The 121,896-nt window shown below is 39.5% G+C and overlaps 3 protein-coding genes and 1 long non-coding RNA gene across 5 annotated transcripts; 3 read left to right on the top strand and 1 right to left on the bottom strand.

The window, feature by feature from the left end:
* Window positions 1-3,231: 3,231 nt before the first annotated feature.
* On the bottom strand, window positions 3,232-65,171 carry ZNF831 (zinc finger protein 831). Of its 2 annotated transcripts, XM_087720525.1 has the most exons (7): window positions 65,064-65,171; window positions 51,554-51,677; window positions 13,218-17,357; window positions 11,626-11,759; window positions 9,324-9,484; window positions 5,072-5,154; window positions 3,232-4,324 (listed from the first exon to the last, which is right to left on the bottom strand). In XM_087720525.1, exons 3-7 carry the CDS (start codon window positions 17,319-17,321, stop codon window positions 3,701-3,703), a joined length of 5,106 nt encoding a protein of 1,701 aa, XP_087576651.1. In that variant the 5' UTR covers window positions 17,322-17,357; window positions 51,554-51,677; window positions 65,064-65,171; the 3' UTR covers window positions 3,232-3,700. The 2 variants fall into 2 exon arrangements, with proteins under 2 accessions (XP_087576651.1, XP_087576650.1); XM_087720524.1 differs by lacking the exons at window positions 51,554-51,677; window positions 65,064-65,171 and having other exon boundaries at window positions 5,027-5,154; window positions 13,218-17,668.
* On the top strand, window positions 4,277-9,794 carry LOC148044744 (uncharacterized). The gene is made up of 2 exons (XR_015697368.1): window positions 4,277-5,223; window positions 8,435-9,794. It is a non-coding gene; the product is annotated as an uncharacterized LOC148044744 (long non-coding RNA).
* A 3,656-nt stretch (window positions 65,172-68,827) lies between the features above and the next one.
* Window positions 68,828-78,420, top strand: LOC106546651 (androgen-induced gene 1 protein-like). The gene is made up of 7 exons (XM_087720523.1): window positions 68,828-69,000; window positions 71,261-71,404; window positions 73,845-73,946; window positions 74,885-75,000; window positions 76,155-76,306; window positions 77,790-77,992; window positions 78,307-78,420. Exons 1-6 carry the CDS (start codon window positions 68,833-68,835, stop codon window positions 77,822-77,824), a joined length of 717 nt encoding a protein of 238 aa, XP_087576649.1. The 5' UTR covers window positions 68,828-68,832; the 3' UTR covers window positions 77,825-77,992; window positions 78,307-78,420.
* A 28,599-nt stretch (window positions 78,421-107,019) lies between these two features.
* LOC148044743 (aurora kinase C-like) lies at window positions 107,020-116,184 on the top strand. Its single transcript, XM_087720866.1, has 7 exons — window positions 107,020-107,140; window positions 107,966-108,023; window positions 109,127-109,318; window positions 110,690-110,828; window positions 112,131-112,279; window positions 113,714-113,888; window positions 115,747-116,184. Exons 1-7 carry the CDS (start codon window positions 107,020-107,022, stop codon window positions 115,918-115,920), a joined length of 1,008 nt encoding a protein of 335 aa, XP_087576992.1. The 3' UTR covers window positions 115,921-116,184.
* The last annotated feature ends 5,712 nt before the right edge of the window (window positions 116,185-121,896 follow it).

Raw genomic sequence — 121,896 nt, 5'->3', positions numbered from 1 at the left:
TCCAGGAGGATGGGGCATCTGAATCTTACACAGTAATAAAGTGGCCTATTGTGTCATCCAGAGAAAAAGTGCTTTCACAACCTAGTAGAAAACATATACTAACCTCCCCCCCCCCCCCCTCAGGGAATGTAACCTGTTACCTAGACCAATAGCACATTCATATTATCTGATTTCAAGTTGAACTTCCTGGCCATATCCATTCTTGAATTTACTCCTGACATTGATGTATTACTTCCACTGTTTCTCTAAAATTAATAAACAGAAATAAACAGCTGCATATGCATAGTGTTGGTACTTCATTTAAAAGCCTTACAAGATGATTAATGTTATTAATGTTATGATGCATGCTCACCCTTACTACTAATACTACTGCAATACTATGGTTCATAGTGCTGAAAGCCATCAGAAATTTCAGGATAATGTTCACCTACCTTTAAATTTCAAATTTAAATTTCAAATTTCTTGGCTCAGATTATCCACTACAGTGAACAGGACAGTTTTGAAACTCATCTACAAATCAAATTATAGCACATCTAAATAATCAGTTTCAACCTGGAAATGAAATTTAACTTGTGGTCATATATACCAAGATGACATTTTTTATTTTAAAAAAGAATACATTTTTATATTGTCTATTTTTTTTAAAAAAAAATCTTTTTTTTTAATTCTTGTATGTTACAGCTTTAAGTTCTGTCTTGCTTTAAGTTCTGCCTTAAGTATTCGGGAAGTGATTAATACAGATGCAGGAATCTTTGCTGATTTTCTAACGAACCTAGTTATTTTGGATAGGTTGCTGTATTACCATTTGAAGAGTAACTATATTTATGCTCCACAGACCACCTAGATAAGCTCCAAATGTTTGTTAGTGAGCAGGCAAAACTGAAATACGCCAAAAAGCTAATGTCTCACCTGCTAAATGTCATTAGCTTCTCCCTCCCCCTCCCCACATTCTTTTTGAATATGTAATGTTTTTATGCTTGTGCTGTAATTCATTCCAAACATTCTACATATGGTCACCATACTATTTCAGTTATTCTACTGTGTTGCCTTCTTAAGGGAGGGGTGATGTAAAAATTGTGTTGAACGAGAATAGCGCAGTATCATAACACATTTCATTGTTTTGATATGCTTTTGTTTCTCGAAAAGAAAATTCAGTTACATTTTACTGTGATTGCAAGTCTTGTACCACAGTCAAATGGTATTGATTATAGTATTAGCTAATAAAAGTTATTTTCTAGAACAAAGTATGGGTGGATCACATCAATTCACATTATAATCTGAATATTGTATAAATCATTATTTTTCCAAAACAGACTACTGCTAATTCTGGAACATTTTTAATTTTCGTAACCATTTTAATTAATGATGTTAATAATTAATTACTTATGTCTGTAACGATGTAGAAGCACAGAAATTCACAAGCATTTTAGTCAGACAAAACATTTGCTAGAGTACAGTAGTTGTATATTAATTTGGTATCTTAAACTGAAAAAATATTCAGAGGGAAATAAAGACTGAAATATTTGCCTGCAAAGGATGTGCATGAAGAAAAAGAAATTCTTTTAAATACAGAATCCTTGTGCTCTGGTGGTTCTGATTATTCAAATTGGCAATGATTCAGCAGCATTGAAACCTTAAACATTTTGCATTGTTGCACATTCTGCCTAAAAAATCCCAAGGGACTCCAGAGTGACTTTGTACAGAGTGATTTTATGCAAAAAGCACGACGCTGATGCAACACAAAATGTTTCTCTAGATTCCGCTATCAATTTATTTGACTCCAAATAGCCACATGGAGGCTCTGTAGGCTCCCCATCTGTATGCCATCTCCAGGGAAACAACCAGGATCTGCTCATCCCTATTGCCATGGCAACTGAACTCCAACTCACAATCCCCTCATCAATATACTCTTCTGCCAGCCTTCCCATTGCTATGCAAAAAGAATGGATCAGCAGCCCACTTGGGCAATCAAGGGCTGGGTTGAGACTAACAATGCAGGTTCATATTTAAAATTGTGTCCGTTAGAAAACAGCTGTGCCTGTGAAATTTTAGAAATGAGGGTAGAAATGGTGATCAGTAGTTTTTATGTTGACAGACTTTGACTTTCACATGGGCCTAAGGCTATTAGGCAGTGGTTTCTATTCTGTTCCTACTCTGTCCAGTTTTTCCATCTATGGATGTGGCAAAATAAATATTGCAAAAGTAAGGAGTTAATTTCATACTGAGTCATGAAGATATAGTAATTGAAGATTAATGAAAGCCAGTCACTAAAGAATAATGGATTTCATCCCTTTCCATCTGTATCTCAATACAGTTTTTATGCCCATTGTGTTCTGCCACTGTAGTACACACAAGTTTTATGGAGTGCATAAAGATAAAAACTAATTTCAGGTGTTATGTAAAAGCAGCTAAAATATTAATTGGAAAGCTTTCAGAAGCCATCTACCTGCTTTTTGAAGTTCATAGCAGAGCCTGACTGTTCTGTGCCATAGACATTTGACCCCATGTTGCATTTTAAAAAAAAATACTGTGGAAATGCATTTAGAAAGTTAGATACTGTATAGATAACCATAAAGATCAGTATATGGATATTGTATGATGGGTCATATCTTCAGTTTCAATAAATAGAAATATATGGTGGCATTTCAGTAACTTGGATGATTAAATGTCATTTTCAGTATTAATACATTGAACAGAAGGCTCATCTTCTGCTTTAATTTTGCAGAAATGTGTTTTTTCTCTATTGCCTTACTGGGCCAGCATATTAGGAACAATCTACAAATCATGCTCAATCTGTCTTCTGCTCAAAGAAAGGCACCTATGAATTTTACATGAACGTTTTAATAGCTTGTTAAGATATATGAAATATTAAATATAAAACAAGTATAATACAACAGTACAGTTAAGCTCCAAGTGACCATTGCTTCGCAACAGTATTCTAATGCAATGGAAGTGCATTTAGGAAAGTGCATGATATTCAACTGGACAAATGTTTTAACTGCCACCCTAGTGCACAGATTTAACATGTATGGAGAGGAAGAAGTATATTATTTATGCTTTCAATTTTTTTTGACAAAGTCCCTACGCATTTTCATTTGGCAGAATAAATATTTTCCCCAACTGACCTGAGAAACAAGATCAAAGAGTATCTTCCTATTGTAGAAAAGGTAACATATCAAAGAGATAAGTATGTACAGGTCTCTACAGAAAAGACACAAAACAATACACGCTTGAGTTGTTTGCCAAAAGAGATGTTGGAATATTTGTGCAATACAAAAAAATGCTGTAAAGTGATTTAAGGACATTGATTTCATGCAAAATTGTAGAAGGAAAAGTTAGATTAAATAAGCAGCACGGAGCAGCTGAGAAAATAAGTTGCTTTCCTATCTTCAGGGCCAACTTTCCACTTCTCAAAGGAGACAAAGTGATTCTTAGTCTACTTTCGGAGGCATAAATAGAGAAAATGATAAAAATGGGATTGTATAGAGAATTTGGTGAAGAGAAATTACGTAGTGAACTCATTGGGATTCAAATGTGCAACTAATTGCACATATAAAAGCAAAGCACATGTAAAGAAGCTCAGATCCTTGGCAAATATTAGCACGGATAGTTTTTTACTTTTAAGATACAAGAGAAAGGCAGATTGATGATGGCTACCCCTTCATATTGAACTCTGTTTTAAAAATAGGTAACTTATTCCTTAGATTTCTATAACCAATCTATCTTCATCATCACTGCTGCTTATGTCATCGTATTCCAAATGAATTGGCTTATTCGTTGCTTCCAAGTTTTGCTTTTGATTAGATGGAGTTCCAGGTAAGGATTTAGTTGAAACTGACATCTCAGTAAGTAGTCTTGATGTGAGTGAAACAGGACATAGACTTTGGCAGGTGGAAGCATGTTGCTCTTTTAAAGGAGGAGACAAATCTCTCTCCATGAATTGTTCTGTTCTTTCTGCAATAGGAATGGGGGGCTTTAGAATAAGAACATTTTTATCCTTTGATTCTAAGTTATTACAGCCTCTGTTTGAACAAAGAAAAATAGGTCTAGTAGTCTGAGATCCAACAAAGTTACACAGCTGGTTCTTCTTTGTATCTTTGAGTTCCAAATGATAAGGTTCAGTGGAAGGTCCGTTGTACTCAGAATCTACGTCTGGGTGGGGTTCTTTTGGAAAAATTCCCAGGGAGCAACTATCTAGACTACTGCATTTTTCTGCTGATATATTATTAGACGATGGACAGGAGTATGTAGTTACTTCTGGAATTGTAGAAATTCTTTGAAGAAATAAGTTGTCACTTGAGCATTTGTTCAGTCCAGGTGTATCCTACCAGACATAAAGAAATTATCAATTCACCAGTTGCTATAAACTACTAGTTATAAGTGTGTGTGTCACTGAATTCCACTTTCTGCTGGAAGAACAATGGGAAGCATTAATACATCCTTGACCTGCTTGAGGATTTCTTCACAGCAGCTGATTGGCCATTTTGGGAAGAGAATGTTGGACAAGTTCAGTGATTAAGCCAATACGGCTGTCCTCTAGAATGCTAATAGCATAATCGGCAAGAATGTCTTCCCATGACATGCTTTGTGTTAAGTATCTCATGCAATTTGTCTTGCAACTGAAATATATATTTTCACATAAAATTGGATTCCATAAGAATGGCCACAACACAATAAATCTTTTAAATAATTAATTTACTAAATATTAACAATATATTTAGCCACTAGCCATCATGAATGCTGCAACAGTACAATACCATACTATTCTTTCTTGGTACTAAATAATTGGTACAAAGCAAAATGTATTCCATTCATTATCCAATACTTTACAACTCAAGTTTTTATTCTGGCTCTTTAATCTTATCTTTCCAAGTTCTTCCTAACAATCCTCTCCATTCTAAAGGCCCTCTTCTTAATATGGCCTATTAATGCAAACATTTTATTTGATGGATTTTAAGCAGATGTTACTATTCGTTTGTTAAACAATCAAATTAATAACCCACTTGCCAGATTAAAATGAAGCTACCTGATTTATCATGGGAAAAAATGTCATGCATAAATCACTCCTTACTTGTTTCATCTTATCTTCTTCTAAATGGAAAGATGCTTTATTGGTTGTGCTGTAATGTGGCTGTTGCAGATTTTTGTCATTTCCTAGTTGGAAAAAAATACTTTTATTAACAAGATTACTGATGCTGATGCACTCACTCGTTTCTCAGAGAAGTATGTGGATTTTGTTTAAATCTCATTTCACAAATGTTAATACGTTTGAGAAATTGAATAATTTATAGGCATCTCTTTAATTTTGATTAGTTAGATAACTTTGCCGGTTTATTCCCTTGGGATAAAAATGGGTTAAGATGTAATTCTAATTGTGACTTCAATTATGATCTTAAGTCAAAGACTACTTGTATGTACAAATCATACAAAAAGTTTTAAAGATCAACATTTAACTGAAACCAGAACTTTTCTTGCTGGAATGAATGGCCCATCAATTAGAGAAAAAAAGGCATGGAAAATTATGTACAAAAATTGGAAGATTCTGAAATAAACCACAACAGAGGAATGCTTGGTGAAGATGACAGAACTAGCAGAGAAGGCAAAACTAACTTGTTATATTGATTAGTGAAAAATCAATATATCTTTATCAGTGACTAGAAACTGCTTATGGACTTTTTGTCAGGAAAACAAGTGTGATTTATGGGTTGAAGAGTATAAACAGTACCTTACTGAAAGAAGAAAATTATGAGGTAACCTTAAAGAGAGAATGTAAAATATAAAATATAAAAAGAAGAGCCAAGGTGGCGCAGTGGTTAAATGCAGCACTGGAGGCTACTGCTAGATCAGCAGGTCAGCGGTTCAAATCTCACCGGCTCAGGGTTGACTCAGCCTTCCATCCTTCCGAGGTGGGTAAAATGAGGACCCAGATTGTTGGGGGCAATATGCTGACTCTCTGTAAACCGCTTAGAGAGGCCTGAAAGGCCTATGAAGCGGTATATAAGTCTACTGCTATTGCTATTGCTATAAAAGCATTTATAACTGCTGTCAAAAAAAATCTGAAGTTGCTTCTTTATAACTTTTTATTTATTTCTATTTTCTTTCTTATTTTCTCTTATTCTCTGTTCTCCTTTATTTTCTTCATTTCTAATATTGCTTTGTTAAAATTTTCCTCATTAAAATTACATGTTAAAATATAAGTACATTAAAGAGATTTGGTCCTAGAGAATTGGTGAGAATCAAATTGTACAATGAATATACAAGAAAAGAATGGGTTAAGAGAAGGATGGCAAAAAAAATAATGGGAGGAGTTCACGCAATCCTTAAGAACAGGCAGAAGTATGAAGAATAAAAAGAGTGTGATGGTGCAAGGGTGGTTTGTGGAAAGGCATAGTGAATGGTGAGGCTGAAATTATTCCACATTGCCTCTATGACTGGGAAAGGTGGAAGGAAAAAAGCAGAAAAAGGGACAACCAGAAGCAAGGTGGATAACTATCCATGTGGTCACTAAAAATTGACAACTTGATGCCACATAATCAAGAAATGGTGAATGATGTAAATTAGATGTAACCCTTTGCTATCTCATGCCTATCATATATATCTTTTGCTGATTATTTCTTACTTTTTTTCTGGTTTTCCACAACTGCTTTCACCAAAAGAAAATAACGCAATGGGTTCCTATATATTCTTTTCTTTTTTTTTTATTTCAAAAGTTTTATTTCTTTTAAGGCAAACATTTCATCATTCCTCAATCAGTAAGACATCGAAGTACAAATTCTTGTATATCAAAATAATTCTAGTTTGCCACCAAATTCTTGTCTAGCCTAATATATACCCCTCCCTCCCTCTACCCTCTCCTCCAACCCCCCTCCACCTTCCCCCCCCCCCCGACTTCCCAGAACCCGTACACTATGGATTTCTAACAAACACAGTCTAAAATCTATTGAGGAAAAAAAAAGAAATAAAAAAAATTAATAACATTCTACATTGATCTTAGCTTCTTCTTGCTGAACCAACTTTAAACAATTTAAATCATTTCTGATCTTAAGCATAGGCTAACTGGAATTTCTTGGTCCCATATTTATTTTGTATATAGTCAATCCATTTTTTCCAGTCTCGTTTATATCTCTCATTTGAGTGATCTTTAAGATATGCCGATATTTTAGCCATCTCAGCTAAGTTTGTAACTTTCAATGTCCATTCTTGAGTTGTAGGCAAGTCTTCCTTCTTCCTATATATTCTTATGGAAAATTTGACTGGCAACAAATGTAAAGTGCCAAGAAAGTCCAATTTTTACATATCTTCTCAGAATTATAATTATTTTTATAACTATGGAAAATAAAAAATAGATTAATTTGTGTTCATAAATTGTTTTACTACTTGAATTCTAAGATCTGAAGAACACAGGATAGAATTGAGAAATCCAGTACAAAGGCTTTTTAAAAAAAATATCTTACTGCAGTAGAAAAGCTGGGCCTGGTAAATTGTATGCTTAGAAATTCAAGTTGTTCTTTACCGTAACCTATTATAAGTTCAAAGTCTCCAAGAAAAGTGACATTAAGGAGCTAATCCAGGATAATTGGAGCTGGAAAAAAGTGAGAGAAGCAAGAGACTGACTAACGCCTAAAACCAAGTCCCAAGTATGATTCAAAGTAAAACTGCACAGGAATCCTGGAGCACATGTAAACAACATAGAAATTCAAAATTCACAATGTCTTATAGTAGCAATCATATCATTATATTGGTTATCTACTACCAGGCAATATAATACTTCAACATTTCAATTTGCTTTAACCTGCCTTCAGGTCAGTTTTTATTCCTGGCAACTGCCCGGGCGAGTCCCTGCAGTCTTCTTGCCAAGATTTTAGAACTGGTTTGCCATTACAGTAGAACCTCTGGTCACAACCATAATTCGTTCCATAACTTTGGTTGTGACCTGAACCTAATTATGGAAATTTGGCACTTACAAAATAATGGCGTGGAAGGGGAAATCGGCCGGGGGGGGGGGGGGGATGTGAATTTTTTGGTCAGAACCTGATTTGATTTGATGACTAGAGGTTCTACTGTACCTCCATAGAGCTGAGAAAGAATAACTAGCCCAAAATCAGTCTGCTGGTTTTATACCTAAAGTAAAAGTAGACCTCAAGTCTCCTGGTTTCTAGCTTGTTGCTTTAATTACTATAACAAATTCTGTAGTTACAAATATCTTAACAATAAAGAACATAGTAAAATATGTTTAGAATGAACTACCCGGGTTCTGCAGGATGACTGTTAAATCCAAGAAGTCTGGGCAATGGCCTAAGGGTATCCTACAATCTGTTGGGATCTTTGAATGAGGGAATTTTTCAGGACAGATGTTGGAGGAAATCCTTAAACTCCGAATAGCTTCCCTTATTCTTCATTTTCTTTTATTCATATCCTGCCTTTCATTTAATAGATTATGGCAACATGCAGAAGAGACTCCCCCATATTTTTCCCATCAACTGTAACCTTGTGAGCAAAGATGTCTGCAAGATACACTCCAAAATGTCAAGAGGCCACAAGGATAAAATTGAAGCTGCCTGTTTTTAAAATCTGTGCTGCATTAAAAGCAGACAGAACTTTGATCACATACCACGATGCCAATCATCTTGACTTTTTCAACCACACAATTCTGCCTATGTGGTATGCTGGACTGATAAAGAATGATTGTTGAAATGCAGCCATTGAGCTTTCTTTGCCTGCAATTATTTTTTTCAGGCATATTGATAAGCTTTATTCCCAGGTTAAAAGTCCATCAAAAAAGATTTTTCCCTAATTAAAGAAGGGGAAAGAATTCCTCTTAAAGAAGAGTAGAAAATATGTTAAGTTAGAGGTATAAACAAGATGATAATTGTTAGATTATGATGAAGATAATTATGATTAACAGTATTGTGTTTTTATTAGAAAATACATTAAGAGAAAAATGAATAGGTTAATAATGTTTAATTGTTTAATACAATGTAATTTTAAGGTTAGATAATTAATGTGGATGATGATGTAAATTCTGAAAGCTGTTGCACAGAGATATTTGTACCCAGGCAACACACTGTATAAGGAAAGAAGAAATATTTATATGTTAAAAATAAAAAAACACTTTTTTAAAAAAGATTATTAGATTGGCGAAAAATGTGATGATAGCCAACATTATGTAGTTTTTATTTTCTGTTGTCGCAAACTGAAATATGAATACCAGAAATAAGAGCAATTATCCATGTTGAGCAGGAAGACCCCACAAATGTTAAGGGGCAGCTGCCTTTGACTTCAGACATTTTTGTCATTTTCATTTCCCCTCCTATTTGGCTTACCTAGTGAAGTCGTTGGAAAACAATGGCATTTTCCACAATGCTCCCAAATGTCAGAAGCGTTGATGTGGGAATGCTTTCTGGAAGTCCTCAAACCCCAGCATTGCTTGCTTGACTGGTGGCTTCTGAGAAGACGATGTCTTTGTGAGTGATGATCTTCATGTCTATATAATGAAATCTAGAAATTAATATTATGTCTTTAGAACATCCCTCAAGCTCATATTTCATTACAAATGTTTAGGACTGATTCGCTTGCCAAACTTCAGTAATCCAGAAAAAATAATATTTCTTCCAGTTTGTCTCAATGGGGAAAAATTATGTTCAATGTAACCGACTGTAATGTCTAATACAATGTAATGTAATGTTCAACTATCATCTTATTAAATCTAACACTTGTGCATTTAAAAATACCAAAAAATATCCTACTTGAAACAAATGAAACTATTATCTCATTAAAATGTGGTTCCATTTTTATTCCTGCTTCCAAATCTCCTTGATGATATAATCTGTTTTGTCTGGTTTAAATTGGTTGTGGCACTGAAAAGGAAGTTCTCATCCAAAACCAAATAGCTGTTCTGTCTTTGGAGATTTCTATATAATTTTAACCATGTTTAATATAACATTTTTTTCCTCCTACAGAAAAAGTTTCAGCTACCAGTACATAAGCCTTATGATTTTATCCAACCTGAGCAAAAAAAGTTTCTAATGATTTTTGCATCAATTTTAAACTGGGATAAATGAAATCATTTTTTTCAAATACCAGAATTTGAATCCCATATTGATCAAATGTAAAAACAAAAATGTCCTATTTGATGCTTTCAGTATTAAATATCTGCTCTTTTTCCCCTGTTTGCGTTTCCCTTTTCCTACTAAGGTGTACATTATGGGTTTTCTGCAAGCAAAGAAAGAAAAAAATGTAGTAGAGATCAAATAATACAGGTAGTTTCAGCAGTTCATTTAATGACAGTTCAAAGTTATAATAGCACTGAAAAAAGTGACTTATGATCGTTTTTCACACTTACAACCTTTGTAGCATCCCCATGATCATATGATCAAAACTCCGATCACTGTTGCTGTTTCCCAAGGCCATGTGATCACCTTTTGTCACATTCTGATAAGCAAAATCAATGGGGAAGCCAGATTTTGTAACAACCATGTTACTAACTTATCAACTGCAGTGATTCACTTAACACCTGTGGCAACAATGGTCGTAAAATGGGGCAAAGCTCACTTAAATGTCTCTATTAACAACAGAAATTTTGGGTTCAATTGTGGTCATAAATTGAGGACTACCTGTAATATGTTGGAGTGAACCAGTGGAGGGTTGCAGGCGGTACGCCCCAGTACATGCCTGCCCGGAGCACCAGGTACCGTTCCGGTATGGTGCTCCGCAGGGCCCACCCGCCCGAGCTCCTTACCTATATTTGAGCTCTTCGGGGCTTCCACACATAGAGCACACTGCGCCTGCGCAATGCTCTGTCAAGCAACTGGAGGCACACAGAGGTGTTGCAAGAGGTAAGGACTCATGCGCATGCTGTGCGTGCATGCTGCACGCGTTCATGTGCTGGACGCTGGGCCCCATTACACTGTACCGGTTGCAACGGGATCCAGAACCCACCATTGGCATGAACATTTTATTTTCCTGGAGAGAGGTCCAATTGGCAAAAACCACTGAACAGCTTTTTTTTGTAATTGTTAACAGAAATAAAGTTTATCTGCAGAAAATGCAATATATATAACTGGCTGACTACATTCTACCAAGAGAGGTTCAAGAAAAGTATGTTTAGAGAACAAAGGCAGGGAAGAAGCTCTTGACATTAGCTACCTTATAAATAAAGAGGCGGCAAAACAACAAATATGAAGGCAGAGGAATTTCCTAATTCTTTAATCATGGGTAGCGTGATAAAATGTATGCCATGATGCAAAAGCTAAAACCTAATTACTTATAGCACAAGTAGGACAGGATTTCTGTCATGATGTTACGGTGTACTGATTATTGTATTGAAGATGTCTGCCCTCTTGCCCCTTGACATCAATAGATTATGAAGACTGAGATACATGACATCTGAAGTCACAACATAATAGTTAATCCAGGAACTTAATTTAAGACTTTTAAAGATTAGTAGATTACTTGTGTCAGTGTTAGTACTACTACAGCACAATCCATGTAAATGTCCTACTTCTTTCTAAAATAAAATTTGGAGAAATTCTCCTCACAAAGAGTTTCCACCATATCGTTCAGTTATGAATGTTATTCACAATCAAAGGAAAATTGTTCTTCTAAGACTAAACCCCCATTTCTTACCGCTTGGGGTTAATCTTCACTTTTATCCTTTTTAAGTTTCTCTTTTCTCTCCTTTTGTAAAGTTTTTCTTTTTTCCTTTCGAGTTCTGGCATGCTTTTGGAGACTTCCTGAGCATCAGTGTTTAAAATGTACTTCTGTAAATTCAAAAAATGAATAACATTGCATGACAAAAATCAAAATGTAAACAACGGCATACAAAACAAAAATAGTGGAACAGTTTGTCTCCTCTCAAAAGAATGTTGGATATAGTTGTGATTGTTTTGTTATGTGCTTGGTTACCATTTTGTATTTTGTATTTATATATTGTAATGTTTATTGTAAAGACTTTTCCCCTTATTTGATTTCTTCTTTGTTCTTATGCTGTATACCCCCCAGTCATAGTGGTTGACTTGACAGCCTTATAAATCTTATAAAGAAAGAAAACATCTCCATCTTATGAGAGCCACCGTGGCAGTACAATGCTGTCCTTATAATGCCAGAAAAGACACATTTATTCTTCCAATTTTTAAATGTGTTTTCTTTTATTTTAATTACAGCACATATTATTTATAAATATCTCATTTTTGCAAAAGAATGAGAATGGTTCTCTGCTTTCCAGAAGCGCATCCAGAGGATCAGAACGATGGGAATCTATCTTCCCAGTGCTGCACACTTTCTTCTGAGGTGCAAACTGCAAACTGATTATGGAAGAAATGGAGTATTCAAAGCAGTGGTGAAATCTAAAAAAATTTCCTACCAGTTCTGTGGGTGTGGCTTGGTGAGGGGTATCATATGACTGTGGGTGTGGCTATGTAGTCATGTGACTGGGGGATCAAAATACAGAAACTCACTTTAACAATATCCTGCTGGAGCAGGGGGTTGGACTAAATGACCTCCAGGTCCCTTCCAGCCATGGATTGCTGTGCTCTTTCAAGGTATCCTCTGATGCTGCGCCTAGTGCCAGGTCTGTGGTCCTTCCTCCCTCTCCTTTTTCCGCCTTCCCTTCCCCTCTCACTCTCTCTCTCTCTCTCTCTTTCACAGCACACCCCACCCCATGTTTTTGGCCTAGCAGGCCTCAGGGAAGCCTCCTAGGAGCAAAATTGGACCCCAAATGCTAAAAAAAAAGTTCCTACCATCACATAGCACATTGTCAGATTGTCAGAACTTTTTTTACTTTGTTAAGCATTTTTTACTAATGGTTTGGGCGAACCAGCCCAAACCAGTAATTCAAAGGCATTTCTAATATGGCAGGGAACTAATTTCTCTAATCCCAGACAATTCAGAGTATTTCTGAGTTACATAAAATTAGAGACAGCCTCACTAATCCCCCTCCTGGGAAATTAGACTTGGGTGGCTAATAAATTTTAAATGATCAGGATCATGATGATAAATATATAACCTTCATGGCAACATATTCTCAAAATTCCAAGCAAGATTACCTACACTGTTCTAACCTAATGGTTCAACCGATAATCATCACGCTGAATCCACAATCTTCAAATCTATTACTAATAAGGTTGTATAACACCTCTTAACAACCATTTCCATTTTATTGTAAAGCTAAATCAACAGCATTCCTCTGTCTAGGAATAGGAAAAGCATAAAGCCATTACCTTCTCTATTTCCTGCCTTTGTGGAGAAGAGAACAGTGTTTGAGGTTTTCCAATTCTCCAGCCTTCCCTAGCAGCCTTCCCATGGCTTTTCATTTTGCAGATGGACTGACCACATTTTGAAATGAAGTTTTCGTTCATATACAAAGAAGAATATGCAGAATCTTTCATTTCCTTTTGCTCAATCGGAAGTGGGAGGCTTCTTGACAAGCAACACCAAGTCGGCTGAGGCTCCGCATTTAGAGTTGGGAAGGATAGATTCAGGCTTGGGATTTGTAAGTTTCCCGCATGAGATTCTATGCTTAATTGAGGCTGGGAGCAAATCTCCTTTGGTTGAGTACACAGCACATGACAATAGAGCATATTGGAAGAATGGCAAAGACATTTCGGACTGCTAACTGAACAGGTGGGCAAGTCTTCAAATCCTGGCAAAGGGTTAGTCTCCAGTTGCCATTCCTTGACTTCCTTCTCGCTACTTTCACACAAAACTGCCCTTTCCACCAACGAAGAAAGTGAAATTACTGAACTCTTCGCTGATTGTATTAACTTTAAGGCTGAATTTTGCCCAGTCATGTCTGATGATAAGAAAAGCCCTCCTGTATAAATTGTGGTAAAGCATACTTTCCTCCCAGGAATGTGTGATGTGCAAGCAACTATACATTCATCCTCTTTTGTTATCAATCTCTGTTCATCTAAGTTGTCTCTATTGTCTGCTTTACATGTATCTTTAACTTTCCTACTTGCACTTCGAAGATGACATTTTTGATCTACCATGGTTGTAATTGTTGTTGCTTCAAGGAGGGTTGGAGCAGGAGCTCCCAAAGGTGTCCATGTTGTAGGCATGTCCCACTTTAGCTCTTTTCTCCTGGCTGGATGACTCAGATCCAATTGCAAAGGGCACACAGTTACATCAATGGAATTACTATCAAGTAGTTTATTGTTACAGGCAGGATATGGGGAAATGGTTGAGCTGCTTGGCAATGAAGCATACGGTATATTTTCGGGCTCCCTTGTAAGAAACAATGGCACACCTATCTTGTTTCCTTCTTGTGAATATTTTAAGATGTACTTCGGAAGAAAATCGTTTTTCTTTAGATGAGAAACCACTTGATTTCTTACCTCATGCTGAGTGTGGGTTGGTGCTGAGTCTCTACAGTTTGATAATTCTTCTGTTGCTGTTGTTATGGGAGATGTGAGGTTTTTTATTGCAAACAAATTACTGGTTTGTTCCTCTGTTACATCGGTCTTGAATTGTTCAGGAAATGATGTCGCAGAGATATTTGCTGTATCTGTTAGACTTACAATACAATCCCTATCATTAGATACTGTTAGAGAATGTTGGATTCCTTCCTCACATTCCATACTACTACCTGAAGCCGGTGTTCCTACCATTACTGTCCATTTCCCCCCCTTACCTGAGTCCTTTGCTGATTCTGCAGCAACTATGTTAAGATTGTAACAGTCTATCAGTTTCACAACCAACTCGGTTGAACTACTATTTTTAAATGTTATCTTTTCCACGTTTTTCAGTTTATCCACCTTCGGCTTTTTTCTTTCTGAGGGTAACGTCTGAGATTCACACACCAACTCACTGGTGTTGCACTGTGGTGCTGATAAAGCTGTGTGTCCAAGGTGGGCAGTTTCTTTCCCCCTGCATCCTTTTCTGTTAGCTGTGGTATCCTCATATTTTTGTACACATTCAGTAATGTGTCCATGCGCATCTTCTAAGTCATGATCATGCCAAGTAGCAGGGTTCAGCTGAGTTTGCTTCAGTTGGACTTTCAATTCACAACCTTTCCTTAAAGGCAAAGCTTTACTATTGCCACTCTGGCTGTGTTTTGAAACACGCAAGTCTCTGCATCGATGTTCAACAGATGACGTTTCATTTGCTATGCTGTGTTGTTCACAATCACCAACCGAACCCAGTGTTTCTCTTAATTCTGCCAATCGCCCTGAATTCTCCTGAGAAAAAGTAGAGTGACCAGCAGGGCTGGCTTTGGCGTGGCTTTCCAATGTGTCTGGATTTGCTTTTGCGGTAACATCTACTAGTGGTGAAATTATGTTTCCAGTTTCAGAGCTTCGTCCGTCTCTCGACAATGTAATTTCCTTCCCACAGGCAGTTTCCTTGGTATCTGAATAAATGTTGGAAATATTTGTTAAATTACCTTTTTGTTTTTTGGTTGGTTGACTGTTTTTCACCTTCTGATAAATTTTCTTAAATGTCTCATCCCCATAAACTTGCCATTTTTCCTGAGAAAACATTTTTAATTTTCTCTGACTGGGTTTCTTATTCTTGCTGTTCACTCCTTCCACCCCAGCTTCAGATTTCTGTTTACCTTTTTTCTCCTCTAAAGAGAGCGAAGATTCAGTCATATAATTTAATGGCACATCATCTACTGCCACCTGTCTAACAAGTGCCCGGGGGTGGCTGTTAAGAACGTTTGTCATATTTGTGTCTAAATTGCTGCTATGCAACAAGCCAGAAAAACACACATCTGGGGATACTCTGGAGAAAGAAGACAATTTTGAACTGTCTGCCTGGTCTTGCGTCTTCTTTGTACTCTCAACAAAAGGCAGAGAGTTACTTCTTGTAACAGGCACACAGTCAATTGTTGTTGAGAATTGAGTGGGAACCGAGTGAAAAAACAATGGCTTAGTTTTTTCCGCAGGAGTGAAGATAGACTTGGCTGAGCGCAGAGAAATATTCTTTTTCTTGCTGGTGTCCAGAGGCCGTATATCAAAATGGAATGAGTCTTTGTACATGTAAGGCATTGGCAAGTCAATGCTTCCTTGTTTGGATAGAATCGTTTTCCGGGGCCTAACACTGTCCAACTGGGTGTCATCCACAACTGCTTTATTATGAGATATTAGCCTTGAGATATGCTCTTCCAACCTTTTTTTCTCCAGGGTTATGGCTCCTGTTGCTTTGTCTGTTGAATCTACTTTTGAGAAACTGTAAGTCATGCATTTATTGGTGACAACTGCTTCATCTTCTGACTCCGTGCTATGTTCACAAAGGCTGTGCAGGAAGCCAGGCGAGGGTGTCTGATGTTCCACACTATCAGAGCGCGACAGATACCCCGAGTCAGTGCTCTCACACTTTTTTAGCTTGATGTCCACAGATCTGTTGTTCCACAGCTTCTCTGAATACAGAGCTTGCTGTCTCTGTAGCTGACTATGTCTGCTTCCTGTTGGAGACCTTTGATCCTGGATCTTCTTTCTCTGAGGTAGATCTGTGGCATCTCTGGCAGTCTCTTTTTCAAATACATTCTGATTTATTTCTCCATGACAGGAGTTACCCGTTTTCACCCTCTGACTTTCCGAAACAAGGAGAGTTTCCGATAACGAAGTAGCAAGAATATATTTGTCACTGGACTCCAAAGCAGCAGATCTAGTCCTTGCACTTGGCTGGACATCATTTTTATCATGAGATTCTATGGTCTGGGAGGATGTAACTATCTCAGTCAACTTCTCATTCTCTTCTAGTAGACTACTGCTATCAGATTCTGAAGGCACCCTGGCATTATTGACATGGGTCTGAGTTCTCCTGTGTTTATACAAATTGCTTTGAGTTTTAAACGCAATGCCACATGTTGTACATGGAAAAGGCCTCTCACCTGTATGTGATCGCATATGTTTCTCAAGGACACTTGGCTTCAGACAGTCACGCCCACAATGTTTACACAGGTACTTCCCAGAACTTTTGGCCTTCCCTGGACTTCCAGTTGGTGCACCTGGAGAAGAACTTTGTGGCAAAAGTGAAAAATGACTAACCATGTTTATTGTACTGGGTTGCTTCTGAATGATTGCCTGAAGTTGATCTGTCCCTTTCGAATGCAGAAGTGGATTGAGGATTAAAGGTAAATTGCTATTGTCTATGGTGATATTTGTCTGGACTCTGGAAAGTTTATGGTTTGATTGAACAGGTTGGTAGAAAGGAATAGTTAGCGCCTTTAAATACACAGTTTGAGCAAGTGCTTGTTCTGGCTGAAGAATCATGGGACCCAGCAAGAGATCTGATGCTGCTGGGATGGCCTGAAGGCAGGAGAGCTGAACTGGTGGGTCTTCTAAGGAAACAGGTGGACAAGGAAGACTCTGCCCCTCCATTTCCTTTAGATGGTCCAACACTGTATTTGGGCCTATCTGTGGGAAACAAAGAACACCTACATTTGAAATCAGAACACATTTTCCTCACTTTCAAAAATAGATCACGACTACCCTGATGCCGTCACTATATAGGCACATATTAACCAATATATACATTCATCCATGAGGTTTTTTTTAAGTTTATTCTTTTAAAAGTCATCACAGGCAAATACACATCTAATGCACATTTCTACATACTTAGTAACAGATACTTTAGGCTTCACTATGATCGTATGTTGAAGACTAACTATATGATATTATTATTTGTATTCAAATAAAAAATATATTGTGAGATACTATTTAGTTGCTTATAACAAAAATGAAGGTAATATCCTACAATCATTGATTTCTAACAAAAGTAAATGAAATAAAATGAAGTAAAATGAAAAATCTTGGGAGTTTTTGGCAGTCAAATGCACGGATACTTAAAGGTATGGATTTAAAGGTCTTATGCAGCATCTTGCAACTATTTGTTCTTTATTTTTGTGTCTGAGCCATTGCAAAACTGCATTTGAACCCAGAAAAAAATGCACAAATGTGACGTACTTATGACAAGCAATTGTGTACTATATTTGAAGCACACTGAGAAAGAATGCCAAATGTTCAGGCACCATTGGAGGGAAATGAAACTGAAGGATGGGAGCAATTAAAATTGAATCAATACATCCTCTTCTGGACTACAAATAGACATTGGCAGGATTCAATTATCAGTATACTTGAAGGGCTGCTTTTAATAGTAATCAGTTATGCATGACACACAAACAAAAGATCCTCAAGAGAGAATCAGGTTTAATGGCAAAAGGTCAAAGCACCTTTTGAAATAAATTGAAAAACAATAAAGGCACAACATAATTATAATAGATATTTAAAAGTCATGAATATTACATTATAATATTTAATAACTAAGTCATTCCAAGTTTACTATGCAATACAATAAAGAATCCAGGCAAATTGTATAGGTGTTGGCTTTTAAATAGAGTACAATGGGAGTGATTTAAATTGTGCCAGATTCAAATCCAAAATGATTTACATTGCACATATTTTAACCAGCATTTTGAACATGAATTACAGCAAATATTTTCCTAAAAGATAAGCAAGAAACAATTCTAAGAAAACCCCAATAAAATGAAATATTCTTGCAATGGAATTGAGTGTTTTCCTTCTACTCTGCAATTATTGATCAAAAATGTCTAAAAGGTAAAGATTCCCCTCGCACATATGTGCTAGTCATTCCTGATTCTAGGGGGCAGTGCTCATCTCTGTTTCAAAGCTGAAGATCCAGCGCTGTCCAAAGACGTTCTCCATGGTCATGTGGCCAGCATGACTAAATGTTGAAGGCGCACGGAATGCTGTTACCTTCCCACCAAAGGTGGTCCCTATTTTTTCTACTTGCATTTTTACATGCTTTCGAACTGCTAGGTTGGCAGGAGCTGGGACAAGTATCGGGAGCTCACTCTGTTACGTGGCACAAGGGATTCAAACTGCCGAACTGTCGGCCTTTCTGATAAACAAGCTCAGCATCTTAGCCATTTTGTCTAGAAAAATGTCTAGAAATATTCAAATATTGAGTAATAACTGAATGCTGGCAGTGCACCTGCTGCTTTTCAAAAAGTCTGTATTATAAATACCCTTACATGATTATTATTGGAATGTATATTAATATTCCTGCAGACTTAAGCTTTTCTATTGACATACTGGCTTTCTTTTGTTTTAATTTTTTTAAATTAAACACAAACAAACAAGACACAACAAACACCATAAAAACATCTTCCATTACAGATTGTAAAAAGTGTGTCAATTGGTTACAAAAAACTTTTGTGTATCCCTTCCACCGTCATCTCCTATGATTCATATCAAATTATATATTTTACATCAGATATTCTCATTACTCCTGGAAGCACCAAGCCGAGCAAACGAGCCTGAAGATGACGAATGAGACTTCGTCGAAACGTCGCCAAGACACTTCCAATTTTACGCGGGAGAAAACCCGAATAACCAAAGACCTACATACATCAGATATATTTATATATATATTACTATCATCATACTTCATCCTTCATATGAATATGGTTGTTTTAACGTCCCTTTATAACAAATATTCCAAAGTTTAAGACAAAACCACATAATGGCATTCCATTATCTATTTTCAATATCATCCAACAACATTATATCTTTATAACACATTCAAAATAAAAATTACTTATGTTTGATAACAAAATTTTGCACCTCTTTTCTTAATCACTATTTACAATTTATATCCAATTTCCCTTTTATCATGTTGATACAAATATTACATTATTATCATTATCAGTCATTTATTTAAGAATAGTTTGACTAAGTTTATCTTACTTTTTCCCCTTTTTTCACCTTTTAAAATTTATACCAAATTTCCTCTTATCAAACCAATACATATGTATACATTGTTATCACTATCAATTATTTATCTAACTTCATCCATTATCACTTCATTTTTAACATAATGCTCTAATTTAACTAACTTTAACTAGTGTTTTGTTATTAGTTTTCATATCTCAATCAGTGTCTTTCCAGTAATAGTGTAGTCCTATTTCTTTTGCCATTTGTGGAATTAGTTTTCTGGTTATTTCCTTAATCAAATCTGTATGGACTTCTCGTCGCAACTTGTTGCTTGTTACATATCTTGTAAAATCTCAAGACCCTCCATCAGCTTCTTTAATCAGCTTATCAGGTTATCAGTAGTGCTTTTGTCAAAGTTTCTCTTCTTAAGTCCATCAATTCTTCTCTTTTTTCTTCTTCTATACCTTGAAATCTGGAGTAGAGTGCCTTTCCATCTATCTTCCCTTTCCATGTTCTACTCTTCCCATCTCCAACCACACCCAGTTCACTGTCAATATCCATAATTATCTTTGTTCATTTTTCCCTTGGGTTTTTAGAACTCTAACCTGTACTTTTTCCATTTGCTGAATATCTTCCATTTTTCCATCAGGTTTTACCACATTACAATTTATATTTTCAATATTTCCAATATCTTCTCAACTCTCTCTGTTATTTCTAATAATTTTTGAATTTAAATACTGACTCTTTATTGTCAGCTCCAGCCAGCCCAGAGGCCCGGAGCTACCATTCAGGGGAGAAAACAGGGCCAGCTGCCAGATCTTGTGCTTACCAGATGTAAAGTTCCTCTTCCACAAGCAGTCCAGCTGAAACATCTACAAAGCTCTTGATAACTGACTGAAAACAATCCATGATTAATTGCCGGGTGGTTTTTACTCATGACATGCATTCGCTGGTTCCTAGAAGACTTGCACAAAGCAATGCCAAAGGCAATAGCCTAAATAGCTGAATTGGACATCCTGTTATGAAGCCACTGCCGTGCCCCTGTAGAAGTTTTGTATATACTGTAATTACATGGATTATATGTATATGTTTACTTCTCCTCTGTCAGGTTTTCATCATACTGTATGTTAAATAAATAAATAAGAAGTAGAAAATGAATTAACCAGAAGAAATAAAGCCTTAAAATAACATTGCTAGGAGAAGCACCGGCAACTTCAAATATGCTGAAAATATCCTGATGGTTGAAAATAAAAATTTCTGGCTAAAAGAAAAAGGCAGTCTGCTGCTCAATGTTGAAAAAAAATCAGATCATCAAACAATGCCAACCTAAGACAAACAGCTTAAGAATTTGACATAAAAACAAACTTTTATCTTCCTAGGCTCAAATATTCACAAGGAAGGTAACAGTGGTGGGCTGCAGGCAGTACATCCAGGTACGGGAGTACCGGAGCCTGCCGGGAGCACTGGATACCGTTCCGGTACGGTGCTCTGGAGGGCCCACTCGCCCGCCCAAGTTCTTTACCGGTCTTTTAAGTGTTCAGCGTTTCACGCATGGCACGTACAGTGCCTGCATAACGCTCCGCTGAGCAGCTGGAGCATCACAGAGGTGCTAAGACGCATGTGTGTGCTGCACGCATCCAAGTAGACGCTGCTGGAACCCACCACTGGAAAGTAAGTAAAGCCATGAAATAAAGAGACATCTGTTATTTGAAATATTATGACAAATCTAAACAAAGTACGTATTAAAATGCAAATCATCATATAGACAACAAAGACCTTGTTAAGGGCATTATGTTATTGTAACATATGGCTATGAAAGTTGGAACAAGTTGGAGTGACAAAAATATTGATCCTTTGAATTATGGTGCTGAAGAGATTATCTTGGACTAGAAGTAGAAGAAATAATTTAATACCAGATAAAATAAAGCCAGATGTCACTGGAAGTACAAGTAATGAAGTTATAGCTTCAGAGTTTTGAACATATAATGCAAAAGAAAAGCCAAAAGTTCCTGGAAAAGAATATTTGGAAAAATGAAGGCAATAATGATAGATGTCAAGGTGTCTAGATAAAAACACTGATGAAACAAGCAAGAACTTAAAATAATGCAAAAAAGAACAAACTGTCTTCTCCAGAATGAACTGTCTTCAACGTGACCTCTTAGGTCGCTCAGTAGTGCATTTGTTGTGCATTATACAAGAGAATTGATAACAATGGGGTTGAATTTTTATATTTCAGCATGGTGAAGCAACCATCATCACAATGAACAATAAAAGCTATAATACAGTTTATTTATTGGCTATGCTAAATATATCAATTTTGTTTTGACAATTAGGCTTAGGACTGTTTAATATGTTATAGGGACATAGTCATATTCAATGTGGATCAATGATGATCTATCTGATCCAACACTCGTGTGTGTGTGTGTGTGTGTGTGTGTGTGTGTGTGTGTGTGTGTGTGTGTGTGTGTGTTGATTGATTAGCCTATAGGCCATATCAATGTACAGGTTCTAACACATATTACCAATAAAATTCTAACCAAACAATTTAAAATGAGTAGGGTAAAAGACAACACATGGGAATTAATGCCATAGGCCAATATACAAAACTGTGAAGATAACTCAGCAAGATTAGTGCCTCATTTTATGTACTTTGCGAAATATAGTACATGCATCAAATCTGTATCATTACAGGTCGTATATCTTATCCACACACATAAAAGCAAATTATGCCTATTAAACAATAATGAATATGGATAATTTAGGGAGCACTTCTTTAAGTAGAATTTATCTGGCTTCAATTCAGGGAGAGGATGCTAAGGTAACTATCTCTATGAAAATTCAAGGGGACATGGATTGAAGTTTGCCATCCCCTTCCAGAGATGTACCTAACATCCCCCCACATCCCCACATAGCATTAGTCTCCTGCAAGGCAATCAAATCTGTGTTGTTTGAACACAGCATTTAGAGGTTAGATCCGTTGGGGTTTCTGTTCACTTGATGTTGGTTTTTACATTTACGTTAAACTGCCAGCAGTCGCATTAAGCTGAATATAAAAGTTCTTCTAATAAATATACAAAATATGTGGATGCTAGCATTAAAAATATGGTATCCTAAAATCGTTTTCTGATAAGCAGTACTGTTCATGGGTAGTAGTTTTAGGACAATGACAATCTTAATGAATGATCCTCATGGTTAACTCCAGCAAGCGTTCATGTAACTGAAAAGTGGAAAGCATACAATACTTGAAAACTTTAAAAATGTGTATTACATTTGTATTAACAGACTCAAGCCACGGCAATATGCTTCTAAAAAGAAAACACTGAACTCAGTAACAATACAGATGGTGTAAAGCAGCCCCATGCTCTTAGTTGATGACAGCACCCTAGTGTTTTCTAAAACAAGCTGATTTTATCTTTCTTTGTGGTATCCGGTGTTTTGCATATTTCAGTCTGATCCTCTGATCCTCTGACTGTAACTTCTGAAAATTCTTCTCTGGGGCAGTCATTCTCTTTCTTTGCACGCAGATGCACTTTGCACGCCCACTCAATTCTTAAATCAGAATGTGCCAGTTCAGGAAACAGAGTAGTTTTTTGCAGATATACAGTAAGCCATGCTGGTATTGAAAGCTTTCCACTGAAGGTAACGAACACATCTTATTTACTAGTCAAATAGAAAGGCTCTTTTCTGATGCATTCATTTTCCGCTTACAGTTTGGTGTTGTTTGTTTGTTTTTACATAAAGGGATGGGTTAAAAAATATAGTTGAAGCAGCAAATTCTGTCCTATCACTACATTTGATCCATTAGGCTCATCTATGATAATTGAATGGAACCACATGATGTACAGTGATGCCCTGCCAATGAGAACTAAAGAGAGAAAACTACTGTAATTTACTAGTAAAATCAGGGTGTTGTGCAATGCAACAAAGAGGCAGAAATTGGTTACTTTCTGCCTTTTCAGGTTTGTTGCATTGCAGTGTACAACACCAGGTCATGGTTGCCCCAAAGGTGTTTTTTCAAGAGGCATCTGGACTTTCTAGTTTTTCTTTGAAGACGTTTCATTTCTCATCCAAGAAGCTTCTTCAGCTCTGACTTCCATTCTTCCATTCCCCACCATCCAGTCAGAGCTGAAGAAGCTTCTTGGATGAGATGCAAAACATCTTCAAAGAAAAAACAGAAAGTCCAGTTGCCTCCTGAAAAAGCACCTTTGGGACACTGGATATGAAAGCCATTTTTTTTTGTATTATTAAATGAAGTCAAAATTACTTAATAAAGTATTTTGTTTTTTGCAAAAACTGTTAGCTATGCCCCCCATTCCCCTTCTGCATTAATGAGCACTCTTATGAATATCTATTCTTTTATCGCAAAATCCGGTATACAAGAATTGTAAGCTGCTCACAGTCACTTGATAGTGAGATAGGCAGCATATAAATATAATAAATAAATTATATTTGCAAGGAGAGATTGTGACGAGAAAATGCTGCTCCATGCAATATCTAGAAGTAAAAAGGAATGAATGCCCATTTTGAAGTACATCTGCTTTTTATTTTTAGCAAGAGAATGAGCAGGCTTAGCAATAATTGGCTTTATACAGTACATTGATATTTCCCTGGCAGCAAATTATTGCTGCCATGCAAAACAACTTACAACTTTTGATGTACTTGTGAATAGACAGTAATGTGTTCTACAATGGCAGAAATATTATGGTAGTACTAAAGTTTCTAACTTAGATGCTTCATTTTAATATTGATTTTTAAAAAGAATCTCAAAACTTAATGTCTCAGGTAATACAGATGCCTATATTTCATTTTATACATTTTAATTGTGAGTCGCCCAGAGTGACTTTGCAGAGTAAGATGGGCAGCATAAATTTTACCAAGATTATATAAATAAGCAGCATGGTGGTTTGCATGGGATGGAGATTAGGAAGCCCACATTTGAGACCCAAATGCTGTCATGAGTTGGGGTTGAGCTCCCTTCCTTCGCCCCAGCTTCTGCTGGGACATTGAAGGAGCCCCCATCTGGCATTCCCCCCCATCTGGCATTCCCCAGGCAACGGTGATGTCACCGGCTAATTCTTTTAACCCGGACGCGCCTTGCGGCTTCTGACACAAATGCAATACAATTATATAAATGATGCAAAAAGCAAAACTCTGCCCAAGAGACTGATGTATACGAACCTTGCCAGATAATCAAGCATAATTATGCTGGGGCGGGGGTAGAAAGAATGGTACATAAAACCTTGTAAAATAATCCAGTGTTGTTATCTAATCTCCTGGTGTGTTGTAGTAATACTATTAAAATAGCAGGATTTCTGATGAATGCATGTGCTACAAAGTTAAGGAAAAATGCATGTTCTCCTAACTCTTTAATCCTAGGAGGGCCCTTCCTTTTAGTGCAAGATTGGTGCCGGGGCTCAGAAATTGTCTGTCATGTATTCGAAAAAGAAATCATATACTCATTGACAGAATGCAAACCAGATGAAATAACACTGCATGGTAAAAGAAAGAGAATATTGTGTTAATATGCACAGCATGATCCTATGGAATACTCCATCACTGCTTTCGTCCTTCCACCCACCACCACCCCCAGAAAATATTAAAATTTAGATTTGCCAATTGGCTTGGAGCCATGAGGAGTGCATTCACCACAAGAAGTGGTTGATGAGGTAAGAAGACCTCATCTTTGTACCATCCATCCCTTGGTTCCTGTTGTTGTTGTTTTTTTTTTTTTGCATAGTTTTACATTTTTAATTTGCATGGTTTAAAATTTTAACTGTTTTTCCATTAACGTTTTTACGATTTGCAAATCACCCACAGTCACCTTATTGGGGAGATGGGTGGTATATAAATTTAATTAATAAAATAAAATTTATTAGGTAATAGTTTTCTCTTGAAAATGTCGCTTAAAATAGCTAGCAATCTCTTGATTTCTCTTTTGAATGACTAGGACTAAAGTCATTCTGGACTAAGCATCTTTTTTTCTCCTGTCAGATGATTCACAACCGGTTAAGGACTTGAGTATTTTTCTTCAGTTTCAGCCTTTAAGAATGGAAGACATTGGTGGAAAGATATTATGTCTGGGGCTCCATTTACTTATTGAAAAAAGAATCATCTTTTTTTCTGCAACCTCTGTTTATATTTCTTTAAATCAAACGTGCAACCACAACTATATCAATGTTTCTCCTTTCCCACTGCAAAAGACATTCCACATAAATGGTTGTTTACAAAATGCTCACTAATGTTTCCAAGATGGATATTGGTAGGCCTTCTGTTTTGCACAGAGAAAGGAGCTACACTTAAACTTTGGCTTTCCAGATAGGACTGAAAAAGATTGTGGTGTGTGGTTCTGGAGAGCTGTTGCCATTCATGGAGATAATGCTGAAATATATAATTTAGGGTGCGATACAGCATAAAGTTCTCATTTTTCTGTTCTAGAAAGCATGGCTCTTTTCCTGACAAATCATGGGGAATTTATCATTCATGAAGAAAAATGGCCAGGTTTTTTCCTAGTGACACCAGTGATGGTTAACCTTTTCATCCACATGTTGTCAGGCCTGCAGTCATATTCCTTTTTAAGATCTTTGGCCTGCCACACTCTCTATTATCTCATTACACTGTTTCATTAGTGTAGTAATTGGGAGGGGGAATAGAAAGGAGCAGAATGGTGGAATGTGTTGTTGTCATTCTTTTCTAGAAGCCCAAGGTCATCTTTTGTCTCCGCACCTCTGCATCTGACTGGAACTAGATGGGTGGAAATGCCAGCGTGGCCGAAGAAGGTTGAACCATGTGATGGATTTATGGGTGTGGGGATAAGATCATGAACTTTCAACTGGGTGGAATCCCAGGAAGCTTTTAGATTTGGGATTCCACAGTTTGTTGCCAACATGTCTGACTTATTAAATTGGAAAATTTAAGGATAGCTCTGCCTTGGACTCTGATTTAATTCTGCATGATATTTGGAACGCTGACATTATCCCAAATCTCTCTTTAAAATAAATCACCAGCAAAAACCCCACACGGGACCTGGCGAGGAGTGCTGATTTCCCAATGCAGACTGACCCGGTCAGCATAAAATATTAGCGAAGAATATGAGCTGGACAAGACACTTCTCTGCAAAACTTCAGAGTGCAAATGAATTTTGGTTTGAAGCTTCTTTGCAAAGCCTCAGAGTGCGAAGGAGTTTCTGTTTGAAGATGTATAGCACCTGGAGGAATGCAGTAGGGGAAGATTCTGCACACGGCTGGAAGCGATAAGATGTTTGGAATCCCAGACCAACTTCTTCAGCCAAATATAAATCAATCTTTCCCCCACTTCACTAGTAAAAGCTGCAATGGACTGGAGGACTGGAGTGGAGATAATTACTCCTTCCAAACAGCGATAAATGAAATGACCCATTACCCTGCAACTGAGTTGAAGACAGATTCCCTATCAAAATGGGAAATTCAACCCAGCCCACAAGAAGGGATTTGGCCAGCATCTTTCACTAGCCAGCCACTGGAAATTGGGCTGCAGCTTGTGAATCAAGCATGACCAAATTGGGCTTTCTTCCCAGGTCATGGATGGGATAGATGCCAGCGGGCACCTGCTTGGCCATCTACATGGGAAAATCCTCCAAGCCAGCAGAGGGGGCCTTGGCAAATAACCTCCCCTAGCCAGCCATCGTTGGTTGAACTGCAACCTGTGAATCAGACAACCCCGAGATGGGTCTTAACCCCAGGTCATGGATGGAAGGGATGCCAGTGGGCACCTGCCCTCCCTCAGCAAATGGTACCATGGCAGATAACTGGGCAGTGGCTGGATGGATGGCAGAACAATGTGATGAGGCGGTTCCTAAGCTTAGAGATGTAATTAGGTTCCTTCCCTTGTGGGGCCCAATAAAATGCCACCGTTTCTGTCAACTTGGCCACAGAGCATCAGAGTGCTGGGCTCCAGCTCCAATGCCACAAACATGCCCATCAACCGCCACGGTGATAAAGAGAAGGCCCCAGATGCCATCAGAAAAGAGTCATCTGGGCCAACAACTTCTGGAAGAGGATCCCCAACCTAAGGTGACGAAAAGTCCTACCAAGGGTGAGGCCTCGGAGGAGGAAAAGGGCAAACAACCTCTGGAAGAGGATCCCCAACCTTAGGTGACAAAGAGTCCTACCAATGGGGAGGCCTCAGAGGAGGAAAATGCCGAGGATGACCCAATGGTGAGTGCACCCATCCGCATCTTCACCTTCCAAGCCAACCTCCAAGTACCTGAGACGGGAATGGAAGGGGAAGTTGAAGCAGTTGTGGACAGCAGTTGCACTCGATGTTTCATCAGCATGTCGATTGTAAAGCAACTGGGTATACACACAAGACCTCTAGCCTGTCCCAATCGGGTTGAGCAGGTAGATGGAATGCTAACTGGAGAGGTCAAGTCACGCTAATAACTGAACTGGTAAAGTTACAAGTGGGCCACCACTATGAGCTTCTCAGATTCATTGTGGCTCCAGAGATGCCGGAATATATTATTTTGGGGCTTGCATGGCTTGACAAATGGAAGCCTACAATAAAGTGTGAAAATGGCGGTAGGAAATTGATGATTGCATTTGGGCTGCTACCACCAGTGGAGGAAAAGGGCCACCCAGGGATGATTGAACCCAAGAGCCCAGAACCTGCAGCACCTGCAGCAGAGACAAAAACCCCAGGGGCCCAACAAGTACCAAAAACCTTGTTGGGGGATGTTTTGTCAAGAAAACCGCAGGACAACAGTAAGAAGGGAAAAGTTGTTCACCCCATCATTTCTTCCTCCCATCAAAAGGCAGCCCAAGTCACTAACCGAAGCCAGGATAAGCTGATGACAGCTATGAAATTGGCACTCCCAACAGACCAGTGGCTCAACAATAACCAGGATATCCTAACAATGGAAAATGGATTAGCCTGGAAGGGGTCCAAACTGTACGTCCCCGCGAGGTTGAGGCTGGAAGTTCTACAGCAAAGCCATGAGGCGGAACTAGGAGGCCACTTTGGATTCCTAAAATTGCTCCACCTCGCCAGGCATCAATTTTGGTAACCAAAGTTGAAAATGGAGGTGGAAGATTACGTAAAAAGCTGTGCTCCTTGCGAAATGATGAAACCACTGCCAAAGAAGTCCTCTGGACTACTATAATGAGTGGCCAGCCATAAGCGACCATGAGAAGAGGTCGCAATGGACTTCATCGTGGAACTCCCAGACAGCAGTGGGAACAGAGTAATCTAGACAGTTGTTGATTTGTTTTCCAAGCAGGCACATGTCATCACTTGCTCAGGGTTGCCGTCCACAAAGAAATCACAAAAAAATGTTTGTGAAACACATTTATCGCTTGCACGGATTGCCCAAGAGGATCATTTCAGGCCACGGAGTCCAGTTCACAGCCAGGTTCTGGAGAGAGGTCCACACAAGAACTGAGCTCAGAGGTTCATCCCAGCATGAACTGCGCTGCAGATAGGGCCAATGTGGTGGTGGAACAATACATCTGGTATTTTATGGACTATCAGCAAGACAACTGGTCGGACTTGCTACCCTTCGCCGAAGTGGCGTACAACAGCAGCACTGAATTAACTCCTTTCCAGATTACCAGGGGCATGGAATTTGTTGCCATGCCTGAGTTGCCTAGAGAACCTCCCTCCTTCATGTCTCTGAATGAATGGATGGACACACTAAAGAAAGAATGGGAAAATACGAAGAAGACTCTAGCAGATGCGGTAGAAGCCTACAAGAAGCAAGCTGATAAACACTGCTTGCTCCAAAACCCCTTTCGTGTGGGGGACAAAGTTTTTGTATCTACCAAATACATGAGATTAAGAATGCCTAGCAAGAAATTTGGTCCAAAATTTCTAGGTCCATTCCCAATAGTGAAGATAGTTAACCCAGTTACAGTTCAACTCAATCTACTCAGAAGTCTGGGGAAAATTGACGCAGAATTTCATTGTAGCTTGTTGAAGCCAGTAATTGGGTACAGCAAAGAGCATCCACTCAAACGTTCCCTCCTCCTGTAGTGATAGAAGGAGAAACACAATCTGAGATGGAAAAAATCATAGACTCCAGGCTGAATAGGGGTCGCTTACAGTATTTAGTGCATTGGAAGGGTTACCCTTTGGACTTAGCTACTCCCAAAATCTACCCTTTGAGACCTTGTCTTGTGAATTGAGTCTGGCTTTTGCAATTTTATCTCCATGTTCCTGTAAGTGTGATGTATCATATCTGTAGGGTCTTTCTGTATTATCATGGCTAGAGCGATAGTTTGCAATTTTATTTTACCAAAGCAAAGACAAATAAATTACTACAAAAGCCTTTGTTCCATGGTCTAAATGGCTTTATATTTTAATATATATAATGTCAGATATCTTGTTTTTTCCCATGACAAATCATTGAGTTATTCAGACTGTGAGCCCATACTGAAGTTTTGCTGCTTGCAAAAAGTACTGTAGGCCATTGTAAAGACTGAAATGAATAACGAGGAGCATGAGAAACATGACTAAACTTAAAAATAACATTAGAACAATATGTGCATAGAAGCAAGAGCAAAACTTTACACAATGATTTGTCACAAAGCACTGTATTCAGTGTGACCAAAGAATTCAATGGCAGAGTTTAAAAATAAAAACAATGGAAAAGAAAAATAACAAGAAGCAATTATTCATGTTCATGTGTTTCATAAACTGGAAGGAAAATAACTTCCATAAAGGAAGGTATTAATCCCCCAAATTATTTTCACATTATGGAGGGTTTGTGTGTGAAGACATTGTAGCTGAATTTTATAAGAAAGCAACATTCATAGCAGGGATGGGTTCCTGCCAGTTCTAACCTCTTCTGTAGAGGAGGTTCCACAAATCTACAGTGCCGTTTAGAACAGGTTCCAGCTCCCTCCCCCCGCCCGTCCGCACATCATCAAGATGAAGAGCGAGAGGAGGAATTCTGGGAGTTGAAGTCCACAAGGCTTAAAGCTGTCAAGTTTGAATACCCCAGGGTTTTTTTTTTTCTAAAGGGTTGGGGCACAAGGATCTTGTAACTGGACAGCTTTAAGACTTGCCTGCTTCAAATGCCAGACTTTCTGAGCCAACATTTTGGTTGCTAAGCAAGAGCGTTGTTAAGTGAGTTTCACCACATTTTACAAGTTGGCCACGCCCACCCAGTCACATGGCTGGCAAGCCACTCCCACAAAGCAGGCCACACCCACAGAAGAGGTTCTAAAAAAAATTGAAATCCACCATTGATTCATAGGTTCAATAAATAATAAAGTAGTCTGCTTGGATTAATGGGATCACAAATCTGCCACTGTGATCTGGGAATCATTACTTTACATTTTACTGCAATCCCTAATCCCAACAACTGACAGTTATTTTACACCACATTTACATTTGAAAATTAGTTTAATGTGTCACAGCCAAACCTAAAAGAGATTTTTATATTGAGTGCAGCCCCACAGGGATTGTTAGAAGAGAAAAATGATTTTTTTTTCTTCATTTTGTTCGGGAAATATGACCATCTTGTGAGAGAAAAGCTAGAGAATGGATAAAAGTAAGAAATAATCATCTAGGACCAAACCGTGGCAGAAATCAACTTCCTCAATTTTCCTTCTGGTGAGTTTTCTAACTAGCTGTATCTTCATCACAGTTACTTTGTGGTGGTCAATTTATAATAAACTCAATTCAATTTACACTTCAAGATTTTTAATACAAATTATACATCTTATACGAACAAAACATTGTCCGGGTCTTTTCTTTTACACCCTCTCATTTACATTTTACATCATAGTTTTGTTTCCACTTTCAGCCAAAAATTATTCTCTTCTATTATTTTTCATTTTATACTTATTTTTTCTTAATACATAAACAATATAGTCAATTGCCACTTCAAAGTCACACCAAATTTTCATTTCTTATTTTCTCCATTTATATATTTTACTATAAACAACATATATCCTCTAATTCAATTTAAACATAGAGCAAATTTTTTGAGGCACCGAACCGGCAGTAATGCTTCCAACGCTTTTATTCTGAAAGGTTTTAACTCACAAATACTCCATTACCTCCATAATATGCCCAAAACACCCCTTGGGATCAATCACCCCAAGTTTAAAATCCATTGCTTTATGTAAAGCTTTCATACATTTTGGACTTAGCTACTCCCAAAATCCAGAACCAATTCCCTGGTGACTTTACCAGCCTTATCAGCAACAGTCCATCTTTGAGGAATTTCTAAGAAGTTTTCACCAAGCTCTCAATTGTTTCCTTATAAATCAGAATGTGTCCTTTAGAATGCACAGTCAGAATTCTGGGCTCATCCAATCTTCTGCAGCTCAAACATTTCTTATATGGATCCACCTTTCTTCTGCAAAGGACTAAAGAAAATTAATGTGAAGAGAGCTGACGGCAGGATGTGCGATCTTGGTGCTCTGAGATCGCAGTCAATATTTCTGCCACTGGACAGTCCATGCGGACCTAAACCATCCTGCAGAGACGGTGATTGAGAAGGGCACCTCCTGCTGATCACAGGGACACCGCAAAGTCCCTGAAAGATCCAGGAATAGCCTTTTTTTCCAGCGACAGAAATGCAGCTAATGAAGCTGCTGAAGTTGGGACAGCTCCGGAACGGGAAGAAAACGGAAAGAGAAAGTCAAATTGGTGAGGAAATTTTATTATTAGAAAAAGAGACTACCCCCCCCAAAAAAAACCATTACATTACATTAAAATTGAAGAAAGAAGACTGTAAGTGGTGAAATTAATCTACGTTAAACTTAGTGTGTTGTCCTGTTTTTTTTTTTTCACAGATGAAATTTTTGCTAAGGCTCCCTATTTTTTAAACTGAATGGATTAATTCTTTCTTCTTCTTTTTTCACTTTTGCTTAAAATTTTCCTTCTTTTTTTATAATGCTTGATTAGATTGATTGGATTGTTTTTGATCTCCATTTAAGGGTTTTTTTCTTTCTTAAGCTTGGAATGCAAAGAAGATAATAAGGATTATCAAGAGCGTTGTAACAACAGGAGGAAAGGCAATTCAACTGCCACTTAGAGGCTGGATACATTGTTTTTCCTTCTTTCTCTTTGATCACTTGAGATTCAAGGTTCTTTCAGCTTGTTTACTGAGAGTGATAGTAGGAAGAGAACAAGTTGTTTATACAGGTGCCTTTTGGGAGTTCTATCACTAGCTATTGGAGGGAAGACAACATTTTGACTTGAAAGATAGTAAATGAACCTGTTTGACGTTTATTAAAATAGCCTTGAACCCTATAGTGTCAGCGCCTGCAAAATTGAAAGAATGGCTCAGCAGGAAAAAGAAACTGTAACATTGCAAATGATTATATTTGAAATTCAAAATCTATTAGTTGTGACAGAAAATTGAAAAGAGATTGGAGAATATGGAATACAAAACAGAAAAATTTGATGGAGAAACTGAGGATGTTTATCAAATGAAGAAAGTGGAGGACAGAGTTCAAAAGATGGAAGAAAAAATGAGCAAAGAGATAAGAAAACTGTGGATACTGACAACAAAGTGAGTGTGGTTGGCAATGGCAAGAGCGGAATATGGAAAGGGGAGAAATTGATTGGAACTCTACCCCAGACTTCAAAGCACAGAAGAAGAAAAGAGAGAAAAATTGACGGAGATGAGAGAAATCTTGACAGAAGCACCAACGATAACCAAAGATAAGCTGATGGAAAGAACAGATGCTGCATTTCAAGTTTTTATGAGATACGAAAGGAGCAAAATGTTGCGAAGAGAAGTTTATACAAGATTTATTAAGAAAGTAACTAGAACATTAATGCCACAAATGGCAAGAGATATAACACCATTGTAAAGTTCCCAGAAGGCATCCGTACTATTACTGGAAAGATACAGGTTGATGCAATGAAAATGTATAATAAAAACTAAGCTAAATTTAGTTTACTAGTAGTATGTATAAAATGAAGTGACAATAGCTATAAATAATGATTAATAATGACAACAATACATAGATATATTCGTATGATAATATGAAATTTTATATAAACAACGCATGGAGATTATGAGAGGAGGATTAAAAGCTTTATCTAGAATATGTTATAAAGATTTATTGCGATTGGATGATTTTAGGATAATTGAATAGAATGTTATCATATAATCCTATTCTAGATTTTGAATATTATATATAAAAGGATGTAAAAACAATTATAGTCAAATTAAGGTTGAGATATAATTGTGATATACATGAATATATGTGAATTTAAATTATGCGATTTGATATGAAAAGCAGGTGATGACTATGGAAGAGATGCATGGAAATACTGTAGCCAACTGACACATTTTCTACAATTTGCAATGGAAGATGGGCTTTTTTTTTAATTGTATGTTTGTTTGTCTTTGTTGAAAAATAAATAAAAATTGTTTTTAAGAAATTAATGTGGGATTTCTTTATGAATAAAAGTCCTTAGAAGTTAAATTACAAAAAAGTGCTCTAAGCTGACAGATGTTTTGCTGGTCTCAGGTTCACTTGATGACTATCCTAGCCATATGTTGCCAGACTATTCTTAGTACTTTAAAAGAAACAGAGGGGGCATCAAACCTCATTTATATTTGGAAGCTGATTGAGGTGTTTCTGAATACAACAGGATGCTGGGACTTCTTTGCTAAAATTACTTCCAGTGAACTAAGTTATTGAAATAGATCAGAAGGCCAGACTGCCTGCCCTTCATGTTCCAATCAGCCCAAGAATCAAATGACAGTGAAGATGGGCCTTTCAACCTTTAGCTTAGTTATTGATAAAGCATGTTTATTCTGGAGGCCATGGATGATTTGGCATAGTACATATTAAGGAGAAAAGATGAAGATTTCTCCAAGCCCTGTTTGCCAGTCAATCTGTGATATAGCATGCTAAAGCTGATAGATAGGAATTCGGTGTGACACTGAGTATAAGTAGTAGTGTCTCAATGACCAGGACATTCAACCAACTCCATGACTATTTAAAGCAGGGGTGTCAAACCCACATCGTCACGGCAGTGTGACGTGATGTATCAGGACTTTTTCCCCCTTTGCTACACCAGGCGTGGGCATGGTCAGCACAGGTTGGGAGTTTGACAGCCCTGATTTAAAGTATCTGTTACTCCAATTGAGTGCCTGGATCACTGTAAAGTTACAGGCTTATAAGTGGCATCTATGGCAAGGAGAATATTTGCATGATTATTGGCACATCCCATCTTAAGTTGGAAATGCCCTCAAAAAGTGCCCAAAACTACAATTAGCACAAAGTGTGGTAGTCAAGCTATTAATTGGTGCAAGAAATTGAGTTTTTTATTTTATTTATGACCCAGTTTTATTATTTTTACAAATAACTCAACAGCAGCAAACATACAAAATATTCATTCCTTCTATTTTCACCACAACTCCTCTACAGGTGGGCTGGGTTGAGAGAGAATGACTAATCTAAAGTGACCCAAGCAACTTTCGTGCCTAAGGTAGGACTAGAACTCCCAGTCTCCTGGTTTCTAACCTGGTACCTTAACCACTAGATCAAAATGGCTATTTTAAAGATAACCTGCTTTTAGAAGTTTATCTATCAGGTGTACAAGAGAGAACCTTTTTTTATTTCCAGGATATTAAAGGTACTCTTCAAGGAGATATCTTTGGTTCATCTACTGTAAATATTCAGGAAATGAGTAGAAAGATCCCATCTTGCCCAAAGCTTTTCCCTGTAACTTTCATTTTACTCATTTTCATTTTACTTCAGATTTTAACTTCATTTATTTCAAATGTTTATACAACCATCCACCTTACATCAAACTCTGTTCCCAACCAATAGTTAAAGCAACATTAATAATAAATGACCTAATACATACATCTATCTATATTTATTTAATTAAAACTTTACATATAGTTTATGATTTATATACTTTTCTTTTAGCAACTGTTGTAAGGCATTTGAACGTTCCATGCTTAGATAGACAGGATGCAAACTGAACAAATATTAATCAACTACTTAATAAAAAAACCAGGATATATTTTATCCTAAACCACAAACAAATTACAGAACAAATGTTATGGTAACTGGAAAATAAAACTGTGTAATGGAGCACCTGCAATCTAGATTCCTAGAAATCTAAGTGGGAAAAAGTATTCCTAAAATTCACATAATTTTTGTATCAATCCAACACTCTTTCAGTTGAATGACACAGATTTGAGGAAGAAGTACTATAATTCCAGTCTGAGATAAGAGATTTACAGGATATAAGTGCTTCTTTTATTCAACTATGTATTATCCAACCTCACAAAGAAAAGTCAATTCCATAAAATACATCTGTTTCTTAATTTTTCAAGGTTACATTTAAATTAGGTCCAGGCAATCTTTTCTGGAATTGTGATTCTCAATATGAAAAGATAAATCTTTAAGAAATCATGAAAGCAATTTGAAAGACTCTAAAAAAGGAAGGAGCTGATTAATAAAGTTTCTTTACTTACTTCCAGATGTGATTGACTTTAATCATTTCCAATAACTGGGTGTGCTCCAAGACATTATAAGTCGAGAGGGTTTTTATTTTTAATTTTATTTATCATTGTTCTTCAGTGTAACAATATCCATGTGTCCTATTTTTTATTGTTTTAAATTATGCAGAAGCAGACTGAATATTTTACGAGATGAAAATAAAACGTATCTTTGTAAATTTAATCTGCTTAATTTCAAATGATTAATTCTGTTATTTATTTACACATTTTGGTTGGATATATGTAATTATTCCCAAGACCTTAGGATATTTCCCATCCTCAACTTGATAATCTCCAAATATGATTATCTACAAATATGAAAGGTAGCATATTGAGTAGGACTAATGTAGAAAATTACTCTTAACTTCTAGATTCACAAACTATGCCATACTAACTGAACAGTACCCATTAAAATACTACCCATTTTAAGTCAAAACAATTTGGAGATAACAGAAATATCACCCCCCCCTCCCCAAAGCATTTCCTCAGAGGTAGATTACTGGGCAGGCTTTGGCAAGAGTACCACAGGGTGTGGCATGAGCTGTTTGTAAATTGTTTCCATTTGTTTCCATTACCTATACCTCTACTTATATTGTTTCACATTTGCATATTTGAGTTCATCAGGGCCAGAGCTTTCATTCCTATTCAGCATCTTTTTCCCTAGAAGATACTTCGCTAAGATTCTCATGGTGCTTCTATATACCAACGTTATCTCCTCACTTAAGGTTTGTTAATACAATAGCAGAGTTGAAAGGGACCTTGGAGGTCTTCTAGTCCAACCCCCTGCCTAGGCAGGAAACCCTATGCTGTTTCAGACAAATGGCTATCCAACATCTTCTTAAAGACTTGCAGTGTTGGGGCATTCACAACTTCTGGAGGCAAGTTATTCCACTGATTAATTGTTCTAACTGTCAGGAAATTTCTTCTCAGTTCTAAGTTGCTTCTCTCCTTGATTAGTTTCCACCCATTGCTTCTTGTCCTGCCCTCAGGGGCTTTGGAGAATAGCTTGACTCCCTCTTCTTTGTGGCAACCCCTGAGATATTGGAACACTGCTATCATGTCTCCCCTAGTCCATCTTTTCATTAAACTAGACATACCCAGTTCCTGCAACCGTTCTTCATGTTTTAGTCTCCAGTCCCCTTTGTTGCTCTTCTCTGCACTCTTTCTAGAGTCTCCACATCTTTTCTACATCGTGGCGATTCATGTTTTCATGAATCATCTTCTTTTAAAGCCCCTATAATCTCTTGTGGACTGGTGTCTGGGCAACTAAATGGAGTTGAGTGTTTACAGGCCAGATGCCCTTCCTATCGCCAATACGGAATTATATGCAGCAAATATATTATCATCATGCCCAGAGAGAGAAATATCTGCCTCTACTTAGCATCAAACTCACAGCCTTCTGATTGTGAGGCGAGAGCACCACCTCTAAGCCACCACACCACTCAAGTTTATTTTCATGAATGATGTAATAGATATGCCATGGAAGCATATCAAATATTGTATAGGTAAGGGATCCCTCACATCAAGCTTAACTATTGATGACCAGATGGGTATGTCCATGTAATTTGCCCCCGTTTTCGTCAACTTCCCACGCTAGTCTACAGTCTGAAGTTCCTGGTGTTTCCTCTGTGAACTGTGACTGGTTGCTTGCCAATGCAATATGGGTTACATAAAAGATCATTTTAAAATGTAAGTCATTGTTAAGAGATGAAGTATACTTAGTTTTTAAATTAATATAATCTGGAGGGGGGGGGGATTCAAGTTATTTTCCAAAGCACCTGAAGGCCAAACAAGGAATAATGGATGGAAACTGACCAAGGAGATATTCATCACAAAAATGAGGAAAACTTTCTGACAGTGAGAACAATCAACCAATGGAACAGCTTGCCTTCAGAAGTTATGGGAACTTCATCACTTGAGACTTTCAAGAAGAGATTGGATTGCCATTTGTCAGAAATGGTATGGGGTCTCCTACTTGAGCGGGGGTTGGACTAGATGACCTATAAGGTCCCTTCCAACTCAGTTAATCTGTTAAAAATCTGTCTACCGTCTGCTTGATATAATACAACATTTAAAAATTCCTATCCTGCCTTTGTTTTACTAGTATGTCAGTCTCGTACATCCAACTTGTGTAAGCAACTTTTTGGAAAACTGTTCATATTTGCATACAGTTTTCATTAATAAATTGGGGGGGAAATGGTACAGCTAAGCAAAGCCTGCTGAGCTCTGAGCATCATTTACTGGGCTAGTCTTCCTTGTGGTTTTCTTCTTCCTCATTTCCCCCCCACCAATCACCATGATTCTTTTTTTCCAAGAAAATGGCATCATCATGAAGCAACCCCCCCCCCCCAAAAAAAAAACCCAAGAGAATGTTCATCTGATCTTGTAGCCATGGAAATGTTTCTTCTGCCATGACAAATTGACAGCATCTACACTGGAGCTCATTTATTTAGTAACATATACTATTTACACATCAATTATTATTTCAGGGCAACAGTATGAAAAATCCCAGAATATTTTTTTCAAAACATCCAATTATTTGAACATCATAATATTGGAAAAATAAAAGAATCCTCTTTTATTTAAAAATAACATTTTCAAAATTGAAAAAAACAAACCATGAATATTTTTCTTCAAATATGGCTTACATTAGGCTTCTGTCAATTGGCATAGAACTGAGGAATTGTGCTTCAAGTCTTCCTTCAGCCGTAAAGTTCCCAGTATGAGTTTGGGATTATTGGTTATCTCACCACCTGAGTTACCAAGAAAATGTGTTTGTGTGTGAAATTGCTATTGCCTGCAGATTTAAAACAAACTCTATAAGAAAAAGATCAGAAATTTAAAATTCCAGACTTTATGCATTTTAAATGTTTAATTATTAAAAATAAGTAAGGAATGTCATTATACAATATGCTTTTACCTATTTTTGCATTATTATACAGATGAACCAAAGGTAAAACAAGAGAATCCGGGGTGCTGAAGCAACTCATATAAAATTATGGTATCTAAGACTATTCAGCTTTGAAGAAAGTTAAGGAAAATGAACAATGTATATTGTGAGGAAAGTAGTAAGGTGTTATTCTCTTCTGTAAGTGTAACACTAGAAGCAAGACTGATCCCATGCAGATGAAAGGTGAGAGACTCAAAAGTAAAAATGCTTTTGATATGCCTAATAAACCAAAATTCTATAATTTTTGTTTTGTTTCTGATAAGGAGCCCAAATGAAACTACCAAATGTATTAAACAAATGCATGGAGAATGAGGTTATTCTGTATTACTTCCAATATCATATGCTTTTTAAAAAAGGAGGGAAGCAACTAAGTTTTAAGCAGCTAAAGAGGAAGTCTCTCATAAAAATTTCTAGCTAGAGAGGACAATTGTGAAAACATGGATGTTCTTTTCTATATACCAGGGGTGTCAAAATCAAGGCCCGGGGGCCAGATCCGGCCCACAGGGCTGCCCGGGAAATAGCAAAGGACCGGCCTACTCTGCCTCTACCAGCGAAAAATGGAGCTTGGGAGGGCTACATGCGGCCCTCCTGAGCTCCGTTTTCACTGACAAAGGGATTCAGGAGGTTGTTGCAGCCGAAAACGGAGCTCAGGAATCCATTTTCACTGGCAGAGAGCATGGGCCGCCATAGGTGCCCCTGACACAAGTGACATCGAGCTGGCCATGCCCACCCGGGTTCCCAGAGATCAAACACAACCCTGATGCAGCCGTCAATGAAATCGAGTTTGATGACCCTGCTGTATACTATTTAAGTATGATTATAAACATAAATTCTGAGGACAACTGCTTGGTCCAAATTAAAAGTGCTTCCTAATTACACAAAACTTCTTTATCTTTTAAATTTTTTTAACAAGATGGATAAAAGCCATCTGAGGCCATTCACATTTTTATAAAATGATTACAATACCTATACCCAGACAACATTTCTACTTGAGCCTTCTTCCAATCTCATGTTCAGAAGATAAGTTTGACCATACATGATATAGAACACAACAATTCAAAAACTTAGGAACTGGGTTTCCATAGTAGCTTAAATATATGAGACAAAATTTGGAAACTTAGGTTTGTTTTCCTTTTTGAAAATCTAAATCAATTCAGCGTGCTGCAAATACCCTTTGAGATTCTTCCAGGAGGCAGCCCTGCAGTTAGATTTATCATCGTTATTTTCAGCAACACCACATAATTAAAAGGGCTCCTAGGCCTGCTTGGCACCAGGAATTCAAAGTCTTCTATCAATAGCAAGCTTTGTGATACATTTGTGAGAAATAGGGTTGAGAAAATGCTCATAGCTAAAAGGATAAACAAGCTGATATAAAATAATAATAGAGTACCCTAGAAAGAGAAAGCCAAAGACAATTGACCATTTGTATAATGTTTGCAGCTGTTGTATCCTGCAAAACTCTTGATCAAATATAATGAGCCTAATAGCAAATCATGTATAGGTTATAACTCTACTAATGAATAGAATAGAATAGAAAAGGAAGGGACCTTGGAGGTCTTCTAGTCCAACCTCCTGCTCAGGCAGGAAACCCAATACCATTTCATACAAATGGTAGTCAAATCTCTTCTTAAAAATTTCCAGTGTTGGAGCATTTACAACTTCTGGAGGCAAGTTGTTCTACTGATTAATTGTTCTAACTGTCAGGAAAATGGTCCTTAATGCATAGTGATAAAAGATAAGTTTGTCCCTTAGTACAGTATTTCCAGGCTGGATCATGTAATGACAAGATCTATTGCATTAAGGAACATTAATGTCGTTCTGGGACAGTGAATAGTATCTGTCCCTGTGGGCCTTTGCGAATCATCCCAAATAAGCATAAAAGCTTAAAGAGCTTGTACACTGTGACAAGATTCCTTATCTTTTGGCAATGGTCTTTCCACAGAAAGAAACCTGCTTTTGCAGTTTACTAGCATAGCATAGCATAGCATAGTGTGTGTGTGTGTATGTTTGTCTGTGTGTATCTATTAGAACAATTACTGTTTTCCTAACTTGTGTTACAAAAAGATAATTGCTTTAATTTGTTTAAACGCACTAAAAAAGTATTATGAAAAGACATATGGTTATGATCTGGATATTTGAAAAGATGAAGCAATCTATCCTTTGGCAGAAGCAGGGTTTTATATAAGCCAGAATACTATTATAAAAGCTACCTGCTGAATCATAGGATCCTCTGGTCCAGAATTATTTTAGGCCCCAGATCGGAATATCAGCTAAGATATACAAGCAGCATAAAAGGTCAGGATTTGCTGAAAAGGATACATCAATAAATCAACCTACTGGCTTGGTTCATTCTTCACACCCAGCTGTCATTGTAATATCTTTGTGCAATCACATAATATAACCACATTTCTAATACTACATACAGATCAAGGCAGCACATCTCAAAAATACTATTAAATGACTGAGAAGAATGCCAAAAAGATAATTTAAATTATCAGGGACAGAAGTCATGCTTTGTGCCAAATATGTCAATTAGATTTTCTCTGTACAACATATTTCTCAAGAAAAGTCAAGAAGATTAGATAAACAGATGTACTACTATACAGAACATTAGGAAACAATTCATACAAATAATTCTCTGTCTAAACGAACCCAGAATATTGCCGCTATACTTGTTAGTCACAAGATTCAAGACTCTCTAATGCTGGGGTGTCAAACTCGATTTCATTGAGGGCCACAGCAAGGTTGTGTTTGACTTCGGGGGGGGGGGGCGGGGGGCGTGGCTAGCTCGATGTCACTTGTGTCGGGGGAGCCTGTGGTAGCCCAAGCGCTCTGCCAGCGAAAACAGGCTCCCAAGCTCCGTTTTCAGCTGTGATGGCCTCCTGCAACCCTGTGCCAATGAAAATGGAGCTCAGGAGGGTCACCCATGGGCCTCTTGAGCTCTGTTTTCGCTGTCAGATGCACCATGGGGCAGTCCTTCACTGTTTCAAAAGTTGGCCCCACAGGCCAGATCTAAGCCTCCCAGCCCCCAGGCCTTGAGTTTGACACCCCTACTCTAATGGTTAGAGTTTGGATGCCAATAATCATGGACTGCATGGAGGGAACAACTTTTTTACAAAAACGATAAGAGCAATTGTAGACAGCAATTCATTTTACCAAAAAGTCCTGGGATTTAAAAAAAAAATACTGGAAGAGTCTGGCAATTAACAAAGAAAAGCTCAGTTCATACTCTGTAATCTATTCACCTTGAACTAATTAAATGGACCCAACAGTAGATTGCAGGTCAATCTAAAATGGAATCCAACAGAGGCACAATCACAATTAAATAGACATATAGAAAGATAAAGGAAAAAAAGATATTGTGGACAAAAGAGAGAGTTGACAAAAACTAAAAACAGACCTCAGTTGATAGGCTGACAAAAAGCTAGTCTTTATTTTGTGTTGTGGAGAAAATGCCCGCTTTAAAAAAGGACCAAAGCACTCGAAGATAGATGCCACAAGATATTGCTTATTGACATGCACAACAACAGGAATCATTGAGCTTCTGGCCAAACAATGCAAAAGAGTCCTAGTCTTAAGCAAGGTTAAATGTTATATACCCCCAGGAATGTTTCATAGTTGAATGATGAAGAAAGTAATATACATTGTACTGTGATCTTTATACCAAGGAGGTAGCATTTGATAATACTACAGGATTTCTCTTTCTGTCCTAGCCACTTTTTACAGAGACACAATTGAGAGCATTTTAACAAACTGTATCCCTGTTTAGTTTGGTGGCAGCAGTGCCTCAGATAGTAAGTCCATACAGAGAGTGGTAAGGACAGCTGAGAAGATTATAGGAAGCTTGCTTCCTGTTATTCAGGATACTGCTTATAAGCACTATGTGCTTAGAGTTCAAAGCATTGTGAGAGACCCCACACACCCACTTTACAGTCTGTTTCTGTTGCTCCCCGCTGGGAGGACATTTTGAAATATTTCTAGCAGGATACAAGATTCTGTAACAGCTTTGTTCCCTATGCCATCCATCTGGTAAATTCACAAGGTTAGTTTTTCTTGCCATGTACATCCAAACTAGACTGTATACATCCAAAATAGACTCGGTTGTTTCTCTGGGTCATATAATACATGTGGGTATATGCATAATTTTGTATCTAATTGTTTATTTATATTTTTGTCAAGTTTATGTAGTGTATATTGGAGGTGGTGACCCTTTGAGAGCTATATGCAATGAAATTTCATTGTAATGTATGCCAATTAGTGTACATTCAAAGTGACAATAAAGTTACTCTAATTCTCAGTCTAAATATGGCCTTACTATAGCTATCCAAGTACCTCTTGACTGTTTGATACTAATAGGACTCTCACCCACCCTAATTACAGGTATAGGCATATTTCATTTAATTGCACTTTGCTTTCCAGTGCTTTCCAGATACAGCATTTTCTTACAAAATTCTCCACCAGTAAAAACATTTCGACTTTCTGAAAGATGAGATGATGATTAGCATTTTTTGCATTCATTGTTTAGACATTTATTGTGTCCATATAACATCTCCCTTGACACTAAACAAAAAGTAAAAATCTGGTTTTTGTTATCAGCCTCCTCATTCTCCAGGTTTATCAGGTGGCTTTAGTTAGCTTGCCCTTTGATATTTCTGTGCCTTTCCTCCTTTTTATTTATTTATCGATATGGCTGACCTATCACCCATGTGACGCTGAGGAGCTTGCAATATTAAAAAATAATAAAAACAGATAACAAAATTATCAAACTCACAGCCGCCAGGAAAAAAGATCACAGAGTGACACTTCAGTATTCAATACAGCCACGCAATGTGTAGCAATGTACAGCTAGTCCTCCATTTACAACCATTCATTCAGCAACCATTCGAAGTTACAACCGCAGTAAAAAAAAAAACATGACTAACAACTGATTCTTACACTTGTGACTGTCGCAGCATCACCACCATCCCACGGTCAAGTGATCAAAATTTGTGTGCTTGGCAACCATCATGGTTTTACGACAGTTCAACATCCCAAGACCTTATTTCACAATTTCCTAGCTGGGTTTCTGCAAGCAGTTAATGGGGAAGACAGATCTGTTTAATGATTGCAGTAATTTGTTTAACAAACAGATTGTAAAATCAGATGTAATTCACTTAACAATCATTTCGCTTAGCAACAGAAATTCTGGTCCCAATTGCGGTTGTTAAGCCATACTAGGCTTAACAAGCTTGTACTACCCATACAAGCAGGAGTGGGTTCCTGCCAGTTCTAACCTCTTCTATAGAGGAACCTATAGAAGAGGTTCCACAAATCTACAGTGCTGTTTAGAATCGGTTCCAGCTCCCTCCCCCGCCCATCTGCACATCATCAAGATGAAGAGCGAGAGGAGGAATTCTGGGAGTTGAAGTGTGCAAGTCTTAAAGCTGTCAGGTTTGAACACCCCTGGGGTATTTTTTTCTAAAGGGTTAGAGGTGCAAGGGTCTTGTAACTTGACAGCTTTAAGACTTGCACACTTCAATGCCAGAGCCAACATTTTGGTTGCTAAGCAAGAGCATTGTTAAGTGAGTTTCACCACATTTTACAAGTTGGCCATACCCACCCAGTCACATGGCCGGCAAGCCACTCCCACCCGGTCACATGGCTGGCAAGCCACTCCCACCCAGTCACATGGTCAGCAAGCCCCTCCCACAAAGCAGGCCACATCTACAAAAGAGGTTCTAAAAAAAATTGAAACCCACCACTGCGTACAAGCCACCATATATGACACCCTTTCATAATCTGAAAGTAATTTAAGAGAATAATATGGACCTCTCACAGCTTTTAGTAAATTTGAACATGAAAAAAAGGTCTAGCAAATAGATTAATGTTGAGAAATAAAATTCCCATTTGTTCTGTCTCATAAGAACAGCAATTTATTTTTACATGCAGAAATTATACTCCTATACAAGTAAGTCTGGACAAAATCTTTTAATGATCAGAGCTGCCAAATGAATGACTGTAGCAACTGGCTTGAATTAAATAATAAAAGCAATATAATTTATGTAATATTTACGGAGTAAAAGGCTAGAATTTAGTGGCTTGTATGGAAGAGTGGCTGGTAGTGCTGATATTTTCTGCACTGTTGAGGGTTCCAGAGAATATCCAGATGCAGAAATCTGTCCACAACTGTTGAAAGCCATTATTGCACTTACTGTGTAACAAAACAGATAAATTCACCCGGATTTATTTTAAATTAGCCATAATTAGAACACACCATAAGTAACCGTGGTTAACTTCTAAAGTAGAATATTTCAGCCTCATCTCTGAACTATGTGGATGGAAGAGAAACAGATCAGCCCCAAATTCATAAAGATCCAATGCTACAGCATCAGGTGGTGGTATTCAGCAGGTTCTGACCAGTTCTGGAGAACTGGTAGCAGAAATTTTGAGTAGTTTGGAGAACCGGTAAATACCAGCTCTGACTGGCCCCAACCCCATCTATTCTCTGCCTCCAGAGTCCCTGCTGATTGGGAGGAAATGGGGCTTTTGCAGTAACCTTTCTTTGGAGTGGGGAGGGAATGGAAATTTTACACTATTCTTCCCCTGCCATGCCCACTAAGCCACGCCGACAGAACCGGTAGTAAAAAAAAATGAATTCCACCATTGTGCAGCATGGTTATTTATTACCACTAAACATGGTCTTCGTGTCTTTCTAATATTTTTTCATGTCTTATCATTCTGTATTTGTAATTGCACAAAACTGTAAACTAAATGGTAAGGGATCTTTTTCTTTAAATATACACTCAAGGACAATTAGTCTACAATTTCTACAGTAACAAACAATTCAAATTTTCATTCTATATGCCAAAGCTAGCAGGGTAGAGTGAATTAGTCATCTCTTGTACCCAGATAAGCCACTATTGCAGAGGTCTTATATAAAATGTTAATCAATAACAGCTTAAACATTAGATGTTAAATAAGAGACACAATAAAGAGATCCTTTTTACAACCAGTAAGAGAGACACAAGCATCCTTCATCATGTAAAATTATTACAAATGCAATGCATTCATTGAAAAACAACATTGTGGTTTCCATAAATGACTTAAATGGAAGGTTCTAGCTATTATTCTTTTGAGCAGACCCTGTACTTTACATCAAAAAGGGATAGTGAGACATAACAATATTCATCCTTGGATTTTTTGTTTAAGCTTACAACATGAATGCTAACCAAAATTAGGAACCAGGAGACTCAAACAAATTCCATGTGAGAAGATGCCACATGAGGAATGTGCAAAGGACATGCTCTTCACAATTAGCTATTTACAGTATATGCATTACATCACCTAAGCCTTTTGTAGTACAACATAAACTATGTTAAACTGCTGAACAGATTTGCACCCAAATAAGATCAACAGTCACCTAACCAAACCTATACCTATTTCAAACGGTGTTGACAAGGCTGCATTTTACCATCTCAATTGTTCAATTTAACATAAACCTGATGGTTAGAAACCAAATCTCTTCTTTTTCCCACTAATTGTGCATTTAATTTTCTTTTAGATTACTCGGGGTTTTCCCCCATTCAATCATGTCTAATTCTTGAAGACTGCTTGGGCAAGTCCCTGTCATTTTAGTGGCAAAGTGGTTGGCCATTGCCTGCTGAAAGGAAGTGTAGCCCAAGGTCACTCAGCTGGCCTTGGCTTGTATTCAGGAAGTTTGTGGTCTTCTGGTTTCCAGCCTGATGCCTTAACCACTAGACAAACTGGATCTCAGATGGTTTTTAAACAATAATAAAAGAACATATTTTGCTCTATGACCATGAATAGTATAACCTATAACATTTTAACATTTTGTTTCAAACCAATATCACCACTTTCAAATATATAAATTATATCTTGCATATGAGTTTATTCTCCAAGCTCCATGGCAGTGTAATGAAGGCTCAGCAAATAGGTATTCAGATTTATTTACATGCAAATTAAATTAATAAAGATGCTGCCAATCTAACTTGTTCTACAAACAGCAGATTTTCTGCCTTAATTTCAATTTTCTGAAGAGAAGGGATTTATCAGATTTAATACAATGCGGAAATCGGTATTGCAGGGAGGAGTTGGTAATAACAAGATATCACAGCTTTGGTAAGAAAATGTGAACATTTAAAAAAAAACCTTCAAGAGTGGGCCTTCACTAGAAATGTACCAAAATATAAATTAAAAATCCACTAACAGGTCTGACTGTACTAAGAATTTAAATGTTTCCTTTGATGCAGGAAGCCTTTTGTCCTGTTGACTGCTAACACTTATTAACCAAAAGCATAAAATTTGCCCACATTATGCTGCTACAGGGAGAAGCTGATCTACTTTCACTTCTTGCCTGAAGTTGAGTAAAGCACATATATTTTCTACACCAACCTAGAAGCACTATTTGATTGAACAGTCTCAGTATACTCGAGTGACCTTCAGTGCAGTGCAGTGACCCAAGGCAAAAAAGACATAAATACTTTTATATCAGTTCCAGTCTTAATGAAACAGCTTGAGGCTAAATAGAAATTTGATAGTTGATTTTGGGAACAGAAGACATTAATTGGTAGGGATTTTCAGTAACTACAAATTGGTCTCAAAATTCAGCAGGAAGGAAGATTAAAATGAAAGCATTAATAAACACCCTTCCAAATAGTAAACATGAATATATTTTAATCTATCTCCATGCTTACAGGGAGAGAAATAACACAAGTGCATAAAAACCCAAAATGAACATCTTTCTGCCTTTAATATCAACAGTATCATTAAGATTTGTAATCATCTAATTGACATGGGATTTGGGTACTTGTCTTTTCCCAATACACCTTTTTTTTTAATTTAACTGATATTTTTTCAGACTGATGTCAGCTACTTTCCTATTTTTTTAAAAAAATCATTCAAGAGTTGGATGACACCAAAAACAAAAACACTGAAGTGGCTCACTGAACCGTACTTGGCATTCATGAAGTTACATTTAAAACATCTGAAGAACTCAAGATTGATGTTTTGATTGTGTTAATATGCCTGGTTTATGCTAAAAGTGATTTTATTAAAGTATAACTTAATAGAAATAAAATTAAATATCTGGTTTCCTGCAAATTAATATTTGTTCCTGTGGTCACTGGATGCCATTTTCATACAAAACGTACATCAAAAGCAAAAATATTTTTAAAAACTGTGTGTTTTTTTTTGCTATTCGCAAAATCCTGTGGTTATCCATAACCCACGCTGATATAGACAGTCCTCGACTTATAACAGTTCATTTAGTGACCATTCAAAGTTATAACAGCACTGAAAAAGTGACTTAGGACCATTTTTCACACTTACAACCTTCGCAGTATTCCCCCATAGCCATATGATCAAAATTCAACTGTCTGGCAACTGACTTATATTAATAACAGTGGCAGTGTCCCAGCGAAGTCAATGGGAAAGATGGATCCACTTAACAACCGTATAACTAACTTAACAACTGCAGTGATTCACTAAACAATTGTGGCAAGAAAGATCGTAAAATGAGGCAAATTCTGTCTCACTTAGCAACAAAAATTTTGGGCTCAATTGTGGTTGTAAGTTGAGGACTACCTGAAGTCTGCTGAGAGATTTTGGTCACTGAGTAGGAAATTCAACAAATCTGATTTCTCATACTAGTTAATATTAGCATTTCAAACATGATTTAAAGGCTCTGCAGGAAACACAGAACTTGTAAGAGAAGTCCTCTTTGCTCCAATCTTTGGAATACTTGTCCAAATTGAACAAATATATTTCACAAAGGATGTAGAGATGTTTGGGATACTAAATCACAAAATCAGAGTAGCAGATTTGTGAATGTTAAATTAAGACAACTTATTCTCAGTATGAAATATCATCATAGTTAACATTTGCCTTCTCTTTGAATATGTCCCAGAGATGCTTTCATTTGAATCAAATACTATATTGTAAGGAAAACAAGTAATTTAACTATGCTCAATATTCTCCCAAATATTTCAGCTTTTAAAAATGAAGGCACCAACAAGCCTTCCCTCAAATATTTCACTGTAGGTAATCGACTTATGACTATAACTGAGCCCAGAATTACAGTCACAGGTTGTAGTGGTTGTTAAATGGGTCACCATGTGACTGTGCCCAATTTTCTGTGGTGGATGTTAAGCACTGTTCTTCATATGCCCCTGTTCTTCATTTTTAAAGAAACCTTATGAAAAGAAAGTACTACTTAAGAGTTCCACAATACAAAGATCTGTAAAGAACAATTATAGGTTCATACAGAATTGAATAACTATGCATGCAATAAGCTGGCACTTGGGAAACTACAGAGATAAATTTAACAATTTCACGAGACTACTTCCTGAAAGCAACATAGCAATTAACCATAGGGGTTTTTTATGTACAAGCCTATATACAAAGCAATAACCAGATAATTAACCTAGAAATAACACACTTTGGGGGGAGGGGAACCTAAATTATCCAGATTGAACTACTTATTTATAGCCTAGATTCCTCAAAAATCTTTTTAAAAATGCTCTTATATATTGAATTTACAATTTTAATTTACAAGCAAACAATGGGTTGTGGTTAACAGCAACAAACCACAATGCAACAGCAAATAACAGCAATTGCTAATGAGGAGGAGGAGGAATGAACTACTCCTATTTAGCAAAACTCCAAGATTCTCTCAGAGTTGGGAGTTTGATGGCTAAATCAGAATTTGTCCATTACACTGTAACTAGATCATTGTACCAAATAAATTGCAATTGTATTATAAAATAGATCTCTGCGACTGTGACAATAAGTATCAATAAGATTTCCTGATAGAAAACTACCTAAGAGAGTGCAGATTTCTTAGTTTCAGCAGAAATTGCAAATAATTATAAACTGCAAGTAATATCTCACATTTTTGGTTGCTGTAATTAAAAGTACCCTCCAGTTCCTGCTGTTTCAGTTTCAGTTTGGATAATTCTTATTCTTTTCAACCCATCAGTATGTTGGAAAGAAATCATGTCTGGGGCTTAGAACTCTAACTATCCATTGGATAAAACAGAATACAATGGGAGCGAATTGGGTAATAATACAAGGGCCAGCAACAACAAAAAAGACTAATTTAAAACTGGGCCAGATCAGAGGAACCTGGAAAAACTGTCAAGTACATCTCTGTGGGAGAGGCAGATGGGCAGCAGCTGAGGATGCTACCAATTGCTCCATTCCAAGCCTCCCTCTCTCTCTCCTAGTGACTTAGAGTGAAGAACATGCAACTTAGCCTGTGTTAAGGCTAAGATAAACACAAACACATACAAATGCAACAGAATGGGAGAGGAGAAACAAAGAGGTTACAAAGAAGGAAAATGACTTTCTGTCTAAGTCATTTGGGTATAAGGTACATATATTTTTGGAAATACTAATAATTTTCAGAATCTACCTTGCAAAAAAAATCACTAGGGATAATTACTTACATAGAATTGTGTAACTAGAAAACAGTGTTATCCTATTGTGGCCCTCCAAATATGCAGCCAAACTAACATGGCCAAGAACACCTGGTTTTAATTCAACAACATGTGGAGGGCCAAAAGTTAATTAGCCCTATAATAAAATAGCAAGGCTTAAGAAAGCTTATAAAACATGTGGCTGGTGTTTTTTTGGGTGCTGAAGAATAAACATTTTATGGTGTTTTTATTGTCACAGCTAATTACCTATATTGAATATGAGTACAATCCTGATGCATCTTTGAAAATTATATCCTGCTAAATAATAAAAGCCATTTTATAGTGCAATATAACATGAGAGACCAAATTATTATGATTAGTACTGAGAGCTCTAGAACAAACTTTAAAGCTCCTTATTTAGATTCCAAAGCAAAAGAAACATCTTTTACTCATTTACACATACAAGGCAATTTAAATTTCCTGTCACATTTTTGCAAAGCTAAAATATTACAAAAATTTTTATAAGAAAAACAACCTCTTGCATTATTCATAATAAATAAAAGACACTATCATTTTAATATGAATATACTTTCATTTTTCACCTAAGGTGAATCATATAACAGAAGTACAATATGAATTATTTTGCAGAAAATTAAATTTGCGTCAGTACTATCAGTGGGAAAGGAAAAATACTATTCTGCTTTTCCATAACAAGCTGCAAAAAATGTGTTTTAAAGGGATTTGCAATAAAATGGGTAGAAATATTTCTAATGTGCTGTGTCTGAAAAGTTGACCATGGTTTATATACCATCATCATCAACAGACATGACTTTTCTATGACCATATCTAGTATTTTAATCTAGATTTCAACATGTGTGGCTGAACCAAAGAAACTAAAGATCCTGATGACAGAGCCCTTTTGCAGGCTTTTAGGGAATTTAATTATGTACAAGCAATTATTGTAGCCAGAAATTACTGAAGTAAAAACCCTGTTCCTTGCAGATTCTCACTAAAATTTCTAAATTTTAAAATCAATGAAGCTTTTGCTAACCTTTAAATGACCAAGTCCATAGGCCAAGGAGGAGCTTTAGGTTTCTTTCAGACAGCCCAGGGTGAACAACAAAAAAGAGTAATCCAGAATCATCTTCTTTTTCTCCCGCTTTCTTTTTCTTAATCTGTAAAAACATCAATCCACAAAAGATTAGGAGGCATTAGGTGAGCTCTGGCTAGGGAAGAAAGAAGAGGGCTGTTTCTACCCACATTTGACGTGGGAAGAGTTTTTAATGGCTCTCGCTTGTAATTCAGTTTTCCAAGTACTGTACAGTGTCTCACTACTGCAGCTCTGTGTGGGCGTAAAGAAATGAAACAACTGGGTTTCAAACCATCAGAGAAGCAATACATACATACATACATACATACATACATACATACATACATACATACATACTCATTCAGCAGGTAAAAATTAAAAAAACTCTCATTTTTATGACACAATAAAATTAATGATACTTCAATCTACAAAAAGCCCCCTTACGGCCATGTGTAACTCAAGCACTATTTCAAATATAAAGGAGCAGGTTCCATAATACTCTTGCAATCAATGTTTTATTAATTACTTCTGAGACTGTATGATTTCAAATTGACAATGAATAAAACGCTTGAAATGCCAAGATTGCAGGGAGGGTTATGAAAATATCTGACTCCCTTCTAATTCGCATATATATAAAGGAGGGAGGAAGTAAAAGATTTTGGAAGATTCTGTTACAATAGTCAATTTTAAAGAAATTTTAGGCACATGTGGTGTCCGTTTGTTGGGCTGGTCTATCTTGTAAGGCCGGCAATGGGAAAGGAGACTTGGAAGCAAGCAACTTCTACTCCCATCCTTAAGGGTCCCAAAGACTCTCCCCCTCCAAAAAAAAAAAACCTGGATAAAATTCATTGCTGAAATATAAGTTAAAGTACAACTGAAATCAGATTTGGGGGGGGGGGGCTAATGGAAAAGCAACAAGAAAAAAAAAGTAATGGGACTTTGCTTTTATATATGTCATCTATGGGAAGACTATTATATGCTCAAAAGTCAAAAACGTCAATATTACCTACTGTGGAGGAATGGATAGTGAAGATGAAAATTGTGCAGATGGTGAAATTAACCTCTTCTGTTAGAGAAAAAAATAAAGTCTACATTTATGACTGATTGGAAACCCCTTACAGCCGTGATGGCAAACCTGTGGCACACGCAGTGCCCTCTCTGTGGGCAGGCGAGCCGTCGCCCTAGTTCAGCTCTGCCACACCTCCTGCTCGCCAGCTAGTTGTCAGGTCTCTGCCACACATGCACAGGGGTCAGCGCACGTGCAGGGGGTGGGGTGCATGCGTGGGGCCTCTGTGTGCATGTGCGGGGAGGTGCACATTGTACTTTGGGGATTTTGGGGGGGGTGCATTTGTGCATGTGCATACACGCTTTGGGCACTTGGTCCGGAAAAAATTAGCCATCACTGCCTTATAGTCTTTTTGCATAAAATGGATAAATGCACTTATGATTTGAAGTGGACTCAGAGGGGTGAGGCGAAGAAAAAGAAATATTGCAGTACAGAAGACAAAACAATGGACCCCTAAGCACAAGAAGAACAGCTCTGGTTATTGGTATTTCATTATTAAAAGGAACGGAAACAGATGGATGATGACTGGGCTCATCAGCTCACGAAGGGAGATGTGTGCCAGGTTCATGGACATGACCAAACAATTTTCAAGATTTAACAAGTTCACGGACAATTATCTCTTCCTGTTGATACAGGTGGGGACAAATGACACTGCAAAGAACAGCTGCGACTATCACATTCAATAACCTTGGAAGAAAGCTCAATACCCCAGGGCATTCTCATCCAACTATGGGAGATAAGTGAAAAGGGAAATACTAAATTGGCTACACAAGATGCTGCAAACAGAAATTTGGGTTCTGGGACAACAGTCTTTTTGACCTATATAACAGACTGCTGAGACACGATGGGCTGTATCATGCATGGACTGGTGTAAATGTGTTTGGCCAGTGCGTATCCTTATTAGGAGGGCTTTAAAATGAATCTTTTGGAGAATGGAAGCAAAAAAAGCCCCAGGTAAAGATTTTAGATAAACACTTGTGCATTACAGAAGATAAACACTTGTGTAATACAGAAAATATAAGTAGTACTTAAATGAGACCTCTTAAGCCAGTCAAAGAAAAGAAAAGCAAAATTGGTTCATAAAATTCATGGAAAAAGGAAACATTAAAAGCACAATTGCAAAAAATGAGAACTAGTAAAAGAAGCCAGTGTGGCTACTCAAAAGAACCTAATGAACATATGAAAACTACAAATAAATGGGAAGAGAAGTACAGACAGGTAATGCAGAACTGCATAGTCAGTATCAAGAAAGTAAGTTTTAATAAATTGAAGTTAGTGAAGGAAGCTGAGAAGGCTTTTTTTCCTAACTTTCAAAAAAAGAGAACCAGTAAATCCAGTATTCAATAAAGACAAGATACTAATAGTATAGAATCAAAAGGGACATGGTGGCTCAGTGGCTAAGATGCTGAGCTTGTCGATCAGAAAGGTCGGTAGTTCGGAGGTTTGAATATCTAGCGCCGCGTAATGGAGTGAGCTCCCGTTACCTGTTCCAGCTTCTGCCAACCTAGCAGTTCTAAAGCATGTAAAAATGCAAGTAGGAAAATAGGAACCACCTTTGGTGGGAAGGTAACAGTGTTCCATGCGCCTTCAGCATTTAGTCATGCCGGCCACGTGACTACAGAGACGTCTTCGGACATCTCCACATGATCACGTAGATGTCTTCGGACAAGGCTCTTCGGCTTTGAAACAGAAATGAGCACCACCCCCTAGAATCTGGAACAACTAGCACATATGTACGAGGGGAACCTTTATCTTTATCTTTAGAGAATCAAAACTATTCCATTTTGAGTATTCAAGAGAACTGCATCCAAAGATAGATTCATTATTTTTCAGTTGTCTCTGGTGAGTTGTCTTTGAACTTTACATAGTTCAACATATTGCAATGTATCAAAGTTAGTACAAAAGTGTTCCTTTTTTTCTAGTTTTAATTTTGGTTTCATAGGAAATGGCAATAATTATGTTCAAAGCTTCCAAATCTTTATCAGATATAATTATTTGGACTTTCAAGATTGTAAGTTCTTCATATTTCATCTTCAATTCCAAACGCTAGAAAATCTGCAGTCCACCTGTTTAGACATTGACTGAAGTTTCACCATTAATTCAAAGGTTGTTCTTCTCTTCAAGAAAGCCCTACATATGGGGCTAACATTTCTGTATCTCACCCGATAAAGTGTTGAGATATTGTGCTTAACTTCATTCAGCTTTCCTCCTTCTCCAGTATTTGGAGTGGAGCTCTTTGCTCAGTGTGACTGAGTAGTAACCATCCGTGACCCGTCAAAACCGCGCTCGACTAAGCCGCGCCCAATTAAACCGCATCACTGATGTCATCAACAGGGCGACAACAGCCAGCGCGGAGAAAGAGGGGCGCTTTAAATAGCGCTTTGAAAGCAAGCCGATTCAACTTAAGGTAAGGGTTAGGTTTAGGGTTAGGTTTAGGGTTAGGTTAAGGGTTAGGGTTAGGTTAAGGGTTAGGATTAGGGTTAGGTTAAGGGTTAGAATTAGGATTAGGTTTAGTGTTAGGTTAAGGGTTAGGTTTAGGGTTAGGTTAAGGGTTAGGTTTAGGATTAGGTTTAGGGGGGTTAGGTTTGGGGGTTAATTTTAGGTTTAGCGTTTACAGCGTGCTTCTGTCGCCCTGTTGATGTCAGCTACGCAGTTTAGTCGAGCGTGGTGTAGTCGAACACGGTTTTGTGGTGGAACCGTAACCATCTTCCTGACTTTATATGTCATGTCTTGAAATAATGTAATGTAAAGGTTGTTAATGTAAATTGTGGAAGTTTTGGGATTAATTGTGCAACATTCATCAAGGTCCAAGTGAAATGAAAGAAACCAATCATCAAACCAGAAGTCAGTAACAGCCACCATGAGTACTACGCTGCCACCCAGACAACATTTTATGTAAATGGTATAAATCAGTCTACATTTGGACAATCTGCCCAAGACACTTTAATGTTTAACATTTAAGCCTGCCACAACTGCAGGTAGTTCTCGACTTATAACAGTTCATTTAGTGACTATTCAAAGTTACAGCATTGAAAATAGTGACTTATGACCATTTTCACACTTATGACCATTGTGGCATCCCCATGGTCAAAATTCTTACACTTGGCAATTGACTCATATTTACGATGGTTGCAGTGTCCCGGGGTCATGTGATCGATCACCTTTTGCAATCTTTTGACAAGCAAAGTCAATGGGGAAGCCAGATTCATTTAACAACTGTATTACTAACTTAACATCTGCAGTAATTCACTTATCAACTTTGGCAAGAAAAATCGTAAAAGGGAGCAAAACTCACTTAACAACATAGCAACAGAAATTTATAGCTCAATTGTGGTCATTAAATCGGGGATTACTGTATTGGTATAAAAATATAGGCTTTAGAATATATAGGACACAACTAAAGCAAATTTTGAAATAAAGCAAATTTAGAAAGAAGAATTTCTCCCAATGAAAGGCAATAAAAGTTTGTGTTTAAAAAAAAACCATTAACAGCAGGTTCTTAACTCTGAAAGATATCAAGAGCATTAATGATTCCACACAAGTATCTTTCATTCAGCACTGTCCTTTGAATATCTCACCAATCAGAGTTTGTATTACACAATTACTACATTTCCTAATGGCCTCAGATATATCTGTTTTACTCCTAAGCTTCCTAATATGCCATACTTGGCATTAAAGGGATTGGAAAATTTATATTTATATCCCAGATTTTAGTCACATTCTGTAAGTTAGCTGCTCTGAAGTATATTGGTTCAAAAGCTGCTGACCTATAATGTAACATTTCACCCAATTGAATATTACAAACCAACAGGCCCGGGGTTTTATAATAGCAATATATACCGCTTCACAGTGCTTGATAGCCCCCTCTAAGCTGTTTATAGTCAGCATATTGCACCCATACAGATATTCTGCAAAATATAATCTCTGAGAACATCAAATTAGCCCAATCCAATAGTACTACAACTGTCAAAATTGTTGCCTGCTATCTCAGACTATTCTTTAAATTAAGATGAATATAGGAAAATGTCTCACATTAAAATCTACCATTCTTTTCACAAATATAGTGCTTCTTAGATCTAAACAGAATTTTATGGTAGAATTTTAAACTCTTTTGAAAACAGAAATTTCCGTGACAAGATTATCATTTCAGCAATCTTGTTTTTCTCTAAACAAAGCAAATAGTGGTATAATCATACAAAGCTCCTTATTACCTTCTGTTTCAGTCACTTACGTCTTTGGGACACAATGAAACTTAAATTTAGAGTTGCTAATTTAAGCCTATCTAAAATTGGTCCTGTTTTGTGGACAAAGTTGTACCATAGTGCTGCCGACACAAAGCACAAAGCCATATGTACTAAACTCGCTCCGTCTGCTTGACTTGCATGTTTGCCTTAACCTTAAATAACTCAAAGTTCTCTTTCCAATAATTCTTTTTGGCTCCCTCACTCACGGAAAGTGGATTAATCACATCTGCAGCTTCTTGGAGAAATGAGGGATGGTTTTTTGGAGTATGAGCCCCCATGGTGTTTCAACCACTGTCTCCGAAGGAATGGAATGAAATCACCAGGATTCTTTACTAACAGAAGTGAGAGGTTTGTTTGTGCTATTATTCTGCAGTATACAAGCAATCCATATAGTCCTCAAATTACGATAATTGGAACCACTGTCATCATTAACTAATACTGTCGTAAAGCAGGTAATTTATATCCCTTCTTCTTGTGCCATATCATTCATCGGACGTTGACGATCATGTTGGCAATCCAGGCAGGTTGCTATTGTAATGCTAAGATGCAAGATGATCATTAAACAGAAAGCAGTGGGAGCCCTAGATAAGTGTTGTGGTCCACCAGTGGAGCTAGCAGATTCGGGCAGTGAGGAGGTTGGGGAGGAACACGGGCCAGTCCTGGAGTCTGGGGAAGGTTCTGATCAGGGCTCTGTGTTGGAGGCAGAGAAGGGGCCAGAGCTGTATGCTAGTTATCAGCTGCCTTCAGAATCAGACATCAGTGAGGCAGACAAACAGCTGGAGCCTGTTCCCAGTGTGCACATGCGCAGAGTTGCCAGATGAAGGGAACAGCTAAAGAACAGGGATTGACTTGGGAATAAGGCCACAGGTGGACAATAAATGGCCCCTCCCAGAGGAAATAAAAAGAGCGAAAGGGGAGTGGAGTTTGCAGGAGACAATTAGCTCGCTTAATTGGTTTGTGTCTCTCCAAGATTCCTTGCCAAGGTTTGCAGATATCGGTCTGTCAGCTCTCCAAGCCAGATAAGGTCTGTGACTGTAAATCCTCCCTTGAAAGACTTTGCTGGATGTGAATGAGCAGAATAGAATAGAATAACAGAGTTGGAAGAGACCTTGGAGGTATTCTAGTCCAACCCCCTGCCTATGCAGGAAACCCTACAATACTTCAGACAAATGATCATCCAACATATTCTTTAAAACTTCCAGTGTTGGAGCATTCTGGAGGCAAGTTGTCCACTGATTAATTGCCAGGAAATTTCTCCTCAGTTCTAAGTTGCTTCTCTCCTTGATTAGTTTCCACCCATTGATTCTTGTTCTACCCTCAGGTGCTTTGGAGAATATGCTCATGGGTTATCAGAGTAGCTGATCTTAAACAATGGGCCATTGATTTACAGCTGCAAACAGACCTACCCATTCTACCAAGAAATACCTTCAGGAGAAACTTTACACCTTCTCCAACCAGCGAGATACTTTAGCCACATAACAATTCTGCAATTTAGAAATACTTATGCTTATACTTATTGGTGTGCTAAACTGCTGGATTCAAACAGGCTTATCTTTTTTCTTAAACAGGAAAAAAAAGCTGTGGAAATGAGCTGAGTTCTTTTCCAGAGATGAAAACGTTACATGAGGATGTCTGTCTGTTTAGACTAGAGTTAATTAATGCTGCATATTTATCTACTGCATGAGGCAAACAGGGTCTGTCATCTTGTCCCAACTTACTTACTGTACAGAGTTGGAGGTGCAAAAGCCTTCCAACTGTGGTTGTCAGAATCCATCTCAAACAAAAAATGTTAGTAAGGATCCACAGGACACTGAACTTTCATTTGTGAGCTTCTTTGTTTTGCTGTCTGCTGCCTTGCTTATCTTGATTAGGAATGCTAAGAGCGTTCTTTTTGAAACGATTCAAATTAATTTTAAAGATGGTCCTCAATTTATGCCCACAATGGAGCCTCTATTTTTGGTTGCAAGTCATTGCATATCCACTTTTACAAGTTGTTAAAAAAAGCATTGCTATTAAGTGAATCATGTGATCATTTAGTGAATCCAGAATATCCAATTGGTGGGGTTTTACCATTTTCTACTGGAAAATAAGAAAAATGTTGCAAATTGTATTCACGTGGCGGTGGGACACAGCAATCAGTCAAATGCAAGCCAGTTGCCAAGTGCCCAAAATGCAAATATGATTTTGGGGGGGGGGGGTGTCGATGGGCAGAAGTTGTAACTTTGAGGATGGGTCGTAAGTAACATTTCTTGAGTCCATCATGAGTTTGAATGGTCGTTAAGAGACTGGTCATTAAGCAAGGACAGCCTCTACTATAACTATCTCTAGTATAACTAGTCAGAATTTTTACAATGCTCAAAATATTCTGAAAGGATTTATTCCACTATGCTGCAGGTGAAAAGTTGAGAGTAGCTTATTTAAAAGAAGCCGATGGTTATAGGCAAGTATATATGTCAAGGAACAAGACATATCTTTGGCATCAATTAGGCAAACCTATTTAATTCATCAACTTTACAGTACAAGGAAGCAATGTGTGCAGATAACATATGGAACTTGTATCAAAGTAAAACTACAGATGAAGACAAGGTCCTGCTATTCTGCATATTCATCTGAAGGTAATTAAGATGGCTGTATTGTTAAAAGTCTACACACTAACGGATTCATTACTTAATGAATTAATTACCAAGGGATTAATTTAGCATGGATTCATTGTTTCACTCGTTCTCAGTATGTCACATAAAAGTAGACAATGAATTCTATAACATCCTCCAAAAGCAAATGTAAACTCTATAGAACAGTGGTCCCCAACCTTTTTATCGCCGCGGACCAGTCAGCCTTTGATAATTTTACCGTGGCCCGCTGAGCGCGCGCAGGGGTGAGGGGGCATTGTTCGCGACGACACATTGATTGTTCAGTATGGCTAGCGTAGATAGCGTAGCACAAACTGCGCCTACGCAAGGCTACGCTACTAGCGCTGTCTACGCTAGCCCTACGTAGCTGCGCAGGCGCTCTTAGGTTTTTTTCAGGAATCGGCCAGCGCTGAAGCGCTGAAAAGGAATGAGAAGGGCGGCGCTGGACACAGGGGGGCGGTGGGCCGCTGGTGACGTCAGAGTGCCACCAGCGGTCCAGTAACACCCCTTGTGCCAGTTAGCCCTAATTTGCATACAGAAAGAAACTATGGCCCCCGGCCGCTGCAGCGATCATGGCCCCCGGCCGCTGCAGCGATCATGGCCCCCGGCCGCTGCGCGGCCCGGTGCTAGGTACTCCACGGCCCGGCACCGGTCCGCGGACCGGGGGTTGGGGATCACTGCTATAGAACACAGCTGTACTAATAAAAAGACAAGGGCCTAGAGCAGTGATGGCTAACCTTTCTGCTATCACGTGCCAAAAGCAGGACCACATTGGGGGGGGGTGTCTATGCGCGCATGACCCCCATCCTCCCACTTTTGGCACGCGATGGAGATGTTTTTTGCCTTATCAGGTTCCAGAGGCTTCCTAGGAGCCTGGGGAGGGTGAAAATGGCCTCCCTGCCCTCCCCCAGAGGCCCTCTGGAGGCTTCAGGCAGCTTCCCTGAAGCGTCTGGAGGGCGAAAAACGGCCCTACGGGCAACCCGGAAGTCCATTCCCAAACTTCCGGGTTGCCCATAGGGCCTTTTGCCCCCCCGGAGGCTTCAGGCAGCTTCCCTGAAACATCTGGAGGGAGAAAAAGGGCCCAACACGCAAACTGGAAGTCCGTTCCTGAACTTCCGTTTTGTGTGTTGGGTTGTTTTTCACCCTCCGGAAGCTTCAGGGAAGCCTCCAGGGGGCAAAAAACAGCTAAAAATGTGCACTGAGCTGACAGGGCAATGCCTCACATGCCCTAACAAATGATTCCGCGTGCCACCTGTGGCATGCATGCCATAGGTTCGCTGCCGTCATGGGCCTAGAGGCAACCCTTCTCTGTACCATACAACAGTTTGCCTCCAGAGATAGCTCTGGCATCCTTCGGTTTGGTTTTCCATTAAACAGTTAAATTTTATTGTTTCTCAATGAGTGGTTATGGCTTGATTTATATACCGTTTCCCTGAAAATAAGACCTCCCTGGATAATAAGTCCAACCAGGCTTTTGAGTGCATGTGTTAAAATAAGACCTCCCTAAAAATATTGCAACACAGCAGCTGCCATGAGGTAACCACGCTCGCCACCTCCTGCACCTCAAAAATAATAAGACCTCCCCCAAAATAAGGCCAAGTGCTTATTCCAGGGGTTAAAAGAAAATAAGACCGTCTTATTTTCAGGGAAACCCGCATGAGGTCTTGACTAGGTAGGCAAATTTCTTTCTAGTGTTATGAGAGGAGAGGGAGGGGGGAGGATGAGGAGGGGGAGGAATGAATAGTAAGTCTGAGTAACCGTGTTTACCCTACATGTATTTCAAATGTGGAGCAAGCCACTTATAGCAACTCATAATCAAGAAACCAACGTTCTCACAAAGATTCTGAGTAGGCAGGCTTATCATATGGAAAAAAATTGAAGTAGGTTATGGTGTGGCCCAACAGCGGCCAGCTGAGCTGTTGGTGAAATCTGACAGCGATGAACACTATGGGACTGCCCTGGAGGCTGAGGAAGACTCTGGGGGGTGTTCAGAGTCAGAGCAGGGACTAGAGAGGCCCCTGTTGACCACCAGATGACGTCTGAGTCAGGGAGCAATGAGGTAGAACAGAGAGAGGCTGTCCCTGACGTACAAATGCATAAGGCTGAGGAAGAGGGAGCAGCTTTGGAAAAAGGCTCACAGAGGAAATAGGAACAGGTGGCTACCGATTGGCCCCTCCCAGAGAGCTTATAGGTGGGGCAACTGGAGGGGAATTTTGCAGGAAACAACAGTTTACTAATCCAGGCGTAGAGAAAGATTGGGAGAATGTCGAGCATTCAAGCCTTGCTTTCATAGAGATAATTTTCTGGGTCCTAGCCAAGCGGTTGCTTATCTCCCTCCTTAGTCGTGGCAGACAGCCAAGTCTGTGTCAGTATATATTAGAGGCTTGGGAAAGAACAGGCTACAGAATCTTAAAACTGAATTCAACAGGGAGTATATTAAAGTAGGCCTCCCTATTACACGGGGGTCCTTTTTCTGTGTCTTGGTTTAATACGAAGGATACCAATAACAAATTTAATACTACAAAAAAGGCCCATCTGTTCTTGTTCTGCAGTATTTTGGAATGCAGAAAATTCCATCATGGTATAAGCAGTGGTAAGAAGATATGAGACATGCTTATTTTATTGAAGTTGCTTTGTAATACAAAAGATAAAAGGCTTTGGATAAGAAATATTTTTGCTTTTATGTTTTCTTTCAAAAATTTCTTTATAATTTCATAAAGTAAAGCAAGAGTCAACAGATACATATACATATGCACATCATTTAAATATTGATCAGGGATAGTGAAGTGTAGCTAATCGCAGAACTGAAATATAAAATTCAATATTAACAATTGCTCTTATGTGATACTTTAGTATGGTCTCACTGACTGCAATGTATCTTTATGGATATACAGGTAGTCTGAAATTACAACAGTTCATTTAGTGACCATTCAGTTACAACAGCACTGAAAAGTGACTTATGACCATTTTTCACACTTACAACTGTTCCAGCATCCCCATGGTCACATGATCAAAATTCAGATGTGTGGCAAGTGGTTAATATATATGATGGCTGCATTGTCCCAGGGTCATGACTCCTGATAAGTAAAATAAGTGAGGAAGCTAGATTCACTTAACAACTGTGTTACTATCTTAATTACTGCAGCGATTCACTTAACTGTGGCAAGAGTGTCATAAAATGGGGCAAAATTCACTTAACAACTATCTTGCTTAGCAACAGAAATACTAGGCTCAATCGTGGTCAATTCCAGCACTACCTATATGTTGTTGTTTTTTTGAGATCTGCTTGAAGCAGGCAAAAGGAAAATTTAGTAAATAAATAAATCTTAAAACTGAAACAAGAACTAGAGAATGAAAATAATTACTTTCAAATTTAAGAGCTCTATAATAGTTTTTAAAAATTAAAATAACATTAAACAAGACAAAATTGACATCATTGTATAGAGTTAAAGTAATAACTGATGGTAACTGGACTGTTGAAAACTACGCAGAATTTCTGTTGAAAAATAAAGCACCATGGAAACCTGGAAAACAGCATCAAAGAATCTGACCCATTTTTAAATATCTCAGTAAAAAATTCAAAGGAGTAACAGGCCTTTATTTAAAATTAGTGAAATGTGGTAGTGAAATCATTTTTTTAAAGGAATCTAGGAGCAACCTGTATAGATTTTATATCTATGTATGTATTTGTATATGTACATACCTAACAGAGTTGAAATGGCTACAATATAAAATACTATACTGATCCATTTTGGCTATAGTTTTATGATCTGGCATGTTCAATTCCAGTTTAACTATAGTGGCATAAGATTAATTTCCTTACATTGCAGATTAAACCTCGTAGATGTTATTTTTTTAAAAAAGGATAAATCTTCTAGGCAATCAGTTTAATTTAAGATTGTTCTATTATTTACAAAATGGTCAAAACTTGAGTTTATTCATTTTAATTTGTACCTTGAAAATCTTTGATTCCTGAGAAGCTGGAGTAGCTCTTCCTTTTCGTCTGCTTTTTTCATAGATTATTGTGTAATAACTGAAGGTTTTTAACCATAGCATATACAATCCGTACAGAATCACAGCCAAGTCTTCTACTGTACCTGATAAACATTTTTGACACAACATATTCATGCTCTTAGAAGTGTGTATGAGTGTGTGTGTGTGTGTATGTATGTATGTATACACACACACACACAAACACATACATATACACACACAGACAATCTTGTTTATATTTTTTAAAGTGAATGCATGAATGCATATACTTGTGCAAACATACTTGTAAAAGCGTCCAAATTTCAAGATAAGTCAATTGTTTTTTAAATTATCTTCATGAACCACAGCTACAATTTTAAGGAAATCCTACATCAATACAGAATTTCTCTTCCTTTACATTGGAAAACTGAAAATTACTCCTGATTTATTAACTGCAGATTTTATAACATGTGTCTAATTTTCTTATTATTCATCTTATTTATATCTAGGAATTTTCAAACAGTAAATATATTGTATAAAATCAAATATGACTTTCCATTAAAAATAGAATTTTCACTTTCCAAGAGTCCCTGCTTAATATTAGAAAAACTGAAAAACTAAGCTCTCAAACATCTCCACTGCTACTAAAGACAGAACTTTTAAGCTATCAATTATAGGTACATTTCACTTCACACTGGAAACTGTACTTAGTCATTAGTACAACAGGCGTGCATAAGTGTGTATCTTTCTGTCAGTGATCGTGTTATGAAGATGATTAACAGATAGTTGAATGAAATGCAGTTGTAGAGGTATAAAATCATCACCTTCTTGCTATGGATATACCTGCTGCAATTATTAATTCCTTTTGGATGAACTCATTTCAGTTTTTTGTAATTGCAATTTGCATATTTTAAAGTTGAACGGGGGAAATTTCTTCTATTAGTTACCATTTATAGCATAGGTTTTTCACAAAATATCAAAACTGCTGCAGGGCATTACAATTTAACAAAAACAAGTATTGTTTTCCAACTTTATGTAATTCATTATGCTCAAGTGGAGCATTTGGTTTCAGAAGTTTAGATTTTTAAACCTGAAATCATTTATATTAGATTATAAATGACAACATTCCTTGTTATTACTTTAAAAAATAAAAATGGGACAAACTTTATAAATGCAAATTGAGTGCCAATTGTTTGCAGAATACTGAAGAAAATACCAAATTCCTTTTCTGTTCAAGGAATTTAGATTTCAAAGAATGCAGTTTTGGACTCATGCATGCCTTCATTTTATTAATGCCTCTTGAACTCTTAGTAAAAAAATCTGCATCCTTGTAAGGACAAAGATTAAGAAAAATTGAAATCTCAAAACACAGTAAGGATGTAAGAATAGTCAATACAGAATAGATTTATAAATGCAGAAAAGTGATTTAACATGAACTACTGCATGCTTCCATATGGACACCAAAATGAAAAAAGCATAAACAAGGAACATGACTACCTCAAGGTACACTGGCTCATGAATCTTTCTACATGTTAACATGAAAAAAAAATCAAGCATACCTTAAGGACACCAAATCATACTCAGATTTGGTCAGACTCTTGCCTCCATTTTTCTGTTGATCCAATCCAAATGCTACGAAGTTTATAACTGTACTTCTCACAAGTCTTTTCTCTCCTTACTTTACATGTAACCTCAGCAGATTAAGCTACTGCTGTCCCAACCCACGCTATTTATGAGTGCCGCATCCTTCTATCTTGGTTTTTATGCACTTGTGTTTTTATCAGTTGTCAAGGAAACACCAGATTTCTACTACTGCAGCTCTGTGTGTTAGATCAGTTATGGTAAAGACAATATCATCTTGAAATGTAGAGGCAACTCATCTAATTTGTCCAATAGCCTTGAGATCATATTTTTTTGCTACATCCAGCTTTTTTAAAAAAATATTTGTTATTAGATATCTAAATTTAGTGAAAAGGTAGTTTTAACCTGTATATTGTATTTAAACATAAGTGTTATTACTCCCAAGAAATGGATAACTTGTAACTGCTCATATCCTTCATGGCAGCCATTTTGTGAAAATTACCAGGATGTTTTGTCAATATTTCACTTATTTTTACCAGCCCCAAAAGACTTCTAAGTTTGGGCTTCACTTGAAAAACCAAGCTGTCGAATCCTACCCACCACTACCACCCAACAGCATTTACTTTTTAAAGATGTATCATTTACCTGTCAACATCTGCTCGTATGCTAACCAAAGAGAAACAGGGGGGCAGGGGGAGGATAACTTCTACTTCTAAAATCTCTAAAAAGTCCAGAAATAGGACAAGAAAGTCTCATTAAGTACCCAAAGTATACTCTACCTAAATTTGGAAACTATGTATTTTTTATGCTGCATATTACTTTTATAAGCAATATATTGAGGTAGTAGAATCAATAGATTTGGCAGTCATTTTAGCCAACTGTGCTGTTTATAAGGTACAGAAGATATTGAAGATCTAGCAGTCTGAACTCTTAACAAATGTCTTGAGAATTAATCTAGAACTAAGGAGAAATTTCCTGACAGTTAAGATTACACGGATTAATTGTATCAGGAGAATGACTTGTCTCCAGAAGTTGGGGGTGCTTCAACAGAAGGTTTTTAAGGAGAGATGGGAAACCACTTGTCTGAAACAGTATAGGGCAGGGATGTCAAACTTGTGACGTCACATGATTTATTGTGACTTTTTCCTTTGCTAAATCAGGTGTAGGCGTGGCCAGCACATGACGCATCCAGGCTGCGAGTTTGACAGCCCTGTTATAGGGTCCCCTGCTTGAGCAGAAGGTTCAGCTAGAAGACCTCCAAGGTCATTTTCAACTCAGTTATTCCATTATTTACTGCAAAACTGAGGAACTATGACTGAATGCACTTTCTTGCACAGCATAAAGTGTTGTGTTTCCTTGTGCACTCAGCTGTATAATGAAACAAGAACTGATGCTTTTTAGTAGCTCTCCATGTCAGCCAGCTGCATTTTGTTAAAGTACAACAAAGTTGTTCTACACGTTACATGCTAAATATACTTAAAGAGCAATCAGGATATAAGCTTCTGAGAGCCGAACTCTTTCCATGCAGCTACTTGGAAGAACATGATTCACCTGCCAATGGGCTATTCATGTTAGTTAAACTATTATGAGCATATTCAGGTATTTTTGTTTTACTCAAAGTAAAATCCATTGCCACAAGTAGTTGTGGTTATGATTACTAATTTACATACTTTACAGAAGCATCACACAAACATAACAGTAGACTATGTTTAATTTGTTAACAGATGTTCCAAACTAATTATACAAAGGAAATATGAACCACTTAGTCTAAATGGACAACTTACCAAGGAAAATAATTCTTTGCACAGGAAATCAATCACAATTTCTTTGATCTTCAAATAGTGATTTAACATATTTAAATATTTTATTCCCAATGTCCCTTGACTGAGTTCTAAGTTTGCAAAAATACATTATTTCCCTGGAAACAGAGATCACAGAAATCAGTGGAATTCACTGTTGAATAGACACATACAGAAATAAGCTTTATAATAATCTAGTATATTTCTTTTTTTAATTTATCTTATACAAATATACAGTATTCCCATTTAAAGTTACATACCCTTGCACACAAAACAGTTTTGAAATGGCTTACAGATAAATAACACACAAACATATAACAAATTTTAAATTAAAAAAGACTAAAATAAAAATGTTAAAAATCTCTGGTAGATTTTTTAAAAACTATTTAGAAGTAAATATAAAGCTTGGTTACTTTTGTTTTTAAAGGCATGTCATTCTGGTTTTCTTGGTTGTAATACAAAAATTGTTTACTATTGACTTCTTTTGTAATGTTTTTCCACATCCTAAAATGTGTTTAGGGCCTAGGATTTATTTCCTAGTGGTCTCTCATTCAACATTAATCACGTCTCTTGTCATCAGTGCCCACACCCTCTAAAATAATACTGTTTCTAAAACTGCATTATTTTCCGCAACCTGAACCTGTGTGCTATCAGCATCCCTATCCAAAACAATAGTAAAAAGGTAAAATATAAAATAAAATTTGGAAGGAAAATCTCAACATTTTCAACTCATTTATTTGTGAGAGGGATCTCGAAGTCCTAGTGGACAATTACTTAAATATGAGACAGCAGTGTGCAGCAGCTGCCAAAAAAGCCACCACAGTTCAAGGCTGCGTAAACAGAAGGATAGAATCAAGATCACATGAAGTATTAATACCACTTATAAAATATTATAAATGCCTTGGTAAGGCCACACTTGGAATACTGCATTCAGTTTTGATCACCACGATGTAGAAAAGATGTGGAGACTCTAGAAAGAGTGCAGAGAAGAGCAACAAAGAGGATTAGGGGACTGGAGACTCAAACATGAAGAACAGTTGCAGGAACTGGGTATGTCTAGTTTAATGGAAAGAAGGACTAGGGGAGACATGATAGCAGTCTTCCAATATTTGAGGATCTGCCACAAAGAAGAGAGAGTCAAACTATTCTCCACCTGAGTGTAGAACAAGAAGCAATGGGTGGAAACTAATCAAGGAGAGAAGCAACCTAGAACTAAGGAGAAATTTCCTGACAGAATAATTAATCAATGGAACAACTTGCCTCCAGAAGTCCAACATTGGAAGTTTTTAAGATGATGTTGGATGTCCATTTGTCTGAAATGGTGTAGGGTTTCCTGCCTAGGCAGGGGGCTGGACTAGACAACCCCCAAGATCCTTTCCACCTTTGCGATTCTATTCTATTATCCAGAACAAATGTTAAAAGCCAACGCATTCATAAAGCAGCCTTAAACCTTTGATTCCCGCCCACATCCTTAGGCCCCTCCCATATCAATCAGGTCAGTACCATCCCGTTTATCTGGGGGGGGAGGGGAGTGAACAAAACATCCCCTAACAAGGGAACGAATATCTAAAGGCAGTTCCTATCAACCTACAGCTTCAGAAATGTCAAATATTCTCAATTCTACCTGCACTGAATACTTACCGAATAACGACACTTACACCGGGAGAGTCACTATTCTTCTTTTCCCTCCCCCTCCCCCAAAGGTATACACATAGAACTGTCCATCGCGGCCCACTATGAGGTGAGGAAGCGTCACGGTCCAAAATTCGCCTTTTTAAGCTTCAAATGGCAGCCAAGATGGCGGCGGGCGATTGAGCGCCAAATTCCATCAGCGCCTGCGCGGAGGATCCGCCGGCGCGTGGCGCCGCCGCGCCTTTTAATACTTTACTTTCCCCCCCCCTCCCCCTAATTACTACTTTTTACGCACCGCGGCGTGGAATGAACGACCATGCGGCTGACCGTGCGAGGTCAGAGAGCTGTGGCGCTGCTGCATTTCATCTGCCTCCTCTGGGCGATCTTCGCCGTGACTCAAAATTTGGGGTTGCCCAGGTCGGTCCGGAAAGTGCCCGACGAGAGTTATGGCGGCCAATGGAAATACCTCACCTTCCTCAACCAGGTAGGCGCGCGCTGCGCTTGTCCAAATCAGTCTTAGCCCCCTTCGCACATGGCGGAGGAGGGGCTTTGGGGAAGGCGAGCCAATGAGAGCGAGGCTAGGCGGGGCAAGAGGGGCGCGAGCTTACCTTAAAAGGGTCAGTTTAGTACAGGTGAAGCCAAACCCTGGGGCATCCTTTCTTTCAACCTGCTTTTGGATCGTAATGGAGATGACCATTACGTCTCAATCTGAAGAGAGTTGGGCTATAAAATTCCCAGCCGACAGCCGTTCTGGCTGGGAATTCTGGAAAGGGCAGCCCAGAACATGGGGAAGGAAGCAGAGCGAAGAATATAATCAGTCTTCCCCTGGCTGGTGTCCTCAGAAATAACGAAAGGAATAAGTCCCAGCACAAGTCTGAATGGTGGCAGCCAATAATGACTGGGAATTTTGCGAGAGGTGTTTTTTTTTTAGCAATACTGAGGAGTGGAATAAAAACTCAGGTTAGATTCAACTTTATTGCACTTATAAGTAAGCGTTTGAGTTTACTTTTATGTGTAATATTGTACTCTTTCATTCGTTGAGGTTTTGCGAGAGGTGGTTTTTAGCAATATTGAATGATGTAGTGGTATAGAATAAACAGTCCGGTTGGATTCATTTCTATTGCACTTATAAGTAAGCGTTTGAGTTTACTTTTATGTGTAAAATTGTATGATTCTTTCTTTCATTGAGGTTTTTTGAGAGGTGGTTTTTTAGCAATACTGAATGATGTAGTGGTGTGGAATAAATAATCTGGTTGGATTCAATTGTATTGCACTTATAAGTAAGCACTTGGGTTTACTTGTACTTGTAATGTTGTATTGATTCTTTAATTCATTGATGTCCTTTGCACCTATCCCTTAACACTCTTCATGGTTTTTTTTCATATTGTGCTATTGTGCTCTTAGTGACTAATTGATGGTATGTGCGTTAGAAGAACTTATTATGTTACCATGGCTCCTTACCTCTCTTCTGCTAAAATCAGCCTGCCACAATAACCATTGGGATCTTGGCTCAACTTGCCTATACATAAAAAAATACTGCATTGCATTTCCAGAAAAGTTTCTGCAGGATTTACAAACCATGATGGGTACCGAGGTCTTCCTTTGTGGCTAAATCAATAGTTGTAAAGCAATTATTTCTCTAATATGGATCCTCTGCTAAATGCTCAGACCGCCTTTGATCACATAAAAACAAGGTAAACTTATGGCTTTTTCCTTGGTGATTCTGGGTGCAAGAGACCAGAGACTCATTGGAACCTGCTGGCTTGCAACTATGAATTGTTGATCCCCTTCAGTTGTTGCTGAGTAACTTATAGAATAGAATAGAATTCTTTATTGGCCAAGTATGATTGGACACACAAGGAATTTGTCTTTGGTGCATATGCTCTCAGTGTACATTAAAGAAAAATAAAATAGAATACATTCGTCAAGAATAATAAGATACAACACTTAGAGATAGCTATAGATTACTAATAAGCAATCAAATTATACTAGGAAACAAATAAAACAATATAAATAGTAAAGATACAAGCAATATGATTATAGCCATAAGTGGAAAAAGAGATAGGTACTAGGAAGAAAGAGAAGAATAATAGTAATACAGTCTTAGATAATTTGCCAGTGTCGTGGGAATTAGTTGTTAAGCAGAGTGATGGCATTTGGGGGAAAAACTGTCTTTGTGTCTAGTTGTTGTGGTGTACAGTGCCCTATAGCGTCCTTTTGGGGTAGAAGTTGAAACAATGTATGTCCAGGATGTGAGGGGTCAATAGATATTTTCACAGCCCTCTTTGATTTGTGCAATATACAGGTCCTCAATGGAAGGCAGGTTGGTAGCAATTGTTTTTTCTGCTGTTCTAGTTATCCATGAAGTCTCTGTCTGTCTTGTTGGGTTGCAGAGCCAAATCAGACAGTTATAGCGGTGCAGATGACAGTAACTCCTTCCTCTGTAGGAATTATTGTTTTGCCATCACATTGGAAATTCTACGAACTGCAATTCAAAATGTCAGCAAAGCACTAGGTGAGGAGTAATTGATTTAGATGTAGATTCACAGTTCTCACTTTTGAGGCCTTTTCAAGTACCTGATATGGTGTCCTGAAGAAATCTTGATTAAGGGACTTAGATATAATAGAAGAGAGAGAGAAATATCCCAAATCATAGCTTTTAACTTTAAATATTATTCTTTGATTATAAAAAATGGAAAGAAAATGTATGCTCCACCTTAAATATAACTTCTTTGAATTCATAGCTTCTACAGACAGTGCTGTACTTATTGTGTTTCACAATTGATGCTGTAGCTCTGTTTGTCCCTTCCCAAGAAGAGAAAGTGTCATCTACAGTGGTGCCTGTTAGAGATTTCATCTTCTCTGCATATGTATTTCCTGTTGGTTTAGTAAGTAATTACAATATCTGCTATTATTTAAATAACTCCATACTGTACTATAAGTCTATTAAATTGAATCAGAGTTGCTTAAAGCAGAGGTAGGGAATGATGTCCCCTTTATGACTTGTGGACTTCAACTCCCAGAATTCCTGAGGACATAATTTTTAGGAGTTGAAATCCACAAATCATAAAAGGACCATCGTTCCCCCACTCCTAGCTTAAAGGGGCATGAGATTTTAGATGGTTTTCTTAAGAACCACATGATCCTTTCCATAATCACAGTAAACAAGTATATCAACTTGCTTACTGATAAAATCAACAAAAGCAACATTGTTTTCTCAATGGTAACCTCATCATAGTGGATTGTTTATTATTTATTTTGTCCTCCAGTTTAGCACCAACATTTTTTCCATTGTAGCATTTGCCTAAGAAAATTGGTGGTTTTGTTCTTTAAAGCAGTCATGAGAGAGCTTGGCCTGTTGAAGAACAGAAAACAGATAGCAGTCAGTAAATGGTCAATTCTCATAATGAAGGGGCATAAACAAAGAGATGTGTGCAGAGCTCAGTGCTAGCAAAAGAAACATTAAATTGGAAAAAGGTCTAGATTTGGCTTGGAAAAAACTTTTCAGAAAAAAATTCCCAAGTGCGTCTCTATAAGAGTTGGCTCAGAAGTTGGTGACTGCTCCATTCTATGACCCTGATTTTCTTCCTAGTTATGTGTCCCACAACACTGAATGTGCAGTTCCCCCTTTGCTGCCCAGTATTCATGAATATACTACCACAGCACACAGGGAGGTCATAAACAAACACACAGGCAACATGCTACTTACACGAAAGAAAATAAACCACCTATGACCATTACTGCTAAAATGGTTAGAAATAATTTTATTTCTTTTATTATATACAGGTAGTCCTCGACTTATAACAGCTCATTTAGTGACTGTTCAAAGTTACATCGTCACTGAAAAAAGTGACATGATTATTCTTCACACTTATAACCGCTATAGTATCCCCATGGTAATGTGACCTACCTTTAAATACTGGACAACTGACTCACGTTTATGACAGTGGCAGTATCCTGAAGTCATGTGATCCCGTTTTCTGACCTTCTGACAAGCAAAGTCAATGGGGAAACCACATTCCCATTAACGTCCATGTTATTAATTTAACAACTGCAGTGATTCACTTAACAAATGTGGCAAGAAAAGTAGTAAAATGGGGCAAAGTTTGCTTCACAAATTTCTTACATCACAACATAAATTTCAAGTGCCCTTGGGCCCCTGACTCTCTCCTAGCCCTAGGAAGGAAGCAATTCGAAACCATATCTGAAAATGTTGCCAAAATTTGAGGGACTTGCCCAAGCAGTTGCCAGCACTGTCTAAAAGGCATTAAAAATGAATAATCTTTATAAAATATCTCTAGTCTCTAGCAGTAAAGATATAATCATGCATAAAAAACAGCAAATAAAATGGGATTTCCATTCAAGTAGGTAGGCACCGAAATACACATTGAGTGGTGTTCATTTATGGAGAGTCCTAAATTGGGGTTTTCAAGTGTTTTTAGGGAGTTAATTAAAAAATAAATTCCTGATCAAAAAACAGGGCTCAACTGATAAAAATGTGCAATGAAGTGACACTTGTACACCTTATTTATGAAACTTTATGTTAAATTTATTTGCATGTCACAAAATTGAAAGCTCTGAAAGTTATTGTCTCTGAAAGTTCCTCCACTTGTTTTAAAGTATAAAAAGTAACCTGATTTCCAGTGTACCAAAAATTATAATTTAAATTTTATAATAACTGTACTTGGGTGGTTAATGATTCAGCCAAGAAAACCAGTGTTCTGTGCCTATTTCTTTTCTTTAAAAGGTTCCTAGAAATGTCTTTTTATTCCCTCTCCTTCCTGGCATGGTTCTGGAAAAATTGCCTCTATATATCAGCTATTTGTATTTCAGATGAGAATTTCATTGGCAGCAATAGCAGATTTAAAATGCAAATAAAATTTGACAGCAATTTTTATTAACATAGGAAGAAATGTTTAATTTTCTCATCCCCCCTACATTCTTTATTTTATTTTATTATGCAAAGCTACCTTTACATAACAAAATATAATGTTAAATATTACATACTATTTAGTTTTGTTTTTTTAAAACAGGGAGATTGATCTGAAGTTGAGGAGAGGGCTTATAAATTAGACAACTAATAATTGATATGCTACCTGACTCCGTGCAACCTTACAGGTGCAGATACAATTGTATGTTGCACTGCATGAGCCAGAATATGTTTTAAGGTTCAATTTTTAATCATATGTTCATCTGGAGAAATTAAAACGATAATCATCTTATGTTCATACATGTAAAAAGGCAGTTTGTAAGATGGTGACTGCCAGATTTCTAAAAAAAAAATCCAACATTTGAGGTTCTCATTAATGTTCAGATGTTTTCTCTTAGTTTGTAGCTGTTGCTTTCTGGGGCCTTTATGCCATTGACAGAGAACTAGTGTATCCTAAAGAGCTGGATGATATTAATCCGAATTGGCTTAATCACAGCATGGTAAGTATTTGAAGATTAGGTTCTTCTTTTGACACTTGCAATTTGTTATGAATTATATGATCGGTATTTTAAATGGCCAGTCATATCTCAAGGACTTGTACTTGTACTTGACGCCTCTTCACCCATCGTGGGTATAGGCGACTTCCATGGAAATTTGACGCCACTGTTTTCGGTCCTGGGCTAGGGTTGTCAGGTGGTGCAGCCATTCGCTATTATATGATTTTAGCGAGAAGGGCCTGCTTCCCTGTTTGTAGCAATGTTTGCACATTGAGGCAACTGATATTGTTTAGCCCTAAAAAGGAATGGATACGGCGATCCATGGAAGCTGTTTCGGCTGGATATACCCAAGGGGACGCCAGTCCCAAGGGTCGACAGAGCCCGATTGGTGGGAACAGGGGGCACCACGTGAAGGCCGGGTTCTCGTTTGATAGTTGAGAGGCTTTGCAATAAGCGTTGCAATGTATATTTTGCGCATCAACTATCCTTGCCCCCCTAGTCCATAGTCAAGGACTATGTGTGTCCACATAGGCTTTTCAAAAGGAACTCTATAACTTGACAGAATTTTCTGCTTTCAGAAAAAATACCTTGAATGTGTTTTTCTTGCAATAATGTTGGAACAGAAGAGCAATAGCAATAAAACTCACAACTATATACCACTTCATAGTGCTTTACAGCCCTCTCTAAGCAGCTTACAGAGTCAGCATATTGCACCAAACAATCTGGATCCTCATTTTACTGACCTTGGAAAGATGGAAGGCTGAGTCAATCTTGAGCCGGTCAGACTCGAACTCCAGGCTGTGAGCAGAGTTTCCCTGCAATATTGCATTCTAACCACTTGTGCCACCATGACTCCTAGTGGTCCAAAATCAGAATAAGAAACAATATGACTGATTTTGTTTCCATGCATACATTTTTTATGTTCTCCTTTTGCTTTTTAGCACACTACTATCCTGCCACTGCTTTTCATAGAGCTGGTTATATGTCCACATAAGTATCCTCCTAGACGGAAAGGACTATTGGGACTTGGCATCTTTGTAGTTGTATACCTATCATGGTAGGTATTCAGTCTTGTTTGAGAAATGTATTTGAATTGAAAACTATTTTGTTCAGATGTTTCTTTTGTATTAACTGGAAGGAAAGAAGGAAGGGGAGGGAGGAGAGGAGAGAGAAGCAATTGCTTCTCTGAACAAATGAATAATTCTTGTAGAATATTTAAAAATCACCATACACGTTTGCAGGCAAAATTACAACAGAAATATATGTGGATTCAATGCCACTTGTGTATCTGTCATAAACCCAGTATCTCAATCTCTCAGCCTATAGCATTTAGATATTGCTGAGTTCATCTCCAAGCAGTCCAAATCCATCCTTCACTACAGTAATGGAAGTTGGAAAATGTACTTCAGTAGTACTATCTGGAAGATAACAGATTTGCCATTATGAAGTAGTCATTGTCAAACATTTTTGTGTCCTACTGATTTAAATAAGGTTCAGAGCATTCACCCTGCCAACAAAAGTGTGTATAGTCAAGGCCATGATTTTCCCAGTTGCAATGTATGGCTGTGAAAGTTAGACCATAAGGAAGGCTGAGCGCCAAAGAATTGAGGCCTTTGAACTATGATGCTGGAGAAGACTCCTGTTGTCTTTTTCCGGCTCTGTTAATCGGAATCTGAGTCCCTTGGACTCAGTCAGTCCTAGAGGAGATCAACCTTGGCTGCTCTTTACAAGCCCAGATCCTGAAGATGAAGCTCAAATACTTTGTCCACCTAATGAGAAGGAAGGACTCACTGGAGAAGAGCCTCATGCTGGGAACGATTGAGGGCAAAAGAAGAAGGGGATGGCAGAGAATGAGGTGGCTGGATAGAGTCACTGAAGCAGTAGGCGTGAGCTTAAATGGACTCCAGAGGATGGTCGAGGACAGGAAAGCCTGGAGCAACGTTGTCCATGGAATCACGATGGGTCAGACATGACTTTGCAGCTAACAACAAAGCATTTCATTTTTCCTCATACAAACGGAGCTTTTCATAGGCCTAGCCCTAGCCTTGGAGATCACATTGTAGATGTTTAATTATTTTCATGTAATATTAAGTTTTGTATCTGTAAGAATTAGCCAACTGAAATATTTTCAGGCAACCTCCAAATAGGTGCAATATTTAACCTGTTTTGGCTTCTCGCATTTCATTCTGATGCTCTCTTGCTTTGTTTTAGGATATTTTGGATACATCATGTGTCAGGGATTTGGGCTTATCCAGTTTTAGGAGTGCTTGGCCTACTTGGAAAGGCGATGTTCATCGTTATCGCTGTGGGCATAATGCTCATCTTCTATTTCCTCGGGGAGCGCCTAACAAAATGGCTGTGGGGTAAATTATTCTTCCCCCACCCCTCTTTTTCTACATTTTCAGTGCCCTGTCTGCTTACACGTTTCCAGGATTTAATGTTTTCATGAGAGAAGCATTATTCAGTTTGTTTTTCATTAAGAAAGAACCTTGTAGCCGTCATAATGAATGCCAGGGCAATCCAAGGGGCTGGTAGCCCTTCAAGACATGAGGTCTGATGACTCAAAGGGCTGCCTCTCTTTTACAGCTGCCCCCTGTGCCATCTGGCAATCAGCATGCTTTGGGCACCTTTGATTAAGTGAGGACATTTGATGGAACTCAAGAAATAGGCTTTTTCTGTCCTAGCAATTGCCCTCTGAAATGACATCCTGTTAGAGTCTCTGCCTTAGTCTTATTAGACAAGCACTTAAGACTGTGATGGCTAACCTTTTTTGGTAGGAGTGCTCAGCGCAACCCCCCAAAATGCAATGCGTGCACACACACTGCACGCATATCACGCATGCCTGGCAGAGACCTGAAGACCAGCTGGCCAGCAAGAGGCACACACGCATGCATGGCAGAGCTGAACTGGGGCGACGGCTCACGTGCCATCAGGGCACTGTGTGCCACCTCTGGCGAGTGCGCCATACTTTCACCATCACAGACTTAAGAGTTGCCCTTTTCCAAGACCAGTGATGGCAAACCTTTTGGGTCCAGCATGTCAAAGGTGCAGAAAATGCCTATCTTGACTTTGTTGGTATGTGTGTGTCTCTCACACACATACCCGAACAAAAGAGAAAAAATTCTCTATCATCCCTCTCTCATCTAGAATTCTAGATCACTCTGAACATCAGTGCCAAGGCGGGCCTGAAGTAACTTCCAAGAGGTCTAGAGGGTGCACACCAGTGGGGGGTTCCTACTGGTTCGGACTGGTTCAGCCAGTTCCAGCAATCCAGACCTGCCATGCCCCCTCACCGGTTCTCCGGGCGGCGCCATAGGCACCACCATATTGGGGGTTTTGCTTCTGCGTGGGCAGAACAATTTTTATTCTACTGCGCATGCACGCGCAGCACAGCCACGAGCGAACCAGCAGTAATGAGTGCCGGAACCCACCCCTGGTGCACACCATTCTTATGTGACCTCCGCAGCCTCTGAAAATCGAAAAATGGTGCGTGCTTTCAAGAACAGTTGTCGGGCATTAGTGCATGCTAGCATGTCACCAAAACATCAGGGCGTGTCACCTTTGACAGGTGTGCCGTAGGTTCGCCATCCCTGTCCTAAACCTTGGACTAGAGTGGGTGACAGGCCCCTGGTGATCATGTGGTTGTTTCTCCAGACGCTCTTTTTGTACTACTGCATTTTGTTTAAATTTGTTTTGATTTTGTATATATGTACACCACCAAAAGTTCATAATTGATCTTGGGTGGCTTATTAATTTAATATATATATATTTTTAAAGATGGGTTAAGGACTTTAAGCTACCTGAATATGAAGTGGTTTGGCTAACACCCCATCTTCAATTACACAGATTTCACTCTCCTGGCTCTCTCAAAATCAACCTAAATTCAGGGTGCACTCCTTGGACCTGGGAGAAGACCACATCCTTACCTAACTGTTAATGATGCAACGGGTGACTATCACGGACAGAGTCCCCTCCTCCGAAGGGCTTTCTTTGGAGAGACCCCTTAACATCCTCAGTGAATGCACTTAGAGGCCAGGCTTCCTTTTCTGGTAGGCATTTCATTTTTAATATTTTCACTTTTTTATGTACATATTTGTGACGTATAAAAGGGCCCCGTTTCTCACGAGCAGCTGAGCCAAATGCCATCGCCCTTGTGAATTTCAGCAGTTGGAAGAAGGAAAGAGGTTTTTCAGGGATCTCCTCCATATATAAAGAGGGAAACATGTCGGGAGGGCTTTTGTATCTATGCCACAGTGACATAAAGTATTATGCTATGTTTATTTCATTCATTTATTTGTCAATTTTAAAGGTTTGCAGAATAGCCAAATAGTTTCACATTCTCTTTCTCTTTTATTCTCGACAGCAAGGCATTGAAAGAAGGCTATGTAGAGAAGACACCCCACCCCCGAGAAAGACATCAGTTCATTAAAAGGACAAGCTCCCCCAACGGAATACAGTGCAACTTGAACCTAGAAAACATTATTGATTTTATGGTTCTTAAGGTTTACAGGGGTGGGGGGTAACATTTTCTCAATCTCATCATTTGGAGCAGAAGTGAAGAATCTTAGAATCTTCCAGATGTTGTTGATACACAGTTCCCAAGCAATGCCAGTTACCGTGTCAGGGTTTCAAGAAATGGGATTTTTTTTTAATCAACAGCAGTTTGGAAGACCACAAGCTCCTGATTCATCAGTAAAAAGGCCATCCAAGTAGAAAGAGAAAAATGGCAGAAAAGAAAAATGCAGCTACTGATGTGGTAGCAAGACTCCCCCTGAACGCAGATAGTAGTGGGCTGTGTGCCTCTGTGAGTAATCAGAGAGGTGATTCTGCAAATAAGATCATTTCATTAATAATGTCAGCAAAAGAAGCACTTTGCATCTCAACTTTCTATTTATTTTTTTTAAACAGGCTAAAAATTAAAAGTAGCATAAACCATGCCTTTGGGGACAAAAGTTGTCTCCTCAGCAGCCAATAGGGTCACACACTACCATGTTTCCCCAAAAATAAGATAGGGTCTTATTTTCTTTTGACCCCCAAAATAAGACTATTGGTTTTATTATTTTTGAGGTACAGGAGGCGGCGAGCGTGGTCACCTCATGGCTGCGGCTGTGTTGCGATATTTTTGGGGAGGAGTTATTTTGGGGGGAGGGTTTATTTTAGCGCATGCGCTCAAAAGCCCATTTGGGCTTATCCAGGGAGATCTTATTTTAGGGAAAACGGGGTAATAAGTAGAATCTATTTAAACTTTTACCCAATTTCTCTATAAACATCTGCCGAGAAAGAGGTCTTACTCTTGACATCGTAATCATCAGGTTCAAGCAATAAAATAAAATCAGGCTGCTTCCTCCTTCCTTCACCTGCAAGTTCAAAAATGCCATAAAACAGCAGTGCATGAATCTTTATCTGGGATACCTTCTTACTTTTTTTAAAAAATACAGGTAGTCCTTGAGATATGACAGGTCACTTAATAAGAGTTCAAAATTACGATAGCTGCCCCCCACATTGCATACAGGTAGTCCTCAACTTACAACAGTTCATTTAGTGACTGTTCAAAGTTACAACGGCACTGGAAGAAATGAACTTATAACCATTTTTCACATGACCATGGCAGCAGCCCCATGGTCACATGGTTTACATTCAGATGCTTAACAGGTGGTTCATATTTATGACGGTCGCAGTGTCCCAAGGTCATTTGATTACCTTTTGCAACTTTCTGATGGAACAACGGCAACGGTTCACTTAACGTGGCAAGAAAAGTCATAAAATGGGGCACTCAGTTAACAAATTTCTCACTTAGCAACATAAATGTTGGGCTCAAAATGTCATACGTCGAGGGCTACCTGTACAACTCTGTTTCAAAGTTAAAACTGCTACAGCATCTGCCCCATGGTCATTGCCCTTACGGCCCCCCCATGCTATCCCGCCCAAGCCCAGCACTGCCTGGGCCTGCTCCCCATACTTCTTGGAAGCAGCGGTCATTTTCAGTGGGAAAGGATAACGCTTTTCAGGGCTTTTTGGCTCCGATCAATTGGCCGTGGGGAGATTACACACTTTCCCCTGGTTCTTGCTAAGTTTTGGGAAGCCAGATCCTGCATGCAAAGGCAGCAGCTTCAGGATAATCTTTCCAAAACCTTACCCTTGCTTTAACCCCTCCCTCCCTCCCCCAGAAAGCCATATTTCTTCAATAAATCAAAGCGGGGAGGGACGCACCTGTTGATCTTTCTCCCCCACCCCAATTCTTCCCCTCTGCCCTGCAACCTTTTATCACTTTCAAAATCCTTGCCTTGAAGAGGGAAGGGAAGCGAGCAAGCGAAGAAAATCTTTCTGCAGTTTTTTGCCTTGAGGTGCCAAAGCGGCTAAAGCAGAAATGTGCAGCAAACAGCCATGGCAAGAGCTGGGTCCGAAAAAGAGACCCAGAACAGGCAAGGACAGGTAGTCCTCTATTTACAACAGTTCACTTAGTAACCATTCAAATTTACAATGGCACTTAAAAAAGTGGCATGACCATTTTTCACAATTACGACCTTTGTAGCACCCGCATGATCACTGGTCAAAATTAACAAGAGTTGGAAGGGACTTTATAGGTCATCTAGTCCAGTGTTTCTCAACCTTGGTCACTTGAAGATGTCTGGACTTCAACTCCCAGAATTCCCCAGCCAGCGAATGCTGGCTGGGGAATTCTGGGAGTTGAAGTCCAGACATCTTCAAGTGGCCAAGGTTGAGAAACACTGATCTAGTCCAACGTCCCATTCAAGCAGGAGACCCTACACCATTTCTCACAAATGGCAGTCCAATCTCTTCTTGAAAGCTTCCAGGGATGAAGCTCCCACAACTTCTGAAGGTGATGCTGTTCCATTGGTTGATTGTTCTCACTGTCAGAAAGTTTCTCCCTATTTCTAGGTTGAATCTCTCCTTGGTCAGTTTCCATCCATTATTCCTTGTCTGGCCTTTGGAAAATAGTTTGACCCCCTCCTCTCTGTGGCAGCCCATCCAATATTGGAGCATAGCTTTCATGTCTCCCCTGGTCCTTCTCTAGACTATCCATGCCCAGTTCCTGTAACCATTCTTCATATGTTTCAGTCTCCAGTCCCCTAATCATCCTGGTTGCTCTTCCCTGCACTTTTTCTCAACATCTTTTTAATAGTGTGATGACCAAAACTGGATGCAGTATTCTAGGTGTGGTCTTACTAGGGCTTTATAGAGGGCTTTATACAGTATATATTACCTCACTTGATCTTGATTGTATCCCTCTGTTAATGCAATTTAGTATTGCATTGGTTTCTTTGGCTGCTGCTGCACTCTGCTGGCTCATATTTAGCTGGTTGTCCACTAAAACTCCAAGATCCTTCTCACAGTCACTGCTATTAAGCCTGGTGATGCTTGGCAACCTGGTTCACACTTACGATCATTGCAGTATTCCAGGCAAATGCGATCCCATTTGCAACTTTTTGACAAGCAGAGACAATGGGGAAGCCAGATTTACTTAACCGTAGTACTAACTTATCAACTGCAGAGATTCACTTAACAACCGTGGCAAGGAAAGTTGTAAGATGGGGCAAAACTCACTTAACAAATGTCTCACTTAAAAGTTGGTTTTCCCAGCAAGCCAGCCTGGCCTGAATAGAATAAAATATAGGATTAATTTGGTTGTTAATTTTAATTTAATTTTTAAATTTTTATTGTAAATATCAATGGGTTGGGGTTTTTTTTGGATACTTTATTTAATGTCCCTTTTAATTTTTGTAATATGTGTTTTCTTTTATGTTGTACGCCGCCTTGAGTCCTTGGGAGAATGGCGGCATATAAATCCAATAAACCAGAAACCTTAACAGAAATGTTGGGGCCGATTGTGGTCGTAAGTGGAGAACTACCTGTAAAGAGCTTAGAAAACGTTGGAAAGCTCTTTGTGGCTTATCTGACACACTTTTAGGACCCAGCTTCCTCCCTGGCCATTTGCTGCCTGTTTCTGCTTCAGCCCCTTTTGCTTTGGGGCTTTTTCTTCATGTCCTGAATGCTGAAGAAAGATTTTCTTTGCTGGCTTCCTTCGTTTCCTCTACTATACAGCCTGGGGTCAAGATAAATAACTTACATGTTTTGCTCTCTCTTTCCAGGCATTCAGTAATACAGCAAATGGAGTTTTTTTTAAAAGGATAAAGAGTTGTTTTTTTAAGGATAGAAATTGGAGGGCAGAGATAAGGTTGAGCTTAGGGTTATCATTAGGATTGTCCTGACTATCTACATTAGACTAGAAATACTTAATTCCTGCAACTGTTCATACACAGCGGTGGGATTCAGCCAATTCGCACCTATTCGAGAGAACCAGTTGTTAACTTTCTAAGCAATTTGGCAAACCGGTTGTTGGAAGAAATCTCCTTTTGTTTTTCCCCACTTTACAGGGCTAATCCTGTAAGGAAGGCAGGAAGGAAATATTCTGGTGTTGCTTCTAGCCTAATATTTATTGCCCTGCCTACAGAAATTGCCTCTCTGGTTAATCCTTATTATATTGTAACAGCTAAGGTGAAGCGCCCATTGACCTGAATGATGTTGAGTTGGCCATGCCCACATGGTCACATGACCACCAAACCACGCCTACTCAGCTAGTCATTAGGGCAAAGAACCAGTTGTTAAATTATTTGAATCCCACCACTGTTCCTACTCTTTATTTCCCAGTCCCCTAATCATGTTTGTTGTTCTCCTCTGTACTCTTTCCATAGTTTTGACATCTTTTTGGACAATGGTGACCAAAACTGGACACAGTATTCCAAAGATGGTCATATCAGTGCAGTATTAAGTGATTCTAACACTTCACATGATCTTGATACCATCCCTCTGTTGATGCAGCCTAGGACTGGCATTGGATTCTTGACACCTGCAGCACACTCAAGTAGGTGTCCACCAGGACATCTTGATTCTTATTTGCCTATACAAGTCCACATTTGCCTATTTTGACTTGTATTCCAAATCTGCCTTTTGCGGTATTGTTTTTGTTAGACTGGATTATTTTTTTCTCTTCAGATTGACATGGTTTTGGAAAAGTTCTACAGAGCAATCCATTTTTTTTATTTTGTATGCATACGATGCAAACTTACTGTCAGAATTAATCTAAAGTGCAATTTTCAAATGTCAGGCTTAGCAAAAAGCCGTATTGTTTTTAATTTACATCTGGGGAAAAAATGCTTATGAAAATTCCTTTGGTGCAATAGAAAGCTCTTATTGGTTTATTTCCTATAGGGGAGGAGGGAAGTGCTGTGTTTTATGTACTGCAAAACCACATATTTAATGTCATGTTTACTTCCTCTATTTTGTTCCATGATGTTAATTAATCCTTGAATACTGAAACAATTTCCTTCCCCAGCATGCTATGTATTGTCATGGTGCCCATTATTGTTTTTAGCCATTTTCAGACATGATCTTCATGTACAAAGATAAAAACTAATTAAAAGCCCATTTCTTAAAAAAAAAAGCTTTAAAAATACTCTTTAATAACCAAAAAGTGCATAAAATATTGAATATTATTATTCTGAACACTTAGAAACCTGATATTTTTTTCATTAATGCAAGTTGGATATTTTAATCATGTTTAAGCATTTTTAAACTTGGCAACTTTAAGATGCTGGCTGGGAAATTCTGGGAGTTGAAGTCCACACATCTTAAAGTTGCCAAGTAATCTTGATTAAAGATCCCACAGATACTGTAGATATAGAAAGTCTACACACTGCTGTTAAAATGCCAGGTTTTTGAGATCTAAAAAAATCATACCAAGGTAATCGTTTTGGAATTCTGTCCATCTTTAATATATAACATACAGGCTGTACAATTTATTTATTATTAAATTTATTTTCCACCTATCTCACCGTGGGGATACTTTAGGCACAAACTGAAATCTTTTAGGGGGCTAAAAGTAACAATATAAATGTACAATAATGTGATTGTATAAGTGTGCAAACCCTAAAACTAATGAATGGAATGGAATAACAGAGTTGGAAGGGACCTTGGAGGTCTTCTAGTCCAACCTCCTGCTCAGGTATGAAGCCTTAGATTATTTCAGACCGTGACCTGTCAAAACCGCGGTCCACAAAAGCGTGCTCGACGAAAGCGCGTACGTGACGTCATCACAGCGCGACGAAAAAAATTAAAAATTGAAATAAAATTAAAGCAAGCCGATTCACATAAAGGTAAGGGTTAGGATTAGGTTAAGGGTTAGGGTTAGGTTTAGAGCGTTAGGGTTACGTTTAGCATTAGGTTAAGGGTTAGCGTTAGGTTTAGCGTTAGGTTAAGGGTTAGGTTTAGGGTTAGGTTAAGGGTTAAGGTTAGGTTTGGGGGGGTTAGGGTAAGGTTTTCGCTTTAATTTTACATTTATCGATCACAGCACGATGTTTTCGTCGCGCTGTGATGACGTCACGTACGCGCTTTCGTCGAGCGCGCTTTTGTCTACCGCGGTTTTGTGGTGGAACCATTTCAGACAAATGGTCCAATCTCTTCTTTAAAAACTTCAGTGTTGGGGCATTCACAACTTCTGGAGGCAAGTTGTTCCACTGATTAATTGTTCTAACTGTAAAGAAAATTCTCCTTCATTGTCTCTTTGATTTGTTGAAGCACCTTTGGATTTTATGACAGAATTCAGTATAGCATATCTTGGCTTGGGAATCTTTGCCCATTGTTGCCAAAGTGCTCCAAATCTGTCAGACTACTAAATCATCTCTTGTGGAGCCTCTTCAGGTTTTCAATTGGATTCACATCTGGGCTCTCGCTGGGTCATTCCACAACTTTGATCTTCTTCTTGTGAAGCTGTTCTTTTATTGATTTGGAGGTATGCTTCGAATTGTTCTTGTGTTGAAAGGTGAAATTCATCTTCAGCGTTTTAACAGAGGCCTGAATATTTTTTTTGCCAAAATTCACTAATATTTGGAACTGTTTATAATTTCCTCTGCCTTGAGTAAATCCTCAGTTCCAGCTGAAGAAAAGCAGCTCCAAAGCATAATGTTGCCACTACTACACTTCACTGTGGGCATAGTGTACTTTTGGTGATGCACTGTTGCGTTGTAGCACCAAACATACTTTTTGGAATTTCAGATTTTCCTATAGACCTCACGCTTGAAGTCAGTGTAGGAATTTTGCATTTGTATGGATCATGTCAACTTCCTTTGAAGAGATGTTAATGAAAAATGGACCCTTTCTGTTGCATCACAGATTGAATCAGATTGAAGGAGATGGTGTCCCCCCATTCTCAAGAACCCATTCTTGGAACCAACAGTATAAGACAATCTTTGTCCCATCTCCTTTTTAAGGAAGTTTATCGGCACACAAGTAGCAGGTTCCAGTCCTTTCTTCATTCCCCTGCTTCTCTGTATGTTTACCACATTCCTAATTCTGAGATGCTGACTTAAAAAAGGTATGTTATGATGTTTATAGTTTTTCTAATTAGAAAATAAGATAATAACAGGATCTTGGAGGTCTTCTAGTCCAACCCCCTGCTTAGGCAGGAAACCCTACACCACTTCAAACAAATGGTTATTCAACATCTTTAAAACTTCCAGTGTTGGAGACTTGGAGTATTCACAACTTTTGAAGGCAAGTCGTTCCATTGATTAATTGTTGTCACTTAAGAAATTTCTCCTTAGTTCCAAGTTGCTTCTCTCCTCGATTAGTTTCCACCCATTGTTTCTTGTCCTGCCCTCAGGTGCTTTGGAGAATAGCTTAACTGCCTCTTCTTTGTGGCAGCCCCTGAGATATTGAAACACTGTTATCATGTCACCCCTGGTCCTTCTTTTCATAAAACTAGACATACCCAATTCCAGCAGTCATTCTTCACATGTTTTAGCCTCCAGTCCCCTCATGATCTTTGTTGCTCTTCTCTGCACTCTTTCAAGAGTCTCTCCACATCTTTTTTACATCATGGCAACCAAAACTGAATGCAGTATTCCAAGTGTGGCTTTACCAAGGCATTATAAAGTGGTATTAACACATCACATGATCTCGATTCTATCTTATATTTATGTTTTCATGAAGGTTTAAGATTAGTTCATTAAAAAAAATTCGCAAGAAAACGAGCATGTCTCGTTTGGAAACAAACGTTTTCATAAATCGCATGAATTCTAAAAAAAAATTTATGACTCACTTCTTGGAATGAATCACTCAACTAAAGTTCCACAGTGAACAAGTTGTCCCTGAACTGCCTAGTAGTTTTCTTCATTACTGCTACATACTATTATATCAGATTTTTTTTCCTCCTGTAAGTGGAATCCTGCATGATAACTACTGCCTAAATAAACATGATGGGTTGGCAGAGCTAAGCTGCGGAGAACTGCAAATGTTTTTGAATTCTTGAGGATTTATTATAGCTGCATTACATTGCGGTTTTGTGGTGGAACCGCTACCGTGACCCGTCAAAACCGCGCTCGACTAAGCCGCACCCGATTAAACCGCGTCGCTGATGTCATCAACAGGGCGACAACAGCCAGCGCGGAGAAAGAAGGGCGCTTTAAATAGCGCTTTGAAAGCAAGCCGATTCAACTTAAGGTAAAGGTTAGGTTTAGGGTTAACTTTAGGGTTAGGTTAAGGGTTAGGGTTAGGTTAAGGGTTAGGATTAGGTTTAGGGTTAGGTTAAGGGTTAGGTTTAGGATTAGGTTTAGGGGGGTTAGGTTTAGGTTTAGGGGTTAATTTTAGGTTTAGCGTTTACAGCGTGCTTCTGTCTCTGCGCTGTTGTCGCCCTCTTGATGACGTCAGCTACGCGGTTTAGTCGAGCGCGGTTTAGTCGAACACGGTTTTGTGGTGGAACCCATTGCTACATTACCTTAGGAACAATGGGAGAAATACAGAACTATGCTTAATGGTGGAAGGGGCCAGAGAAGCAATCCACATACTTCCTCTTCTTATAAAGCCATGAGTCTTTTAGGCCCTAATCTGGAAAATTGATGATCTCTCCAAAATAGCAAAAGAAATTACCAAAGAAAGAATAAATCTTCCCTCTGTCAAGCAACCATCTGGTGAATACTAGCATCCTTCCATTCATGTTAATGTAATGTAATGGATCCACTATAAAGGCTGGGTTCACACCACATGTGAAGGAAATATTTTACAAACTATCATGCTGTGCCTTGGAGGGACTTGTGAATCCATCTGGAATGTTTAATCCGTTTTGCCAGAATTGTTGGGTGTTTTCTCAATACATCCGTTTCGGAACTAGCACAGAAATCTTGCAGCATAACATTGGAATTATCTGTGTGGTTATATACCTCTCTTTTTCTGGACTGGTTAACTCGTGATTTATTGTGCATGGTTTCAAACATACAGCAATTGTGTATTTCAGACATCGGTATTGCAAGACTGTTTTATTACTTGCAGTGTTAATAAATAATGCTAAATAGGTTCCCAGCTGAGCATTCATGTATCTTATTCATGAAACCGTCTGCTGCTGAAATGGGTTACTGTCTTTGAATTCCCAAGCACAATGAGTGATACCCTGTGCTTAAATCAGCTCTGAAATAGCTTTTAAAGTTATAAAACTCACTGGGCCTTAGAATGTAGAAACAAAGCCTAAAACCACAGTGATTCCCCTTTGGGGAAGAAATGTAAGTGGAGTATTTTGGAACCTGCATGCAGTACAGTAAAACCAAGTGTAGATACTATGTCTTTGGCTGGAATAAAATTAATCTGTTTTTTATTACTCAGGTTTTTCTTGTGTTGCTTTTGTAAGAGCCTGAACAAAACAATGAGCAATAGCAATCAAGTATAAAATTATTGGTTCTGCCCAGTTTATTACAAGTGGTCCTCGGGTCAAGACCACTTGTCCAGTGACGGTTCAAAGTTATAATAGCTCTAAACAAGTATAACCGAGGTGGCGCAGTGGTTAGGGTGCAGTACTGCAGGCCACTTCAGCTGACTGTTAGCTGCAGTTCAGCAGTTCAAATCTCACCGGCTCAAGGTTGACTCAACCTTCCATCCTTCCGAGGTGGGTGAAATGAGGACCCGGATTGTTGTTGGGGGCGATATGCTGACTCTGTAAACCGCTTAGAGAGGGCTGAAAGCCCTATGAAGCGGTATATAAGTCTAACTGCTATTGCTATTGCTATCTATAACCAGTCCTCAAAGTTAACAGTTGTTGCTGGGTGCCCATGGTCATGTGATCACAGTTCAAGAACTTGGCAACTGGCTTGCACTTAGAACAGTTTCATGTCCTGCAGTCAACATGATTGCCATCTGCCGGCTTCCAACAAACAAAGTCAATGGGGAAGCCAGCAGGCGGTTACAAGTTGCTCTGGTAAGTCATTCCTGCTCTTCCTGCTTTTTTCTCAGCCAGCCCAAATTTCCAAACAGTTGCCAAGAAGAAAGAAACAGAGTAGTGAAGAGCCCCAAGGAGAGCTCGCCAGGTTGGCCCAGCCTTGGCTTTCCAAGAGAGATACAGAGAGCAAGGGGGGAGAGATGTCAAAAGGGTTTTGTGGTTTCTGGTGTTTTTTAAGTTCTCTGCCTTAATGACTGGCTTGAGTAGGCATGGCTAGGGGTGATGTGACCGGGTGGGAGTGAGTGACATCGAGTTGACCATGCCCACCTAAATTTTGTGGCTCCCGGTGTTTTCTTTTTTATGGGAGATGGGTCCAAATGGTTCTTTGAGTGTTTAAGGTTGCAGACCCCTGGTCTAGCTCTTTTGTAAACTAAAAGGCGCCTTCATTATGCAGAAATGTTTCAATATTTACAATATTTTCCCTTCATTATACTTGTGCCGGTGAATTCCATTGTTCTTTTTCACTTCAGATTTCCCAGGTGCCTTGGGACCACAAATGAAATTCTAGAGTGTCTAGAAAATGCACAGTTGAAAAAGACTGGCTGTTTCGTTTATTTATTGCAATAAACCACAACTCATCAAGAAGCTTTTCTATACTGACTCCGGTCAAATGAATATGAACCATGAAGAGACTTCAATCATACACTCCGGGGTGCTTATTTTGGGAAGGTGGAATAAACATTGAGAAGCTGCCTTGTGCATTGAAATGAATGCTCTGGTGCCATGAACTGTCAGGGATGTTTTTATAAAATATTCGAGGAGCACTAGATTGCCTGTCTGGTTTTCTTGGTTGAATGGCACATAACAGCTTGAATTTTAATTTGCCTTCTGTGAGTGGAACAAACATTAAGAGAACATGAATTTTCTGTGCCTCCTAAAAATCTGTCTATGGATGTAGCAATAGCAATAGCAGTTAGATTTATATACCGCTTCATAGGGCTTTCAGGCCTCTCTAAGCGGTTTACAGAGTCAGCATATCGCCCCCAACAATCCGGGCAGTAATAGTGAACCTTTTCGGCACTGAGTGCTCAAACCAGAATGTGCGTGCATGCATGCACCAGAGTGCCAAAAACTCAAAGCCCAGCTAGCCAGTGCCTGCATGCACACCAGCCTGCTGGTCTTTGGGTATCCGCCATTCCAGCAATCCACCATTCCAGCAAGCGAAGGCCAGCTGGTCAGTATGCATGCACATGCCGGAAACCAAAAGAGCAGCTGGCGATGGTGCACATGCCCACAGAAAGAGTTCTAGGTGCCACCTCTGTTCGCCATCACGGATGTAGGGAGATACTCAGATGTGGGTTCCTACCAGTTCGCACCTATTCGGTAGAACCGGTTCGTCAAATCTACCGAACCAGTTAGAAGAGGTTCCACCAGTGGACCTGGAAAGCAGGCCACACCTACAGAAGAGGTTCCAAAAAATTTTGAAACCCCCCACTGGTCCTTGGATATGATTATTCTGCACTACCATGCTCATATTTATAAAACTCAGGGCCTCTGTGAAAGGTAAGGATGACTACTGTGTTTGTGGTGCAATCAGAACATTGCGTGTGTTGAAGTTGTTTTAACGCAAACCAAAGATGCCTTTTAAAAAACAAGTTTACATCCTATTCTTATGCATGCCAGTGCTGTGTGTGAGGTAATTTAAGGTGGTTCTGACAAGTGTTGTCGGCATCTTCATATCCGGTCACATGGGCGGCAAGCCACTCCCATCCGGTCACATGGGCGGCAAGCCACTCCCATCCGGTCACATGAGCGGCAAGCCACTCCCACAAAGGAGGCCACACCCACAGAGTAGGGTCGAACAATTTTTGAAACCCACCACTGGAGATACAGTATTTGGAAATATGGGAATGGGATGCAGAGGAATAGAGTAATGATCAGAAATGACACAAACATAGAAACAGAGCACTTGAGCCGTTCAGCCAATTACAGGTAGTCTTGGACTTGTGATTAGTTGCTTAACAACTGGTTAAAATTATGACTCCCGAAAGAACTTTTAATCCAGTTGCAAAGTTCTGATGGCTGTTGTTTTCCCCATCCACCACCACCCCACACCAGTGTTCACATACAGTATAGCCATTTACAGCATCCCATGGCCACGACTGTTTTATGACTGCATTTTATGCCCCATAGCAAACAATGGGTTTGCTTAACAATTGCAGCAGTCTCTTTCTGACCATGAAGTCCACTTAAGTACCACCACAGAAAAGATCATGAAATCAAATCATTCGACAGGTGATACAACTCAATGATTGTAACAAAACGCACACATAAATAAAACGCTATGGAAAATATCTTAGAATATTTTTTTTTGCCATTTGACAATAAAATCAGGGGCTTCCATTAAAAGTGAGGCAATTGAAGTTAGATTTTTTTTTACATATAAAAAAAGTACTTTGCACAACGTATTCAAAGTGCAATCCGATGCCAGGTGATAGACACCACTTTAGATGGTTAAAAAATAGAATGGTATGAAGTGGAATTGGAATAGCAATGGAATAACAGAGTCGGAAGGAACCTTGGAGGTCTTCTAGTCCAATCCTCTGCTTAGTCAGGAAACCCTATACCATTTTAGACAAATGATTATCCAATCTCTTCTTGAAAATGTCCAGTGTTCTGGACCAAATATGAACTATGAAAGGTTATTAGTCTTGATGTCTCTATGCCACTACTTGAATCACAAGGAGCATATCCAAAATACCAGCCAATGGGTAGCTTTTGCCTTCCAAAAGCTTCCTGAATATATTTGGTGACCACTGTAAAAAACAGAATGTCAATTTGATGGGCTGCTTGGCCTGGTCTCATCTAGCATATTTCTGTTCTAACCAGGCTTCCCAAGAGCATGAAGCCCAACAAAAAAACCTTTTTATTAATTTACTGTGAATTCTGCTCATTCACATCCAGCAAAGTCTTTCAAGGGAGGATTTACAGTCACAGACCTTCTCTGGCTTGGAGAGCTGCCAGGCCGATATCTGCAAAACTTGGCAAGGAGTCTCGGACAGCCACAAACCAATTAAGTGAATGAATTGTCTCCTGCAAACTCCACTCCCCTTTTGCTCCTCTTTTATTTCCTCGGCAGAGGGCATTCATCATCCACCTGTGGCCTTACTTTGAAGTCGACCCCTGTTCTTTAGCTGTTCCCTTCATCTGGAAGCTCTGTGCATGCGCACACTGGGAACAGGCTCCAGCTGTTCGTCTGCCTCACTAATGTTTGCCTCTGAAGGCAGCTGATAACTATCAGACGGCCCTGGCCCCATCTCTGCCTGCAATTCAGAGCCCTCATCAGAGCCTTCCCCAGACTTCAGGACTGGCCCATGTTCCTCCCCAACCTCCTCACTATCCGAATCTGCTGCCATCTCCGCTCACCACCAGTGGGCCACAACAATTTCTTATAAATGGAGTGTTCAGTATAAGAGTGCATAGGAGCTTCAGAAGTCTGCCCAAAGAGCCTACTGGAAGGTTTCTCAACATTGGCATCTTGAAGATGTATGGACTTCAATTCCCAACTGCTGGCTGGAGAATTCTGAGAGTTGAAATCCACATGACTTCAAGTTGCCAAGCTTGAGAAACTCTGGTTTATGGCATTCTTTTCCTTAAAGTCATTCCTTGGCCTACAATCAAAATTGGACTCCACATTTCCATTACTAAACAAGACAGTTGTTAACTGAGTTGTGCCCCATCTTATGACCTTTTTGCCACCATTGTTAAGCAAATCCCTGCAATTCAGTGAATCTTGTGATTGTTAAGCCAATCCAGCTTTCCCCCCATCAACTTTGCTTATCGGAGGCTATCTGGAAAAGTTGCAAATGGTGATCCCAGGACTTCGGGACACTGCAACCATCATAAATACATGCCAATTGCCAAACCCCTGAATTTTAGTCATGTGGGCATGCTGCAATGGTTGCAAGCAGTGATGCAAATCTGCTGGTTTAACATCCAGTTCGGTGATTGCGTGCTCCACACGCATGCCCAGTTTTAACAAAACTTACCTTCCACATTACTTCTGGGGAGTAACACAGCTGAGACTTGGCAATCCGCTCTGCCGTAAGAATCATCTGAGAAGACATAGGTAAGTAAAATGCAGGAGCGGGCGGGCAGGCCCACCTGATCATCTCAGCGAACCGGTTATCTCCCCAGCTGATCGTCGAAGCTACCGGTTCACTCAAACTGGTCTGAACCAGCTGAATCCCACCCCTGGTTGGAAGTCTGAAAACAGGTCATAAGTAACTTTTTTCTGTGCAACTGTGGAATGTGGTCACTAAATGAATGTTGTAAGTCGAAGACTACCCATGCTCAAGATGTTGCTGAATTGAAGTCACAACTATGGGCATCCCACGGTAAGGGATGTGGGGAAATGTAGTTCAGCAATATCTGGTTGCCCGGATGTTTTGTACCTATGATTGTTCCATGGGTTTTGTTGAAAGGCTTCTAAATAAGCTTGACCTGGCATAAACAAATTGCCGTTTCCTATAAGTGTGTGTGTTTGTGTTTCAACCAACAAAGATGTATTACAATTATTATAATTATTTCCATGAAAAAATGGTCAGATTATTGCATGGTTAATTGTCCCAGGGTATTTTATTTTTGTTTTTAAGAATATCATCCTTCCCATTGAAGTGGAGAGCAGCAAAAGTTTTGCACACGCATTAATGTAAGACAGCTCATTTCTATAACTGAGGAACAGGTTTATCAAGAGAGTGCTTTTGGTGGGTGAATCATGCAATGTGTATATTCCATTTCAGGCGCAATGAGTCACTTTTTAATTGAAATGATGTGTCATCCCCAAACAGAGATTAAAAATCCACCAGTTAAGAAAGTTATTTGCCACCTACGTAGGACCTTCTGGTCTTCGGTGCATAATAGAAACATATGTGAATGCAACCTGTTTTCTCTTTTGACAATGGAACAATTCTAGAGCAACAACTGTCACAAGGAGGCTGACTGAAGGAATATTTTACTTGGGTGGGAGAAAGGTCAATTTGAATTCGACTTTAGATATAAAAGGAATGCCTCCCCCCCCCCTGCAAGAGACAAATATTACGGTCTTCTTAAATGTTTGTGGGCACCATGAATAAGAAGCAGGGGTGGGATCCTACCGGTTTAACAACTGGTTCACTGAGCACACGCTTTGTGCATATGCACAGTTTGCAGAGAAATCACCTTCTGCATTACTGCTGGGGAGGAAAACAGCTGAGGCGCAGCAATCCACTCTGCTGCACCTATCAGCTGGGCTTCAGAAAAGGGAATATAGGTGAGTATAGTGAAAGGGAAGGTGGGCGGGCCCAGCTGAAAGTCAGAGCAAACTGGTTCACTCCCAGCTAATAGTCAGAGCCACCAGTTCGCCTGAACTAGTCCAAACTGCTAGAATCCCACCCCTGAAAGAAGCAGAAATAATCCACTGGCTTCCCTTTAATCCAGTGGTTCCCAAACTTGGCAACTTTAAGACTTGTGGACTTCAACTCTGCTGGCTGAAGAATTCTGGGAGTTGAAGTCCACAAGTCTTAAAGTTGTCAAGTTTGGGAACCACTGCTTTAATCCAAAATACATTACACTCAAAACAATTTCCCAATAATGATAATTATAACACTACAGTGTGCCCCATTAAATAAACTGGAGATCTTGTGAAGTAGATTTGGGAAAAATAACTTCCCTTTTTCCGCACCTGGAATAATATGTGTAGTTCTAATTGCCGTGTCTGAAAAAATACTTCAAGAAGCAGCCCAAAAGACAGAAATCAGCAATCTAAATTATGATCTGGGAGCCTTGACATCTCCTTTATGAAAAAAAGGCCTAAAATATTTGAGATCCATTAGCTAAGGAAAGGGGTGACTAAGAGTCAACATGACTGAAGTGTAAACAAGCTCAATATTAGTGTGAAGAATGTGGACATGGGACGTGGACATCACTCAAAATCTATGACCAGAAATTGTGCAATGAAGCTGAAAGTACTTCTTCATACTGTCAGGCCTGCAGTCATATTCCTTTTAGGATCTTTGGCCTGCCACACACTCTATTATTTTACTATTCTTTTCATTAGTGGTGTAATTGGGAGGGGGAATAGTAAGGAGTAGAATGTGTTGTTGTCAAAATAAAAAAAAATCCCTTTCTAGAAGCCCAAGGTCGTCTTTTGTCTCTGCACCTCTGAGCCTGACGGAACTGGATGGGTGGAACTGCCAGCATGGCAGTGGAAGATTGGACCATGTGGGTGTGGGGGTAAGATCATGAACTTTCAACTGGGTGGGGAAACCCAGGAAGCTTTCAGATTCGGGTTTTCCACAGATGTGCCAACATGTCTCTCTTAATAAATTGAAAGTTTGAGGAAAGTTCTGCCTTGGACTCTGATTTAATTTTGGATGATGTTTGGAACGCTGACACATACAATACATAATTAAACTGTGGGATTCATGACCACAAGATATGATTATGATCACTAACTGAGATAGTTTTAAAAGAGGATTGGATGAATTTACTGTATTTTCAGAGTATAAGATGCACCTTCCCCCCACAAAAAAGAGGGTGAAAATTTGGGTGCCTCTTATACATTAGATGAAGCCCACCCCTCACCAGAGGCCAAAAACTTGATGCATGGAGGCAGCGATGGTCTGTGGCAATCCCTGCACCCTGGGACAGCTGATTGGGGGTATTCTAGCAGTCTGATCCACCCGCCAATCAGCTGTGCTGAATCAGGCTGCAATAAGTGCTGAAGCTGGCATGGCTGGTCAGAGTTTTCAGCAGCAATCACATTCAGAAAACATACACGAGTAACTGATTCACCAGGATTCAAAATAATAATAATAATATGCAATACATTACCAAAAGCAGGTTTTCCAAGATAGCAGTAAATACATGCAAAACACAAGCAGTATCACTTTCAGTTCTCGGCTAAGCCAGGCTCCTTCCTGTCTCCTTGTTCACACAGTAAATAGAGTCCAAATAGCCCTCCTTGGCTAACTTAGTTGCTATACTTATTCATTGGCTGACCTTGTTACCATGTGTCAGCTGAATATCATGGATGCTGGTAGGCAGAGGCATAATTTTTTTCCTTCTTATTTTCCCTAACCCTAACCCTCCCCAAAAACTAAGGTGCGTCTTATACTCCGAAAAATACAGTATTCAATCTTATTAAGATCTACCAGTCTTGAAAATCTTAATTCCCACTGCTGAGGTGAAAATTATCCTGACATTAATCTAGCTTTCCCCACAGCCAAACACTCTTCCTTCTATTAGCGCTATCCCCAAACTCCTGACTTCCTTCCAAGATAATGGGTGGCAAATCTACCCACTTTCATATATTTTTTCACCCTACCTTTATTATTTTTATAACTAGTCCAAGTTGGCAAACATACCTAGTACTCCTTCATCTTCCTGTTCTCCACAACAACAATTCTGTGAATTGAATTGGGTTGAGAGAGTAACTCAAAGGCACCTAGCTGGATTTCATGCTTAGGACAGAACTAGAAGTCACTGTCTTTGTTTTCCAAGTCTGGTCTATCTTAAAGGGTTGACAGCTTCCTTTGCTTTACCACACCTTTCCCATTATATGGCAATGAGTTCTTTCCCCATTTTTTCCCTTACAATGACTTTAAATTGCAATGCAGCTAACTCAAGTTTCAAAGAAAGCAACATTGCTCCTATGATGTTGAACCACCAATTCTCCCTTATTCCAGGGACCTACAGTGACACATAGGAGCAAAGAACACAGCCAGCACAGTAGCATTACAGCAATGATGATATAATAAAAATAAAGACATAATGGTATTAAAGGCAAGAACCTGGCAAGAGTACTATATGATGGCATCCATCTGTTCAAACATCTGGAAAAGGAAAAGGAAAAGGCAGGCACTGGAAAACCTACCTATCCAAGGGCCAGCTAAAAAGGCTTCCCTGAATGAATGAGAAGGGCAAGAAGCAAGACAAACACCAATCAGGGCCTGCAATGGCTGTTATCTGGACTCAGCATCAACCACACTCCTGTTACCAAACCTCTGTAATCCAGTCTGGAATGATTAGGAACAGCCAGAACCAATACGAAAGTTGTAGCTTAAGTTACCATGCAGAATTGTTAATATAGGATCCTACATGAGTAAGATAGTGGGTGGGTGTCCACACACAACACCACACAATCAATCAAGACCAGCAACCTCACTCCGTCCCACTGCACACGTTCATAAATTTGTCATCTTTGGAGGCCACACTGATGGCATAATTGCCAGCAGAACAAATTCCCATTGTTTTGAGATAGGACATGAAACTCTGCCATAGCCTTACCCACTTTTTAGCTTTCCCTTCTACACAGCTAAAATGATCAGGTTACTCGTTGGTTCCAGTGGTGGGATTGCAAATGTGAGTGTGCTTGCATACACAGAGGGTCGCGCATTACTTCAGGGCAGGTGGGTGGAGCCTCCAGCAACTGCTCCTACCAGTTTGCCCGAACCAGTAAGAACCAGCTGAATATCACCTCTGCTTGTTCCCAATACAATGTAATAAGGTATGATTGTCTGTTTGTCTGTCTTTCTATCTGTCCCTCTAGGCCAGCTGCCAAAATCTGTAGAATAACAACTGGAGCATCACTTGAACACTATTGACATTGACAAAATCAGCATCAGTCAATTGCAAAAGGTAGTTTTACTCAGAACAGCTTACATCCTGCAAAATTACCTATAACACCTTCAAACATTCACATCTACCTATGCCAGATGCTTGGAAAGGACTCGATAGGTGAATAAAAATGCCACATTCAATCTGAACATCTAACTGACTGTGTGATGAACCAATAATAGTAATCAATTATTACCTAGGTCTACACATTTCTCTAAGCAATAAGTTTATAAAATCACACAAAGAACAAATCACAGCACAAATTGGTTTGTTCTGTCACTAAGTACCTAGATTTCCTTATCTCATTAAGAGATGTTTTAACCATGGTTGGTTTAATAATCCAAAGTAGATAAAAACACAACCCCGACATGTCGGTTATGAGAAAACTAGAGGCCCCTTAAGAATCTGTAGGGACACGGTGGCTCAGTGGCTAAGATGCTGAGCTTGTTGATCAGAAGGTTGGCAGTTCAGCTGTTTGACTCCCTAGCAGCGCGTAACCGAGTGAGTTCCCATTACTTGTCCGAGTTTCTGCCAATCTAGCAGTTCGAAAGCATGTAAAAATGCAAGTAGAAAAATAGGGACCACTTTGGTGGGAAGGTAACAGTGTTCCGTGCACCTTCAAAGTTGAGTCATGCCATGCAGGCCACATGGCCACGGAGACTTCTTTGGACAGCGCTAGCTCTTCAGCTTAGAAACAGAGATAAGCACCGCCCCATAGAGTAGGGAATGACTAGCACATATGTGCAGAGGAACCTTTACCTTAAAAATCTGTGCCCCACATATCCCATGCCACCAGACACAGGCTTAATAGAAAGGCAAGCAAGCAAGAGTTGCACAGCATGACTGAAGCCCCATTCTTTTTATATTCAGCTAAAAGATGTGGGGTTTCTATTGTATAATTATGGCCACCATCTTCATTTGTTTGACACCCTTCACTCCACCAAAGATGCTCTAAGCATCATTTGACCCTGTCTTAACCTGCTGTGAAACTCATATATCGGTATTTTTTTTCTAATGAGCTATGAGAAATAGCGTTGGAAAAAAGGAAGAGCTACAGCCTAGACAACGATCTGATAAGAGAAATTTGAATCTAAAGGAAGGATGGGGATGAGGAATGTGCCTCAAGAGAAACCTTCCCTAGTTTTCTGAGAAGTACAAGCAGAAGAGGGGGAAAGTATTTTCAGACTTGCAAAATTCTGTTATTATATCTTTACAATAAGAGTAGTAATAATATGATGGTTTGGCTTCCTATCTGGATTATGCCGAAGGACTGGCAATTTCAGAGAAAGTACATACTATATATAATGGAACAGGGATCGTTGTTGTGTACACGCATTAACATTTCACCATGCAATCATTTAATTAAAATAATACTTAATGTGGGACCCCCACCATCACCCCTTTTTGAAACTTTTCAAGAAGCCTTGAACACTTTTAGCATAACTAGCCATTCAGGTCTTTTGATGCCCTCAAAACAGAAGTGGGTTCCTACCGGTTCGGACTGGTTCAGCCGAATAGGTAGAAACTGGGGCAGTCACGTGACTGAACCAGTTCTATACTGGGCATTGCCATCTTTATTTTCTGTTCTGCACATGTGTAGAACAATCTCCATTGAAAAAATGTAATTCTTTTTCCTTTTTTAATGGTGTGCGCCTGCGCAGACCTTTTTAAGCACAAATGCGTGCACAAAATTTTTCAGGCGCCGAACCGGTAGTAATGCCAGCAGGAACCCACCCTTGCCTCAAAAGTTGCATGATCCTGCCTTAAGTCATGTATCACCATGCACAGTGGCTGTTCACACAACACACTGAGCAAAAGCTAAAAACCTACATGAATATGAGATGTGAACCAGTCAGAGATGGCTTACCAGTAGTTGCCAAACCCACCACCACCACCACCACCACCATCACACAAAGCTAACTGGAAAAAGGCCAGAGGTGGTATTCAGCCGGTTTGGGCTAGTTCACCAGTAGTGGAAATCGCGGGTGGGCCTTCCCACCTGCCCCAGCTCTATGCTGTTCTATTTAGGCATGTTTTAAAGTCACGTGCGTGCATGCAAGCTGCACACGTGATCAAAGTGCATGCGTGGAAGGCCAAGCGCATGCATGAATGGGACATGTGTGCTCACATTTGTGAACTGGTAGGGAAAGTAAGTGAATACCACCCCTGAAAAAAGGCCCTCACTAACTTGCAGCTCCTAGATTGTCCATGGCTACTTCTGATTGCTGATTGAGGGACATGGTGACTCAGTGGCTAAGGGGCTGAGCTTGTTGATCAGAAAGGTTGGCAGTTTGACGGTTCGAATCCCTAGCGCCACGTAATGGAGTGAGCTCCCGTTACTTGTCCCAGCTTCTGCCAACCTAGCAGTTTGAAAGCATGTAAAAATGCAACTAGAAAAATAAGAACCACCTTTGGCGGGAAAATAACAGTGTTCCGTATGCCTTCGGTGGTTAATCATGCTGGCCACATGACCACACAGATGTCTTCAGACAGTGCTGGCTCTTCGGCTTTGAAATGGAGATGAGCACCGCTCCCTAGAGTCAGGAACGAGTAGCACATATGTGCGAGGACAACCTTTACCTACCTCTGATTTAGCTGAAAGGAAGAACAGAGATAAATAGGGACAGTGAGGAAAAGTATTTAGCCCAGTGTTCAGGGAAAGTGTGAAAGATATTTCTTCTTATCTACAATTTGAAAAGCATCCCTATAAAGCAGGACCTACAATGGAGGCTTTTAGAGAAGGAAGAGGGATTCCTTCCAGAGAGGGCCAAACTTTGCCTTCAAAAGAAGAGACCAGTCTCCATCTGGGCGTCATCTGTGTGCATAATTTGGACATCAAAACTATTTTCACCACAGATGTTTCTTCAGACATCTGGTGACTACATCTGGTGAAGAAAATGCTGCATCTTGAAAGGATTGTCTTGGTCAAACAAGGGTAATTTATTACTTTGATTTGAATTCCTTACAACAGGGAAAAAAACCACTTGTTCAAGAATGCAGGCTTAAAAACCAACAGTTGTCGTTGGCATTATTTAAAAACATTCTAAAGAAAGAAGAAAGAAGAAAACATACTAGGCACAAAACTGTATTTTTCCAAAGAAGAGGTTTTTTTTTTCAACAGCAAATTCAGCCCAATATTTTAGAATTACTTCTGAATCATCATAAGATTTGATGATTTGCAGCGATCATCTGCCCAACATTCCTCCTATACAGATATACGGTCATAAATTGCAGATTAACATTATGATTCTGCTTCTACACAGTGTCATGCTATGCCAAAAAACTTTTTAAAAAAATATTTAGAACATGTCCAGGCAACCCTCTAAGATATTTTGGATAGTTCATGATGAAAATCACAGCACGCTCTAATGCCACATTTTCTATGTAACCATTTAATCTGTGCCTAAGGTCTCTAGAAAATGACCCATGTTTTCCAAATCTGAAGTAATTTCTAATTTCATCAAGCATCTATTCTATTCCCATTTGAAATCATGCTTCATCTGAATTTAGACCTAAGAATCAAAATGCAAGCACGCATCTTCTTTAGCATGTTACTTTGGTGGAGAGTCAAAGGTGGCATTCAGCCAGTTCGGACTGATTCGGGTGAACCGGTAGCAGAAATTTTGAATAGTTTGGAGAACCGGCAAATACCATGTCTGGTTGGCCCCACCCTCCTTTGTTCCCTGTCCTATATTCCCTTGTTTTTTTAGCTCATCTGATTCGCGTGGCAGAGCAGATTGCCCCACCTCAGCTGAGCTAAAAAAACAGCTCAGCTCACCAGCGTTAACACCAAGGGTGGACTTTGAGTACTGTGCACATGCGCGAAGCGCGCTCTGACCTCCCAACGGCCGATAAGATCCCACAGGGTGGGCCTCCTTCGGATACCGTCAGCCGGACAGTGTCGGCTAGCGGGCCCCCAGAGGAGAGCCTTCTCTGTGACTGCTCCGACCCTGTGGAATCAGCTACCCCCAGAGGTCTGGACCATACCCACTCTCATGGCCTTCAGGAAAGCCATTAAAACCTGGCTGTTCCGGCAGGCCTGGGGCTGTTGACCTTAGTGTTAAGGTCCAGCCCCGATTAGAACATATGTGTGTTGTGAATTTTAAACTATTTTTTTACTTATTTTTCTCTTCTTTTTTCTTCTTTCGTTGTAAGCCGCCCGGAGTCCTCCAGGATTGGGCGGCCTATAAATTTAATAAATGAAATGAATGAATGAATGATTCTGATAGAACCAGTAGGAAAAGATTTAGAATCCCACCACTGTGGAGAGGTAAAATAAGAAGAAAAGGAACATCTTTTCTCCCTTTATGTTTTCTTCAGATTATGCAATCTTTGACAAGGCATATACCAGTGATGGCTAACCTTTCCCCCATCACATTCCAAAAGAGGGGGGCGCAGCGGGGTTGTGCGCAAGCATGCCCACACCCATAATTCTATGTGCATCACCCCCCCCCCATGCATGCATGTGCGATTCCTGTCCTCCCCCCACTTTTGGTGCGCGATGGACCCGTTTACCACCCACCCCAGGCTCCAGGGGCTTTCTAGGAGCCTGGGGAGGGCAAAAATGACCTCCCTGCACCTTTCCCCCCAGTGGCTTCAGGAGTCTTCCCTGAAGCCTCTGGAGGGCGAAAAATGACCCTACAGGAAACCCGTACACGGAATAAACTTCTGGGTTGCCTTTAGGTCCGTTTTTTGCCCTCCGGAGGCTTCAGGCAGCTTCCCTGAAGTCTCCAGAGGGAGAAAAACAGCCGAATGCGCAAACCAGAAGTCCATTCCCAAACTTCTGGTTTGCTCGTTAGATTGTTTTTTTGCCCTCCAGAAGCTTCAGGGAAGCCTCCGGAAGGCGAAAAACAGCCAAAAATGAATGCCAAAATCAGCTGGCCAACCTCTGGATGCCGCTGGAGCTGACAGGGCAACTCCTCGTGTGCCCTAACAAAAGGCTCCACGTGCCACCTGTGGCACGCGTGCCATAGATTCGCCATCACGGGCATACACATTCTGGCACCCACTCCTAATAGGAATCTAACACTTCGGTGTGGATAAATCTGTTGTTTCAGTTCTGTTACCTGCTACTGAAAGCCCCAGCAATTTCTAGATGAAGCTTTCTTGTAAGGAGATGTCTATGGGGATTCTCAGTCATCCAGGTCATGGTTGTCCCAAAGGTGTTTTTTTTCAAGAGGCAACTGGACTTTCTGGTTTTTCTTTGAAGACATTTCACTTCTTATCCAAGAAGCTTCTTCAGCTGAAGAAACTTCTTGGATGAGAAGCGAAACGTCTTCAAAGAAAAACCAGAAAGTCCAGTTGCCTCTTGAAAAAAAAACACCTTTGGGATTGTTGTAAGGAGGCACATCTCACAGAATGACAGAGTTGTGTAGGAAGTTATCACCCAGCCCTCTCCCAGAAAAATGAAATATCCTAGGAAATATTGAAAAGGCAGAATATTTCTCTGGAGGTGAAAAGAAAGAAACATGTTTTAAAAGACAGAATAGCTGCCTGTAGCTTCCTGCCCATCCCCACTTTGTCAATGGGCCATTAAGAGGGCCAAGCTAGTCCACTTTACATAATACAGACTTCTCCACTTCAGCTGCAGGGGATGGGATTAAAGCATGATAATATTGGCCCCAACTCACCACACAGCATCTGAGAACTCAACCAAACCTGGATTCAAAACACAGCCTAGAGAGTTGCCCCTGCATGGCCCCATGGGAGTCTGACAATCAATCAGAATACATTTCTTACACAGGAGCAGGAAACCGAGAGGTGGGACTGAACAGGTTATAAAAAGCCTAGCAAGCCCCTCCCTCAGCCTTTCTCTTCTTCTCTACCAACATTGAAGCATGTGATCACCTTTTCTGTTCAGGACTCAAGCCATGTGGTCCTGTCCACCAATAAACCATCTTTCCAAGCAGCCTCCATGTCTCCAGTGCCTTTTTCCCCGCTTGGAGCCGAACCCAGAAGGACATTTCTTTCATCAGTTGGAAGAGACCTTGGAGATTGTCTAGTCCAAACCTCTGCTCAGGCAGGAAACATTACACCATTTGAGATAAATGGCTGCCCAATCTCCTCCTAAACACCTCCAGTGATGGAACACCCACAACTTCTGAAGACAAGCCATTCCACTGATTAATTATTCTCACTGACAGAAAATTTCTCCTCAATTGTAGTTTGGCTCTCTCTTTGATAAGTTTCCATCTATTACTTCTTGTCTTGCCCTCAGGTGTTTTGGAGAATAGGTCAACCCCCTTTTCTCTGTGACGGTCCCTCAAATATTGAAAGACTGCTTTTGGGCATCTCTTCAGGAGGGGCTGATTCATCAGCCTTGAAGAAGACTGTGGTGTGCCTTTCCCTTAAAGAGACTTTGGCTGAACCCAAAACATGGACAACTGGAGAAACATCTTGTAGCTAGTATCCCCCATGTACCGTATATACTCGAGTATAGGCCGACCCGAATATAAGCCGAGGCACCTAATTTTACCACAAAAAACTGGAAAAGTTATTGACTCGAGTATAAGCCTAGGGTGGGAAATGCAGCAGCTACCAATAAATTTCAAAAATAAAAATAGATACCAATAATGCCATTGCCCATTGAATAACATATACAGCCTGCCTGTGCCCATTAAATATACAGTAGCCATTGTAAAAATTTGCTCTGCATAACAAATTATTATCACACAATACCGGTGTATTCAATGAAATACTTCACTCACCTCATGATGCTGATGTCCCGCTGTGATGATGATGTCCCGCCTCCTATGACACACGGCACAGTGATTCCTATCATTGGATCACTGTACCAGAGGAGGTGGGACATCGCTATGTGGCTGCTTGCCATAACAAGGAGGAGGTGGGACATCGTTGCAGAGCGGCAGGAGGGGGAGGAAGGGGAATCGTAAGATAGCCCTGCATTACATTAGAACGTGAGGAGGGGGGATGGTGCGGTGCGCGCTGCGCGGCAAACTGACACAGAGGGAGGGGAAACTCAGGGGCGCTGGGCCATTCACGAGCATCACCCAGCGGCATGGCCCCGCCCCTTTTTCTCCTCCATTTCGGGCAAATTTTTCACTGACTCGAGTATAAGCCGAGGCGGCTTTTTTCAGCCCAAAAAGTGGGCTGAAAAACTCGGCTTATACTTGAGTATATACAGTATGTTTTGATTGCATTCCCCAGATTGCCTTGAGATTCTTCCAGGTTGCCTTGAGGAATCAAACCAGGGAAGACTATTATAAAGCCATATTAAATAAAAACAGAAAGAGATCATGGTTCAAAAACATAGGGAGAGAGGGAGGAGAAAGAGAGAGAGAGAGAGAAAGAGAAAGAAAGAAAGAAAGAAAGAAAGAAAGAAAGAAAGAAAGAAAGAAAGAGAAAGAAAGAAAGAAAGAAAGAAAGAAAGAAAACAATTATGGTGAAGGGTTCAGTTTGGAGGAGGAGGAACACCTGACTTTTCCTATTTAAATCCAAGCCTATCCAAAGATTTCTCAAAATGTAGCCAAGAAAATGAAAGGCTGTCAAAAGTTCTTCCAAAAGGGTTTGTTGGGGTTTTTTTTGGAAAAAGTAAAAACATGCATCTCTTTCCTTTCCAGTGTCAGACTGACATATGATTTGCTCTAGAATAGAAAAATACTTTCTGCATATATAATGTTTAAAAGTTGTGGCTGCAGCTGCAGCTGTTCTGCATAGCTCTCCCTTCTTCTGCTACTGTTGTTATTTTTAAAGGTGTGCAAGGGAACTGGAGACTCAGCCAGGCAGCAAAAAACCATGCTGAATTTTGAGTCATGATTTGATTTCCAGCTGCCCTAAAGTGGTGCCTTAGAGCAGAAGGAGAAACACTGTTTTGTAACTAACTTTTATAACCTGTTTTATAAGTAGCTTTTATAACCACCCTGGCCAGCAAAGTTACAAAACAAATTGGCTAACGCCTGGACATAGTTTTGATGAACCCTAAATAATAAGGGCAAAGCTGCAAATTATCACTGCAACAGCTTTTCACCACAGCTAAGAGGAAGTTGCCTACGTGGAATAGACAGTGCTGCTCTGCCCTCCAGTGGCTAGTACTCAGTGAGGCCAGCAAAAGTGATGTAATGCAAAGGACCACCAAATCCATCTATCTTTAAGAGGAGAAATGCGGGCGGTATCTAAAATACAACAGGCAGTTACTCTGGCCAATGAAAAGTTGCCTTTGCATATTGTTCGTGATCTGGGAGAATAAGGCTTCCAGGCAATTCTTTTTCCAGCCCTAGTAGGAAAGATACCATTTGAGGTAAGATTCCTCAGCCATCGCTTGGTGTCTTGGGAGTTTCAAGGAGTTTTGCAAATTGAATTGGTCTGTTAGGTAATACGTTGTGACAAGATACATACAGGCTAAGTGGTTTGTGCATTGAAATTAAGCCATAATATGGTTTGTTTAATTTTGGATTAGCATTGTGTGAACTCAGCCATTGGGATATAACATAGTATGTTATGTGAATCTACCAATTATAGTTAACTATTATTATGGCTCAGTGTAGTGTGTAAATTAGGCTTTCTTAAAGGGTAATAAGGTTAAAGTAATGCATAAGAATTATTAAGCAAATGCAATACTATTCAGATCTATAGAGATGTTAATATTTTATTCAAGCTTATGTTATATTTACATACGTATTTGTATTATAAGGGCTCAGGGTGGCTCAGTGGCTAAGATGCTGAGCTTGTCTATCAGAAAGGTCAGCAGTTTGGCGGTTAGAATACCTAGCGCCACGTAATGGAGTGAGCTCCCGTTACTTGTCCCAGCTTCTGCCAACCTAACAGTTCGAAAGCACGTAAAAATGCAAGTAGAAAAACAGGAACCACCTTTGATGAGAAGGTAACAGCGTTCCGTGCACCTTCGGCATTTAGTCATGCTGGCCACATGACCACGGAGAAGTCTTTGGACAGTGCTGGCTCTTCGGCTTTGAAACGGATATGAGCACTGCCCCCTAGAGTCGGGAACAACTAGCACATATGTCCAAGGGGAACCTTTACCTTTACTTGTATCCCGCCTTTATTATTTTTACAAATAACTCAAGGCAGCAAACATAGGCAACACACAACTTTTCCCTATTTCCCCCCTCAACCCTGTGGGGTGAATTGGGCTGAGAGTATGACTGGCCGAAAGTCATCCAGCTGGCTTTCATAGCTAAAGTGGGACTTGAACTCACAGACTCCTGCTTTCTAACCTGGTGCCTTAAACCACTAGACTGAACTGGCTCCCAAGGCATGCTCTCTTATGAAACTTAACAGTTATATATAGGATAGTATTTGCTGTGTTGTTTTTGTTTGAGTAATTCTAATTTGCTGTATCTTTTTATAGTAGGTCAGAGAAGCCCCGGTTATTTTGGGAATGTCACCCCGTGTGTTCAGAGATAGAATAGCAGAGTAATGAATGTGTTTGTGCCCTAATTGCTTTACAGCTGGCATCACGCGTGCTAAGTGATAGGCTGATTTGTTTGGTGTGAGTTAGCATAATGAGTAAACTAGTGTCAGAAGAATAATAATCTGGGGTTCCAACTGGAGCCGGGGCTATGCAAGAATAAATCTAAATGAGATCCAGATATCTATGAAAAAAGAATGTTTATTTCTAAAAGCAAAACACTCTGGCTTTAGGGGCAGGCTGCAGAGAAATGGGGTACAGCAGCAGATTTTTATAGGGTGGAGCTTGTCCAGGGTGAAGTGTCTACGTACTGATTCGAGGGTGACACTTGGGGTATGCATGGATGTAGGTAGGTAGCTGTTGTGACTCAGCAGAAGCTTGCTGTGAGTTGCGTCAGGATGCAGGAATAATGAGCAGCTTTTGTTCGTTAGGGTGTCTTCTGCAGATAAAAGACAGATGGTGCCACGCCTTCGTGGCAGAAGTCCTCGTTATAGATGTCTTTTGGATTGCTTGCCCAGCCATGTGCTACTTAACTACTCATTCTGCTGTGCAACGAAGAACTTTGAAGAAACAGCTCAATAGTCCCAAAGGTGCTTTTTCAAGAGGCAACTGGACTTTCTGGGTTTTTCTTTGAAAATGTTTTGCTTCTCATCCAAGAAGTTTCTTCAGCTCTGACTGGATAATGGGGATGGAAGGATTTATGAAGAATTTCAATTTCCCCACCATCCAGTCAGAGCAGAAATGTTTTCAAAGAAAAACCAGAAAGCCCAGTTGCCTCTTGAAAAAGCACCTTTGGGACAACCATGACCTGGATGATTGAGAAGCTCCATAGACACAAGCAGCTCAGTAGTTCTTATTTCTCCATTTGTAGGTTTCAGGGAGGATTGTCTCCAAAATTCAAGAATCTCCTAAAAGACAAAGAAGAATCAATGGGTATGTTACTATAGGTGTTATGTGACAATGTAATCAGATCTGGGTAATTTATTGTATTTAAGTATACTAATACTTATACGTCCATTTATGAAGTAATAACTGCCTCCAATAATTTTTATTTTTTTATACTTAATAGAAAGTCCAAAAAGGTTATCTCTTGACCAATACTTATACAAATGTTAATATTAGGCTCTGTCCTTTTTGTTTCCTTTTATATTTTTTTCACACTGTCGTTTTCTCATCTGCCCTGCATTTCAGTGTATTGATCTTTTATTTTGGTATTGTTTCTTTGCAGATCAATTGGCTCCTTTCAATAATGTTCTTTTTTAGACTGTTTCATATTCAGTACTAGCTGATCTCCATCTCACTAAGCTCAATCATATTCTTATACTCTTGCGTTTCTCTTCATCCTAACGCATAGAAAATGTACAGCACTACACATAGATACAGACTTTCTCTTAATACTAGAATACACAAGATCCAGTGAATATGAATGAACGATAATTCAGAATGGCGATACTAATAGTTACCTAACTACGAGTTTTAAAGGAGGACTAGTAAAGCTATGGAGAATATGCAGATATCAATTATCATGAGGACTATGATCATATCAGCACTGCTCTTGGACGTCATAAGCAAGTGATACTGCCATATATTTGAGGAATTATCCAGCCAATCTGTGGTTATTTAGGTTAGAGAATGCTAAAGCAGAAAGCTTTTGCCTGGAACCAAAGTAGACCTCTAATAGAATTACTATTACAAGCAAAAGCTTTTTAGATCATAAAGATTGCCGTGTCCCTAAATCCATGCAAATTTGTTTGGCAGGGGAGAAAAGTGAATCAAAAGCAACCACCAACTATGCCCCCGATTCTCAACTTCCCAGGTAAGTATTAAGGAATTCTGCAGCTAGGAAAATAAATGTTGCATGAAGGAGCCTCCATATTTTAGAGCAGGTTTGCTTTCTGACTGGAAAATGTATCTCTGTAGAGTACAGATGGTTTATGCTTGCTCTTCATTCTTGAGGTACTAATTGTTTCTTTGTAGATCAATTGGCTCCTTTCAATAATGTTCTTTTTTAGACTGTTTCATATTCAGTACTAGCTGATAACCCAACATTGCTAGGTATTTATTTATAGGGGGGAAATATCCGGACCAATTGTAATTTATAATGTTGGATTTTCCCCCTTACCAGAGAGAGTCCCCTTCTGGAGTACTGTGAGGCCGTTACCATGGCAACTTCGCTGCTCCACTGCTCTGTACAGTAGAAGCCATTTTACAACAGTACAGTAAAAGTACTAGCAGTACTAACATTTTGAGTAGTTCTGAGAACCGGCAAATACCAATTCTGACTGGCCCCACCCGCATTTATTCTCTGCCTCCCGAGTTCCAGCTGATCGGGAGGAAATGGGGATTTTGCAGTAACCTTCCTCTGGAGTGGGGTGGGAATGGAGATTTTACAGTATCCTTCTCCTGCCATGCCCACCAAGCCATGCCCGCCAAGCCACACCCACAGAACCAATAGTAAAAAATGTTGAATCCCACCACTGATCAAAGCTATCACATGATAGAGGGTCCAGAATCCAGATTTAATCTCATTTGTTCCAGAAGCTGAGATTCAAATCAATGGGGTGGGGGTGGGGAACCCTTTAAGCATGTAGAAACAGGTAAGAGATTTGGGAAACCTTCCTCATAGTAAGAACTATCACTCATGGAACAGGTTACCCACACAGAACAGTTCTTTCATCTTCACTGGAGGTTTTCAACCAGAGACTGAATAATCATACGACAAGCATAGCGTAGTGTGCAGGGAGTTGGCTTCATGACCAGTTTCCTTCTAACACTTGGATTCCATAAAAATGAAAACTAACGCGAAGCATGATGAAAAAAAGATCAGTAAGGTAAATAGTTAATAGAAATATGAGGACCAACCGTCGCTCATATTGGTCAGGTTGGTAAAGAAACCATTATTAGTTTTCATATTTACAGGAAAATATGGGACACGGGAAACTTTGAATTCGGCAAACCTCTCGGGAAAGGGCGATTTGGAGCAGTCTACTTGGCCAGAGAGAAAAAGACCCACTTCATCTTGGCTTTAAAGGTCATATTCAAGTCTGTCTTGGAGAAAGTTCAGCTGGAACATCAGCTTCGAAGAGAGATAGAAATCCTAAGCCACCTCAGGTAACCCAGCTGGAATGGCATGGGATGAATGTTGAGCTCTTAGTTGCATCTTTGTCCTGTTGCCCCTTTACCCCTATCCTTTGGAACTAGATGATGGGAAAATATGGGTTGAATTGAATTGAATTGAATTTTATTATTTATATGCCGCCCTTCTCCGGGAGGACTCAGGGCGGCGAACAATTCAAAAGGGGAAAAAGGGGAACATAAAAGCAAAATACAAATAATAAAAATAGCAACAGTCGCACAACATACATGTCGAGAGGGGAGGGAACTCATCACCCCCAGGCCTGCCGGCAAAGCCAGGTTTTGACGGCTTTTCGGAAGGCCTGGAGAGAGGTGAGGGTCCGAATCCCTGCGGGGAGTTCATTCCAGAGGGCCGGAGCTGCCACAGAGAAGGCCCTCTCCCGGGTAGTAGCCAGATGGCATTGGCTAGTAGATGGAACCCGGAGGAGGCCAACCCTGTGAGATCTAATGGGTCTGTGGGAGGTAATTGGCAGCAGGCGGTCTCTCAAGTACTCAGATCCAATACCATGAAGGGCTTTATAAGTTACGACTAGCACCTTGAAGCGTATCCGGAGACTGATCGGTAACCAGTGCAGCTCGCAGAGGATAGGTGTAACGTGGGTGTACCGAGGTGCACCCACAATCGCTCGCGCGGCTGCGTTCTGGACGAGTTGAAGTCTTCGAATACTCTTCAAGGGCTGCCCCATGTAGAGCGCTGTTTAGAAACAGTTACTCGAAATATAAACATAAGAGCATAGCTTGAGGCATAATGCTTTAGCATACAGCCACAATCTACTGCTCATCATCCCTTTGGAGAGAGACAGTCAGTATTCCCAAATGCTGAAAAGATAACAGACTGAGATCTGTGCAGAATAGTTTTGACATTGCCTCAAGATCTGGATGGTTTCTTTATTCTACCACTACTTTGTTTTAGCACAAAAGCTTCCAGTGTGCTTTCAGAACAAAGCGGAGTAGCTGCTCTGAAGTGAAGTTGCACTTAGTTGCTTCAATTCAAGCTTTGAAGGAAAACTTCCTTTAAAAATTGTACTGCATGACCCTAATGCAGATTCCAAATTTGTGCAGGCCCCATTGGCCAGGATATTCTGGAATGGGGGTGGTGGTCCTCAGGAGAGGGCTATTACACATCCCTGTTAGAATTTCTAGTCTTTTAAAAATGAAAAGCAATTTGTACCCTTTCCTTGAATTGGGAGAGGGCAGAGCATCCCCTAACCTTTGTCGGTTGTCCTTGGGACAGGAGTGTCTTATCAACGTTCCTTTCCAAAGTCAGTTTTCTTAATAAGCCCTTTTGGATTGCCAGTCACAATTTGTGCCTTTCTCCCCCCCCCCCCCCCCCAATCCTCTCTCTAGACATCCAAACATTTTAAGAATGTATAACTACTTTCATGATCAGAAACGGATTTTTCTGATGCTGGAATATGCTCCAGGGGGAGAGCTGTACAAGGAGTTACAAAAATGCCGTCAATTTGACGATAATAGAACAGCCACTGTAAGTACTAGCTTGTTAGATGAATATATTTTGTTGGAACCAACATGTTAGAAAAACACTGGACATGTTAAAATCGGTACATATAATTGGATTAATTACAAGCAATCATATTTGGAGAAACCAATGATTGCAGGATTGAGTAATCGAGAGTGGGAGGAGGGGGGAGGGTAGTGCAACCATCCTCGCTCTCCTTGACCTCTAGCCTTCGATACCATTGACCATTGTATGCTTTTGAATCAGCTATGGGGGCTGGGTGGCATGCACTGATGAGAAGAAAACTCCTTATCTATCTATCTATCTATCTATCTATCTATCTATCTATCTATCTATCTATCTATCTATCTATCTTTTTGAAGATTTTCACTGGAGTAGGTATGTTGGTCTTGTTGTATTCGGGTCTTTTCCCGTGTATGATAGAGATTGTCTTGACAACGTTTCGGCGAGGTCTCACTCACCATCCTCAGGATTTTGCAGATTTTCATGGGTGTAGGTATGCTGGTCTTGTTGTATTCAGATCTTTTCCCTTGTAAGATTGAGATTGTCTTGGCAATGTTGCCAAGACAATCTCAATCTTACACGGGAAAGGACCCGAATATGCCAAGACCTGCATACCTGTACCTGTGAAAATCTATGAAAACAAACATATGTATATGTATATGTATATGTATATGTATATGTATATGTATATGTATATGTATATGTATATGTATATGTATATGTATATGTATATGTATATGTATATGTATATGTATTGTGTCACAACCCCTGTTATGTCCAAATATAGGAGGAAGCATACTGCTTTCCTTTTCTGTCTTTCAGCTCACCCTAGGAGCCATCCAGGCAGAAAGCCATTTTTTTATGTTGCCTTTGTTACATTTGTGTTGCATTTGTGCTGATCTCCCTTTATTTATTTATCAGCACAAATGCAACACGCGCACACACACACACGCACACACACACACACACATGCTGGTCTTGTTGTATTCAGGTCTTTTCCCATGTAAGATTGAGATTGTCTTGGCAACCTTTCGGCGAGGTCTCACTCGCCATCTTCAGGCTGGGTTTTGGGCTTAAAGAGTGGTCGGGGCTGCAAGAGAATATTATTTTTATTCTCTTGCAGCTCCAACAACGCTTTAAGCCCAAAACCCAGCCTGAAGATGGCGAGCGAGACCTCGCTGAAACATTGGCAAGACAATCTCAATCTTACATGGGAAAAGACCCAAATATTATAACTAATGTGCTGGAAATCCAGATCCGAGATTAACTACCTGTTATATTTTAACGCATGATGTACCAAAACAGTACATTGAAGAAATCTCTGATGCTCTGATGTACTGCCATGCTCGGAAAGTGATCCACAGAGATATCAAGCCTGAAAATCTCCTTTTAGGATTAAGAGGGGAGCTGAAGTTGGCGGATTTTGGATGGTCAGTGCATACTCTTTCCCAAAGGTAGGTTGCTTGCTGACGTGCATTTCTTTATAAAGAAAAAAACAAATAGGAGAAATGGCCTATAAGCATAAGTCTTCACATGGTGAATTTGGGACTAGGAGAGCATTTCAAATTCTGGAGCATAGATGAAGATCTTTTAAGCTGTCAGCTCTGCGCAAGGCTAAATAAACCCAATTTTATTTAAAATATGAGTATGTTGGGTATGACAAATCAGACAATTAATTCAAATAAGAATGTTCAAACCTGTTTCCTTCTTTACTTTATTCATGCACTAGTTGATAGCTCGGTGCTGCCTGAGTATTTATTTATCCCAACCCTCCTTCCATGAATGTCACCACAATTTCTAAGGTTGGATTTTCCCCCTTAGCAGAGGGAGCCCCCTTGTGGAGTACTGTAAAGCCATTGCCATGGCAACTCCACAGCGCTATACAGTGGAAGCCATTTTAAGGCAGTATGGTAGAAGCCATTTTAAGGCACAACAGGCTGTATCTTAACAGAAAACACACCCTGTGGGGTGTTAGGGATGTCTTACCTGCACAGTATTTGTTTTCAGAGAGTAAGTCATCTCTGTACCAAGTTTGGTTGAAATTGCTCGAGGCGTTCCAGAGTTAAGCTGGAACACATGCACTCTCTCTCTCTCTCTCTCTCTCTCTCTCTCTCTCTCTCTCTCTCTCTCTCTCTCTCTCACTCTCTCTCACTCTCTCTCACACACACACACACACACACACACACACACACACACACACACACAGAGCCATATGTCCAAGGCCATGTTTTGCTTTCCTTTCTTGTATCCCAATATGATGAGCCAACAAGAGACAGAGCCAACAGATCCTTGTTGCCAACAGATGTCCTGTGGACAGTCGTCCAACTGGTCTCCCACAATTCAAGTTCTATTTTTGGTGGCTACATGGACACCTCCGTGTTGTTTTCATTGTAATAGTATGGAAGTAGCCATTGTTTTCTCCAGGGATGTTTTTGAACTCCACTCTATCTGGCCTTAATAATTCTGGCTTTAAGTAAACAGGCTCTGTGTGTGGAAAATAGCTAATTGATTTGTTCAAGCTGCTTGGGTCTGGTTCACGGTGCCGTGCTATTTCGGTAGCATGAGGCATTAAAATGCTGTTAACCGGCCTGTAGGATAAAATGATTTTATTAATTAAAACGTTCTTGTCCAAATAGTCCCCCAGTCATGGTAAGGCTTCTAAAGCAGAGTTTCCAGAGATCAAGTGGCATTTATATGTGCAAAATACCTGTGCTACAGCATTGCTAACCTTTGGCCTTTTCTGTGCATAAAGAAATGACCAGTTATCTGGATTTTTTTCTTCACTTGGATCTTACCACATAGTGACTGAAAAGAAATCATGAATGCAGTCGTTTGAACACTGTATTCCCCCCCCCCCCCGCCTTGTTTCTCTTTTTTTTTTTAAATAGGAGGACAACACTATGCGGCACCCCAGATTACCTTGCTCCAGAAATGATAGAGGGGCATCCCCATGATGAAAATGTTGATGTGTGGTGTGTTGGCGTTCTTTGTTACGAGTGTCTTGCAGGATATGCACCTTTTGAAGCACCCACCCGCAGGGAGACCTTCAGACGAATAAAGGAGGTACGTTTTTCCAAACCAAAGGCCTGTAAGCAAGATAGTGCTTCCAACAGAAACTGGAAACATCTCATGGCCAGATGTTAGGTCTATGCATGAATGTATGCCAAAATTCAGAGGATTACATTGGAGAGGCCAGGAGGAATTCACACATACTTTGTTCTATTCATATGACAAAAAATCCCAGAAAGAATTTAAGAAACTTTGCAAATAAGATGCTTTCACAACTACCATAAATCAAATAACATCATCAGTGCTAGCACTGGCAATGTCACCTCGTTTGGTTATAAAACACCTGCAAGAAAGTTACCAAATACAGAGAGCACCAAGGGCCCCACTGTTCAACCCTGAGCTGAAAACATTCCCTTCTATTGGTTTACAATAGCAGTGCAAAAAAATACGATATAAAAAAGTGACACGTGGCTTGGTGCAATATCACATTTGTGGTCTTCAGCGAAGATTGGATCAAAAATATAGACTCCCTTTTGTATTGATCAAGGCTGGTGGGTTTAACAGGAAATGTGGCAATTATCTTACCCTATGATACTTGCAAATGGGCCCTGGTTGAACTTATAATAACTTTATTGTCACTTTGAATTAATTGGCATACATTAACATGAAATTTTGTTGCATACAGCTCTCAAAGGGTCTCCAGCTCTAATATACTCTACATAAACATGACTAAATAAATAAATACTAAATTATGCATTTACCCACATATATTATATCACACAGAGAAATAACACAGTCTACTTTGGATGTATACATGTACATGGCGAGAGAAACTAATCTCGTGAGTTTACCAGACAGATGCCATAGGGAACAAGATTAAGATTAAGATTAAGATTTAGTTTATTTGTATGCCGCCCTTCTCCGGGAGGGACTCAGGGCGGCGAACAACTCAAAAGGGGAAAGGGGATACAAACACAATACACGTAATTAAAATACACAAGAGTCATACAGCCATACAAGTCGAGAGGGGAGGGGAACTCATCAACCCCAGGCCTGCCGGCACAGCCAGGTTTTGACGGCTTTCCGGAAGGCCTGGAGAGAGGTGAGGGTCCGAATCTCCGCGGGGAGTTCATTCCAAAGGGCCTGAGCTGCTACAGAGAAGGCCCTCCCCCGGGTGGTAGCCAGATGGCATTGGCTGGTAGACGGAACCCAGAGGAGGCCGACCCTGTGCGATCTAACGGGTCTATGGGAGGTAATTGGCAGCAGGCGGTCTCTCAAGTACCCAGGTCCAATACCATGAAGGGCTTTATAAGTTACGACTAGCACTTTGAAGCGTATCCGGAGACCGATCGGTAGCCAGTACAGCTCGCGGAGGATAGGTGTAGCGTGGGTGTACTGAGGTGCACCCACAATCGCTCGCGCGGCTGCATTCTGGACGAGTTGTAGTCTCCGAATACTCTTCAAAGGCTGCCCCATGTAGAGCGCATTGCAGTAGTTATAGAATCTGGTAGTTCTGCTAGAAATACTTCGAAACCTCCTCCCAACGGGGAGCAACAGAAACAGACCGTGAAGTGGGTGTGTGGGGTCTCTTAACAATGATTTGAGCTCTAAGCACATGGCACTTATAAGCAGTATCCTGGATGATAGGAAGCGAGCATCCACCAGTAGAGTGGCTATCAACATGCCACATAAAGCCTCATGTAGCCCTTAAACTGATGGTTATTACACACTTTTGCCATACAATAAGCAGAAAAGGCTTGTACCAGGAGAAGCAACAAGTTTGTGTCAGTCAAAGAGGGGAAAAAATAGATTAGTTGGAGAAGCAGGTAAATTGAGATTGTGGTCGAGTTAAAACTGCACAATATAATTGCTTTCATAACAAAATCTAACTTTTTTTAAAAATTACTTTAAGGTGAATTTCAAATTTCCTCTTTGGATATCAGAGGGAGCCAAGGATCTAATTGTTAAAGTTCTTAACCGTACACCTTCTATGAGACTTTGTCTGAAAGGAATAATGGAGCATCCGTGGGTTAAAACACAGTCAAGAAGAATTTTGCCACCTATCTACAATGAACTAGAAAAGTAAATGTTTATGGTATCTCCCAAAGGCTCTTAGCTCATTTTCTTTGCAAATCTCTCTTGTATCCCTTTAGATGACTTGCTGTTTGTCATAATAGACAGCTGTTGAATCACTATTGTAAATGTCTTTCTCACATTCTTATTTAAATGACTTCTTGCCACTAATGGCAATAGTATTGCATGTTAACAGGATTTGTAAAGTGAGGGTACTAGTCATTAATGTAATGAGGAAAACAAATGTATTCTTTTAAAAATAAAACTTGACTCACAAGGCCATAGCAATTGGGACAGATGGTATAGATATAGAGATTATATTGCTCAGTTCATAACATCTTTGAATAAGAGAACCAATTGACTGTTACCCTTTTGAAAATATAGGTAGTAGTAATATTCTGAAAAGTGTGAAGTAAACAGCAAGAAGAAACTACTAACCTTCACAGGAAAAATATCTTTTCCTTTTTGGATAGCCTTCTGCATCTGTCAGATCTGTGTAGGGATTAGAGCTTGCCTTAAAAATAAAAGTGGTAAAATATCAAAGATAATAATATATTTATTATAATAAAAATAGTATTATATTTATCTGTTGGCTTCTCAAACTGAATTTTATTTTTTTCCTCAATATTTTGAGGATGCTCAAGTTATAAATACACCATATACTGTTTGACTTGAAAACTACATAATCAAGGAAAAATCTCTTAAGCCACTATAGTGCTACTGAGTAGTTTCTACTTGGTATCTAATTATGATTAATTATGGTTTACCAAATGTATTAAATTGAGCCATTGTGTACCTTGTTTATTTGTAGTTACTTTGCTCAGTAAACTCAGACTTTAATATTTATATGTATCATGATTTATGGTTTAACATATTAACAGAATAACAGTGTTGGAAGGGACTTTAAAGGTCTTCTAATCAAACCCTCTGCTCCAGCAGGAGACCCTATAGTACAACATTTAAGACAAATGGTTGTCAAAGTTCTTCTTAAAAATGTCTAGTATTAGAGCATTCACACCTTCCAGAGGCAAGTTGTTCCACCTGAAGATAATTGTTCTATCTGTCAGGAAATGTCTCCTTAGTTCTAGGTTGCTTCTCTCCTTGATGAGTTTCCACCCATTGCTTCTTGCCCTATCTTCAGGGGTTCCACTACAAAACCGCGGTAGACTAAAGCGTGCTTGACGAAAGCGCGTACGTGACGTCATCACAGCGCGACGAAAACAGCACGCTGTGAGCGGTAAACTTAAAATTAACGCGTAAATCTAAACCTAACCCCCCCAAACCTAACCCTAAACCTAACCCTAAGCCTAACCCTTAACCTAACCCTAAACCTAACCCTAAACCTAACCCTTAACCTAACGCTAAACCTAACACTAACCCTTAACCTAACCCTAAACCTAACCCTAACGCTTAACGTAACCCTAACCCTAACCCTAACCCTTAACCTAACCCTAACCCTAACCCTTACCTTTATGTGAATCGGCTTGCTTTAATTTAATTTTAATTGTAATTTAATTTATTTTTAATTTTATTTGTCGCGCTGCTGATGACGTCAGGTATGCGCTTTAATTGGGCGCGCTTTAGTGGACCGCGGTTTTGACAGGTCACGATCTTCAGGTGCTTTGGAGAATAGCTTGACTCCCTCTTCTTTGTGGCAACCCCTGAGATATTGGATCACTGCTACCACTACAATACTTTACACTGTTATTGTGTAAACCCAACTAGTTATAGCTTGTTAAATAAGGTACTATTAAGCAAACCAATAACATTTCACAAATAAAAGCAAAACCTGTAACTAAAGCAGTTATAAGGAGTTTGGGATATATGTGAACATGGTTGGGGGGAAATGATGAGCATAGCTTCTAGAGTGCTTTCCTACCCTTTTACCAGCAATGGGTAAATAGAAGGCATCTACACTGCTCAAAAAAATAAAGGGAACACAAAAATAAGACATCCTAGATCTGAATGAATGAAATATTCTTATTAAATACTTTGTTCATTACATAGTTGAATGTGCTGGCAACAAAATCACACAAAAATTATCAATGGAAATCAAATTTAGCAACCCATGGAGGTCTGGATTTGGAGTTACACTCAAAATTAAAGTGGAAAAAAACACTACTTTGATGTAATGTCCTTAAAACAAGTCAAAATGAGGCTCAGTAGTGTGTGTGGCCTTCACGTGCCTGTATGACCTCCCTACAACGCCTGGGCATGCTCCTGATGAGGTGGCGGATGGTCTCCAGAGGGATCTCCTCCCACACCTGGACTAAAGCATCCCCCAACTCCTGGACAGTCTGTGGTGCAATGTGGCGTTGGTGGATGGAGCAAGACATGATGTCCCAGATGTACTCAATTGGATTCAGGTCTGGGGAAGGGGCGGGCCAGTCCATAGCATCAATGCCTTTGTCTTGCAGGAACTGCTGACACACTCCAGCCACATGAGGACTAGCATTGTCTTGCATTAGGAGGAACCCAGGGCCAACTGCACCAGCATATGGTCTCATAAGGGGTCTGAGGATCTCATCTCGGTACCTAATGGCAGTCAGGCTACTTCTGGCCAGCACATGGAGGGCTGTCCAGCCCCCTAAAGAAATGCCACCCCACACCATTACTGACCCATTGCCAAACCGGTCATGCTGGAGGATGTTGCAGGCAGCAGAACATTCTCCACAGCGTCTCCAGATCCTGTCACCTCTGTCACGTGTGCTCAGTGTGAACCTGCTTTCATCTGTGAAGAGCCCAGGGTTCCAGTGGCGAAGTTGCCAATCTTGATGTTCTCTGGCAAATGCCAAATGTCCTGCACGGTGTTAGGCTGTAAGCACAACCCACACCTGTGGACGTCGGGCCCTCATACCACCCTCATGGAGTCTGTTTCTGACCGTTTGAGCAGCCACATGCACATTTGTGGCTTGCTGGAGGTCATTTTTCAGGGCTCTGGGAGTGCTCCTCCTGTCCCTCTTTGCACAAAGGTGGAGGTAGCAGTCCTGATGCTGGGTTGTTGCCCTCCTTCGGCCTCCTCCATGTCTCCTGATGTACTGGCCTGACTCCTGGTAGCGCCTCCATGCTCTGGACACTACACTGACAGACACAGCAAACTTTCTTGCCACAGCTCGCATTGATGTGCCATCCTGGATGTTCTGCACTACCTGAGCCACTTGTGTGGGTTGTAGACTCCGTCTCATGCTACCACTAGAGTGAAAGCACCGCCAGCATTCAAAAGTGACCAAACCATCAGCCAGAAAGCATAGGAACTGAGAAGTGGTCTGTGGTCACCACCTGCAGATCCACTCCTTTATTGGGGATGTCTTGCTAACTGCCTATGCTTTCCACCTGTTGTCTATTCCATGTGCACAGCAGCATGTGAAATTTATTGTCAATCAGTGTTGCTACCTAAGTGGACCGTTTGATTTCACAGACGTGTGATTGACTTGGCGTTACGTTGTGTTGTTTAAGTGTTCCCTTTTTTTTTTGAGCAGTATATATTAGTTTACTCTTCTATTGTTGTGTTTCTGCTTTCCCTTCTATTTGTGTCTTTTCCATATGTGCGCTGGGAAATATGAAGTAGGCTGAACATGCTCTATTCTGCAGCTGTGATCATTAAAGAAGAGGGGATGAGGTCCAGAATTTAGGAAATGGGTTAATGAGAACATTTCAAGTCTCTTCTCAATGGCATAGAATGCAGAATTTTTTTCAAGAATGTTTTTTTTTCCTGCCTCCCCTGGCTTGTTCAGGGCCATTTTTTTAAATTTCAGCTGTCTTGCCTTTCTTTTCACACCAGATTTGGCCCAATTCTGCTGTTTTTAAGAGACTTATTCTGCTTTTGGACAGATAAAGTCCCAGGTCCCTAGAGGCAATCTATTTCCAACATTCCGTTTGCTTGGAAAAAACAAAAGGCTGATGTTCATGGGAGCAAAACCCCTCAACAGAAGAACCTTATCTGACAAGCAAATATTTTGGCAAGGTATACAATTACAATACAAGGTATGGTGCTGTGGTTAGAGTGCAGTACTGCAGGCTACTTCTGCTGATCACCGACTGCCATCAGTTTGGCAGATCGAATCTCACCAGGCTCAAGGTTGACTCAGCCTTCCGTCCTTCCGAGGTGGGTAAAATGAGGACCCAGATTGTTGGGGGAAATAGGCTGACTCTGTAAAGCGCTTAGAGAGGGCTGTAAAGCACTGTTAAGTGGTATATAAATCTGCTATTGCTAGTGGTAGTGCTCATCTACAGATTAGGATGGATAAGACTTGGGGCATTTGGGACTCCTAAACCATCTCTTTGTGATGTGGATCCCATATTTCACAAAACAAAAAGTTGGCAACCATGGGTTGTCATAGGTGAATCCAGCTTCTTTCCCTTCTCACCCCTTTTCTCTAAAACAGTTATCTTGAGTTAATCTGCATTACTTTCGGTTCTTCAAAATGTACCTTCCTTGAATAATCGGATCAAAATTTTGTTGAGCTGTATAATTTAGGTCTTACGGAAGAAGAATTCATTGCTCGGCTTCTGAAAAATTGGGTGTGTGCAAAGAAAGTTCCTCATTGATTTCTTTTAGCAGAGAACCTCTCCCAGAGACACAATAGTTCCTTTATCTAATCAGTCTTTATCATGTATAAACATCCCATTCCTTTGTGGGGGAAAAGCCAGGCTAAGATGATCCTATTAAAGTATGTTCTCTTGTACAACAAATTGATGTTGGAGAATGTGTGAGTTAGCTACTCTGTGAATAACACTGATGCCAAATAGCTTACTCACTTACAGAGAATTACTATTGTCCATCCAAAGTTCGAATCCAAGCAAAGGAATTACACAAAATATCAGCAGGTATAGAACATTTTATAAAAGGTAAGGGTTCCCCTCACACATATGTGCTAGTCGTTCCTGACTCTAGAGGGAAGTGCTCATCTCCATTTCAAAGCCAAAGAGCCAGCGCTGTCCGAAGACATCTCCGTGGTCATGTGACCGGCACGACTAAGCACCCAAGGTTCACGGAACGCTGTTACCTTCCCACCAAAGGTGGTTCCTATTTTTCTACTTGAATTTTTACTTAGTTTCGAAGTGCTAGGTTGGCAGAAGCTGGAACAAGTAACAGGAGCTCTCTCTGTTACGTGGCACCGAACTGTCAAACTTTCTGATCGACAAGCTCAGTGTCTTAGCCACTGAGCCACCTTAGAACATCTCAGAGTACATAGGAAATGTGACTTAACAGCAAAATTTAGATTTTGAATCTTTAGTTTCCTCAGATGCAATTGCATTAGTCTGCTTTAGTCAGATTGTGTTTCCTTTAAGAAGCAAGGTGAGCACATGTTTCTGAATAGTGATTGTAGCAACACCTTAGTATTGCTCACAATGCAAAAAATATCTTCCCCCTAGGCAGGGGTGGGTTCCTGCCAGTTCTAACCTCTTCTATAGAAGAGGTTCCACAAATCTATAATGCCGCTTAGAACCGGTTCCATCTCCCTCCCCCCGCCTGTCCGCACATCATCAAAATGAAGAGCGAGAGGAGGAATTCTGGGAGTTGAAGTCCACAAGACTTAAAGCTGTCAAGTTTGAACACTCCTGGGGTTTTTTTTTCTAAAGGGTTAGGGGTTCAATTGTCTTGTAACTTGACAGCTTTAAGACTTGCACACTTCAATTCCAGAGTTCCTGAGCCAACATGACTGGAGAAGGAATTCAGGGAGTTGAAGTCCACAAGTCTTAAAGCTGTCAACTTTGAACATCCCTGGGGTTTTTTTCTAAAGGGTTAGGGGTGCGAGGGTTTTCTAACTTGACAGCTTTAAGACTTGCCTGCTTCAAATGCCAGAGTTTCTGAGCCAACATTTTGGTTGCTAAGCAAGAGCATTGTTAAGTGAGTTTCACCACATTTTACAAGTTGGCCACCCCCACCCAGTCACATGGCTGGCAAGCAGAGGTGGGTTCCTACCAGTTCGCGCCTATTCGGTAGAACCGGTTCATCAAATCTACTGAACCAGTTAGAAGAGGTGTG

The sequence above is a fragment of the Thamnophis sirtalis genome, unplaced genomic scaffold, assembly GCF_051295495.1.
Source record: "Thamnophis sirtalis isolate CommonGarterSnake01/CBP01778 unplaced genomic scaffold, rThaSir2_p1.2 scaffold_7, whole genome shotgun sequence".
Lineage (NCBI taxonomy): Eukaryota > Metazoa > Chordata > Lepidosauria > Squamata > Natricidae > Thamnophis > Thamnophis sirtalis.
Note: the sequence above shows the minus strand (reverse complement) of the source record. Positions and strands in the feature narration are given on the sequence as shown.

Coding starts and splice junctions, on each gene's coding strand:
- LOC106546651 (XM_087720523.1), top strand. CDS start 68,833: ATGCGGCTGACCGTGCGAGGTCAGAGAGCTGTGGCGCTGCTGCATTTC. Junction 69,001..71,260: donor ACCTCACCTTCCTCAACCAG/GTAGGCGCGCGC, acceptor TTGAATTCATAG/CTTCTACAGACAGTGCTGTA. Junction 75,001..76,154: donor GTAGTTGTATACCTATCATG/GTAGGTATTCAG, acceptor GCTTTGTTTTAG/GATATTTTGGATACATCATG.
- LOC148044743 (XM_087720866.1), top strand. CDS start 107,020: ATGATTGAGAAGCTCCATAGACACAAGCAGCTCAGTAGTTCTTATTTC. Junction 107,141..107,965: donor AGACAAAGAAGAATCAATGG/GTATGTTACTAT, acceptor TTTGTTTGGCAG/GGGAGAAAAGTGAATCAAAA. Junction 113,889..115,746: donor CCTTCAGACGAATAAAGGAG/GTACGTTTTTCC, acceptor AATTACTTTAAG/GTGAATTTCAAATTTCCTCT.
- ZNF831 (XM_087720524.1), bottom strand. CDS start 17,321: ATGGAGGGGCAGAGTCTTCCTTGTCCACCTGTTTCCTTAGAAGACCCA. Junction 9,485..11,625: donor GTGAAGATTAACCCCAAGCG/GTAAGAAATGGG, acceptor TTCATTATATAG/ACATGAAGATCATCACTCAC. Junction 5,155..9,323: donor TTTTCCAACGACTTCACTAG/GTAAGCCAAATA, acceptor TTTTCCAACTAG/GAAATGACAAAAATCTGCAA.